Below are 121,896 nucleotides of genomic sequence, written 5' to 3'. Positions count from 1 at the left end.
CTGAAACATTCTATACTCCACCCCAACCGGAGCCAGGTGATTTCCTGGGAAAGGCAAAAACTAGATAAAAACACCAATTTTCGAGAAAAAATCCTCTCCGACCCATCCAGGCAATCGAAACTAGTCAAGGAGATCATCCTAGCCGTATTCGATTCCCTGTAGTACTTACCATTATATCTGCACCGTCCAACAAAAGGTCATCCAGTCTAATCCCAATTACCAGCTGTAGGTCCATAACCCTGCAGGTTACTGCACTTAAATGCCCATCCAATCATCTCTTAAAAGTGCATCCATCACTCTTCCAGGCAGCGAATTCCAGATCCTCACAACTCTCTGCATAAAGAAGCCCCCCCTCAAATCTCTTCTAAACCTTCCACCAACCACCTTAAAAATTATGCCCCCTCGTAATAGACCCTTCCAACAATGGAAATAGGCCCTTACTATCCACTATATCCAGGCGCCTCAATATTTTGTACACCTCAATGAGGTCTCCTCTCAACCTCCTCTGTTCCAATGAGAACAAACCCAGCCTATCCAATCTGTCCTCATAACTAAGATTCTCCATTCCAGGCAGCATCCTAGTAAATCTCCTCTGCACCCCCTCTAGTTCAATCACGTCCTTCCTATAATACGGCAACCAGAACTGCACGCAGTACTCCAGCTGTGGCCTCACCAAAGTATTATACAATATAAGCATAACCTCCTTGCTCTTATATTCTATGCCTTGGCCAATAAAGGCAAACATTCCGTATGCCTTCTTAATCACCTTATCCACCTGGCCTGCTACTTTAAGGGATCTGTGGACAAGCACTCCAAGGTCTCTTTGTTCATCTACACTATTAAGTGGCCTACCTTATTAGCTCTCCCAAAGTGCATCACCTCACACTTCTCTGAATTAAATGCCATTTGTCACTGCTCTGCCCACCTGACCAGTAGATTGATATCCTCCTGCAGCCCATGACTTTCCTCTTCATTATCAACCACACAGCCAATTTTTGTGTCATCTGCAAACTTTTTAATCATACTCCCTATATTCAAATCTAAATTGTTGATATATACCACAAAGCTGAGCCCTGAGGAACCCCACTGGAACCATCCTTCCAGTAACAAAAACATCCATCAATCATTACCCTTTGCTTCCTACCTCCAAGCCAATTTTGGACCCAACTTACCACTTTGCCCTGGATCCCATGGGCTTTAACCTTCATGACCAATCTACCATGCGAGACCTTACCAAAAGCCTTGCTAAAGTCCATATATACTAAATCGTACGCACTACCCTCATCGACCCTCTTGGTTACCTCCTCAAAAAATTCAATCAGGTTAGTCAAACATGATCTTTTAACAAATCCGTGCTGACTGTCCCTAATTAATCCTTGCCTTTCCAAATGGAGATTTATCCTGTCTTTCAGGATTTTTTTCCAATAATTTTCCCACCATTGAGGCTAGGCTGACAGGCCTGTAATTACTCGGCCTATCCCTTTCTTCCTTCTTAAACAAGGGTACTACATTAGCAGTCCTCCAATCGTCTGGCACCATGCCCAGATCCAAAGAGGACTGGAAAATGATAGTCAAGGCCTCTGCTATTTCCTCTTTTATTGCGCTTAACAGCCTGGGATGCATTTCATCCGGGCCTGGGGACTTAGCTACTTTCAAAGCTGCTAAACCCCTTAATACTTCGTCTCTCATTATATTTATTTCATCCAGAATATCACACTCCTCCTCAGTATTTGCATTGCCCCTTTCCTTTGTGAAAATAGATGCAAAGTATTCGTTAAGAATCTTACCAACATCTTCCGCCTCCACACAAAGATTACCCTCATGGTCTCTAATAGGTCCTGCCCTTTCTTTAGTTACCCTTTTACTCTTAATATATTTATAGAACATCTTAGTGTTTGAAAAAATTTTGCTTTTTAACTTTCTATAATTCTCTAAAGATTCTATTGTATTTAGCTGTTGGTATATGACGTAAGCATCCTTTTTTTTCTTAATCCTCCCCTGTAAGTCCCTAGACATCCAGGGGGCTCTAGAATTATTTTTCCCAGCCTTTTTCTTTAAGAGCACATGTTTGGCCTGAGCCTTCCGGATCTCCTCCTTAAATGCCCCCCACTGTTCCGACACTGATTTACCCACAAGTAGCTGTTTCCAGTCCACTATGGCCAAATCACTCCTTAACTTAGCAAAATTAGCTTTTCCACAATTCGGAACTTTTATGCTGAGGTCACCCAGCTCTATCTCACCACCACCTCTCTCGACCCCTCTACTGTCTGATTTATCACACTGCCTGTCTGACATCCGGTACTGGATGAGCAGAAATTTTCTCCAACTACATATTGGGAAGACCGAAGCTATTATCTTCGATTCCTGCCACAAACTCAGTTACCTAGTTACCATCGCCAACCCTCTCACTGGCCACAGTCTGAGGCTGAACTAGACTGTTTGCATGTTTGGTGTCATATTTGACCATGAGATGAGCTTCCGACACCATATCTGCTCCACCACCAAGACCGTCTACTTCCACCTCCGTATCATTGCCCGTCTCCACCCCTGCCTCAGCTCATCTGCTGAAACCCTCATTCATGCCTTAGTTAGCTCTTGACTGGACCAACCCAATATTCTCCTGGCCAGCCACTCATATTGCACTCTCCATTAACTTGAGCTCATTCAAAACTCTGCTGTCCTTATTCTAACTCGCACCAAGTCCCGTTCACCCACCACCCATGCGCCTGCTGACTTACATTAGCTCCCGGTCCGACAAACTCCCAAACCCGCGACCTCTACCAACTGGAAGGACAATGACAGCAGACGCATTGAGCACCATCATATCCAAGTTCTCCTCCAAGTCACACACCATCCTGACTTGGAAATATACCACTGTTCCTTCATCGTTGCTGGGTTAAAATCCTGGAACTCCCTCTTCAACAGCGCTATGGGAGTACCTTCACTTCACCTCATGGACTGAAGCGTTTCAAGAGGTGTTTCACTATCACCTTCTCGAGGGCAATTAGGGATGGGCAATAAATATCAGCCTTGCCAGAGATGCCCACATCCCAGGAACGGATTTTTTAAAAATACCTCGATTTAAATTCTTATCCTTGTTTTCAAAATCCCTTCATGGCCTCACCCCTCACTATCTCTCTAACCTCCTCTGGCCTTACAACCCTTCACGATTAATTCTGGCTTCTTACCTACTCCCAATTTTCTTTGCTCCACCATTGGTAGCCGTGCCTTCAACTGGCTACGCCCTAAGCTCTGGAATCCCCTTCCTAAACGTCGCCGCCTCTCCTTTAAGACGCTCGTAAAACCTATCTCGTTCTGTCCTCATTTTTTGGTAACGCTCCTGTGAAGCATCTTGTGATGTTTTACTACATTAAATGCAAGTTGTTGTTGCTATTGTAAAGGCACTGGCTACCATTTTAACTGCTCACTGCGGTTTGGTACTGGACCTTCACCGGAAGCAGACAGGAGCTCATAAATATATGCAAATCAGGGTCCTACTATGTCTCAGACGGGTAGCTGACCAGCGATATGCAGATGAAGCCTGGAGTTTTGAGCATTTGAAATTACAGGTATTTTTATAGAATGAATTAGTAGAAGTTCCCATATCTTTAGACACCCAACTCTAAAACATTGTACCCAAGTCTGGATTAAGGGACATAGTTGCTGAATTGAATCGTTTTTCCAAACACACAAAATCCTTTCTGGGAGAGGTCAGACTTGCTTCCACTGTTAGTCCAATATATAAACTAAGAATATAACTGAACTTAACTACACAACACATTCTTTGTGTTTGAAACGCCTGCAACAGTTTTTTCCATGGGTACGATATCATAATGGTTCGGTTACTGGAACCTGAGTATCAGCTTAGCTCAGTAGTAGCATTAGTGCTTCTGAGTCAGAGATTGTGGGTTCAAGGCAGGGCCTGCTGGAAGGAGCACTTCGAAGATCTCCTCAATCGAGACTCTGCCTTTGACACGAGTGTCCTTGACTCCATCCCGCAGCATGCTAGCCGCCACAATTTCAGTAAAACCCCAGCCCTGCACAAGGTAGAACAGACCATCTGTCAGCTCAAGAATAACAAGGCATCAGGAACAAATGGAATCCTCGCTGAGGCACTAAAGTATGGCAGAGAGGCACTATTGACTTGAATGCATGATCCCATCTCTCTCATCTGGAAGGAAGAGTACATGCCTGGAAATCTCAGAGATGCCGTAATTGTGACCATCTTTAAAAAAGGGGACAAGTCTGACTGCGGCAACTACAGAGGAATCTCCCTGTTATCGGCCACCGGGAAAGTCATCGCTAGAATCTTCCTCAACCGTCTTCTCCCTGTGGCTGAGGAGCTCCTCCTGGCGTCACAATGCAGATGATCTTCACGGCGTGACAACTGCAAGAGACATGCAGGGAACAGCACGAACCCTTGTACATGGCCTTCTTTGACCGCACAAAGGCCTTTGACACTGTTAACTGCAAGGGATAATGGAGCGTCCTCCTCAGATTATCTTTGCATTCCAGGATGATCCTAGAGTAGTGGGCGCGGGCTGGAGCTGGAGCGCGGGCCCGACAACATCGTGGGCCCTACAACATCATGGGCCACTCCGACCTACGAGAGGACACCACCGCAGGTCGGGAGGATAAAAGAGCTACAACTTCCAGCGCGAATCTTTCCAAGTATGCAACAACTTCGAGGTGGACGACTGTGTGACAATGTTGATTTCTGGATTCTTTTCCCTCAATCTGGTTCAGTGAAATCACTGAGTCGAATACCGATTGTGCTTTAAACAAAGCAAGCTTTTATTTAAAAAGCAAATCCCGATCGGGGACCTTATCAGACAGAAGGAATGCAACTCTGATAGATCGCACTCACTTCCTATGGACAAAGTGACGTTACATTGTAAAGGGACGATGGTTATACATTTTCGGTAAAAGATAACAAGATACAATTAGAGTGACATCCTATTTCAGCCTATCCTCTTTGATCCCTCTTTACCATTGTCCACTCATAAGCCGATCTAAGAATGGTATGATTTTACACAAAGGCCCATTATGAGTTACTAAGACCTTGAGGTTTTTCTGCAAGCTGTGGGTTTTGTTTCAATATGTGTTAGTATTGTAACATTTTGCAGTCTCGATGTCATGGCTATTCCTCCATGAATTCTTTGTTAGCTTACACTGTCCATATATAATTCCCACGTTCTCAACTTCAATGTCTCGATACATTTTCAAACATTCACATTCCCCCCTTTTATCATTCCATGATAACACTTAGGATATTTTGCTGATTAAAAGAGTTCGGTTTTCTCGTCTCTCTTCTCAGGTCACCGTCGGTGTAGCTGGTTGTCTATCACTACGGGTAGAAGTTCAAACTGGTCTCCTCGGGATCCATGTTCCAATTAGGATGCCAATGGTCTTGTTCAGCTATGAAGAAGAGGAAATCTGGAACAGAAACAGGAATTAGAATTGCATTGACAGTCATTTTCCAACATTCCATTGACTCTGGATCAGTTCCTATGGAGTGGAGGGTAGCCAATGTAACCCCACTTTTTAAAAAAGGAGGGAGAGAGAAAACAGGGAATTATAGACCGGTCAGCCTGACCTCAGTAGTGGGTAAAATGATGGAATCAATTATTAAGGATGTCATAGCAGTGCATCTGGAAAATGGTGACATGATAGGTCCAAGTCAGCATGGATTTGTGAAAGGGAAATCATGCTTGACAAATCTTCTGGAATTTTTTGAGAATGTTTCCAGTAAAGTGGACAAAGGAGAACCAGTTGATGTGGTATATTTGGACTTTCAGAAGGCTTTCGACAAGGTCCCACACAAGAGATTAATGTGCAAAGTTAAAGCACATGGGATTGGGGGTAGTGTGCTGACGTGGATTGAGAACTGGTTGTCAGACAGGAAGCAAAGAGTAGGAGTAAACGGGTACTTTTCAGAATGGCAGGCAGTGACTAGTGGGGTGCCGCAAGGTTCTGTGCTGGGGCCCCAGCTGTTTACATTGTACATTAATGATTTAGACGAGGGGATTAAATGCAGTATCTCCAAATTTGCGGATGACACTAAGTTGGGGGCAGTGTGAGCTGCGAGGAGGATGCTATGAGGCTGCAGAGTGACTTGGATAGGTTAGGTGAGTGGGCAAATGCATGGCAGATGAAGTATAATGTGGATAAATGTGAGGTTATCCACTTTGGTGGTAAAAACAGAGAGACAGACTATTATCTGAATGGTGACAGATTAGGAAAAGGGAAGGTGCAACGAGACCTAGGTGTCATGGTACATCAGTCATTGAAGGTTAGCATGCAGGTACAGCAGGCGGTTAAGAAAGCAAATGGCATGTTGGCCTTCATAGCGAGGGGATTGGAGTACAGGGGCAGGGAGGTGTTGCTACAGTTGTACAGGGCCTTGGTGAGGCCACACCTGGAGTATTGTGTACAGTTTTGATCTCCTAACTTGAGGAAGGACATTCTTGCTATTGAGGGAGTGGAGCGAAGATTCACCAGACTGATTCCCGGGATGGCGGGACTGACCTATCAAGAAAGACTGGATCAACTGGGCTTGTATTCACTGGAGTTCAGAAGAATGAGAGAGGACCTCATGGAAACGTTTAAAATTCTGATGGGTTTAGACAGGTTAGATGCAGGAAGAATGTTCCCAATGTTGGGGAAGTCCAGAACCAGGGGTCACAGTCTGAGGATAAGGGGTAAGCCATTTAGGACCGCGATGAGGAGAAACTTCTTCACCCAGAGAGTGGTGAACCTGTGGAATTCTCTACCACAGAAAGTAGTTGAGGCCAATTCACTAAATATATTCAAAAGGGAGTTAGATGAAGTCCTTACTACTCGGGGGATCAAGGGTTATGGCGAGAAAGCAGGAAGGGGGTACTGAAGTTTCATGTTCAGCCATGAACTCATTGAATGGCGGTGCAGGCTGGAAGGGCTGAATGGCCTGCTCCTGCACCTATTTTCTATGTTTCTATGTAATAACCAGTAAAATAGGTTCGTTAGAGGGTGGTGAGCTTGCAGTGGTGCGGGTGAACCCAGGCACTTTCCCCCTCAACCTTGGCTGCAGTGGGGGTAGTGAGTAACACCTGAAAAGGCCCCTCCCATCGTGGCTCTAATCCCTTCCGAATCCATTTCTTAATCAGGACATTCTTCCCTGGTACCACGAGGGACGATTCGGGTAAAACTGGGAGGTCGAGGTGAGCCTCTCGAACCTGGTTGTGAGCTAGTCGCAGAGCCTGAGTCAGAGAAAGAACATAGGTGGTCATTAGTCGAGCTGAGATACCATATCTAGGAACAATATCCCTCATTAACACCTTAACAACAGTTTGAGCCTTATTGTCCAGGGTAGGGTAGGCTTCAATCCATCTGGTAAACACATCTACTATTACTAACACATATTTGTAACACTGAACTTTTTGCAACTCAATGTAGTCCAACTGAAATGTCTCAAAGAGACCTTCAGGTAGGGGCGTTTTACCCCAATCACAGGGGACTCCCTTCCCTGGATTATGTTGCTGGCAAACCAGGCAACGACTACTGATGTTCTGGGCGAGCGCCTGGAGTCTAGGGTGCCACCAAGTAGCCAAAAGCGTGTCACTTGTTGTCCTCGCTCCACAATGAGTAGCAAAATGCATACATTCAATAACCCATAGAGCCAACTCGTCAGACATGCAAGTCTGTTCCGCGGGAGTGGTCCAGAGTTTAGAAACATTGTCATAAGTACAACCATAATTTTTCCACAACAGTTTTTCTTTTTCAGGAGCGTCCTCCTGTGCTTTAATAACATCTTGGATGGTTGGCATTGGTTTTTCCGAGGCTAACTTATCCTTTGCAGGATTTTTAGTCTGACTCATCATCAACCGGGGATTTTCCGGTGGTGTGGGCGGTACATTTAACAATGGCAATGTGCTTGGGGAGCATGAGGGCTTGCAACAAATCAGATACTAGTTGCTTATGGGATATCTCATTCCCCTGTGATGTTAGGAATCCCTTATTTTTTCATAATTGTCCAAAATCATGGGCCACCCCAAAGGCATACCTAGAGTCGGTATAGATATTGGCTTTGAGGTCTTTGCCCAAGATACAGGCTCGGGTGAGGGTGAATAGTTCAGCTTGTTGGGCAGAATAGGCGGTTTCAAAGGCGGTAGATTCCAAGACCTGATTCTCCTGGTTTACTACGACGTATCCTGAGATTCGGGTACCTTCTGGATTAATAGAAGAACTTCCGTCAACATACATAATACAGTCTGGATCTTCCATTGGTACATCAACTAAATCTTCCCTGACTGATGAGGCCTCTTGAATTAAAGATAAACAATCATGACTGGGTTCTTCCTCATCTTGGGGTGGCTCAGTAAGAAAACAGGCCAGATTAATGGCAGTACAGTGCCGAAAGGTCAGTTTAGGATTGTTTAGTAAGTAGATCTCATATCTGCTTTGCCTGGCCATGGTAAAGTGTTGAGTCTGCAGTTGGCCCAGAAGGGCAGCTATGGAGTGAGAGGTGTACACAACAATATCTTGCTGGAAGGTGATGTTGGCAGCGGATTGAAGGCTATTGTAGATGCCGGTTAATATTTGAGTAAATACAGGGTGCCCCAAGGCAACGGGGTCTATTTTGGAAGAGTAGTAGGCAACAGGCCTATGCTTATCCCCGTGTTTCTGAGTAAAGACAGCAGTAGCACAGTCTTTCAGGATTGTACAATACAGTTGAAAGGGCCGGTCGTAGAGGGGCCAGCCCAAAGCCGGAGCTTGCAGCAGGGCTGTCTTTAGTTCCTTAAAGGCTTGGACGTCTGCGGTTTCTATTTCAAAGCTGCCTTCCTTATTTGTATACGGGGTGAGGTGCTTAGTCATCAGGGCAACATTAGGGATCCAGGATCTGCAGTAATTGATCATCCCCAACCACTGTCGCATTTGTCTAGCCGTGCTAGGGACTGGAAACTGGCAAATTGGTTCGACTTGGCTAGCATCCAAAGCTCGGTGGATACTCGGTATTGCCTGTGATTTCAGCGGGTATTGTCAGATAGAGGGCCAGTCCACATTGCCCTGCACTGGGATCTCAATTGGATCAATGGGAGTATAACCCACTTGGGAGGGGTCCTCTGCCCACACATGAGGAGCCACATAGTCAGGTATGTCAGAGCCAGTATGATGCTGCAGAGTCGTTAAGACTTTCTCGGGGTCCCCGTGGAATTGGACTGTTCAGCCATGTTTTACAATTTGCACATCCCGGCTGGTAGGGTCAGCCTCGTCTATAGCCTAGCGCACCGTAACTCCCAAATCTTTAGAGTGGCGGGGAGGTAATACTTCACGAGTAATATGTGGTGCCACCGTTGGGGACTGTCCATCTGCCTTCCCTTCCGGTCCAGTCACTCTAGCCCTTAATGGAATTTCCTTCACTTCCTTCGTGATCCTGATAAAAGTTCTGCAGGTCCTGATTCTTTCCACTGGGATCGTATGCTAGGATCACGTGATAGGGTGCCTGCGGCAGGTCCAGAGACCACCACTGAGGGGTTCTAGTGGTATAATACTGCCGCTTAAGGGTTCCCTGTTTTACAATAATCCCATCATCTCCACACTCCAAATGCAACTGGAATTTGCAGAGGAGGTCTCTAGCCATCAAGTTACAGTCCAGATTGGTTGTGATAACAAATCGATGATCCACCGATTCTTTCTGGTAACCCATTTTAACCGGTTCTGACACCGGGAATGTAGAGACTTGTCCCAGGAATCCTGACAGTCCCTGTGTTTCAGTGAAGTCGGGGAGTTTAAGCTTTGATTGTACAGAAGACATGAAGGCTCCCGTATCTATCAAGAAGAGTTGCCACTCATTCCGAATTTTTAACAATATCATCGGTTCGTCATCCGGGGAGGGTCCCTGCACAATCAAGCTACGTAGTCAATACGAATAATTGGGGGACGGTTGGCCAAAGGGGTTGTTCTGGGAGAAGTTAGTGTAAGATCCCCATCCTCTCCCCCCTTGCCCCCCTCCTCTTCCTCCTTTGTGCCGACGGGAGGGACACTCTCTACTCCAATGTCTTTCTTGCCCACAATTAAAGCATCCATCTCGTCTTTCCCAGCCCCGACCTCTTCCCATACCGGGCCGGGGACAGTAGGGCGGTCCATAATTAGCAGGGCCCGGGCCGCTTGGGTGTTTGGTATAACCGTATCCCTGTTTATCCACCCAACCCTGCACGCAACACTGCGGTTCCATCTGGTATCCCCTTGGGTCGGGCTTTGCTCCTTCCACCTGAGGCGGCTCTTCCTTTCTAGTCACGTATTCAGTCTTGACCCGGGTTGGGAGCGCACCCACCCCCTCTCCTTTCTTTTCCTGCCAATAATATTTAACCACCCTTTCCATCTGGGCTTTACTGTTATCTGCCCAATTCATATTATTTGTCCGGATAGCGTGAGCAATCGAATAGGGCAGGCACTGAAGTAGGATAGCGCAGAATTGAGGAGAATCCTCTCCTGCCCTGAAGGCATTATCTCCTGATTGACTTCCGTATATTTCAATAAATCTTTCCATTAATTCATCGGCAGTTTCTTCTCGTTTGGGTTTAGTTTCTAATACTGCGGCCATACTGATGGGCTTCTGAAGGGTCGTGGTGAGAGCATTAAAGATAGCGTTTAGGCGATCCTGGACATCGTTAGGGTGAGCAACCAACAATGCATCATGAGTAGCACGTCCTAGGTGAGTTAGAAATCGGGCATGCTCAGTTGGGCTCAGGGTTTGCTTTACCAGGGCCCACAGGTCCCTTGATTCTGCATTATATCCATGCATGTCGAGGTCACTCCGTGAAATCGGAGGTCAGGGTTAAGTTGGGTTTGTGGATCTCTTTCAGCTTATTTATCTTAGCCTTTTAACTCTTCAATTTGTTTTGTTTGAGTATCTATTTCTTGTTGTATCAGGCAAGTATTATTACATAAGCTAGTTCTGTTTTTATTTTTATTCTGACTATCGCACCATTCCTCTGTTAGGTGAATCTTTTTTCTATTAAGAAATCCAAATGAATAATGTTCAGTATGAAACGGCTGTCAATGGAAAGGGTTAACTCCTTTACAGGTTTGTAAGAAGTCATTACGTGACTTCACGTAACCATCTGAAAAAAATCTTTTCATCAGGAAAGGCAGCATTTGATTAAACTCCAATATTTTAAAACTTCTTATTCAAGTACTTGCCAAAGATATTTTTTTAATTGATTTAAAACGAGACCACACATTTTTAATAGCTATTTGTTTACTGAAATTCAATTTCGTCATCAGCCTCGGTCAATGCAAAGCCAACCATTTAACTACGTAGTCTATCGATACCTTTCTCAGAGGTCCCAGTGGAACTCTTAGTACATTTCTCGTGCGCGCACTCTTTCTTTAAGATGTCTATGGTTTTTAATATGTCCTCCTTCTGTCAATGAAAGCCCTAATTTAATGGAGTTTTTCTGCCAACTCTACAGGAGTGATGCATTTTTTTTAGACTGCAATGGAACTTTTCTCATAATTTAAAATCTCAGAACATTTTTTTTCAGCACCTATTTAGTACATTACGTCTTTTTTTTCGTCTTTTCCATAACTAGAGGGAAGTCTAGCACGTAGGCTGTGGACTGCTTTTCGTTATCTCAATTGTTCCAGCCTCAAGGTCATGTTATACTGTCTCTTCTAAACTGAAGATTTAATATAATATATTTTTTTGAATCCTTTTGAATCCATCTCAGTTGTTTTGCTGTGCCTTCTCTGAATATCTCAAAATCCCGATTCAAACTTTGTAATTCAATAAGGTTCACACTCTTAAACTTCCCACATACAGGACAACACTACGAAGGGTTAAAAAAACTTTCATTCTGTTTGAAAAAGTGGGTGGAGCTAAAACAAACCACAACTCCCCGGCTTTTTTTTCCACAGTAAAAATCACACAAGCATTTCTCATTTAAAACAGACGTTCACAAGAGCCTCTCTTCTTGTTTTGGCCGGCTCTATTTTTGGATCCATGACCTTTCAGGGAATTCGTAGTTTTACCTAAATTACCCATCCTGTGTCGCCGCACGTTGGATCAGGGTCCTAATTAGTCCTGATTGTCCCCACGTCGCCCCATGGTGGCTTCAGTTATCTTACCCAGAGCCTAGGCAGACCAAGTGATATACAAGATCGATGCCGTACCTGGCGTAAGTACAATTTAAAATTTACACAGTCCCGCGTAGTCCCACGGCTTAATTTTACGTAATTCCCTAACCTCCACGTTTCCCTACGCGGTTCGCACGATTCTCTATCCCTCCATGTCGCCGCACAGTTTTCCTGTTTGTGTCGCCGCACGAATCGCGTCCCCGCGATTTGATCTATCCCTATCTAGCTATAACTATCCCTACCTTCCGTGTCACTGCACGGATCGCGTCCCTGCGATTTCCAGCGTCGCCCCGCGGTTCGCATCGCCGCGCGATTTAAACTAACCCTATCTCCCGCATCACCCCGCGGTTCGCGTCGTCGCGCGATTTAAACTAACACTATCTCCCGCGTCGCCCCGCGGTTCGCGTCACCGCGCGATTTCACGTTGGCCTGCAGTTCACGTCACCGCGCAATTTCGCGTTGGCCCGCGGTTCACGTCACCCCGCAATTTAGCGTCGGCCCGCGGTTCACGTCACCGCGCAATCTCGCGTCGGCCCGCGGTTCATGTCACCGCGCGATCTTGCGTCACCCCGCGGTTCGCGTCGCTGTGTGATCCTGCGTTACCCCGCGGTTCGCGTCGCTGTGCGATCCTGCGTTACCCTGCGGTTCGCGTCGCTGCGCAATCTTGCGTCACCCCGCAGTTCGCATCGCTGCGCGATCTTGCGTTGCCCTATCTAGCCCTACCTTCCGCGTTGCCGTGCGATTTGAATCCAATCAGTGTCTAGACGGGCCAAGTGATATACAAGGTCAATGTCACACCTGACTTGGACACTTATCCCCTATGAGCCTTACTTAATTTGTTCTAGTCTCCAGATTTCCCTATCCTTTCACGTCACCGCGCAGTTTAAATCCAATCAGTGCCTAGACGGGCCAAGTGATATACAAGGTCGACGTCACACCTGACTTGGACACTTATTTCCTAAGTTTAGAAGGTATTCGCCAGATTGACCTGGATCTCATTCAGACACTACCTGAGAACCAGCGAGTGGCCAAACTTTCCTCAGACTTTTGAAACCGGGGGAAACTGGAGCAGTATTGAAATTATACTTACTCCAGTGGCCATTTTCCCCTCGTCTCATCCAAGGCTAGTCTGGCTCTTAATTCGCAAGTTTTTGGCAGTCGTCCGTTGAGATTCCACTTCTGACACCAAATGTTGATTTCTGGATTCTTTTCCCTCAATCTGGTTCAGTGAAATCACTGAGTTGAATACCGATTGTGCTTTAAACAAAGCAAGCTTTTATTTAAAAAGCAAATCCCGATCGGGGACCTTATCAGACAGAAGGAATGCAACTCTGATAGATCGCACTTACTTCCTATGGACGAAGTGACGTTACATTGTAAAGGGACGATGGTTATACATTTTCGGTAAAAGATAACAAGATACAATTAGAGTGACATCCTATTTCAGCCTATCCTCTTTGATCCCTCCTTACCATTGTCCACTCATAAGCCGATCTAAGAATGGTATGATTTTACAAAAGGCCCATTATGAGTTACTAAGACCTTGAGGTTTTTCTGCAAGCTGTGGGTTTTGTTTCAATATGTGTTAGTATTGTAACATTTTGCAGTCTCGAGTCTGAGATGTCATGGCTATTCCTCCATGAATTCTTTGTTAGCTTACACTGTCCATATATAATTCTCACGTTCTCAACTTCAATGTCTCTCTACATTTTCAAACATTTACATTATCATCAAGGCCCAGTTCGTCATTTGCAATGTAGGCAGGAACATCGGCGGGGCCCAGGCACAGTGGAGGAGAGAGATTGTGGCGGAGGTGTGGCGAATGATTGAGGCGGAGGAGCGGTGAGAGATTGTGGCTGAGATGTGATAAGAGATGAGTAGTGTGAGATCATGGCGGAGGTACGGCGAATGTTTGGTGCGGAGGTTCGGTGAGAGATCGTGGCTGAAGTGTGGCGAATGTTTGTGATGGTGGAGCGGTGAGAGATCGTGACAGAGGAGCGGTGAGAGATCAGCGGAGAGAGATCGTGGCGGAGGAGCGGCGAGAGATCGTGTCGGAGGGGCGGCGAGAGATCGTGGCGGAGGAGCGGCGAGAGATCATGGCGGAGGGGCGGCGAGAGATCGTGACGGAGGAGCGGCGAGAGATTATGGTGGAGGGGCGGCGAGAGATCGTGACGGAGGAGCGGCGAGAGATCGTGGCGGAGGAGCGGCGAGAGATCGTGACGGAGGAGCGGCGAGAGATCGTGGTGGAAGGGCGGTGAGAGATCGTGACGGAGGAGCAGCGAGAGATCATGGCGGAGGAGCGGTGAGAGATCGTGGCGGAGGGGCGGCGAGAGATCGTGACGAAGAGCAGCGAGAGATCATGGTGGAGGGGCGGCGAGAGATCGTGACGGAGGAGCGGCGAGAGATCGTGGCGGAGGGTTGGCGAGAGATCATGGCGGAGGGGCAGCGCGAGATCGTGGCAGAGGGACGACGAGAAATCATGGCGGAGGTGCAGCACGTGAGGGTGCGAGGTCCAGAAGAGCCGAGGGCCCAGGGACAGCACAGGCTTGCCCACACTGCGATATGTGTGCGCACTAGGTCCGTGCAGCAGAGCAGGTCTCTAGTTGTCGAGGTTTACCCTTGCCACTCGCTAAAGGCCTAGCTTTGTGAAGCCCGTGTGGTGGCTGATGTACAACGGTAACCACACGTTAAAATAATCCACGCACAGGCATCTTCCACCCCTGGAGTTCAGGATTGGAATATCGGGTCCTCCATTGAAACATCAGTGAACTCATCCCTTTTGGTGTGGAAGCAAGTCGTCCTTGTTCGACAGACTGCCTATGATGATGATGTAAAGTCCTTACTCTACAGTATGAAACCACACGAGGCACATTCTGGGGACAAGGTCACTCTGTGACCTGCTGTTTATTTACAGGATTCCAAAAGTGATGCACCCTGCGTGGGACCTCTCTTTATATACCTGGATGAACAGGTATGGGCAGTCTCCCACAAGTTCATCCCTTGTGATCAAGGTGTGCATCTAGTTTGAGTGTGTACAATAATACAGTGGTGTTACATTGTGGTTACAGACATGACAACACCTCCCCCCCCCCAAAGTCTTATTAGGATCATAGGTTTAGTCTTTCAGGTGGTCTACGCTCCCTCGTGGAGCGCCGCAGTTGGGGCTCTGGTTGTTGGACACTGACGTGAGTGTCTATCACCTGTGGTGAGTCCGGGCTGGCCGCAGGGACTGTGCATTCTTCTGATTGCTCTTGTTGCTCGTTCACTGGTGGTGGTGTGAGCTCCATTTCATGGTTTTCTTCAGGTTCCTCTGTGTCAATGCTGAACCTCTTTTTTACTTGGTCCAGATGCTTACGGCATATCTGACCATTGTTGAGTGTTACCACGATGACCCTAATTCCCTCTTTGTCAATTACAGTACCCTCAAGCCATTTGGGCCCCATGGCGTGATTGAGGACGAATACAGGATCATTTATTTCTATACATCTCCCCCTCGAATTCCAGTCATGGTACTCGTTTTGGGATTGGCGCTTGCCCTCAACTATGTCAGTCAGGACTGGGTGAATGAGGGACAACCGAGTTTTGAGTGCCCGTTTCATTAGAAGCTCTGCGGGCGGGACCCCTGTGAGCAAGTGCAGTCGGGATCTATAGGCCAGCAGGAGGCGTGATAGGCGGCATTGTAGGGAGGGTCCTTGAATCCTGAGCGTACCTTGCTTAATGATTTGGACCGCACGTTCTGCCTGGCCATTGGAGGCCGGCTTGAACGGCGCAGTCCTGACGTGGTTGATGCCATTGCCCGACATAAACTCCCGGAATTCGTAGCTTGTGAAGCATGGGCCATTATCACTGACCAGGATGTCCGGCAAGCCATGGATTGCAAAGATCGCACATAGGCTTTCCACAGTGGTGGATGTCGTGCATGAATTCAGAATGATGCACTCGATCCATTTCGAGTACGCATCTATCACAATAAGGAACATCTTTCCCATGAACGGGCCCACGTGGTCTACATGAATGCGTGACCATGGCCTGGTGGGCCAGGGCCATGGGCTGAGCGGGGCCTCCCTGGGGGCATTACTCAGCTGAGCACACGTAGTGCACCTGCGAACACAGTGTTCCAGGTCTGAATCAATTCCAGGCAACCAAACGTGTGACCGGGCAATGGCCTTCATCAGCACAATACCTGGGTGCTCGCTGTGGAGTTCCCTGGGGCATAACCACCCAGCTACCCCATAGTAGGCAGTCGGCTTGGATGGAGAGCTTATCCATCCGTCTGTGGAACGGTCTGAACTCCTCAGGGCATGCTCCGTGTGCGGGCGCCCAATCCCCAGTCAGGACACATTTCTTAATCAGGGATAGGAGGGGATCTCTGTTCGTCCAGATTTTGATCTGGCAGGCTGTGATGGGGGAACCTGCGCTGTCAAAGGCATCGACGGCCATGACTATCTCAGTGCTTTACTCCGCTGCCCACTCAGTGGTGGCCAGTGGAAGCCTGCTGAGCGCATCTGCACAACTTTCAGTGCGGGGCCGGTGCCAGATGGAGTAGTCATAAGCAGCCAGCGTGAGAGCCCATCGCTGTATGCGAGCTGATGCAATGGCATTGACAGCCTTAATGTCTGACAACAGGGATGTTAATGGCTTCTGGTCCGTCTCTAATTCAAACTTCCTACCAAAGAGGTACTGATGCATTTTTTTTACACCGTAGACACATGCAAGGGCTTCCTTCTCGACCATCCCATATCCCCGTTCTGCTTGAGAAAGTGACCTGGAGGCATAAGCCAAGGTTGTAGTTGACCCTCAGCATTGCCCTGCTGTAAGACACATCCAACCCCATAGGACGATGCATCACATGTCAGAACCAATTTTTTACAGGGGTCGTACAGGGTTAACAACTTGTTTGAACAAAGTAGGTTTCGCGCCCGATCGAAAGCCCGTTCCTGACAGTCCCCCCAAAACCAATCGCAACCCTTATGCAGGAGCACGTGTAGCGGCTCCAACAACGTGCTCAAGTTCGACAGAAAGTTCCCGAAATAGGTCAACAGTCCCAGAAATGAATGCAACTCCGATGTGTTGCAGGGCCTGGGTACTCGTTGAATCGCCTCTGTTTTGGATTCGGTGGGCCGAATCCCATCTGCAACAACCCTCCTGCCCAAAAACTCAACCTGAGGAGCTAAGAACACACATTTAGACTTCTTGAGTCACAGGCCTACCCGGTCCAGTTGGCATAGCACCTCCTCCAGGTTGTGGAGGTGTTCCTCGGTGTCTCGACCCGTGATGAGGATGTCGTCCTGGAATACGACCGTTACAGGAATGGATTTGAGCAGGCTTTCCATGTTTCGTTGAAAAATCGCGGCCGCTGATCGAATGCCAAACGGGCACCTGTTATAAACGAACAGTCCCTTGTGCGTGGTGATGATGGTCAGTAGTTTGGATTCGTCGGCCAATTCCTGGGTCATATAGGCTGACGTGAGGTCCAACTTGGTGAACAGCTTGCCGCCTGCCAGCGTGGCGAAGATGTCCTCCGCTCTCGGGAGCGGATATTGATCTTGTAGGGACACCCGATTGAGGGTGGCCTTGTAGTCGCCACAGATCCTGACAGAGCCATCCACTTTTAGGACGGGAACGATGGGACTCGCCCAGTCGCTGAATTCAATGGGCGAGATGATGCCCTCTCTCAACAGCCGGTCCAATTCGCTCTCGATTTTTTCTCGCATCACATAAGGCACCGCTCTGGCTTTGTGGTGTACTGGCCTGGCCTGGGTGATGTGTATCCTTACTTTAGTGCCTTTGAAAGTCCCGACGCCGGGTTGGAATAGTGAATCGAATTGTTGTAGGACTTGTGAGCACGAACTTCGCTCCACAGATGACATTGCGTGAACATCCCTCCATTTCCAGTTCATCTCGGCTAACCAGCTCCTCCCCAACAGTGCGGGGCCATTGCCTGGGACAATCCAGAGCGGCAGCCGATTCATTAATCCATTGTGTGTGACAGCCAACATTGCAATGCCCAGCACCGGAATGATTTCTTTAGTGTAAGTCCGTAATTGTGTCTCAATACGTGCTAATTTGGGTCTACTGGCTTTAAGTGGCCATAGCTTCTCAAATTGCTGAACGCCCATGAGTGACTGGCTGGCCCCAGTGTCCAGCTCCATGCGTACTGGGATACCGTTCAATAAAACCCTCATCATCATTGGTGGCGTTTTCGTGTATGAACTGTGAATATTCGCCACATGGACCCGTTGAACTTCGGCGTCCATCGATTTGCCCCAAAAGTCATCCTGCCTCAAAGAACCCTCTTCTGGTCCATCCGCTGCATATATTAGTCTGGTTGCAGTCTTCCTGCACATTCGAGCGAAATGGCCACTGAGATTGCAGTTCCTGCAGACAAACTGTTGAAATCTGCAAGATCTAGCTGAGTGTTTTCCCCCACACCTCCAGCATGAATTAAAGTTTCCATTGTTTGGAGCAAAGGGACTATGGCCAGGCATTCCACACTGACTGTCCCTTTGACTGCTCTTAAGTACCCTATTAGTGGTTGTCAATGGCCCCATCCCGGGCCGCATTGTCCACTGTGATGGCCTAAATGTTCGTTCAGCCTGCCATTGTCTCTGTTGAAGTCCTACTCTGGGGTCTCTTGCTGCCTGGGGAGGGTCGGACTGCCCCTGCCTGCCTGCGGGGCTCTGACTCGCATTGATGATATTGACTCCCTGATCCATCGCAGCATTGGAGGCAGAATTGCGCGCGTATATTATTTTCGTCTCTTCCTCCCCCGCCATGAAAGTTTGAGCTAACAACGCTGCCGCTTCCAAGGTCAAATCCTTGGTCTCAATTAATTTTCGGAAAATTCCCGCATGACCGATGCCCTTGATAAAGAAGTCCCTTAGCATCTCCCCCCTGCAGGCGTCTCTGAACTTACAGAGACTGGCCAAATTCCGGAGGTCCGCTACAAAGTCCGGTATGCTCTGTCCTTCACGACGTCAGTGGGTGTAGAACCTGTGTCGGGCCATATGTATGCTACTCGCTGGTTTGAGGTGTTCCTCGATCAATTTGCTAAGTTCCTCAAAGGTTTTGTCTGCCAGCTTTTCAGGTGCTAGTAAGTCCTTCATGAGCGCGTAAGTCTTTGGCCCGCAGCTGGTCAAAAGCTGAGCCCTCCGTTGTCGGCCGCTGCATCCCCCAGCCATTCTTTCGTAACGAAGCTTTGCTGAAGCCTCTCGATGAAATCGTCCCAGTCTTCCCCAACACAGTTCCTTTCCTCTGTGCTACTGGTAGCCATTCTCGTGGGTCGTGAATTCCCGTTTCTCGACGCCAATGTAAAGTCCTTACTCTACAGTATGAAACCACACGAGGCACATTCTGGGGACAAGGTCACTTTGTGACCTGCTCTTTATTTACAGGACTCCAAAATTGATGCAACCTGCATGGGACCTCCCTTTCTATACCTGGATGAACAGGTATGGGCAATCTCCCACAAGTTCACCCCTTGTGGTCAAGGTGTGCATCTAGGTTGAGTATGTGCAATAATACAGTGGTGTTACATTGTGGTTACATACATGACAGATGAGAGTAGTGAGTAGTTTTGGTAGAGGAGAGCAGGGCCTGATACTGCTTAATGTTGCCTAGCCAGATCTGGTGATGAATGACTAAACCGGTTATGCACCATAAATGTTCAAATCTGTGTAAGGGAACAAAGATGGGGACCATACCAAGAGGAACAACCAAGGTGGGAGAGAATAAGGGTTTTTTTTGGGATTAAGGAATCAAAGGTGGTGGTGAGGATATGATTGAGCTCGGCATTTTTCCATTAATAACGGTGGTGGTGGGGACAGTTTTGTATTGTATTACCAAGTCACATTCATTACAAACCAGATTGGCATCGAGGTGCTTAAAGTCGCACTCAGCTCTGACTCCACTTGGTGTGTTGAGAAGGCTCAAGCGTACGTATCCGAGCTGACCCTATTTCAGATGGAATTTCTCATCGGCGCGAGGCCCTGAAACTTCCCTGGGGAGCCTGCGTCCCTCAACTTGAAACGTCTCTCGGAAATTCAACAATTTCAATTTATATAACGCGTTCAGGAGCATCTTAAAAGAGGATAGAGAGGCAAAGAGGTTTAAGGAGTGAATTCCAGAGTTTAAGGCTATGGCAGCTGAAATCACGGCCATCAGTGGCGAAGTGATTAAAATTGTGGATGCGCAAGAGTCCAGAATTGGAAGAGAACAGAGACCTCGAAGGCTTGTAGAGCTGGAGGAGGCTACAGAGATAGGGAAGGGTGAGGTGATGGAGCGATTTGAAAACAAGAATGAGGATTTTAAAATTGAGGCATTGTCGGAATAGGAGCCAGTGAAGGTCAGTAAGTACAGGGATGTTGGATAAACGAGATTTGGAGTGAATTAAGATATGGCAGCAGAGTTTTGGATGAGCACGAGTTTATGTAGGGTGGAAGATGGGAGGCCGGCCAGGAGAGTGTTGGAATAATCAAGTCCAGAGTTAACAAAGGCATGGATGGTTGAGGGTTTCAGCGACAGGAGAGCTGAGGCAGTTTCAGAGTCGAGCAATGTTACAATGTCATTTCACTCTACGTGGACGGATTTCCTGAGCGGTCGTCTTCTGTCCAGACACGCCATCTTGCCATCTGGTGGAGGCATGGGGCCCCAATGGAGGGTTAGCTAGGCGGGGGTCCTCTGCTGCACCAGTGGGGATGTGGGTTGGAGAGTGTTGTATAGAACCACTTCACAAAATGACAGGCCACCTGTAACTTTTGCGGCCTGGTTGAGTCTGTCATGTGTACATGGAGTCTGAGAGGTTATAGCCCCTTCAGTCCCAGTTCTTAATTTACTTCGAGTTCTTTTAGTAATACTTTGTCTAACATGTGTAGAATATTGCGTCTTTAAAATCGGAAAGTGCATCTCCAACAGAGAGAATGTCACAAACGTTAAGATTGTATGGCTGTTCCAGCTAAATACAAATGTGTCACTTAGATGATGAGCTTCCCTGAGATCAAGGGAGGTGAAATTTAAGTCAGCTTATCTAGATATAGCTACAACGGAAGATGAATTTACTCAGGCGCAGAGGATCCAGGAGAAAGAGCTACCTCTACAGATGGAGGTTCATCACTTTGATGTCTCTGAAGGCTGACACCATTTCCCAATGGGAGCCAGTGAAGGTCAGTAAGCACTGGGGTGTTGAGTGAACGAGATTTGGAGTGAGTTAAGATATGAGCAGCAGAGCTTTGGATGAGTACAGGTTTATGTAGGGTGGAAGATGGGAGGCAGGCCAGGAGAGTGTTGGAATAATCAAGTCTAGAGTTAACAAAGGCATGGATGGATGAGGGTTTCAGCGACAGGAGAGCTGAGGCAGTTTTGGAGTTGAGCGATGTTACAATGTCATTTCACTCTACGTGGACGGATTTCCTGTGCGGGCTGCTCCAGCATGCTTTGTACTTTCTCGCCCTCGTCTTCTGTCCAGACACGCCATCTCGCCATCTGGCGGAGGCATGGGGCTCCAATGGAGGGTTATCTAGGTGGTTTTGCCCTTGGTGGATTCGAATCACCCCCCCCTTACAACAGTTCTAGGCACCAGAATTATAGTGGTAAATAGAAATACACAGTTACAGCCAGATCTTTCGGTCTCAACCGTCACAATGCTTTTATTCAAGTGAAGGCACACACCTGCACCCAGTAAAAACACACTCTGGTGGTGTAAAACAAACACAGTACAACACACAACCCTGGCCCGTCTGAACAGGCCCCTAACATGAAGTACCCACGTCTTAAACACCCCTGCTCAAATTCAAAAATGCACCTTCGAAATCTGTCCAACAGAATTGTGCGTACGCTTACGATCCGTGCTAAAACCGCCCCACTAAAACTCCTAAGGCTTGGTTGGGACACATGACACCCCTTCACCTATGCGGTGGTCTTAAAGTTGTGTTGGCTGGGATAAATGCTCACCAATTACCCCTCTGGCTTACTCGTTGCTTCTCCCGATGAGGCGTATCTTCTGGTTCTGTACCAATCTGTGGTATTCAAGTCCAGTCTCAAGGTCAGCTTTCCAGTCGAAATAGCGAGGCTCTCTTTGCTCATATGGCGTCTTCTCTCCACCCCTGATGGAGTGCTCAGTCCTTGAGCGTTGAACGACGCAAGTAGAAGAGGGGAGAGAGAGAGAGAGGTGGCTGCAAACTGCCACTCTTACACCTGCAAAAATTCTTCTTCTCGCACCAAATGTTCAACTGTCCTTTTGCCTGAGGCAGTGCAACTGAAAGAGCAAAATCAATGTCCTTGGTCTGTTCCTTTGTTACTGGCTGTTTCCTCGATAAGGCTCCGACAAGTCTGCATGGTCGAATAGCTTCCCTTTGTCTCTGGAGCACCAACCAATCTTGTTGATCTCTCACTGATTGCATGACAAAGGGCCTGTTCATCAACCATTGCTGCCATTTCAGCCATTGATTCATTCATGTCCACCTGATGTGTATTCCTGTGCAACATGTTTGGACCTGTCCCAAGTCAGGCTGCTCTGCTCCTCTGCAGTAACAGAAAATGTGTCCAAGCAATGTCCAAAACTTAAGTCCAAAAGTATGTTTTCACCAAATTCTTACAGCCGCTCCGATGATTTGTCAAGAATCCTTCTGGAATATCAAACGTCCGCTGTTAACCACCCCGAAGACATCCCTTAAAATACAACACGAAAACATTCGACAACATATTTACAGAGAAAAACATTCAGGTTCAACCTTTAACCAAGGCCTCCCACTGACTTCGGAGTGCCTTGTTTCACCTTTTGCAAGACAGCTGCAACAGATACATTACAATGAGAATCTGTACAATTACAAGAGTGTGCGAGCAAATCCGGATCTGCGGAGGAACTTCTACATTCAAACCAATGTCCCACCAGGGCGGAGAATTTATTCCTTTAATTTCCTTCCCTCTGTTCCGGGTTGTCTGTTCCAATGTAAAATAATGTTTCTGCAAGAGCTCAACGGCTTTTATTAACGTTGTGAGGTGTTCGGGCAGAAAAGGAATCTGATATTCGAACTGTATGATGTACTGCTGCAGATAATGGATTGTGTCGTTCACCGTGATGTGTACCATGGATGGCTCTGGGATTGGAAGGATGTGCTCTTGGGCCACTTGAACTTCGGTGTGGGGTTTGAAGCAGAAAGTTGTGTCGGTGACCGGACACCACGGTGTCGCAGTGCACCCGGTACTGGTCCACGCTCGTCGTGACACAGTACGTTCCATTGCCCGCATATGCTACCTGAGGTGGAATGTGGCTCTGGGCCATCACCTCCATGGTGCAATTGATAAGCTCTGCACTCACTGATTCGAATCCACACTCTGGCCGATTGAACGCGTTCAAGTGCTGGGGACACAATATGATGTGTGCGGCCCTGCTCTGGCATGCCTTGACGTCAGTGGCATGCTTCCACTTTATTACAAACTGTGGGGTCCCATGGTACTGCACTTGCACCCACTCCCGTAAGACGCCAATGTTTTCCACTCTGTATACCGGCGCTGGTTGTGATGTCCCACTCAGTACCAGCATACGCAACACAATCCCCATAAACAAGTGGTTGGACCGACCGCAATCCACTGGGACTGGGTAGGCTTTGGAAACTAAACGGCGGTGACACGGACTCATCGAATTATGATACGGCTGAGCGCTGCGAGATGCCGGTTATTGACCCACGATGGGACGGAACCTTGCCGGAGGTCCTCCAAATTACTGCATCCCTTGTCTAGCAACCAGGCACCGTACAACACTCACACTTCCTTCATGGCTGCCTGTGCCGAGGCATTCCTATACTCCCATATTAATTAATTAACCGTTTTAGCATGTGTCTCCAGCTCCACGATGACCTCTTTTAAGTGAATAGTCACCGCCTGGTCCTCCTTCAGCTCCAACCCTACCACTTCGTTCCCTTCCCCCAGGATCTTCCGCAGCTGGTCCTTTAAACCGCTAACCTGCCTCTGCAGCTGCAGGTCGTCCATACTATTGACGAGAGATGTACCCACGCTAAACGCCCTAGCGACATCATTGAGCATCCCTCGCCTCTGCCTCCCCGAACTAACATTATCGTACACTCCCATGTCGTACAACTTGTCCACGACTCACATCCCCTAACTGAGTTCAAAGAACTGGCGGAACATTTCTTTAATGAGCGCCTCATACAGCCGCTCAGTTTCTTTTGGACACTGTCATGTATGTAACCACAATGTAACACCACTGTATTATTGCACACACTCAACCTAGATGCACACCTTGACCACAAGGGGTGAACTTGTGGGAGACTGCCCATACCTGTTCATCCAGGTATATAAAGGGAGGTCCCAAGCAGGGTCATCACTTTTGAAGACCTGTAAATAAAGAGCAGGTCACAGAATGACCTTGTCCCCAGAATGCGTCTCATGTGGTTTCATACTGTAGAGTAAGGACTTTACATTGGCGACGAGAAACGGGAATTCACGATCCACGAGAATGGCTACCGGTAGCACAGAGGAACGGTACTGTGTTGGGGAAGACTGGGATGATTTTGTCGAGAGGCTTCAGCAAAGCTTCGTTACGAAAGAATGGCTGGGGGATGCAGCGGCCGACAAGTGAAGGGCTCATCTTTTGACCAGCTGCGGACCAAAGACTTACGCGCTCATGAAAGATTTACCAGTATCTGAAAAGCTGGCGGACAAAACCTGTGAGGAACCTAGCAAATTGATTGGGGAACACCTCAAACCGGCGAGTAGCATACATATGGCCCGACACAGGTTCTACACCCACCGATGTCGTGAAGGACAGAGCATACCGGACTTTGTAGTGGACCTCCGGCATTTGGCCAGTCTCTGTAATTTCACAGACGCCTGCAGGCATCGGTCATGCGGGAATTTTCCGAAAATTAATTGAGACCAAGGATTTGACCTTGGAAGCGGCGGCGTTGTTAGCTCAAACTTTCATGGCGGGGGAGGAAGAGGCGAAAATAATATACGCGCGCAATTCTGCCTCCAATGCGGCGATGGATCAGGGAGTCAATATCATCAATGCGAGTCAGAGCCCCGCAGGCAGCCAGGGGCAGTCCGACCCTCCCCAGGCAGCAATAAACCCCAGAGTAGGACTTCAACAGAGTCAATGGCAGGCTGAACGGACATCACAGTGGACAATGCGGCCTGGGATGGGCATTGACACCCACTAATAGTGTACTTAAGAGCAGTCAAAGGGACAGTCAGCGCGGAATGCCTGGCCATAGTCCCTTTGTTCCAAACAATGGAAGCTTTAACTCATGCTAGAGGTGTGGGGGAAAACACTCAGCTACATCTTGCAGATTTCAACAGTTTGTCTGTAGGAACTGCAATCTCAGTAGCCAATTAGCTCGAATGTACAGGAAGAATGCAACCAGACTAATATATAAGGCGGATGAACCAGAAGAGGGTTCTTTAAAGCAGGATGACTTTTGGGGCAAATCGATGGACGCCGAGGTTCAGCGGGTCCATGTGGCGAATATTCACAGTTCATACACCAAAACGCCACCAGTGATGATGAGGGTTTTATTAAACGGTATCCCAGTACGCATGGAGCTGGATATGGAGGCCAGCCAGTCACTCATGGGCGTTCAGCAATTTGAGAAGCTATGGCCACTTAAAGCCAGTAGACCCAAATTAGCACGTATTGGGACACAATTACGGACTTACATTAAAGAAATCATTCCGGTGCTGGGCAGTGCAATGTTGGCTGTCACACACAATGGATTAATGAATCGGCTGCCATTCTGGATTGTCCCGGGCAAAGTCCCTGCACTGTTGGGGAGGAGCTGGTTAGCTGAGATGTACTGGAAATGGGGGGATGTTCACGCAATGTCATCTGTGGAGCGAAGTTTGTGCTCACAAGTCCAACAACAATTCGATTCACTATTCCAACCCGGCGTCGGGACTTTCAAAGGCACTAAAGTAAGGATACACATCACCCAGGCCAGGCCAGTACACCACAAATTCAGAGCGGTGCCTTATGTGATGCGAGAAAAAAATCGAGAGCGAATTGGACCGGCTGTTGAGAGAGGGCATCATCTCGCCCGTTGAATTCAGCGACTGGGTGAGCCCCATCGTTCCCGTCCTAAAAGCGGATGGCTCTGTCAGGATCTGTGGCAACTACAAGGCCACCCTCAATCGGGATTCCTACAAGATCAATACCCGCTCCCGAGAGCGGAGGACATCTTCGCCACGCTGGCAGGTGGCAAGCTGTTCACCAAGTTGGACCTCACATCAGCCTATATGACCCAGGAACTGACCGACGAATGCAAGCTACTGACCCCACCCAAAGGCTTTTTCAACGAAAGCGATTTTTCAACGAAACATGGAAAGCCTGCTCAAATCCATTCCTGGAACGATCGTATTCCAGGACGACATCCTCATCACGGGTCGAGACACCGAGGAACACCTCCACAACCTGGAGGAGGTGCTATGCCGACTGGACTGGGTAGGCCTGCGACTCAAGAAGTCTAAATGTGTGTTCTTAGCTCCTCAGGTTGAGTTTTTGGGCAGGAGGGTTGCTGCAGATGGGATTTGGCCCACCGAATCCAAAACAGAGGCGATTCGACGAGCACCCAGGCCCTGCAACACATCGGAGTTGCGTTCATTCCTGGGACTGTTGAACTATTTCGGGAACTTTCTGCCGAATTTGGGCATGTTGTTGGAGCCGCTACACGTGCTCCTGCGTGAGGGTTGTGATTGGTTTTGGGGGGACTGTCAGGAACGGGCTTTCGATCGGGCGTGAAACCTACTTTGTTCAAACAAGTTGTTAACCCTGTACGACCCCTGTAAAAAATTGGTTCTGACATGTGATGCATCGTCCTATGGGGTTGGGTGCATCTGACAGCAGGGCAATGCTGAGGGTCAACTACAACCTGTGGCTTATGCCTCCAGGTCACTCAAGCAGAATGGGGATATGTGATGGTCGAGAAGGAAGCCCTTGCATGTGTCTATGGTGTAAAAAAATGCATCAGTACCTCTTTGGTAGGAAGTTTGAATTAGAGACGGACCACAAGCCATTAACATCACTCTGGGGTTGTTTACGTTGTTGGTCGGTTTGGTTTTCCTCCTCGATGTTGTGTCGGTTTCTTCTCTTTGCCTTTCGGTTGGCTCCTAAGCAAAAAGCTGCTGGAGTTAAACACACCTTCCCCAGAGTGAGGGCCCTGTGAAAAGCTAACTCAACTCCCAAAAGCTGACTCCAACCTCCAACCTCTGGTCGGTTTCCTTGCTCAGCTCAGCTGTGGGAAGTCACTGCCACTGCCTGCTGGTTTTCAGTCTCGGTGGCTTCATCTGCGGAACTGCTGCTTCTTCCTCTGGTGGAGCGAGAGCGAGAGGGAGAGAGAGCCAGAGTCCCATCATCCTCCGCGGTTTACAGGCTGTTGGCTGCAGTTGGTCATTTTAAACATGGCATCTTCCCATTCTCTCTGCCACATGTCTCCGTGGTTGGTTTTGCAGAACCTTACAGTAACGATGTATAACACTGCCGACAGTTCGGCGTGCTGGGCGCTCAGGGTGCTCGGGAGATTAATGGCCCTTGCTATCACAGCCGTAGGGTCATAAATCCCACACCCGGTGAAACGCTCCCCGTTCATTACCGAACTAGACCCATCAACGTAGATCTCATGACCCCGTTGGGTGTAACCCAGCCCGGAATCCTACGTCCACATCCTATACCCCTTCCATTGTACACTTGTGGGCCGTCCCTGGGTAGATTATGTTGACGGCCAACTTGGGCTCACTAAGGCCTTGTACTCTCAGATGCATTTGTGAGAGCAATAAAGTCCAGCAGGCAATGCGAGCACTGCTCACCATGGCATCCTTTATCCTCCCATCTAATAACATCTGAGTGGGGGTATGGTGGGTTAGCAGAATGATCAGGAACGATCCCGTAAAGAGCTGTGAGTGTTTTACGGCCCAATGCGTGGCTAGGAGATGCCTCTTGCAATTGAACTATCCCCGTTTTACATCTGTGTGGACTCTTGATGAGTACAGCATGGGCCTCAGTTTGCCGTGCTGCTCCTGGAGCAGCACCATGCTCAAACTGTTCCCGTTGGCTGCCACTTCCAAAAAGAAGTCCTCCCCACCATTAATCGCCCCTAATGCGAGTGCCAGTTGCAGGTCTCCCTTGAGATGATTGAACGCGGCCGTACAGTCCTCATCCCACTCCTATCCGACTCCCTTGCAGAGGAGCCGAAGCAGAGGGGCTGCTGTGGTGGCGTAATCCTCAATAAAATCCCTGCAGTATCCCGTGAGCCCCAGGAAGGATCTCATCCCCGTCACGGTCATGGGGGCTGGTAACTCCTGTATCGCCTTCCGTTTGGCCTCGTTTATGCCCTTTTTCCCAGCCCTCACGGTCAGTCTGAGGAATTTTACTTCCCTCTGACCGATCTGAGCTTTCTTAGGATTGACCTTGAACCCTGTCTCTCTCAGCAGCTCCAGCAGCTCGGCCAGCAGTGGACCATGCTCCTCCCCCTCATCGGAGAACAAAAGCAAATCATCCATGTTATATATGTAAACCTGTAAATACCTTTTTTAATCACCAGTGGGCTGATCCCCTGGAGCCCCAAGGGATCTCGCAATCCCTTGGGAGCACCTGTACATAAGGAGGCCTCATAGGCTGGAGATGCACTCTGGAGACCTGTAATAAAGGACTACGGTCACACATTACTTTGAACTTACAGTATCTGGTCAGATTCTTTATTCAAGACAATAACTGGCATCGAGATACAGATGACAAATCCCACCGCAACAATGCAGAGAACTGTGGGCATCCTGGAGAAATTTTCGGAGGGAGATGATTGGGAAGCCTTCGTGGAACGACTCGACCAATACTTTGTGGCCAACGAGCTGGAAGGAGAAGCGAATGCTGCCAAACAAAGGGTGATCCTCCTCACCGTTTGCAGGGCACCAACGTATGGCCTCATGAAAAATCTGCTCGCTCTAGCGAAACCCACAGAGAAGTCTTACGATGATTTGTGCACACTGGTCCAGGAGCATCTAAACCTGAAGGAAAGTGTTTTGATGTCGAGGTATCGGTTCTACACATACAAGAGGTCTGAAGGCCAGGAAGTGGCGAGCTACGTTGCCGAGCTAAGGCCATTGCAAATTTGAAGGACACTTGGAGCACATGCTCAGGGACTTCTTTGTACTTGGCATTGGCTATGAAGTAATACTTCACAAACTTTTGACTGTAGAGACCCCAACCTTGAGTAAAGCCATAGCGATAGCCCAGGCGTTCATCGCTACCAGTGAAAATACCAAACAAATCTCTCACCACACGAGTGCTGCTGCAAGTAATGTGACAAAGTAATGTTCTTTTCGAATCATAACGTACAGGGCAGGACTCACATGCCTGCAGCTGGACATCTGCAGATGTCTCAGAGTTCACCATCAAGGGTGGTGAATGCAAGGCCATTAACATCTTGTTGGCGCTGCGGAGGTGATCATCGCTTCCATTCATGCCGCTTCAAAGGATACGTTTGCAAGGGCTGTGGAACAATGGGACACCTCCAACGTATGTGCAGGCGAGCTGCAAACCCTGCTAATCCTGCAAACCACCATGTTGCAGAGGAGGACAGATCCACGGTGGATCATGACGAACCAGAGCCTCAGACTGAGGAGGCAGAGGTATATGGGGTGCACACATTTACCACAAAGTGTCCCCCGATAATGCTGAAGGTTGAATTAAATGGACTCCAGGTGTCAATGGAGCTGGACATGGGCGCGAGCCAGTCCATAATGAGCAAAAAGACTTTCAATAAATTGTGGTGCAGCAAGGCTTCAAGGCCAGTCCTGACTTCCATTCGTACTAAACTGAGAACGTACACAAAGGAACTGATTCCCGTAATCGGTAGTGCTACCGTAAAGGTCTCCTACGATGGAGCGGTGCACAATTTACCACTATGGATGGTACTGGGCGATGGCCCCACGCTGTTCGGCAGGAGCTAGCTGGGAAAGATACGCTGGAACTGGGACGACGTCCGAGCACTCTCGTCCGTCGACGACACTTCATGTGCCCAGGTCCTCAACAAGATCCCCTCGCTGTTCGAACCAGGCATCCGGAAGTTCCAAGGAGCAAAAGTACAGATCGACTTGATTCCAGGGGCGCGACCTATCTATCACAAGGCAAGAGCAGTACCGTACATGATGAGAGAGAGGGTGGAGATCGAGCTGGACCGGCTGCAACGAGAGGGCATAATTTTGCCAATCGAATTCAACGAGTGGGCCAGTCCGATTGTTCCAGTCCTCAAGGAAGACGGCACCGTCAGAATCTGTGGTGATTACAAAGTAACTATCAATCATTTCTCCCTGCAGGATCAATACCCACTACCAAAGACAGATGACCTATTTGCGACGCTGGCGGGAGGAAAAACATTCACAAAGCTGGACTTGACCTCGGCCTACATGACGCAGGAGCTGGAGGAATCATTGAAGGGCCTCACATGCATCAACAACACAAAGGTCTCTTCATTTACAACAGATGCCCATTTGTGATTCGATCAGCCACAGCGATATTCCAGAGGAACATGGAAAGTTTACTGAATTCAGTCCCGCACATCGTGGTCTTCCAGGACAACTTGGTTACAGGTCGGGACACCGTCGAGCACCTGCAGAATCTGGAGGAGGCTCTTAGTCGGCTTAATCGTATGGGGCTCAGGTTAAAACGCTCGAAGTGCGTTTTCTTGGCGCCTGAAGTGGAGTTCCTGGGGAGAAGAATCGCGGCGGATGGCACCAGGCCCGCCGATTCAAGAACACGCCGAGACCACAGAATGTGACGGAACTGAGGTCGTTTCTACGACTCCTGAACTACTTTGGTAACTTCTTACTGGGTCTTAGCACACTGTTAGAACCACTGCACTCTTTACTGCGTAAAGTAGATGAATGGGTATGGGGTAAAAGCCAAGAAAATGACTTTGAGAAAGCTAGGAAACTGTTATGCTCAAACAAGTTGCTTGTGTTGTATGATCCATGCAAGCGTTTGGTACTAACATGTGATGCATCGTCATACGGTGTCGGGTGTGTATTGCAACAAGCTAATGAATCTGGGAAATTGCAAACGGTTGCTTATGCATCCAGAAATCTGTCTAAGGCTGAGAGAACCTACAGCATGATCGAAAAAGAAGCGTTAGCATGTGTTTATGGAGTAAAGAAAATGCATCAATATCTGTTTGGGCTCAAATTTGAATTGGAAACCGACCACAGGCCACTTACATCCCTCTTTTCTGAAAGTAAGGGGATAAATACGAATGTATCGGCCCATATCCAGAGATGGGAACTCACGTTTTTTTTTTTCGTAGCCAATCTTTCCAATTCTTTTTCGGATCACAAACGCCAGAGGTCACCTTGCACACATCAAGGATCACCCTGCGCTAATGCTCTTAGCCAAAAGGCCTAGAGCCCAAGCACCGTTCCTGGAAGTACTGCAATACCAGGTTCGTGCCATGGAGGTGGATGGGTCAGGCTCCCCACACACCTCCGTGGAGGCGGATGGGTCAAACCACCCCACCCACCTCCTATTTCCAAAAAGCATAGGAGAACCACCTTCCTGATCCAGGGAGAACCACGTTGGGGTCATGGTTACTCCCCTGTCAGGTCAGTTACGCATGATCTTAGCCAAAAGGCCGAGAAGCGACCTCACGTTTTTTTTTTTTGGAAATTCGTAGCCAATCGTTTCAATTCTTTGTCAAATCACAAACGCCAGAGGTCACCTTGCACACATCAAGGATCACTCTGCGCCAATGCTCTTAGCCAAAAGGCCTAGAGCCACTGCACCGTTCCTGGAAGTACTGCAATACCAGGTTCGTGCCATGGAGGTGGATGGGTCAGGCCCCCCACACACCTCCGTGGAGGTGAATGGGTCAAGCCACCCCACCCACCTCCTATTTCCAAAAAAGCAAGCATATACCTTCCTGATCCAGGGAGAACCACCTTGGGGTTATGGTGGTTACTCCCCTGTCAGGTCAGTTACGCATGATCTTAGCCAAAAAGCCGAGAAGCGACACAGATACTACACTTGATCTTAGCCAAAAGGCCGAGTACAACTATGCCATGCACCACAGGCCAGGCACAGAAAACTGTGCCGATGCACTCAGTAGGCTGCCATTGCCCACCACAAAAGTGGAGATGGCACAGCCCGCAGATTTAGTTATGGTAATGGAAGCATTCGAGAGTGAGCAATCACTTGTTACCGCCCAGTAGATTAGAACCTGGATGAGCCAGGACCCCTTACTGTCCTTAGTAAAAAACTGTGTGCTCCACCGGAGTTGGTCTAGTGTCCCGTTAGAGATGCAGGAAGAAATAAAGCCGTACCAGCGGCACAGAGATAAAATGTCTATACAGGCAGATTACCTTCTGTGGGGTAATCGGGTATTGGTACCAAAAAAGGGCAGGGACACTTTCATTAGTGATCTCCACAGTACCCACCCAGGCATTGTAATGATGAAAGCGATAGCCAGTTCCCACGTGTGGTGACCCGGTTTCAATGCAGACTTAGAGTCCTGTGTGCACAAATGTAACACATGTTCACAGTTAAGCAATGCACCCAGGGAGGCGCAACTAAGTCTATGGCCCTGGTCCTCCAAACCGTGGTCCAGGGTCCATGTCGACTATGCAGGCCCATTCTTGGGAAAAATGTTTCTTGTGGTCATAGATGCGTACTCCAAATGGATTGAACGTGAGATAATGTTGGCAAGCACTTCTGCTGCCACCATTGAAAGCCTGCGGGCCATGTTTGCCATGCACGGCCTGCCTGATGTCCTTGTGAGTGACAATGGGCCGTGCTTCACCAGTGCCGAGTTTAAAGAGTTCATGACCCGCAATGAGATCAAACATGTCACATCTGCTCCGTTTAAACCAGCATCCAATGGTCAGACAGAGCGAGCAGTGCAAATAATCAAGCAGAGCTTGAAGAGGGTAACTGAAGGCTCACTGCAGACTCACCTGTTCCAAGTCCTGCTTAGTTACCGCACAAGACCCCGCTCGCTCACTGGAGTTCCCCCCGCTGAACTGCTCAAGAAAAGAGCACCTAAGACAAGGCTTTCGTTAATCCACCCTGATCTACACGAACAGGTAGAGAGCAGGCAGCTTCAACAGAATACATATCATGATCGTGCAAATGTGTCACGCAAAATTGAGATAAATGATCCTGTATGTCCCAAGGGATCCCATAATCCCTTGGGAGCACAGGTATTTAAGGAGGTTTAACAGGTTGGAGGGGCACTCTGGAGACCTGCAATAAAAGGCTACGTTCACATTTTACTTTGAGCTCACGGTGTGTCTCTTCCTCCATATACAACAAACCCCACGAGACTGAATGGAACCTTGCTGGACCAGGCTGAATCGGTCGGGTTACTTACATGGATCACCGTGGTCGAAGTTCCGATGTCCACCAAGTACTTCCCCTCTACCTTCTCCACCCCCATCCTCACGCATGGTCTACTCCACTCATCGTGAGCGAACACAGGTACTCAGGCTGGGTGCATGCTAGTCAGGGTGGTGGGATTACTGGAGCGGTCGGGATTTCCCTGCTCACGGCAGCATCTACCCTTCCCTGCTCTGGCACAAAAACTGTCCAAAGGGTGACCACCAGAACATGTTCCGCGGTCGGATCCTTCGCTTCGACAGGTTTCGTCTTAGGCACTGGAGAATCCCCTTTGCCTTGCCCGCTCCTCGGGGCCGGGCAGTCGCTCCTCCAGTTTCCCATCTTCCCACACCCAAACATGTCCTAGCCTTCCCTGCGCTAACCCCTTCCTGACGCCACTCCTTTTTACTAGCCTCACTGGCCTTCATTTCATGTACCTTGCCCTTACTTGGTTTGACCTCCTCCTCCGAGCTGGTTTTAAAAGTCAGGCTCATGTGACGGAGCACTCCGAGGTCCTCGGAGTCAAACCAGACCTCCACTTTTACCCTTATTCATGGCAAACTGTTTGCCACAAGGTCCTGAGCCAATGGTTTCTTGCACCCCCCCACCCCCCCGCAACTGTTCTCTGTCGAGCACCCCGCCCGTGGCCAGAGCCTGTCCGCGAATGCCTGAGGTGCTTCCCCTGCCAGTTGCAGTGTCCTCTCTACCCTAGAGAACAGATTACCCTGGGTGTGACCCATGGCTCTCAGGATTTCCTCCTTTAAGCTGGTCGTGGTCCCCTGTCCCCATTTGGTCTCGGCGGACAGGGCCTGATACAGTTTCCCATCCAGGGAAAACAGCAACAGCTTGTGAACCTCGGCCTCACTACACCCGTTAATCCCCCCCAACCTGGACCACCTCGGTGAAGTGAACTGAGGGGGTCCCCTTATTTCTTTAACTTGGGCACCCTGAGATCATATTTTGCAGCTGCGGGGTGGTGAACGGAACCACAAAATCGCTTTGTAGTGCGCCCTGACCTACGCCGTATGGGCCGTATCGGTCCCTTTGGCGCTTCAAGCGATGGTTAGACGTCCCTGCCCTGCCCCCAATCCTCGCTTTCTTCTTCCTCTTCCCAGTCCAGCTGAGCTTCCCCCGGGCCATCAAGCAAACCATGCCTTTGGCCAGAGCTTGAGTCAAGCTTTGGATTTTTTCTTGGCAGGGCCCGTGTTTGCCACTCTCAGACCCCCTACTGCTAGCTGCATAAGCTGTCTTAATATCTCTCAGTTGCTCCTCCAGCCCGTCAACTTTATCCGTTAAGCAGGCGTTCTCCTCCCGTACAGCCTGCTCGTTGAGCTTGGCCTCGGTGACCTCGCATTGCAGGTACTCCCGGGTGTTATGGGAGGTTTCCTCCTGAGTACGTCTTTCCTGCCTCTCCTCACGTAACTCGTTCACTAATCTGCTCCCCACTGTGGCCCTTGCAGCTGACTGCTCCTCTGACTCTTGGAGCTCTGCTTTAAGCCTACCAACCTGCTCCCTGAGCAGCTGGACTTAACTTCTGCAAACACAGGAGCCAAATGGCCTCTTCTGTTGCCTTTTTGTGCTCCTTACTCCCCATCAGCGGCTTTGTCCTCAGGACTCTCAGCCCGCAACAGTTCTAGCACCCATTAGTTACATTAACTTTACCGAATACGTACGAAGAAATCCTATCCCCCATTGCCGATCTCTTGACCTTGAGATCCTCCATAACTGTCTGTTCATTCAAATTCTGGAGTCCTGCCTCGGTCGCGAGATTCTGTAAGTGGTTTTGTCCTTGGTGATTTCGAATTATGCCCCCCTTACAACAATTCTGGACCCTGGAATTATAGTGGTGAACAGAAATACACAGTTACAGCCGGATCTTTCAGTCACAGCCGTCACAATGCTTTCATTCAAGTTAAAGCACACACCTGCACCCAGTAAAACACGCCCTGGTAGTGTAAAACAAACACACTACAACACACAACCCTGGCCCGTCTGAACAGGCCCCTAAAGCGAAGTACCCATGTCTTAAACACCCCTGCTCAGATTCAAAAATGCACCTTCGAAATCTGTCCAACAGAATTGTGCGTACGCTTACGATCCGTGCTAAAACCTCCCCACTAAAACCCGCTAAGGCTTGGTTGGGACACACAACACCCTTTCACACTATGCGATAGTCTTAAAGATGCGTGGGCTGGGATAAATGCTCACCAATTACCCCTTTGGCTGACTCGCTGCTTCTCCCGATGAGGCGTATCTTCTGGTTCTGTACTAATCTGTGGTATTCAAGTCCGGTCTCAAGGTCAGCTTCCCAGTCGAAATAGCGAGGCTCTCTTTGCTCATAGATGTTGTTTCTTCTCTCCATCCTAGATGGAGTGCTCAGTCCTTGTGCGTTGAACAACGCAAGCACGCATTGAAGAGGGGGGAGAGAGAGAGAGAGGGCTGCAAACTGCCACTTTTATACCTGCAAAAATGCTTCTTCTCACTCCAAAAGTTCAACTGTCCTTTCGCCTGAGGCAGTGCAACTGAAAGAGCAAAATCAGTGTCCTCGGCCTGTTCCTTTGTTACTGGCTGTTTCCTCGATAAGGTTCCGACAGGTCTGTATGGTCAAATAGCTTCCCTTTGTCTCTGGGGTACCGACCAATCTTGTTGATCTCTCATTGATTGCATGACAAAGGGCCTGTCCATCAACCATTGCTGCCATTTCAGCCATTGATTCATTCATGTCCACCTGATGTCCAAACTGTGCAACATGTTTGGATCTGTCCCAAGTCAGGCTGTTCTGCTCCTCTGCAGTAACAGGAAATGTGTCCAAGCAATGTCCAAAACTTAAGTCCAAAAGAATTTTCGCCAAATTCTTACAACGGGAATCCTCCTCTGCACCAGTGGGGATATGGGTTGGAGAGTGTTGCATAGAACCACTTCACAAAATGACAGGCCACCTGTAACTTTTGCGGCCTGGTTGAGTCTGTGTATCATGTGTACATGGAGTCTGAGAGTTTGTAGCCCCTTCAGTCCCAGTTCTTAGTTTACTTCTAGTTCTTTTAGTAATACTTTGTCTAACATATGTAGAAGATTGTGTCTTTAAAATCAGAACGTGCATCTCCAACAGAGCGAATGTCACAAAAGTTAAGATTGTATGGCTATTCCAGCTAAATACAAATGTGTTACTTCGATGTATGAGCTTCCCTGAGATCAAGGGAGGTGAGATTTAAGTCAGCTTATCTAGATATAGCTACAACTGCGGAAGATAACTTTACTCAGGCTCAAAGGATCCAGGAGAAAGAGCTACCTCTACAGATGGAGGTTCATCACTTTGATGTCTCTGAAGGCTAACACCATTTCCCAGAGAAAGGAAGAGGTTAAATAAATTTCAGAAGCATTGCTAACTACAAGCACAAAGGGGGTGAAATTAAATAAAGCTTAAAAACGGGCACGGGAAGCGCGATCAGTCCATGCCCGTTTAAAGTAGTGCAGTCAGCACGCAAAATTCGTGCCACCTTCTCATTATAATGATTGGAGCACTGATCTCAGTATTAAACGTGCTGTTGGTTGACTTCGTGCTCAACAGGGGGAATAATGTCAGGTGCAGTCTACTGGCTAATAAAATTTGGCCTAGGCTCTCTGCACTAGTTAAAGAGCACCTCATTGTAAGTCTGAATCCATGGCCCAACAGGGAAGAGGGAGGGCAAGGAGGTTCTCAGATGTGGCACTGGAGGCTTTGGTCCTGGGGTGCACAAAAGACATCAGGTCCTCTGCCCACAGAGGGGCAGGAAGCCTTTCAGGCAGCACGCCAGAAGGCAGTGGGAGGAAATAGCATAAGCCGTCAGTACCATGTGTGTTGTCCCCAGGACCCAGATCCAGTGCCACTAGATATTTAATGATCTCATACGAGTGGTTAAAGTGAGTGAATGATCTTCAAATGTCATATTCCACCATCTGTACTATTGGACCCCCACACTGTCCAATGGACTATACTCGCATCACTCATCTATCAACAATCTCTAGCAATCACGACTCATACCTCAAAATAATAGCTTCACCTAGCGTTTGCCCATTTTTGAGCTTGACAATAAATACTCTGTTGCCCTCCTTGGCCATGACAGTACCAGCGATCCACTTGGGACCCTGACCATAATTCAGAACATATACAGGATCATTAACAGAAATATCACGTGACACAGCACACTGAGCACTGCTGCAAGACTCATGCCCATATCTCATAACCCAAATACATTGCACCACACTGACTGACACACTTCCCTTTCTCTTGCAGGCAAAGGTGGCACACAACCATCATGAGCAGCAGCAGCTGGGTGGACGGGAAGCCCGACTTCAGAACCTGACTCAGCGGGAGGAGACAGTGTTGGAGATCATTGAGGGGCCATCACTGAGGCTGTGACGAGCGACGAGGTTGAAAGCATTGCTGATGATGGTATGCTCATATGTAATGCTGCTTCTCACATTCCACTTCACCCTCATCCCACAATCTCTTCTCAATTACAAGCTGCTGATGGTGTAAGCATGCACATATTGCCTTGCCCCCTCCTCTCATCACAACCCGGCCCTTGTGCCTTTCTCTTTTTAGATATCTGTTGTGTATGGAATAACTGTTAGACTGAGTACTGTTTAACTCTAAGAGGTATGACCTTGCCTCTGCTTTATTAAGGCTCAAAGTGACTAATATACAAAATGGCTGGCCTTTTATACTTCGGCTGCACACACGTGCGTGCAACCTAATGGCCTCCAACAGTGATGCTTTCTAGTGGCTAGTGATCCCAAAAGTACATACATGACAATACACCCCTCTGAGATATTAACACAGTCTTTCACAAATTGAGACGGTCCGGTGTTTACGCTCCCGGGTTGACCATCTTAGTTCAACTCCAGCCTTGGGTGAGTGTTCAGAGTTTATTGTGACTGGTGGCTGGGTGGCTGACCTGGTGGGAGTGGCAATGCTCATTTCAGGGATTGAAAGTCCATTTTCATTGAACATGTCAGTAATTGAAAGTCCTGATTCACTGACGATCACTGAGTCCTCTGATGACTGGGGGTGGGTTGGTTGGTCGTCGATTGTCTCTTCCTCCGACTGTTCCGGTTCGTCTGTGCACCACAGCTTTGTCTGATCCATATGTTTCCTGCATATTTGCCCATTTTTGAGCTTGACAATAAATACTCTGTTGCCGTCCTTGGCCATGACAGTACCAGCGATCTACTTGGGACCCTGACCATACTTCAGAACATATATAGGATGATTTACAGAAATATCGCGTGACACAGCTGCGTGATTGTGATACCCTTGCTGACTTTGTCTTCTATATTCAACATGGTTATTCAAGTCAGGGTGTACAAGAATAGCTTGGTCTTAAGAGCTCTCTTCATCATTAGTTCAGCAGGTGAGACCCCGGTAAGCGTGTATGATCTTGTCCTGTAACTAAGCATTCTGCATGACAGTCGGGTCTGCAGTGACCCTTGGGTTACTCACTTCATACTTTGCTTTATGATTTGGACAGCATGTTCTGCTGCCCATTGGATGCAGGTTTGAATGGTGCTGACCTTACATGTTTGATACCATTGAGTTTCATGAACTCTTGAAACTCCTGACTGGTGAAGCACGATCCGTTGTCGCTAACAACGATATCAGGCAGAACATGTATCGTGAACATGACACTGAGATTCTCAATGGTAGCTGTGAATGTGCTGGATGACATGATTATACACTCTATCCACTTCGAATATGCATCCACCACAACTAAAAGCATCTTCCCCAGGAAGGGACCTGCAAAGTCTATGTGGATCCTGGACCATGGTTTGGACGGCCACGACCACAGACTCAGCGGCGATTCTGCTGGTGCATTGCTGAGCTGCATGCAAGTGTTGCACTGATGCACACATGATTCCAGCTCAGAGTCAATTCCCGGCCACCATACATGGGACCTGGTGATGGCTTTCATCATTACAATGCCAGGATGTGTGCTATGTAGCTCACGTACAAATTTCTCACTTCCTTTCTTGGGCATAACAACATGATTGCCCCACAGTATACAATCCGACTGAATAGACAGTTCGTCTTTGTTATGAATGTAAGGTTTGGCCTCCTCGCACATTTGCTTGGGTAAGGCAGACCAATCACCTTTGAGGATGCAACTCTTCACCACCGATAAAATCGGGTCCTGGCTTGTCCAAGTCTTAACTTGTTGAGCTGTGACAGGGCTTCCTTCACTCTCAAAAGCATCCATAACTAACAATAGGTCCGCCGGTTGTGGCGTTTCCACCTCCGGTGTGGGCAACGGCAGACGGCTCAAAGCATCAGCACAATTCTCGGTGCCAGATCTATGGTGAATGGTATAATCATAAGCAGATAATGTCAGCGCCCACCTCTGGGTGCGGGATGAAGCATTGGTATTGCTACCTTTGTTTTCAGAGAACATGAAATGAACGGCTTGTGATCTGTCTCCAGTTCAAACCGAAGACTAAACATGTACTGATGCATCTTTTTAACCCCATACATACAGGCTAGTGCTTCTTTCTTTACCATGCTGTAGGCTCTTTCCGCTTTAGACAAACTTTTTGAAGCATACGCGACTGGTTGAAGTTTACCCGACTCATTAGCTTGTTGGAGTACACAACCAATTCCATATGACGAAGCATCACAGGCCAATACTAAACGTTTACATGGGTCATAATGTACCAGCAGCATGTTAGAGCAAAGCAGATTAGTGGCTTTCTCAAAAGCTCTGTCTTGAGACGCACCCCACATCTAGTTGTCGCCTTTTCTTAGCAGCATGTGCAGTGGTTCTAATAAGGTGCTCAATTTAGGTAGGAAGTTACTGAAGTAGTTGAGTAGACCCAGGAACGAACGCAGCTCCGTCACATTCTGCGGCTTGGGTGCATTTTTGATGGCCTTGGTTTTCGCGTTCGTGGGTCTGATGCCGTCAGCAGCAATTTTTATTCCCAGGAATTCGACCTTTGGTGCCATGAGGACGCACTTCGAGCGTTTCAGTCTGAGTCCCACTTTGTTCAGATGATGTGGAACCTCTTCCAGGTTGTTTAGATGTTCCTCGGATTCATGACCTGTGATCTTGGAACATGATGGTTTTGGGAACAGACTTCAGTAGACTCTCCATGTTCTTCTGAAATATTGCTGCAGCTGAGCGAATTCCAAAAGGACACCTGTGATAAATAAACAGTCCTTTATGCGTGTTAATGCACATAAGTCTCTTCGACGTCTCGACCAGCCTCTGTGTCATGTAGGCCGACATCAAGTCCCCCGGCTAGCATTGCAAACAAGTCATCAGCCTTCGGTAATGGGTACTGATCCTGTTTCGAAACCCTGTTGATCGTAGCTTTGTAGTCTCCACAGATTCTGACAGTGCCATCACTTTTCAGCACAGGAACAATGGGGCTGGCCCATTCATTAAATTCAACCAGTGATATGATCCCTTCACGCTGGAGTCTGCACAGTTCGATTTCAACCTTCTCCCTCATCATATACAGAACTGCCTGAGCTTTCTGATGGACGGGTCTTGCATCCGAGTCCACGTGGATCTGCACCTTGGCTCCCGTGAAGTTGCCGATCCCTGGTTCGAACAGCGAGGGGAACTTACTCAGTACTTGGGCACATGTATCTTCCTCCTATGACAACGCCTTGATGTCATTCCAATCGCACCTGATTTTTTTCAAGCCAGTTTCTGCTGAACAGCTTTGGCCCATTGCCTGGGACAATCCATAGTGGTATCTCATGAACCGCAACCTCATATGACATTTTAATTGTGGCACTACCAATCACCGCTATGAGTTGTTTGGTGTAAGTGCGCAACTTGGCATTGACTGGACTCAGCCTGGTCCTCACAGCCTTAGAATCCCACAGCTTGTCGCATGTCCTCTGGCTCATTATCGATTAACTCGCCCCCGTTTCCAGTTCCATCGATACCGGCACCCCATTAAATTTCACGTTGATCATTATCGGTTTGCTCTTAGTTAGGAACGAGTACAGTCCATACACATCCTCCCCTGGTATCTCAGATTACGTATCCGGATCCGTGCTAGTCTAACCATCATCCTCCACGTGGTATGTCGCAGCACACTTGCTCATCTGCAGACACTTGCGCTGGAGGTGCCCCGCTCTCAGACTGTCTTTGCAACTATATTGCTTAAATCGGCACTGCTGGTGCTGCTGATTTCCCCCACAAAGCCACCAGGGAGAAATCAGATGCATTCCCGCTGGCGGACTTTGGGTAGGCACAGGTTTTGCGTACGCAGTCAGGTAGGCCCTGCCATGTGCCGCTCTGACAAACGCCGAATCAATCATATTTACAGTACTTGCCGAGTTTCGATTTTTCACTGATATCTGCTTTAGACTTCTATCTGTCGTCGTGCATGACTGAGCGATCGTGATGGCCCTGTTCAAGTCAAGCATCGCCACCGCCAGTAGTTTACGCAGGATCACCTCGTGGTTGATGCCGATTGCAAAGAAGTCCCGCAGCATGTCTGCCAACACAGCCCCGAACTTACACGGTCCCGCTAGATGTCTCAGGTCAGCAACGAATTCTGCCACATTCTCGCCCTCTGAGCGAACGTGCGTGTAAAATCTGTATCTCAAGATGATATGCTTTCATCTGGCTTAAGGTGGTCCTGTACCAGTGTACACAATTCTTCATACGTCTTCTCTGTTGGACTCACAGGCAGGAGTAGATTCTTTATCAGACCATAAATTTTTGGACCGCAAACAGTGAGGAACACCTCCGGCGCCGATCTGCGTCACCGACCTCCTCCTTTTTGTTGGCCATGTAGAACTGGCTCAAACGGCTCACAAAGTCTGCCCAATGTTCTTCTTCCAGAAATCGCTCCAACAATCCAATTGTGCTCATTTTTGCATGCAAAGGTTCCTGTTGCCTCATTGCCAAATGTTGTGTATGCAATAACTGTTAGACCGAGTTCTGTTAACTCCAAGAGATATGACCGTGGCTCTGCTTTATTAAGGCCCAAAGTGACTAATATACAAAATGGCTGGCCTTTTATACGTGGGCTGCACACACCTGCATTTAGCCCAATGGCCTCCAACAGTGACGCCATCTAGTGGCTTGTGATCCCAAAAGTACATACATGACAATATCCAAGCACCGTCACCAGCACAACCTGTCTCCGATATTGTGACGGAGAGTGAAGAAGAGGAGTCACATCACTAGATCTGACACTCAGAGACACCAGCTCAGAAAATGGTACTGCATGCACTTTAGAGGGTAGTATAGAGGCTGGATCTACATGCTGTGTCACCGGGCACACATGGGCTGCAGCCAGGCCAGGGGGAAAGGGTAGCTCGGGTGCCACCTACCCGGAGGGCGAGTTCACACACAAGTTCTGCTGCACAGGACTCAGATGATTACTTTGATGGGACAGCCTTCAGATGAAGGGTGATGGGCATACAAACAGAAATGCTTGGTGCAATGGCAAGTCTGCCAGAGATCCTCTTGTCAGTGTCAAGGAGAACGGAGGAGTCCAGCTCCAACGTTGCACAGGGCTTTACGCGGAGCTTGGAGCCCATGCTGTCCAGGATGGAAATGGTGGGCAACTCCAGTAGGATACTTGCTGACCCAACCATGATGCTGGGTGTGATGTCGCAGCTTCCATTGCAGCACAAGCGGAAGCGACCCAAACTCTCAGTGCTGCAGTGGAAACTCAGACTGCTCTCATGCAGTCTCAGCTTGCTGCCACAGCCTGTCCCCGATGTTGTGAAGGATGAGAGTGAAGGAGATGCAAACTCATACTGCTCAGTAGTCTCAGCCTGCTGCCACGCGAGCTCAGACTGATGCCATCGTGGCTGGGTTTACGAGTGTGGAAAGGGGTTTGCAGGGTTTTACAGCAGTCCAGCAATCTCTAGGAATGGTAAGGCACCGCACTGGGAGAGTGGCAGTAGCTCCATTCAGCAAGAACTTGCTGTTCTCTCTCAGGATTCCTACTCCCACCCTTACCACTCTGCCAGTGCCCTGTTTAAGGATGTCAATTTTCTGCTCTATCAGATTCCATGGGTTTCCTTGTACGCATGCATCCCACGTGTGCATTGGATGTGCAGCAGAGTCATGAGCCAGGTGGTCAATGGATATCCCTTGTCGCTTAGTAGCCTCCCTCTCACTTGTTTGGTGGCTAAAAGACTGAGGAAACAGCAGACTGGCGCAGAATAAAAGCATCATGACTGCTGCCAGGATACCGGGCATTCACCATCACAATGTGCTTAGCATGGTCGCACACCATTTGTATATTCAACGACTGGTAACCTTTGTGGTTGCGGTACATCTCAGCATTTAGATGCGGCACCCTCAAAGCTACCTGGGTACAGTCGATGGCGCCCTGCATCATGGGAAAGCCCATTCTGACCAGACCTTTGACGTCATAACCAAAGGCTTCTTCACTTGCAGCACCATTCCCTGTCACCTCACCAACTTTTTAAAAATTCTAGAAAGCTGCAAACACTTCCACAAAACTTACATATAGCCAGTGGAAATTAATAGGCAACTAACCTTAGAGCGGTTGCTGATCCCTTTAAATATCACTGATGGAGGTCCTTGCTACTGCTGAATGCATGTTCAGCTGTGCAAGGTTAAGACAGGGCATTAGCTCCAGCATTGAAGATGAAAATTGCAGTGCTGGTGTCAAATCAGCATTTTACGCTGATTAACATCACGATCTGGCTACTCTATATATTTCTGGCACTGCTTCTAACGCCCTCCCTACCACCCTCACCAAGATAGCGTACAGCGCGGCATGCGTGCGCAATGTGGACGCCATTTTTATCACAAAACAGTGTCGGTGCTACTAAGCCGAATCTCTCACCCTATGGGCCCAAGTTTCCACATGATTTGCGTCTGATTTTTAGGAGCAACTGGTGGAGAACGGACTACCTTAGAAATCGCAATTCTCCACATTTTTTTTTCTGCAGTTCTAGTCAGGTAGAACAGTTCTACTTTGGAATAGAATTTTTTCTTCAAAAGGGGGCGTGTCCGGCCACTGACGCCTGATTTCAAAGTTTCCACAGTGAAAACGTACTCCAAACTAACTTAGAATGGAGCAAGTGAAGATTTTTGTAGAACTGAAAAACCTGTTCTACACATTAAAAAAATCAGGCGCAGGTTACAAATTAGGCGTCCAGAACGAGGTGGAGGGGGAGGGGGGGGGGGGGAAGGGAAGTCATTAAATTCTACAATAAATCCTTATTTATACTTATACAAATATTATACAAATAAATCCAACCTGAATAAACATTTATAAGCAAAGATTAAATAAACCATCTTCCTACCTGTGTGAAAGTGCTTTAGGCACGGAGAATGCTGCAGTCAGCCTGAGGCGCCCGTTCTTCCCCCGGGGTGGGGGGGGGGGGGAGGAGGCGCCCGTTCTTCCTGTGGGGCGGGGGAAGGAGACAGTGAGAAGGCTGCAAGTGCTAATGTGCTGATGGCAATGTGCTTTTATTAAAAAAATGTTCAAAAATTAAACAGCTACAAAGAACTACAAAAATGGCCGAGTGCCAATGTTTTTTTCACACTGAGCATGCGCGAACGCTCCAACGCGCACGTGCAGCGTTGCTGGCAGGAAAAAAACTAATTTAAATAGTACCCGCTCCCTCCCACTTACAAAATCGGCGCGAGTGTAGGCTCCGCCCCCCTGGGCGCCGCGTCAGGCAGACAAGGAGCTGCAGGGCGCTCCAGAATCGCGAGTTTTTTTTTAGCTCGGAGGGGCGTCCATTTTTTATCGTGTGGAAACTTGGGCCCTATATGTTTAAAAAAGGGCAAAAGGACTTTCCTGGAATTTACAGGCATTGTTGAAACTAATAATTAAAAGATGTAATCTTCTGACAGAACTTGGCATTGAAAGCATTAACGAAACTGAAACTGAGCACACGTATAGGGCTGCATATAGTGATAACATGTGCCCCGCCTCCAACTCTTTGACTGACTGAAACGGTAGTCAAGGGGAACGTCCTCCGGCAGGAGCTGCACAGTGAGTGCTACGAGTAAAACTTTGTGAAACTTGATTTTATTTAGTTAAGTAAAGAAGTTGTAGAAGATTTTTCCCCATTGCTGCAAGTGAGTACCTGTACTGTGTTAGTTGGAAGCTTATCTCTGCTACAATCAATTGGTTAGTACACTGATGTTAAAGGTAATCTCTGGATTAAAAAGGCGCCAAGTAGCAAATGCCTTTTTCGTGCCAAAACCAACAGGAAATGAAAGTAAAAATGACCAAAAAAATTGCACAGTAACTTATTAAATATTATTTATAATTTTATGAAAGTATATAAGTGAAATAACAGTTAAATTGTCTGCTTTGTAGCATGTTTTATATTGTATTCTGAAAGTAGTGCATTGTGTTTCAGAATGAGTAAAATTGGATCAAAAATGTTAGCCACACTTGAAGAATTGACACCCAAGCAATATGAAAAACTTCTATTTCATCTGGAAAAAAAATATAATGACATCAAAATTCCCAGAGGAGAGCTACAAGACAAGACAAAAGTGGAGCTTGTAAACACATTAATTAATTATACTTCCAGTTGGGCAATCAAGGTTCTGGAAAAGGCTTTGTCAAAAGTACCTCGTAATGATCTTGTTCCAATCAAGATTGGTAAGTACTGCTATTCGTTGGCTCTCGAGGTATCTACATGAGGTCGTGGAAAGGTTCTCCCTTCTTAACTCACTAGAAAAACGGCAGAGGGTCCATAAGTAGCTCTTGGGGCTTCTGGCTGATGACGGAACCCTGGTCTTGGATCTGGAGGCCATCAGTGCCGAGGCCGTGTCTATTAAGGAGCTCTGTTCTCTCCGGATCCATCCAGTGAGGAAGCTCGCCGAGCTTTGTGGGAGGGTGCCGAGCTGCTCGATGCTCCGGTAAGCTGATGGAGCTGACTGGTGCCCTCTGCCAACTCTTGAGGGGCATGTCGCTGGGGCTGGAATAGCTGACCTTGGAATTCCAAGGGCATTCTGGGACATCCTGGGAGGCAACTATGGTCCTAGGGGAGACTCTGGCATCCGAAGAGATGCCCATTCGTGCAGGGCAGACATCATCCTGCTGTCTAAGAAGGGCGATCTCCATCTCCTTAAGAACATAAGAAGTAGGAGCAGGAGTAGGCCATACACCCTCGAGCCTGCTCACCATTCAATAAGATTATGGCTGATCATCGACCTCAACTCCACTTTCCCACCCGATTTCCATATCCCTTGATTCACCTAGACTCCAAAATACTATCTATCTCAGCCTTCAATGTATTCAGAGACTCAGCATCCAAAGATTCACAACCCTCTGAGTGAAGAAATTCCTCTTCATCTCTGTCTTAAATGGCCTACCCAGTATCCTGAGACACTGCCCTCTAGTTCTAGACACTCCAGGTAGGAGAAGTAACCTCTCAGCATCTACCCTGTCAATCTCCTTCAGAATCTTACGTGTTTCAATGAGATCACCATTCATTCTTCTAAACTCCAGAGTGTATAAGCCCATTCTACACAATCTCTCATCATTAAGACAGTCCTCTCATCCCAGGAACCAAGCTAGGAACCCAAAACTGTGCACAGTACTCCAGGTGTGGTCTCACCAAGGCCCTGTACAATTGTAGCAAGATTTCTTTACTCTTATACTCCAAACTCCTTGAAATAAAGGACAACATGCCATTTGCCTTCCCTATTGCCTACTGTACCTGCATGCTAGCTTTCTGTGTTTCTTGCACAAGGATACCCAAATCTCTCTGAACACCAACATTTAAAAGTTTCTCAGCATTTAAAAAATATTCAGTTTTTCTATTCTTCCTACCAAAATGAATAACCTCACATTTCCCCACATTATACTCCATCTGCCACCTTACTGCCCATTCACTTAGTCTATCTATATCCCTTTGCAGAATCTTTGTGTTCTCACAGTTATTGACCCACCTAGCTTTGTATCATCAGTAAACATGGATACATTACACTCGGTCCCTTCATCTAGGTCATTAATATAGATTGCTAGTAGCTGAGGCCCCAGCACTGATCCTTGCGGCACCCCGCTAGTTACAGCCTGCCAACCTGAAAAAGACCTGTTTATTCCTACTCTCTGTTTTCTGTCCGTTAACCAACCCTCTATCCAAGCCAAAGCATTAACTCCAATCTCATGAGCACTTAACTTGTATAATAACCTTTTATGTGGCATCTTATCGAATACTTTTGGAAATTCAAATATACGACATCTACTGGTTCCCCTTTATCTACCCTGTTAGTTACATGCTCAATAAACTCTAATACATTTGTCAACCATGATTTCCTTTTCATAAAACCATGTTGACTCTGCCGAATCATATGATTTTCTAAGTGCCCTGATACCATTTCCTTAACAATGTATTCCAGCATTTTGACCTATGACTGATGTCAGGCTAACTGGCCTGTAGTTCCCTGTTTTCTCTCTCCCTCCTTTCTTGAATAGCGATGTTACATTTGCTACCTTCCAAACCGTTGGGACCATTCTAGAATCTAGAGAGTTTTGATAGATCAAAACCAATGCATCCACTATCTCTGCAGCCCCCTATTTTAGAATCCTAGCATGTAAGCCATCAGGTCCAGGGGATTTGTCAGCTTTTAGTCCTATTAGTTTCTCTCATACTTTTTCTCTACTTATATTAATTACATTAAGTTCCTTACATTCATTAGTCCCTTGGCTCCCCACCATTTTAGGTATACTTTTGGCATCTTCTGCTGTGAAAACAGATACAAAATATTTGTTTAACGTTTCTGCCATTTACTTATTCCCCAAAATAATTTCTCCTGCCTCAGTCTCCAAGGGACCAATGTTTACTTTTGCTATTCTTTTCCTTTTTACATACTTGTAGAAGCTCTTACAATCTGTTTTTTATATTTCTTGCTAGTTTTCTCTCATAATAGTCTATTTTTTTCCTTTTTATCAATTATTTGGTCATCCTTTGCTGGTTTCTGAAAATCTCCCAATCCTCAGGCTTACTTTTATTCTTTGCAACATTAGAAGCTTCTTCTTGCGCTCTAATGCTATCCTGAACTTTTTTAGTTAGCCACGGATTTAACTCTCTGATCTGCTTGACCCTATATCAGTTTGGGCACGGCTCAGATAGTAATCTAGAGATAGAAACATAGAAACATAGAAAATAGGTGCAGGAGTAGGCCATTTGGCCCTTCGAGCCTGCACCGCCATTCAATGAGTTCATGGCTGAACATGCAACTTCAGTACCCCATTCCTGCTTTCTCACCCTACCCCTTGATCTCCCTAGTAGTAAGGACTACATCTAACTCATTTTTGAATATATTTAGTGAATTGGCCTCAACAACTTTCTGTAGTAGAGAATTCCACAGGTTCACCACTCTCTGGGTGAAGAAGTTTCTCCTCATCTCGGTCCTAAATGGCTTACCCCTTATCCTTAGACTGTGACCCTTGGTTCTGGACTTCCCCAACATTGGGAACATTCTTTCTGCATCTAACCTGTCTAAACCCGTCAGAATTTTAAACGTTTCTATGAGATCCCCTCTCATTCTTCTGAACTCCAGTGAATACAAGCCCAGTTGATCCAGTCTTTCTTGATATGTCAGTCCCGCCATCCCGGATCACTTTTCCTATGGAGTTTTTGTTTCTCAATGGAATGTATTTTTTTTGTGAATTATGAAATATTTCTTTAAATATTAGCCACTGCTCATCTACTGCCATACCTTTTAATCTATTTTTCCAATCTACCTTAGCCAACTCGCCCTTCATACCTATGTAATTGGCTTTAGTTACGTTTAAGACTCTAGTTTTGGACGTAATGTGAAATTCTATCTTATCATGATCACTCTGTCCCAGAGAATCTTTTACTATGAGCTTGCTAATTAACCCTGTCTCATTACACAATGCAAGATCTAAAATAGCCTGTTGCTTGGTTGGTTCCATGATGTATTGTGCTAGGAAACTGTCCCGAATGCATTCCATGAACTCGTCCTCCAGACTACCTTTACCAATTTGATTTGTCCAGTCTAGATGAAGATTAAAGTCCCCCACGATTATTGCAATATCTTTGTTACAAGCTCCTACTATTTCTTGATTAATATTCTGTCCAACGGTTTGGCTACTGTTAGGGAGCCTATATACTAATCGTACCAGTGTTTTCTGCCCCTTGTTATTCCTTATCGCCAATCATACTGATTCTATCTCCTGATCTCCCGAGACAAGATCCTTTCTCGACTGTCTTTATGTCATCCTTTATTATCAGGGCTCTCCGCTCCTTTACCATTCTGCCTGTCTTTTCGAAACGTCAAGTACCCTGGAACATTTAGTTCCCAACCTTGGTCACCTTGCAACCACATCTCTGTAATGGCTATTGGATCAAACCTATTTATCTCTATTTGTGCCACTAGTTCATCTATCTTATTACGAATGCTCCGTGCATTCAGGTAAAGAAACTTTAATTTTTTTTTTACTATTATTCCCTGCTTTGACCTTATTCTCTGCTGCATTGCTACCATTAAACTCTCTGTCCCTTCCTGTCACACTCTGCTTATTTTTACCCAAATTGCTACATTGCTCTATTGCATTGACCTTTCTCTTTAGATATCTAAACTTCCCCTCACCTGACTCCTCCCCCACATTTTTTAGTTTAAAGCCCTATCTACAGCCCTAGTTATTCGATTCACCAGGACGCTGGTCCCAGTCCAGTTTAAGTGGAGCCAGTCCCAGTGGAACAACTCCCTCTTTCCCCAGTACTGGTGCCAGTGCCCCATGAATTTAAACCCCTTCCTCCTACTCCATTCTTTAAGCCACGCATTTAACTCTCTGATCTGCTTGACTCTATGCCAATTTGCGTGTGGCTCAGGTAATAATTCAGAAATGATTACCCTTGAGGTTCTGCTTATTCATTTAGACCCTAGCTTCTTAAACACCCTCAGCAGAACCTCATTTTTAGTTCTACCTATATCATTGTTTCCTACATGGACCATGACAACTGGATCCTCCCCCTCCCACTCTAAGTTCTTCTCCAGCTGCGAGGAGGCAACACAATTGTCGGATCTCCCTGTCGCAGCTGTAGAGAACAGTATCAATCCCCCTGACTATACTGTCCCCTACCACTACCACATTCCTTCCTTCTCCCCCTGCTTGGCTGGGCCCCTGTACCACGGTGTCGTGGTTAGTTTGCCCATCCTCCCTAAAGTCCTTTTCCTCATCCATACAGGGAGCAAGTGCCTCGTACCTGTTGGACAGGGTCAAGCGCTTAGGCTCCTCCATCACTATATCTGGGTCCCCATACATTCCTGACTCCCAGTCACACCTTCCTGTCCCTGCCCATGATTAACTCTAAAGTACTATTGAATCTTAAGGATGTGACTGGCTCCAAGAGCAAAGAGTCCAGGTAACTCTCTCCCACCCTGATGCATCACAATGTCTGCAGCTCGTACTCCAGCTTAACCTGAGCCGAAGTTCCTTGAACTGCAGACACTTACTACAGATGTGGTTGCTCGGGATCGCGATGCTCCCCGCCAACTCCCACATGCTGCAGTTACGACACAACACCTGCCCTGCCATCTCTCACCTGTTTGATTTATTAATTAATTAGTTAAATCTTTGATTCAATCGATATTTTAGTTTTGTTTAATTATTTTATGTTTTAAGTTATTAATTTAATAAGTACAGGTTGGACCTCCTTTACCCAGGACTCTCTTATCTGGCACCACCCCTCGTCCGGCATCATCCCCGGCTGGGGGCGGGGGGGGGGGGGGGGGGTGGCGTTGCCGGAGTGGTGCATGCGCAGAATGCGTCGTGTTTTTCACAAAAAATACTGAAAGTGTACAGGGACTAAACCATTTAATTTTACGGGGTAGACACGCCCTCATTATAATTAGCTTCCCTTTTCTGAAACCCAGAATGAACTAAATTGTAAGACGAGCAAGATCTCAAATTAAATTTACAGTTGAACGACCGATTTCCCTTTCCATCCTTCACTGCACATCTTGATTTTGATATTCAGAACAGATAAACACCTATATACAAAGACACCCCACACAATATTAATCACTACTTTGAAATCACGTCCCTGACTCTCATGTCTTAAACACCAACACGCAGTTAAACACGAAGAGGATACTACACCAAGTTCCCAAGAGTGCCAAATGACTCACTCGGTTTCACAAAAGCTTTTAAATGCACGAACGATATTTTAAAAAGGAACCTTCCAGAATATACATTAAAAAAAATGTTGTACAGTGTAGTCACCAAAATAATCTTTCTTCTCGATGCCGGGGTTATCGGCTGCCTCCTCGTCGTCGCCCTGCTAGAACTCTGGCAGTCAAAGTCCTCAAGCTCCTCCCAACAGAGCTCCCTCCGGGGGTCAGGCTGCCGAGTCGCGTCCTAGGGCCTGCTGGGTCTGCGCCGACTCTTCAGGCTGCGCTAACCGCCTGCTGGTGCTGCTGTTACTTCGGGACCCACCAGCCTACCGACACTTTGGGCCTGCTGGGCCCAGTTGGCCGCCCACCCCCCCCACCCGACCTCAGGTGACTTCCTTCCCCCACTCTGACCGCGGGCCACCTCCCACCTCCCCCCCGCCGACCTTGGGTCACCTCCTCCCCCCACCCTGACCTCGGGCCGCTGACCTCCCCTCATCCGGCAAAATCCCTTATTCGGCACAGGCCAGGTTCCGAGGGTACAGGATAGGGAGGTTCAACATGTACTAGTAAATTACAGTTTCTCAGCTCTTAATTTAACTCCCTTCCCTAACTTGGAAAGCAAGAAAAGCTGTAATACTCACCAACCAGTCACCCACCTGCTCTCCTGTGATGTCACTCTTTGATTTTTTTTTGTCGTTGTTTGTTTGTTAAGAATTAGCGCCTAGTCTCCCTCCTCAGCATGGATTACACGATCTTTGGCAGGGCCATGTCTGCTCACTTTAGCACCGTGCTGGCCCACATGATCCACCCTGACCAGTCCTACACGGTCCCAGGCCGGATCATCCACGACTACATCCATCTGGTCCAGGACCGGGTCCACTATTCCCAGAGGACTGGCCTGTCAGTCACCTTCCTTTCCCTGGATCAAGAAGAGGTGATTGACGGGGGGGAAATCACGAATAGTCATTTGGGACTCTGCAGGCATTGAGGTTCAGTATGCATTTAGTCACCCGGATCCGACTTTTGTATGCTGCCCTGAAGTGTTTGATTACATGAGTCTTTCATGGCGCCCCTTTGCATCGGGAGAGGAGTGCATCAGGGGTGCCCCATGGCTAGTTATATGCCATCTGCGTGGAGCTTTTCCTGCACCTCTTGCAGAAGAGGTTGATAGGACTGGCTCTGCACAGGCCAGGCTTGGAGGTCACCCTCTTGGCGTATGCCGCAATGTGCTCCTCGTGGTCACGGGTCCCATTTACTACGGCGGAGGCGCGAGTACTGGCAGGTCTACTTCGCCGTGTTCTCACTTACAATCATCTGAGATAAATATTCCAGACTCCTGGTGTGTCAGTGGCAGATGGACTCCCTGCCGGAGGAGCTCAGGCCTTTTGCCTGGAGCACCACTCATCTGCTCTGCCTTAGCCCTGCCGAGGAAGCCTGGCTGGCGAACTTGCAAGAGCTAGAGGCCAAAGTCACCACTCGCCGAGGGCACTGGGCAGGACTGCTCTGAGAGCTGTTCTACAGGGGTCGAGCACTGGTCGTAAATCAGCTGGTGGCTCCTGTGCTGTGGAACCGGTTGGTCACTTTGATCCCTCCCCTTGGGTTTGTCACCAAGATAGAGGAAGCTCGTCGACTTCTTCTAGGATAAAAGCAAAATTCTAAAAGGACAGAGGGTGTTAAAAAAACAAGCCTAAAGGCTTTGTGTCTTAATGCAAGGAGTATCCGCAATAAGGTGGATGAATTAACTGTGCAAATAGATGTTAACAAATATGATGTGATTGGGATTACGGAGATGTGGCTCCAGGATGATCAGGGCTGGGAACTCAACATCCAGGGGTATTCAACATTCAGGAAGGATAGAATAAAAGGAAAAGGAGGTGGGGTAGCATTGCTGGTTAAGGAGGAGATTAAGGCAATAGTTAGGAAGGACATTAGCTTGGATGATGTGGAATCTATATGGGTAGAGCTACAGAACAACAAAGGGCAAAAAACGTTAGTGGGAGTTGTGTACAGACCTCCAAACAGTAGTAGTGATGTTCGGGAGGGCATCAAACAGGAAATTAGGGGTGCATGCAATAAAGGTGCAGCAGTTATAATGGGTGACTTTAATATGCACATAGATTGGGCTAACCAAACTGGAAGCAATACGGTGGAGGAGGATTTCCTGAAGTGCATAAGGGATGGTTTTTTAGACCAATATGTCGAGGAACCAACTAGGGGGGAGGCCATCTTAGACTGGGTGTTATGTAATGAGAGAGGATTAATTAGCAATCTCGTTGTGCGAGGCTCCTTGGGGAAGAGTGACCATAATATGGTGGAATTCTGCATTAGGATGGAGAATGAAACAGTTAATTCAGAAACCATGGTCCAGAACTTAAAGAAGGCTAACTTTGAAGGTATGAGGCGTGAATTGGCTGGGATGGATTGGCGAATGATACTTAAGGGGTTGACTGTGGAGGGGCAATGGCAGACATTTAGAGACCGCATGGATGAACTACAACAATTGTACATTCCTGTCTGGCATAAAAATAAAAAAGGGAAGGTGGCTCAACCGTGGCTATCAAGGGAAATCAGGGATAGTATTAAAGCCAAGGAAGTGGCATACAAATTGGCCAGAAATAGCAGCGAACCTGGGGACTGGGAGAAATTTAGAACTCAGCAGAGGAGGACAAAGGGTTTGATTAGGGCAGGGAAAATGGAGTATGAGAAGAAGCTTGCAGGGAACATTAAGACGGATTGCAAAACTTTCTATAGATATGTAAAGAGAAAAAGGTTAGTAAAGACAAACGTAGGTCCCCTGCAGTCAGAATCAGGGGAAGTCATAACGGGGAACAAAGAAATGGCGGACCAATTGAACAAGTACTTTGGTTCGGTATTCACGAAGGAGGACACAAACAACCTTCCGGTTATAAAAGGGGTCGGGGGGTCTAGTAAGGAGGAGGAACTGAGGGAAATCCTTATTTGGCGGGAAATTGTGTTGGGGAAATTGATGGGATTGAAGGCCGATAAATCCCCAGGGCCTGATGGACTGCATCCCAGAGTACTTAAGGAGGTGGCCTTGGAAATAGTGGATGCATTGACAGTCATTTTCCAACATTCCATTGACTCTGGATCAGTTCCTATAGAGTGGAGGGTAGCCAATGTAACCCCACTTTTTAAAAAAGGAGGGAGAGAGAAAACAGGGAATTATAGACCGGTCAGCCTGACATCGGTAGTGGGTAAAATGATGGAATCAATTATTAAGGATATCATAGCAGTGCATTTGGAAAGAGGTGACATGATAGGTCCAAGTCAGCATGGATTTGTGAAAGGGAAATCATGCTTGACAAATCTTCTGGAATTTTTTGAGGATGTTTCCAGTAGAGTGGACAAGGGAGAACCAGTTGATGTGGTATATTTGGACTTTCAGAAGACGTTCGACAAAGTTAGAGCACATGGGATTGCGGGTAGTGTGCTGACATGGATTGAGAACTGGTTGTCAGACAGGAAGCAAAGAGTAGGAGTAAATGGGTACTTTTCAGAATGGCAGGCAGTGACTAGTGGGGTACCGCAAGGTTCTGTGCTGGGGCCCCAGCTGTTTACACTGTACATTAATGATTTAGATGAGGGGATTAAATGTAGTATCTCCAAATTTGCGGATGACACTAAGTTGGGTGGCAGTGTGAGCTGCGAGGAGGATGCTGTGAGGCTGCAGAGCGACTTGGATAGGTTAGGTGAGTGGGCAAATGCATGGCAGATGAAGTATAATGTGGATAAATGTGAGGTGGTAAAAACAGAGAGACAGACTATTATCTGAATGGTGACAGATTAGGAAAAGGGGAGGTGCAAAGAGACCTGGGTGTCGTGGTACATCAGTCATTGAAGGTTGGCATGCAGGTGCAGCAGGCGGTTAAGAAAGCAAATGGCATGTTGGCCTTCATAGCAAGGGGATTTGAGTACAGGGGCAGGGAGGTGTTGCTACAGTTGTACAGGGCATTGGTGAGGCCACACCTGGAGTATTGTGTACAGTTTTGGTCTCCTAACCTGAGGAAGGACATTCTTGCTATTGAGGGAGTGCAGCGAAGGTTCACCAGACTGATTCCCGGGATGGCGGGACTGACCTATCAAGAAAGACTGGATCAACTGGGCTTGTATTCACTGGAGTTCAGAAGAATGAGAGGGGACCTCATAGAAACATTTAAAATTCTGACGGGGTTAGACAGGTTAGATGCAGGAAGAATGTTCCCAATGTTGGGGAAGTCCAGAACCAGAGGTCACAGTCTAAGGATAAGGGGTAAGCCATTTAGGACCGAGATGCGGAGGAACTTCTTCACCCAGAGAGTGGTGAACCTGTGGAATTCTCTACCACAGAAAGTTGTTGAGGCCAATTCACTAAATATATTCAAAAAGGAGTTAGATGAGGTCCTTACTACTAGGGGGATCAAGGGGTATGGCGAGAAAGCAGGAATGGGGTACTGAAGTTGAATGTTCAGCCATGAACTCATTGAATGGCGGTGCAGGCTAGAAGGGCCGAATGGCCTACTCCTGCACCTATTTTCTATGTTTTCTATGTTTTATGTTTTCTATGAAACACTTAGTGCGGGCAGTCAGGAACTGGTATGTGTTCGTACCCAGGCTACGACGTTCCAATTTCAGACCCTGCAGAGATACCAGAACATCAAAGATCCTCCTAGATGGTGAGCGCTGACGATATATTTCTTCTGCCAGCTGCACGGCCTTAATTATGACATGAAGCTCCTGTTTGTAAACCTGGGGCAAACCATCCCTCATTGCAGGAGCTGTCTGTCTTTACCAGCACTTAATCAGGATCTGGAACATGGTCATCTCCTGCAGGAGTTCTCCACTGTCAGGAGTGGCAGCTATCCTCCGGGAGCCACTGCTCAGGAATCCACGCATCCACGAACACGAGTTCATGTGGATGACGGAGGAGAGGGTTCTTTCTGGCAAGGTGACCAGAGTCAGGGATTTGCTGGATGGCGAAGGGGTGGGCTGGATGTTTCTAGAGGAGCTGACACAGAATATATCCTGGGGCAATATCCAGCTCACGGCCGGCCATCAAGATGCTAAAAATGGCACTCGGCCCTGACTCCACTAAGTGTGTTGAGGAGGCTGAAGTGGTGGAGCGATCCTGTCAAACTGTCTGCAAATCAATTGAAGAGTCTTGCTCGATAAATTAGTGTACTAAGGGATAGGCGTGGTGGGAAGAGGCAATTGGGATTAAAAAATAATTACCGAAATGGAGGTTCCAATACGGCCTACTCCTGTTTCTATGTTCCAATAGTGATAAAAGCTGTTACATTACAGGCACAATAAAACGCAAAGCATCACAATCGAAATCACTGCCAAGTCAAGACGCAAAGAAACGAAAAATTGACTCAACAGCAAAGGTAGCATTAATTACAATTTTAATGTTCAAATGATCAGTATTAGTAGTATGTATTACATATTATTTACAGCATGGAAACAGGACATTTGGCCCAACAGGTCTATGCTGATGTTTATGCTCCACATGAGCATCCTCCCCACCCTTCTCTTCTAACCCCATCAACATACTCTTCTATTCCTTTCTCCTATAGCTTCCCCTTAAATATATCTTTGCCATTCGCCATAACTACACCTTGTAGTACCAAGTTGCACATTAGAACCACTCCAACTAACCAAAGTGCAAAAAGGATTTACTTGGATGATACCTCAACTGAGAGGTTCTACCTATTAGAAAAGATTGGGGCCTTTTAAGATTATAAAAGGGTTTGATAGGGTAAACGTAGAGAAGATGTTTCCACTTACACCGGAATGGGGGAACCATTAATATAAGATAGTGACTAATAAATCCAATAGGGAATTCACGAGAAACTTCTTCACGAGATTGGTTCGAATGTGGAACTCGGTACCACATGTAATAGTTGAGGCGAATAGCAAAGATGCATTTAAGGGGAAGCTCCATAAACATGAGGAAGAATGAAATGGGATGGGAGGAGGCTTGTGTGGAGAATAAACACCGGTATAGACCTGTTGGGCCGAATGGCCTGTTTCCATGCTGTAAATAATATGTAATAAAGACTTCAGAAGTTTACATGACACATTTGCAGTATATTCATTTTTCTGTTTCCTCCCCACATATACTGAAGGCACTGATGTCTTCTTTTGAAGGTTCTTTAATTGCCAGCAGCACTCTGGTAGTTTGCCCACATATCTATTTTTCATGTAGGAGCCTTCACACTGATATTCCACTGTGAGGAGCATCGCCACTGCAACCCATCACACCTCTCCACATGGCACCAGAGATGCTCCAGCAGGGGATGGGGGAGATGTTGGATAACAGGTTTATATTCAGATCGCTGGCTTGGGAAACTACCATCAAAGGTAGCTCCCACCAAAGTACTGATGAGAGCAGCAGTGGTCCAACCTGGAATCTTACTGGTTGTCTGGCTCAGTATTTCACTGCTTGTTATGTTTACCCATATTGGCCAATTGTGGGCCCTGTTGCAACCCTTTTAACTTGCTCAGGGAATTCAATCCAAATTCTGCCTCTAAAGATTTGTTGAAGAAAGTCAGTGAGTAGAACTTCATTTAAATAACATTACATTTGTGTTAAACTTGTTAGTGTCTTTTATGTTGAATCTGCAATGAAATGTGTTCACTGCAAGCAATAAGTTCAGTCATGAATAGTAATATGCTGTCAACTATTAAAGATGTTAAAGGTTCAAGACTGACAATGGTTCAAATGTCTATCTTAAAGTGCTGCAATTATTGTCAACGGATTAAAAATACCTACCAGGCATACAATTTGACATTTTATTTAATTGTTTTTTCTCCAGGGGCTGGGTGAATTTCTCAGCATTTAAATATTTTATTGTTCCTGATTTCAGATGATGTGTTGATTTTCACATTACTTTATGTTATAAATCTTGACATAGTATGGTAAAATAAGAGCTGACCAAAGTAGTAACCAACCTTGCAACTTTGACACCCTGAGTTGAACACAGGATGACAAGTTTTCAGTCTGTTGGTAAAGGACTGTCATATCACAGGCTGACAACATATATCTGTATACTGGCCAGTCTGGGTGCTGGAGCTGTTTATAAACTCACCAGTCAATGAATTGTACTTCACAGTCATCTGGACCTGTCATCACAACTTTGAGGGAATTAAAAGCAATGACAGTTCATGAAAATGTGTATCGGAAGGCTCTAACCATCAGAGGGAAGATCATTGAGAAGTTGGCCCACAACTACAAAAACAAAGATGGAAAAGATATGACGGTTTTCCATGCAATAGTAGCTGACGAAAATGACACCGTTCAAGTGAAAGTGTATAACAGAGAACAGCAGGAATTTCGCAACGGTGCCACCATTCAGATCACCAATTTTAATTTTTCAAATGGGGTGATACAGGTTACAAAAGTCTCACAAATCGACAAGATAGCAAACAATGTGATCAAAGCAATAGCAGAGGTGCCAGTCCTCAGCCTGAGAGAAATCAAGCAGAAGCCTGAAGGAACATTTGTAAATGGATGTTTCAAGATCACAAAGGTACGTTTCAGTCGGCTGTCCTTGTTCAAATTAAGATGACTTTAATTGAGGAGCATTGCTCACTGCCTGGTGTGTTATTGAGCCGCATGTTAGTAAGAATAGTCCCCGCCCTGTTTCATCATTTGTTTCCAGTTAATCGATGTCAGGTAGTGTGTCTATACATCAGAGGGGGGGAGGAGCCATACACAATCAATGAATTTACTTTGTTTTTGATTAATACATTTAGCTAAGAGAAATGGCAACTTTGAAAGCAACAAAAGAAAAATACTACGATGATGGAAGTCTGAAATAAAAACAATAACTTCAGGAAAAACTCAGCTGGTCAGGCAGCATCTCTAAAGAGAGAAACAGAGTTAGTATTTCAGGTCGATGACTTTTCTTCAGAACTGGAATAAGTTAAAGAGTTAACATAGAATGATACAGCACAAAAGGAGGCCCTTCAGGCCTGTGCCGGCTCTTTGAAAGAGCTATCCAATTAGTCCTACTCCCCCATTCTTTACCCATAACCCTGTAAATGTTTCCCCTTCAAATATTTATCCAATTCAGTTTTTGCAAGTTATTATTGAACCGGCTTCCTCCATCCTTTCAGGCAGTAACAATTGGCGACATAAATTATTTTTTCCTCATGTCGCCTCTGGATCTTTTGCCAATTACCTTAAATCTGTGTCCTCTGGTTACTGACACCCCCCACCCACTACCACTGAAACCAGTTTCTCCTTATTCACTCTATCAAAACTCTTCATGATTTTGAACACCTCGATCAAATCTCCCCTTTACCTTCTCTGCTCTAAGGATATGATCCTATAACCAAAGGTGTTAAGCAATATGGGGCAACGGTGGATATATGGAGTTAGGTTGCATATCAGCAATGATCTCATTGAATGGTGAAACAGGCTTGAGAGGCTAAATGCCCTACTCCTGTTCCTATGTCCCAAGGAAAACATCCCCAGTTTCTCTGGTTTCTCTACATAACTGGAGTCTTTCATCCCTGGTACCATTCAATAAATCTCCTCTGCACCCTCTCTGAGGCATTGACATCCTTCCTAAAGTGTGGTGCCCAGAATTGCCACAATACTCCAGCTGGGGCCTAACCAGTGTTTTATAAAAGTTTCACATAACTTTCTTGCTTTTGTACTCTATGCCTCTATTTATAAAGCCCAGGATCCTGTATGACTTTTTAACTGCCTTCCCAACTTGTCCTGCCATCTGCAAAGACATGTGTACATACACCCCCAGGTCTCTGTTCCTGCACCCTTTCAAATTGTACCATTAAGTTTATATTGCCTCTCCTGATTGTTCATACCAAAATAGATCACATTACACTTCTCTGCGTTACATTACATCAGTCATAAGAACATAAGAAATAGGAACAGGAGTATGTCATACGGCCCCTTGAGCCTGCTCCGCCATACAATAAGATCATGGCTGATCTGATCATGGACTCGGCTCCACTTCCCCGCCTGTTCCTCAAATGTGTCCGGCCATTTCACCAGTCTCTCTATGTCCTCCTGAAGTCTGTTACTATCCTCCTCACTGTTTGCTACATTTCCAAGTTTCGTGTCATGCAAACTTTGAAATGATGTCCTGTATACCTAAGTCCAGGTCATTAATATATATGAAAAAGAGCAGTGACCCTCGAGGACACCATTGTACACTTGCCTCCAGTCTGAAAAACAAGTGTTCACCACTACTCTCTGCTTTCTGTCCTTAAGCCAATTTCATATCCATGCAGCCACTGCCCCTCTAATTCCATAGGCTTCAACTTGACTAACAAGTCTATTATGTAGTATTTTATCAAACATCTTTTGACATATCCATATACACAACAGCAAAGCCAGGGAAATGGGTGGCAGGGGAGGCAGCGGAGGGGGGGGGGAGGAAAAGAACATAAAGGATGATCAGTGACAGGGTGGAAGGTAGGAATGATTAAATAATGGAAGAAATGATGGTGCAAAGCAAAAGAGGGTGGTAATAGGGCAAGAAAAGAAACGGAGAGAGACAGAGTTTCATCCTTGGGCAGCGGCTAACAAAACAGTGCCTACACTTCAAAATCAATTCATTGGCTGTGAAGCACTTTGGGAAGTCGTGAGGATGCGAAAGGCACAATATAAACACAAGTTCTTTTCTTTCTTAACATTTTATAAATGCATAAATATACAGCATTGTAAATGTTCATTAAGGTTTACTGAACAAGACAAGGTCAGGTTAAGATGATTCTTAAATAGGAGATACACAATACGCTAACTATCATACATTTGAATAGTTTATATCTGTGCATGTTTTGCTTATTACAGTTTTCACCCCCAGCCAAGAAAAAAGATACATCTCCACTTCGTATCACTGTAACCGATGGCTTCGATGAAATTGATGTTATCAGATTTAATCCACCAAAAGCACTGCCCTGCAAGATAGGAAAAAAATTGAAGATGCTGGGAGTTAAAGTGCATGAGTACAAAGATGAGAAACAGCTTCTGCTTCAGCGTGACAGTTATGTAAAGGTAGGGAGCCGAAATTTACCACCGCTGGAAACGGATCGTACCTACCATTTTTCACCGCTGCGGTGGATGTGGTGGCCTCCTGTGAGAAATTCAGCTCTGTCTTTTTTTCGACCGGTGCGGAAGTCAGTCATAATGAGGGCAGAAGTGGGGCAAGAGCAGAAGATCGGTCATAAGAGGGGTGGAAGTGGAGGCGGGCGGAGTGTCCGCCGCTGTCAGTCATTAGTGTAGCGCTGATAATGTCATCACGCTGGTGCGTCACCACACCGCTCCCCTTCACTTAAATGGGAGAGCTGCTGTGAGCTCTGCGATTATTTAAGTTAGGTCCACTGGGTCACCAGGGAGGGTGTTGGCCTGGCACCCAAGAGGGAGGATTCCAGGCTGCCTGTTAGCGGCCTGGCCGAACCCGGTGTCATAATTGTTGGTCAGACCTTGCAGTTGACTGAGAAAAAAAAATGAGATGGCGGTCGCGACAGTGCGCCCTCCCCTTTAATGGGCCGCATTTCCATTTTACACATGCTGCAAACACAGTGCACCAACAGAAAATACTGTCCGGGGCACCACGCAGCGGCTGCAAGACTGTTTTAGGTGAATTTTGCTTGTGGAGATGGGCGGTGCGCGCTTTGATGACGCACTTAGGAGGATTCGGCAGCCGCGTGGCAGGAGTGGAAACCGCTGGAAAAACCACCGAGGCAAATTTAATGAGGGGCGGCCATTCAACAAAAAATCGGCGGCCATGAGGAAGGGCTCCTGTGTTTCCTAATTCATCCATTGATGTGTTTCTAGCAGAAGTAAGGGGCATGCACTTAACACTAGAACTACCCTCCTCCGTGGCTAAAAATCTATGGTTCTATGATTTATCGAGCTTCTGTAATTGCTGAGAAGATGGTGGTGGACTGCCATCTAGGCCACTTCAGAGGGCATTAAGAGTTAACCTCGCAGCTGGCACTTGGGGTGAATTTTCTTCTGTTATCTTGCCCGAAATCAGATGTGATAGTAGTAGAAATATTGGGAAAATAGGGCTCAGAGATTCGCCGCCATCTCCCTGCCCCGAGCTCCATTTTCTTCCCCCTGCCTCTGGCAACATCTTCCCCAGCCACAGCATGTGAATGATAGCAGGAGAGTGGAGACCAGTTCCCCATCTATTTCTTTCCCACCTGCCCTGTGACTGCCACTCCCTGGAACCGCCATATGGATGGTGGCCATAGGCTCACAGTAGCTGCAGTCACACCCTCCAAGTTAAGCCATGAAGGGAGAAAGCCGAGGGACGGCTCGTCTCCCTCCAATTTGGCCCCTGCTGACTTAGCTGTGTAGCCTTGGTCTCTTCTGAGGCCTACAAGGCTGCAGTTCCTGCTGTCTTTGTGGCTCTTCCACCCCCTTAAGCTCCCTCGCTGCCTCTTGTGGTGCTGGAGTGACATCCCCACTTTAATCTATAGCACCGGCATCCTCCCACTTAGTGCCAGGAGTCATGGCCATAGGAAAATGGGATTGGGTTGTGGCAGCGTTGGAGGGACAGTTGGAGTACAAAAAGACCTCACCATGTTCATACACATGGTAACAATGATGACATTTTATACTTTTAACCTTATAATTACTGTTGACAATTTTAGCAGGCCGACACTTAGCCTACTGGTATGCCAGTGCTCTATTTGCTCTTTTAATTTAGGTGTTAATTTCATGAAATTAAGCCAGGATATCCAGGACGGAATCATTCGCCTGCAGTACCAGTGACCACAACCCCAATTTCCCTTTCAACATTAGTCTCATACTTTATCTTCCCCCTGTTACTGACCATCATGGCATCCTCTTGGCCACAATGCTGAACTAAAAGCCACTACAAACAATTTTCAAATCCAATTTTAAACATCTATCCATCCAATATGACATCAAGAAACCAACTCCTCACCCTTATGCATTCTCTTAATCACTGTCTTGTGTGTGCCTTTGCCTATCCTACTGATGTCACGCAGTGCTACCCTAAGGGCTGCAGCAGGGCTGGTGGAAGGCTTCTGACTTTCATAGCAACACAGAAAATAGGTGCAGGAGTAAGCCATTCGGCCCCTTGAGCCTGCACCACCATTCAATAAGATCATGGCTGATCATTCACCCCAGTATCCCTTTCCTGCTTTCTCTCCATACCACTTGATCCCTTTAGCCGTAAGGGCCATATCTAACCTCTTGAATATATCTAACGAACTGGCCTCAACAACTTTATGTGGTAGAGAATTCCACAGGTTAACAACTCTCTGAGTGAAGAAGTTTCTCCTCATCTCGGTCCTAAATGGCTTACCCCTTATCCTTCGTGGGAGACACTGCAAATGGCCTTGCTGGTCGACCTTGAGGAGCTGGTGGTTGGGAGTGTGAAATCGAGAGATGGTGTTTCTTTTTCCTCTCTCTCCTCTCCCTTTTCTTGGCCAACGACTGGCTGGGTAGGTGGCCTTTCTTGGGTGTGTGAAATGAGGAAGGCACAAAGGTGGAGTTGTGGTGAGAGGATGGCGGGAAAGCAAGAGGTGCATGAAAGAGGCTAATGAATAAGGATACCAGCATCTTGTATCCTTTCTGCCCCGCCGCTGGCCAAGGGTTCATCCATGCCCCTGCCAAGACTGGCCTGCATGGTGATTGGTACAGATTGTTGGTAGGTGAGTGATTGAGGGGGGGGGGGGGGTGGGTGTAGTCGTGTGAGGCTAGTAATTCAGTTGTTAGGAGACAGATTTTGAACATACATTCATTGATCTTGAGCACTGGTCTGAGGCCATGAAGCTTCTTTGGTCTCTAATAAGCCCTACTCTTTTTTTAGTTATCCTCTTAATGTATTTCTAAAATATCAAAACTGAGGTTGGTAGATTTTTGGTAGGCATATTAAGAGTTATGGAACCAAGTGGGTAGACAGAGTTAAGATTCAGATCAGCCATGATCTAATTGAGTGATGGAAAAGGCTCGAGGGACTAAATGGCCTACCCCTGTTAATATGTTCCATTTGCTGCCCTAGCATCATCTGAAGGTCAGGATACGCTGTTTCATTGATGGTGGTAAACATTTAGTTCTTGGTCCAATTCAGTTTCCCACATCCTGTACCAGTGGCAGGGCCTTCTATGCAATGAGCGGCTTATTGGAGACTTGCAGGTGCACTGCTCACTGCTGTCCCTTGACATTACCGCACAGAAAACCACAGGTAATGCAACAACCACTGTGTAGCACACAGCTTAGGAAAATTAGTTTCAGTCAGAACGGTTTACAGCCAATCTTGCCATCTATAATCTAGGACACCTGCATAACTTAATTATAACTGCATAACATTATGCTGATTGATCAATAATGAGTAACATTTATAATGAAAATATGAATTTAGCCTGCAAGATCCAACTGTCCGACCACAAATTACAATTTGTGTGGGATGTTTTAACAAAATATCTCACAGAATCACCTTCAAATGGCCAGTGTTGATGTAATTTAAACATTTAAAAAATATTCTCTAACTTTATTTATTCTTTCCTTAGGTGCTGTGATAGATGTCAGGTGGGCATCTGAGAGAGAGTGTTCCACAGTTTACAAGCCTTTGTGTGAAGAACTTTTTGCCAGATTTCATTTTAACCAGCCTAGCTCAAATTCTTTTTAAGCCTGCTTCTGTCTCCGACTGCCAGCAAAGACTATGAATCTTGATAGTCATGAGGGGGCGGTGTTTCGCAGCAGCTCAATGTAGTACATTTTGTTTTTAACTTTGCGAGTATATACAATCCAGTTTCACTTTGAATAGGTTCCGGCAGAATAATATAGTGTAGTATTAGGCCGTCCCTCGTGTCGATGATGACCCGCTTCCACACCAAAAAGGGATGAGTTCACAGATGTTTCAATGAGGGAACTGATTCCAGGCTTGACAGAATAATGGGGCGGTGTTGATTGCAAGTCTCCAAGCACTGTTTGTGAAGTTTGCAAAGGAACACTGTTATATCATTCATTAGCAAATAGAATTTGGGGTTTTGTTAATCGTCCAATTAGAGCTAGGCCATTTAGGAGGGAATTTAGTGAGATAAATGCATTTTTGTTGGGTAAGGGGACCAGGGATATGGAGCTATGGGAGGTAAATGGAGTTGAGGTACAGATCATCCATGATCCAATTGACTGGCGAGGACCATCCTGTTGGACATCTTGGCGAGGTGTATGTTTGACATCTTGGGGAGTTACGGGTTAACAATTGATCTTTGTATGTTGGAGCAAGAAGCTTTCCAATATAAGCAGGATGACTTTGAAGTATCGTGAGGGGAATGCATAGCTTGTTTTCTGATATGTAAAGTGCTTGTGTAAATGACGTCACCCACGAGTGATTAAACTGCAACTGTAGGGGCTAGGTTAATAAACGTGGGTAGGAGGAATCCATTAGCAATAGTATGGAAAGATAACCATTGATAAAGCCTATTCATCAAGATGTTAGTGACATGAACAGTCTGTTTTCAAAGGATTTGGAACTAGATACGTCATGAGGTCTTAGCTATGACATGTACCTTTGTAGTCAAAATATGGTGTATAAAAGAGCATGGTTTTCAGCATTTCTTTGGAGAGCTAGAAAACTAGAACTTGGAACCAAAAAGCAACTCTATGTGCACCTGTACTGTTTACAATAAAGTCTGTTCCATATACTACCTCGTGTTTACTCAAAACATCATGTTGTGAATTAGAGGAGAATTGTGAACATATCTGTGTTGCCGCTCCGAACCCAAGCCCATTGCTTCTATTTCCCCTTTTTCTTTCGCCTCCTTTTGTTTTTCTTTTCTTTTTGCCCCTCCTAGGCCCCTCTCTCCTGTTGTCATGCCTTCTTTCATTTCTCCCCTCTCGGGTACTCTGCACTCCCCTAACCCCAACTCTTCAGCACTCCTCAACCTTCCTACTCTCCCGCTGCTGTTTCAGGCTCGACTCCCTCTTAGATAAGCCCACAGATCTTCTCTGTGCCTCTCGGCATTCTTTGAAGAGCCCATCGAGGTACTCATCGCTACCTCATTATGAACAGCAACTCCAACTGCCCCATCCTACTGTCTCGCTGAACTTCCCACCCAGTGCACCTGCTGGGGACTAATCTTCACTGCTTTCCTCCCTCAGCCTCTGCACCGTGCGACTTCTCATCCTCAGTGATTTCAACCTCCATCTCAACTCATGATGCCCTCCCTCATCTGAGTTCACTGCCCTCTTATCCTCCCTGAATCTCTGCCTCCACATAAACTCCCCTCAACTGTGCTATCTCATGTAGCCTCTCTACTACTATCGTGTCAATCACAAATAAGGCCACCTCTGATGACTTCCTTGTATCGTTCTCCACCCATATCCCCATCCCACACCCCCACCTAACCTCAATTCCTTCTGTGTCGACCTGGTACAAACACTTCCCCCAAATCATTACAATGGCACTTTCAAATTCCCAACTGTCTAACCTGTGGCCCTCCATTCACCACGACTATTCTGCAGCTACCGATCTGTTCAAACACACCCTCACTTCCACCTTTGGTTTTAATGAAGATAAGGGCATCATTCATCTCTTTCATCCTGGTCATTCCCCCGGTATGGTCCTCATGTCCGATTCCGTAAGTCCGAGGAACCCAACTTGAACGCTTATGGTGAACAACTGTCATCCAGAAATTCATCGACAGATCTGACTGGTCCACATAAAGCACTATTGGGTCCTGCCCTCCTCTGCAAAGATAACCCCTGGCTTCTCTTCTCCACAAAGCATCTTATTAAAATCCAATCCCCGCCACCTCCACCCTCGCCACCAATAACAAGTGTGAGACACTCATGGATTTCTTTGTCACTAAGCTAGAGACCGTCTGTTCTGCTGCCTCTGCCACCTCCTCCCTTACCCTAGCCCACCGTCAAACTTTCCCTAAGGTACCCCCCCTTTTCTAGCCCTGAGCTCGCATCTTTCTGTAGTCTCTCTCCTATCTCCCCTCATGCCCTCTCTGGCCTGATCTTGTCCATGAGCTCACCTTCTGCTCCCTTTGCCACCAAACTGCTGATCTCACAACTTCCTAACATATAGTTACCCTCTCCATAGGTACTGTCCCCCTTCCCTTCAAATCTGTCTTCATCACCCGTCTTTACAAAGTACCCATCAATCACCCCTCTGACCTTGCAAACCACCGGCCCATCTCCAACCTTCCTTTCCTCTCAAGTCCTTGAAAGTGTTGTTGCCTCTCAAATTCATGCCCATCTTTCCCACAAATTCATGTTTAAGCCCCTCCAATCAGGTTTGAGCCCTGCCGCAGTACTGAAGCAATCATTATGAATCACAAGTGACATGCTATGTGACTGTTACCGATGTAAACTATCCCTCCTCATCCTTCTCGACATGCCTGCAGCCTTTGACACGGTGACCATACCATCCTCCTCCATCGCCTCTCCTCCACTGTACAGCTGGGTGGGACATCACTCGCCAGGTTCCATTCTTACCTATCCAGTCATATCCAGAGAATCGTCAGCAATGGCTTCTCATGCACCATTACCTTTAGAGTTTCAGGGATCTATCCTGGTCCCTCTTCTATTTCTCATCCACATGCTGCCCCTCGGCAACATCATCTGAAAGCACGACATTAGATTCCACATATATGCTGAGTACACCTATCTCTACCTCACCTCCACCTCTCTCGACCCCTCCACTGTCTGTTTTATCACACTGCTTGTATGACATCTGGTACTGGGTGAGCAGAAATTTTCTCCAATTACATATTGGGAAGACCGAAGCTATTATCTTCGTTCCCTGCCACAAACTCAGTTACCTAGTTACCATTGCCAACCCTCTCACTGGCCACAGTCTGAGGCTGAACCAGACCGTTCGCATGCTTGGTGTCATATTTGACCATGAGATGAGCTTCCAACACCATGGGCTCAATTTTCCCTGAGCCCATTTTCTGGCGTATATGCCCGAGTTGCGTCGCTTAATTACGTGAATAGATGCACCAGGAATAAATCTTCGTAGTTTTCCCAATGTTTGGCCTCTAATCTGCAGCCGCGCAGCGTGGCCAGTTGCCTCGGGGAGTGGAGCCTGCGGTCTGCGCTGGAAAAAGGTGCCGGGCCTTTTGTGCATGCGCAGGGGGAAAAAGTGAAGTTTTTGACGTCGCTGAAATGGCCGCTCATGCGCAATAGTGCTCTGAGTCTGGGAGACTTTCTTCAGCTTCATATAGTGAGTAACCTTTGAGGTCTGTCAACAAGTAATGGTTAGGTGACAGTGCAATATATTTCAAAAAGCTGTAGATTATAAAACACAGTCTCTCCCCTCTCCCCAAGCCTCTCCGGTCCCTTCCCGCCGCTCTATGGCCCTCGATGCCAGCCAGTTCGCTGTCTCTCCCTCCCCCCCCGAGCCCCTCTGGTGCCTTCCCGCCACTCTGTGGCCTCCGATGCCAGCCATTTGGCTCCCTCCGCCGCCCCCCCCCCCACCCCCAACCGCCTCGTAGTTTGCTCCCCCACACCGAAGAGCTTGCCGGTGCATTCTCCCACCCCTAGCCCAGGCCGAGTGGCCTCCCTGTCCGCTCCCTCGCCCCTAGCCCAGGCTGCGTGGTCTCCTCCATCCTGGTCCCCGCACCTAACTACACCCAACCCCTCTCCCTCCCCCCACCTCTCTCTTCCTCCCCCACCTCTCCCCCTCTATCTTACCTTTCCTGCTGCTGCTGTCCGGGCATCTGCTGCACTTACCTGCGCCGATTTCCTTACCTGTGCCGATTTCTTTAGCTCTCCGCAAGGGTTTTCTTGAGTGGAAATATAAGCTGGCCTAAGTAGAAATGGTGTAACTATTAGCGTAGGTGGCTGGTGACACCCCCTTTTGAGGAAAAAAAATGTACCTAAAATAAACGTAACTAAGTCAGTTACACTGGTGCAAATTGATTGGGGAAACTGTGGATTTTTAAGTTAGGCCAGATAAAGCCGCCTACTCCAAAAAAAACAGAGCAAATACTGGGGAAAATTGAGCCCCATATCCGCTCCATCACCAAGACCGTCGACTTCCACCTCCGTAACATTGCCCGTCTCCACCCCTGCCTCAGCTCGTCCGCTGAAACCTTCATCCATGCCTTTGTTAGCTCTAGACTGGACCAACCCAATATTCTCCTGGCCAGCCGCCCATATTGCACCCTCCATAAACTTGAGCTTAATCAAAACTCTGCTGTCCTTATTCTAACTCGCACCAAGTCCCGTTCACCCACCAGCCATGCGCCTGCTGACCTACATTGGCTCCCGGTCCGACAAACTCCCAAACCCACGACCTCTACCAACTGGAAAGACAAAGGCAGTAGACGCATTGGAGCACCATCATCTCCAATTTCTCCTCCAAGTCACACACCATCCTGACTTGGAAATATATCACTGTAGCTTCATCGTTGCTGGGTCAAAATCCTGGAACTCCCTTTCCATCAGCGCTATGGGAGTACTTTCACTTCACCTCACAGACTGAAGCGGTTCAGAGGTGTTTCACTATCACCTTCTCGAGGGCAATTAGGGATGGGCAATAAATGCCAGCCTTGCCAGAGATGCCCACATCCCAGGAACAAATTTTTTTTAAACACCTCAATTTAAATTCTTCTCCTTGTTTTCAAAATACCTTCATGGCCTCATCCCTCCCTAGTTCTCTAATCTCCTCCGGCCTTACAACCCTTCAAGATTAATTCTGGCTTCTTACGCACACCCAATTTTCTTCGCTCCACCATTGGTAGCCGTGCCTTCAACTGCCTACGCCCTAAGCTCTGGAATTCCCTCCCTAAACATCTCCGTCTCTCTCTTCTTTAAGACGCTCGTAAAACCTACCTCTTTCTGACCTCATTTTTTGGTAACGCTCCTGTGAAGCATCTTGTGATGTTTTACTACATTAAATGCAAGTTGTTGTTGCTATTGTAATGGCACTGGCTACCATTTTAACTGCTCACTGCGGTTTGGTACTGGACCTTCACCGGAAGCAGACAGGAGCCTCATAAATATATGCAAATCAGGGTCCTACTATGTCTCAGACGGGTAGCTGACCAGCGATATGCAGATGAAGCCCGGGCTTCAAACGTAGGGCAGTGAGTGAGTTTTGTATTCACTCACTCACCTCTTCCCACCCCGCCCCCCCGCTCTCCCTCACCACTGCCCGAAACCTACTAGGGGTTAAAATCAAGCCTGATTTTTGATCATTTGAAATTACAGGTATTTTTATAGAATGGATTAGTAGAAGTTCCCATATCTTTAGACACCCAACTTTAAAACATTGCACCCAAGTCTGCGTTGAGAGACATATTTGCTGAATTGAATTGTTTTTCCAAACACACAAAATCCTTTCTGGGAGACCTCGGACTTGCTTCCACTGTTAGTCCAATATATAAACTAAGAATATGACCGAACTTAACTACACAACACATTCTTTGTGTTTGAAATGCCTGCAACAGTTTTTTCCAAGGGTACAATGGCATAATGATTTGGTTGCTGGAGCCTGAGTATCAGCTTGGCTCAGTCTTAGCATTAGTACTTCTGAGTCAGAGGTTGTGGGTTCAAGTCTCGTTCTTGGACTTGAGCAAATAATCTAGGCTGTCACTCCAATGCAGTACTGAATACAGCATTGTTGAAAGGGCCATCTTTGAGACATTAAACCAAAGCTCTGCCTCTCCTCTGAAGTGGATGTACAAGATCACATGGCTGTTAGGAAAAGAGCAGCGGAGTTCTCCCAGGTGACCTGGGCAATATTTATCCTGCAACCAACATCACTAAAACCATATTGGGCTAGAACCTCCACTTTTTTTGCATGCTGAACGCCAACTTAACGTCCATTTTACCGCTGAAATGACGTATAACCCCATATATCACCCGTTTTGGCACAAAATGGAAACTGCCGAGCATTTTTTGGAAACTTATTGCCGAGCGTTATTTTCCCCATGTGCTTAACGCCGAGAAAAAATATTACCGCCAGCCCACTGTTTTTGGGCGGAAACAGCAGGATGGGCGAATTCAACGCCCATAATATCAGCTAGCGTTACTTTCCGCACGGAGTTAATGCCGAGATTCAATATTAACTCCCGGCGACTGTTTTTTGTTGTAAAGAGCATATTTACCCAAAGTAATGGCCATGGAAATTGTCCATCATCAATTTCACCACCTCACACATATCTCGCCCACAATATCGCTTGCTCAAAAAACCGTCCACAAAACGTGGAACTAACGGAACAAATCACAGCGTTATGGACGCTATGTTGTAGATCACCTGTCGCGTCCTTTAAAAGGCTGCTGTGCTTCAACCTTGGCGGAGTTCGGATGTACTCTGCAGGTCGTTGAAGTTGATGTAAACATCTCTAAAAACATCTTGACCACACTGTGACCGATTGAAATTGAAAAAGTGTGCTCATTGGGACATTCCTTGTTTGTGTGCAATCGGTGGCAAACAGAGAGCTACTGCAATGGGGCCTGTCCTTTCTCACCCTCACTTGGTGACCAAATACATGTAGCAAACTCGACATCACCGAAGGAACGCTGCACTGCATTATGTGCTCAATGTAAGAAGTGACAGACAGATGAGGAGGACCAGATGTTACACCCCCCGCAAGTACAAGGAGAAGCATTCTCAACTCTAGAACATATTCACACAAGGCATATACTGCAGACAAGGTCACTCATGACCTGCACCTTTATTCCCTGGACCAAGGAGTGCTGAGCCTGCGTGGAACCTCCCTTTAAGTAACTGGCTGACCAGGTGAGGAGTGTCTCCCACAAGTTCACCCCCTGTGGTCAAGGTGTGTATTTCACAGGTGTATACAGTGTACAGTGTTGTTACATATTGGTTGCAGTTATGTGAAGGTTACAAACATGACATCACCTCCCCCCTCATGTCTTTGGGTCAAAGATTGAGTCTTTCAGGCGCTCGACGCTCTCTCGTGGAGCGCCGCAGTTGTGGCTCTGGTGGTTGAGCCGTGGCACGTGTCTCTGTCGCCTGAGTTGGTTCCGGCCTGTCCGGGCTGGCCGCAGGGACTGTGCATGCTGTTGACTGTCCTTGTTGCTCGTTTACTGGCAGTGGTGTGGTTGACATCCCATGGTCTATTTCAGGTTCCTCAGTGTCCATACTGAACCTTTTCTTTACCTGGTCCAGATGTTTACGGCATATCTGCCCATTGTTTAGTCTGACCACTATGACTCTATTCCCCTCTTTACCAATTACGGTGCACTCAGGCCACTTGGGTCCTAATGGATGGTTAAGCACAAATACCGGGTCATCCATTTCTATACACCTCCTCCTTGAGTTTCGATCATGGCACTCGGCTTGGGACTGCCGCTTGCCCTCAACAATGTCTGCCAGGCTTAGGTGAATGCCCGTCTGCAGCAACCCTCCTGCCCAAAAACGCGACCGCTGGGGCCAAAAACACACACTTGGCCTTTTTCAGCCGCAGGCCTACCCGGTCCAGTCGGCGTAGCACCTCCTCCAGGTTGTGGAGGTGTTCCTCGGTGTCTCGACCTGTTATTAGGATGTTGTCTTGGAATACGATTGTGTCGGAAATGGATTTGAGCAAGCTTTCTATGTTCCTCTGGAAGCTTGCGGCTGCTGAACGAATGCCAAACGGACACCTGTTGTAGATGAATAATCCCTTGTGCGTCGTGATGGTGGTCAGAAGCTTGGATTCTTCAGCCAGTTCCTGAGTCATGTAGGTCAAGGTGAGGTCCAATTTAGTGAACAGCTTGCCACCTGCCAACGTGGCAAAAAGGTCCTCCGCTCTCGGGAGCGGGTATTGGTCCTGCAGCGACACTCGGTTGATGGTGGCTTTGTAGTCGCCGCAGATCCTGACCGAGCCATCTGCTTTAAGGACAGGAATGATGGGACTTGCCCAGTCACTGAATTCAATGGCCGAAATTATGCCCTCTCTGAGCAGCCTCTCCAATTCACTCTCAATTTTCTCACGCATCACATACGGCACCGCTCTGGCTTTGTGGTGCACTGGTCTGGCATCCGGGGTGATGTGTATCACTACTTTGGTGCCCTTGAACGTTCCGACACCGGGTTGAAACAGTGACCCGAATTTTTGTAGGACCTGTGAGCATGAACTTCGCTCCACAGACGAAAAAGCGTGCACATCTCCCCATTTCCAGTTCATCTCGGCTAGCCAGCTCCATCCCAAAAGCGCGGGGCCATTTCCCGGAACAATCCAGAGTGGCAGGCGGTTCTGTGATCCATTCTGTGTTACCACCAGGTTTGCACTGCCTAGCACTGGGATGATTTATTTGGTATACGTGCGTAGCTGCGTGTCAATGCGTTCCAGTTTGGGCCTGCTAGCTCTGTGTGGCCATAGTCTCTCAAATTGTTGGACTCTCATGCGGGACTGGCTGGCTCCCGTATCCAGCTCCATGTGCATCGGGATGCCATTCAATAAAACTTTCATCATCATGGGTGGCGTTTTGGTGTATGAGCTGTGGATGTCAGCCACATGAACTCTCTGAACCTCAGCATCCATGGCTTTGCCCCAGGCATCATCCTGCATTGCAGACCCCTCGTCTGATTCCTCTGTTTCATAGATTAGCCTCGCTGCAGCCTTTCGGCACATTCTAGCCAAATGTCCTCTGGCATTACAATTCCTGCAGGTGAACTGCTAGAACTTACAGCTTTTAGCAGTATGTCTACCCCCGCATCTCCAGCATTGGCTGAGATTGTTGTTCACAAAGGGGCTGTTACCAGGCATTCCTCTCTGATTGTCCCCTTAGTTGTTTCTAAGCACTCTGTTGGTGAGTGTCAATGGTCCCATCACGGGACGCATTGTTGCTCTTGATAGCGTGAACTGCCGATCCTCCTGCCATTATCTCTGTTGCTGTCCCACCCTAGAGCCTGTTACTGCCTGGGTGGTGTCGAATTGCCCTTGCCTGCCTGTGGGGTTCTGTATCACTTTTACAACATGAACTCCCTGGTTCATCGCAACGTTAAAACCAGGGCTGCTTGCATAAAGTATCTTGGTCTCCTCTTTCCCCGCCAAGAAGTTCTGAGCTATCAAAGCTGCCCTTTCCAAAGTCAAGTCCTTGTCCTCAATAAGCTTCCTGAAAATACCGGCATGACTAATGCCCTCAATGAAAAAATCCCTTAACATCTCCCCCCTGCATGCGTCTGTGAACTTACAGAAGATGGTCAAGAGCCTCAGGTCTGCAACGAAGTCCGAGATGTTTTGCCCTACCTGACGCCGGTGTGTGTAGAACCGGTGCTGGGTCATGTGTACGCTGCTCGCCGGTTTAAGATGTTTGCTGATCAGCTGGCTGAGCTCTTCGAAGGACTTGTCGGCCGGCTTGAGAGGTGCAAGCAGGTCTTTCAGCAGCGCGTAGGTTTTTGTCCCGCAGCTTGTCAGTAGATGCGCCCTCCGCTTGTCAGCCACTTCCACTCCCAGCCAGTCCTTTGTGACAAAGGTCTGCTGGAGTCGCTCCACAAAATCGTCCCAGTCCTCACCCACACAGTAACGTTCCTCTGTGCTACCGGTTGCCATCCTTGTGGTTCAGTGATTCCCGTTTCTCGTTGCCAGATGTAGAGTTCTCAACTCGAGAACATATTCACACGAGGCATATACTACAGACAAGGTCACTTATGACCTGCACTTTTATTCTCCGGATCAAGGAGTGCTGAGCCTGCGTGGAACCTCCCTTTAAGTACCTGGCTGACAAGGTGAGGAGTGTCTCCCACAAGTTCACCCCCTGTGGTCAAGGTGTGTATTTCACAGTTGTACACAGTGTACAGTGTTGTTACATACTGGTTACAGTTATTTGAAGGTTACAAACATGACACTTGCCTCGACTTGCCCGACACCAACTGCCTTCAGAAAGTGGTTATCACTGAGGTATGCCAGCTGATAAGGGCAGACCTGAGCCTGCCAGCACCATCAGAACTGCACTGTCCGTCGAGGTCAAAGTCACCGAGGCACTGTCGTTCTATGCTTCGGGTTCTTTTCAGGCCACAGCTGGCGACATTTGTCGACTTTCTCAGCATGCCACACATTGCTGCATTAGACAGGTCACTGAAGCCCTGTACGCATGCAGGAGGGACTTGATCAGCTTCTTTATGACCAGAAAGGCACAAAGTGAGAGGGCTCTAGGTTTCTCCAGAATTGCAAACTTCCCCAAGGTGCAGGGAGCAATAGACTGTACACACATTGCGCTGCGGGCACCTTTTCAGGATGCTGAGGTTTTCAGGAACCGCAAGGGATTCCACTCCCTGAATGTCCAACTGATTGTTGACCACCAGCAAATTATACTGGCAGTGAATGCTCAATTTCCGGGCAGCATTCATGATGTGCACATCCTGCGTGAGAGCATTGTATCTGACTTGTTTAACAATGAGCCTCAAGGTCAATACTGGATGCTTGGGGACAAAGGATATGGCCTCGCCACCTGGCTGATGACCCCACTGTGTGACACCCACACTGAGGCCGAGACACGATACAACGAGAGCCACAGAGCAACTCGCAATATCGTGAAGAAAACCATTGGAGTGCTGAAGCAGCGCTTTAGATGCCTGGACCACTCAGAAGGCGAGCTCCAATACCACCCTAAGCAGGTAGCTCAATTCGTGGTGGTATGCTCCATGCTACACAACTTGGCTATCAGGAGGGGACAAGAATTGTCTGATGAGCCTGACAGTCCACCTCACCAGAGAGAGGAAGAGGAGGATGAGGAGGCGGACGCTGACATCATGCCAGACAATCAGGCTGATGTTGAAGCCATGCCCTCTCCCCGCTGTAGACCTCATGAAAGTACCCATTGTGGCATGATAGCTGCAAGAGCCTTACGTCAGGAGCTCATCAATAATTGCTTTGCCTGAAAGAACGTTGGTGTTATTTCCAAGGCTGACACACTGCTGGGTGTGCAGGTCATACGTCAATGGTGGGCATCACCTTGGTGACAGTTAAAGTTTATGTTGATTGAGGTTAAGTGTGATTATACCCTTTGATGTTAAGGAATCACCAGCGTGTAATGGTGCAGCTATCTGAGCCAGTGTGCTGCAAGGTTTTGTTTAAATAAAAAACATTTAAACCGAACATTTGTCTGAAATCATCAGTATTTCTGTACAAACCAACCTTTCCCCTCCCCCCCCCCCTTCACACCGCCCCCCGCCCCCCCGCTTCTCCTCCCCACCTCTACCACTTACCCTTACCCTCCTGACTCCAAGCTGCCTGGCCGAGGAGGTCCTCAGGCGATGCTTCATTGGGGGTGGGGGGAGGGGGGGTGACAGCCGAAGCACTGCTTGGACAGATATGGGAGAGGACGATCCTGAGGTGGGAACATGCTCCAAGCCATAAGCAAGATGTTGCTACTGGTTCTCATGTGTGGTTGGCAATGGGGGTGCGTTACCTTGGGGTGCACTGCAGCGCTCCGGGACCACTGGGAGCCCTCTGCCACCAGTGTTCCTAGCTACCAGCTCCAGGGCCTCCTCCATCCCTTCCATTTTATATGTTGTTTGTTGGACAAAAACACAGTGCCAACTATGTTCTTGGTGCTTAGTGGGCTTTTTGCTGCTGGTGAATCTCCGTCGTTCTTCCCACAACAACCAAACAAACGCTTTCAGTGCCTCTGAGCTCCCTCTCTCTCTGTCTCCTCTTCTGCGCATGTCATGATGACCCTTGACCTCCTGAATCACGGGAATCGAGCATTGCCATGCTGTTGCTAAGGACGGCCACACTTTACGGCAGAAGGTCAGAAAAATTTAACGCTACCGCCCATTTGATATCGCTCGTGGTAACGCCCATTTTCAATAATGTAAACTATGTGTTTTGAGAATGGGCGAGAAGCCGTCGATCTGAAAATCCTTTTTTAATGTCCAATTTTTGGGCGATAAGCTCAAAAGTGGAGGTTCTAGCCCATAGTCCGGTCGTTATCACATTGCTTTCTGTGGGACCTTGCTGTGTGTAAATTGGTGTGTTTATTATATTACAACAGCGACTGCAAGGATGGTACCATATCATAGGGTTATTTTACCTGGACTAGTAACTAAGAGTTCAAATCCCACCATGGCAGGTAAGAGGATTTGAATTCAGTTTTATTTTAAAATCTGGAATAAAATCAGTAAAAGTGACCATGAAGCTGTTGGATTGTCGTAAAAACCCATCTGATTCACTAATGTCCTTTAGGGAAGGAAACCTGCCCCCCTTACCTGGTCTGGCCTATAATGGACTCCAGCCTCACATCAATATGGTTGACTCTTGGCCGCCCTCTCAAGCAAACCACTCGGTTATACCAGGGCAGCAAGGGATGAGCCCTCGGGGTACAACAAGAATAACATGGGCTGCTACTGCTGCCCAGGACTCCCCACTACTGGGAACAGCCCCAACACCGACCTATCTTTCCGCCAGCCTTGTTGGCTCAGGCTCGGAGCTGGCGAGTTGCTGTGCACTAATGGTGCATTAATGAGGCCTCGCCCTCAAAATGGACTGACCTTCGAGTTGCAGGGTTCGGGTAGCAGGCCTGCGCACTCCCTGTGCCAACCGGCCATCTAGCGATTGGCCTTGCCAGTGATGCCCGCATCCTCAGAATTCATTTAAAAAATAGTCAAACCCTCGATTCGTTTACAATAAAAAAACACACGTCTGTTTCTGCTACTTTTCAAAATCCATCAGTCAGTGATTTTGATGGACAAAAATGAAGTAAAGTAGTACAAAGGTGTTACTGTGAATTGCTACACTACATACAATTTAGATCAGTCTGACTCCCGAGCAGTCATAATCAGGGAGTATTGGGGGGTCCTCTTAGTAGGGCGTCCACCTGTCCAGGCTACTGAGCAGGCTACCAGCCAATAGGAGTGGACATCAGCAGAGCTTGAGATGGGGCTGCCAATCGTGTCAGAAAAGAATGGGGCTGGCGGCAAACCGGGAGCACAGAGGCTGACCCAGGTGGCGGGAGCCTCGGCAATCCAATGGGAATACACGGGAGAGATAAAGTATGGAACTTCGACTGGAAGCTGCGTGACTCATAGAAGAGTCAACAACCAGAGCGCATCGATTTAAAGTAATTGGGGGAAGGTATAGAGGAGATATGAGGGGAAATTTCTTTACCCAGAGGGTGGTGGGGGTCTGGAACTCACTGGCTGATAGGGTGATCGAGGCAGAAACCCTCACCACATTTAAAAAGTACTTGGATGTGCACTTGAAGTGCTGTAACCCACAGGGCTACGGACCCAGAGCTGGAAAGTGGAATTAGGCTGGGTGGCTCTTTGTCGGCTGGCATGGACATGACGGGCCGATGTGGTCTCCTTCCGTGCTGTAAATTTCTATGATTCGAAGAGAGAATGAGGGGGTGAAAGAAGAAATGCTGGAAGAAGGCCATTAAACAACAAATATAAAATGAAAAGCACTAAATTTCAAAGTTTAGTGTACTTTATTGATATGAAAGTTAAAATATTTAATTGTCATTTAATATGTAATGCAAGCTGGCAGAGCCTGAAAGCAGCGGCCACGGGACGGTGCGGAATGGCTGCCGACCTTCGACGGGCTGGCTGACGTTTGCGGCATTATCCTCAGGGGTTTTGCTGCAGTCTGAAGATCCGCCCCTCTCCCCTCACTTCCGCCCCGCTCCTGCAAATACATGCTTAATGACGTCATCAGAGTGCGCACTGCAGCGGATCCACTCCGGAAGATAAATTCAGTTCAAAAAGTCTTTCGGCTACCTGTCGGTGCCCCTGACAGTTTTTTGGGTCAGTACACGGTGCCGGCTCAAGACCGTCAGCGGCTTTTAAAGGCATGTTGAGTGTAGCACCATTCTTTTTCCTGAGAGTTTTCAGACTTTCCACAAGTTTGCCAATTGCCTTATTCAGAGCGGGATTGAGTGCTCGTGGGCTAGGGTTTTCAATCCCAACAACACAGAGCCCTCATTGTGGAGGTTCTGCTTGCAGAGGCAATGGGCTCAGTGCTGGCAGCAGAACGCCTCCTGCACATTGTGCGCGGCAGGGAGGCACACAGGAGAAGGCGGCGCCGTATCCAACGGCTCCAGAAGCAGTGGGCAAGGGATGCAGCAGACATGGTTGCTGAACATGCAGAAGGCCAAGGAAATGGCGATAGAACTCAACGCAAGAGGTGGTCCAGGAAGGACCTGCTGTAAGGAAGAGGGTCAGGTATGCTGACCCCAAGCACCAGATAGTGGGTGAAATTGAGAGAAGGCAGGATGTACAGGAGGCAGGTGCTTTCCAGCAGCAGGCTGCAGAGGGTGAGGAGCAGCAAGAGCATGAGGGAGAAGGCAAAGAGGCAGCTGCCATAGGAAGACACGAGCATAGACATGGGGGGAGAAGGCCCTATCGTGCAAGGGTCTACAGCCAGCAGTTTTCGTTCATGGATCTGACGGATGACCAATGTCTCCGTAGACCTCGATTCCGGAAGGACATTGTGTGGGAGCTGTGCAATCTCCTGCAGCCAGACCTCCAGCCTCAAACAAGGCTGAGAACAGCACTGACTGTCATGTATCTTATATTATTATATATAACTGTATCCCAACATGTTATACATGACTGTAATAAGATATGACCTGTAACCACCAGCATACCTTACCACCGGGGGTGCATTTGCAAGAGACAGGTATATAAGGACAGGTCTCAGGCAAGTGCAGCATTCCAGAGCTGTGAAATAAAAGGTGCAGGTCCAGAGTGACCTTGACTTCACTATATGCCTCGTGTGAATCTGTACTGAGGGGACAGGACTTTACAGTGGCGACGGGTTACGGGATTACAGAATCCACAGAATGGCGAACAACGGATCAGATGAAAAGTACAATGCGGGAGACAATTGGGAGGACTTTATAGAAAGGCTCCAGCAAAGCTTCGTAACCAAAGGCTGGTTAGGCGACGATAAGGCAGACAAGAGAAGAGCTCATCTCTTGACCAGCTGTGGCTCGAAAACATACGCTTTAATGAAGGATCTGTTGGCACCTGAGAAACCAGCAAGCAAGTCGTTTGAAGAATTGAGCACACTGGTAAGAGACCACTTGAAGCCAGCGAGCAGCCTACACATGGCCAGACACAGGTTCTACAACTACAGACGCTGTGTGGGCCAGAGCATACCCGACTTTGTGGCGGAACTTCGGAGGTTGGCTAGTTTATGTGAGTTCTCCGATGAACTGAGGAGAGAAATGCTGAGAGACTTTTTCATTGAAGGAATAGGCCATGCAGGCATATTCTGAAAGCTCATAGAGACCAAGAACCTGACAGAGGCAGCAGCACTTGTTGCACAGACATTCTTGGCAGGAAAAGAAGAAACGAGGTTGATTTACAATGTAGGTACGACAACTAACGAAATAATGGAACAAGGAGTTCACAGCATTAGAAAAGCTGCTACCCCCACACACAGACAAAACCAGCAGAACAGGTTTTCGACAGCAAGCAGTGGCAACAGAAGCCATCAACCCACAATGAGAGCAATCAACTACAAACTGAGAGAAGCTCAAGAAAGATCAGCCAGACGCAGCTCATTCTTTGCCAGCAGTCTGTGCTGGAAGTGTGGGGGTGGGCATTCGTCAAGGGAATGTTGATTTCAGCAGGCTGTTTGCAGGAACTGTAAATATACAGGGCATTTGGGCCGCATGTGCAAAAAAACAGCAGCTCGGCTGGTATACGAATCCGATGGGTCGGAAAGCGGACCAGAAGACGGTGGGGACAGTACCCGGGACACCGATGTACAGCGGGTCAACACGATCAATGGCCACTGCTCCTACGACAGGACGCCTCCTATAATAATGAGGGTCCTACTCAACGGGATATCTGTCAACATGGAGCTGGATACAGGAGCGAGTCAATCTCTCATGGGCGCTCAATAATTTGAACAACTGTGGCCGCATAAAAGAGACAGACCAAAACTCACAAGGGTCGACACTAAACTAAGGACCTATACCAAGGAAATCATACCAGTCCTCGGCAGCGCCATGCTCTCTGTTACACACAAAGGGACAGTGAACCGACTTCCCCTGTGGATTGTCCCCGGAGACTCCCCCAGCACTGCTGGGGAGAAGCTGGCTGGCAAAACTCAACTGGAAATGGGATGGTGTCCATGCCATGTCATTAGAGGAATGGACCTCCTGCTCAACAGTTATAAAGCGATTTGAACATCTCTTTCAGCCAGGTGTGGGCACTTTCAAAGGGGCCAAAGTCAAAATCTACATCACACAGGATGCTAGACCGGTCCTTCACAAGGCCAGAGCTGTACCCTATGTGATGAGGGAAAAGATTGAACACGAACTAGACAGGCTTCTGCGGGAAGGCATTATATCACCTGTGGAATTTAGTGACTGGGCAAGTCCCATCGTCCCAGTCATGAAACCTGATGGATCTGTACGAATCTGTGGGGACTACAAATCTACCATAAACAGAGTCTCCCTACAGGACCAGTACCCGCTGCCCAGAACGGAGGACTTATTTGCCACATTGGCTGGAGGTAAACTTTTCTCAAAATTAGACCTCACATCTGCTTATATGATGCAAGAATTGACCGAGGAATCCAAGCTACTCACTACCATCAACACACATCGAGGCCTTTTCATGTACAATCAATGCCCATTCGGCATCAGGTCGGCAGCTGCCATATTCCAGCGCAAAATGGAGAGTCTGCTCAAGTCCATCCCGGGGAAGGTTGTATTTCAAGACGACATACTTATCACGGGCAGGGACACTGACTCCCATCTCCGTAATTTGGAGGAAGTACTAAAGCGGTTGGATCGGGTAGGCCTACGAGTCAAGAAATCCAAGTGCCTGTTTCTCACACCTGAGGTTGAATTCTTGGGCAGAAGGATTGCCGCTGTTGGAATCCGCTCAACAGAGTCCAAAACAGAAGCAATTCGCTTGGCATCCAGGCCCCGGAATGTCTCAGAACTGTGCGCCTTTCTCGGGCTGCTCAATTACTTTGGGAACTTGATGCAGAACTTAAGCACGCTGCTGGAGCCTCTCCACGTGCTACTCAGGAAGGGGTACGATTGGTTTTGGGGGATGCCCAGGAACGCGCCTTCAATAAGGCACGCAACCTTCTGTGTTCCAACAGTGTTTTGACTTTCTTTGACCCAGGTAAAAAGCTAGTTCTCACATGCGATGCGTCAGCGTATGGGGTCGGGTGCGTTTTGCAACATGTCAATAGTGCGGGCAAATTACAACCCATAGCTATGCCTCCAGGTCACTTTCGCGGGCGGAGCGCGGGTACGGGATGGTAGAGAAGGAGGCGCTTGCATGCGTATACAGTGTCAAAAAGATGAACCAATTCCTTTTCGGGGCCAAGTTCACGTTAGAAACCGACCACAAGCCCCTCACGTCCCTCCTATCCGAGAGCAAGGCAATAAACGCCAACGCCTTGGCGCGAATTCAACGGTGGGCACTCATGCTGGCGTCCTACGACTATGCATAAGGCACAGACCAGGCACAGACAACTGTGCCGACGCGCTCAGCAGGCTACCCCTGGCGACCACGGAAGGGTCTGACAAACAGGACTGTGAGACAGTTCGCCCATGACGGCTCGCTAAATCAGAGCCTGGATGGCCAGCGACCCCACGTTATCTTTAGTAAAAAGATGTGTCTTAACCGATGACTGGGCAGAGGTTCGCGATGCCTGCCCCAAGGAAATAAAACCCTTTCACAGGCGCATGCATGAGCTATCACTACAAGCAGACTGCCTGATGTGGGGCAGCCGAGTAGTCATGCCTCTGCGAGGCAGAGAGGCATTTTTCCGGGAGCTCCACCGCGAGCACCCGGGGATTGTTCTCATGAAGGCCATAGCCAGATCCCACGTCTGGTGGCCTGGTATTGACGCGGACTTGGAGCTCTGCATCCGAAGGTGCACCATTTGTGCCCAACTCAGCAATGCCCCCAGGGAGGCTCCACTGAGCCCCTGGCCCTGGCCTACCAAACCGTGGTCACGGGTGCACGTAGACTATGTGGGCCCATTCATGGGCAAAATGTTCCTCGTAGTTGTAGATGCATTTTCAAAGTGGATCGAATGCACCATTTTAAACTCGAGCACAACCTCCACCACTGTGGAGAGCCTCGCAACCATCTTTGCAACGCACGGAATCCCTGACATATTAGTCAGTGACAATGGTCCGTGCTTCACAAGCGCAGAATTCCAAGACTTTATAATTGACCACGGCATAAATCACGTCAAGACGGCACCGTTCAAGCCGGCCTCCAACGGCCAGGCGGAGAGAGCAGTGCAAATCATTAAACAAGGCATGCTTAAAATCCAAGGTCCCACGCTGTAGGGTCGCCTGTCGCGACTGCTGTTGGCGTACAGATCTCGTCCGCACTCACTGACTGGGATCCCCCCCGTGCAAGTGTTGATGAAAAGGACTTTAAAAACAAGGCTCTCATTAATCCTCCCAGACATGCACGAAATTGTTGAGGCAAATCGCCGTAAGCTGACTGAGTACCATGACAGAAATTCGAGGGGGAGATGGAATGAGATAGGGGACAAAGTGTTTGTTCTAAACTATGGCAGTGGTCCCAAATGGCTTGCAGGGACAGTAATGGGCAACAGGCTACTGGTAGTACAAATGGACAATGGCAAAACCTGCCAGAGGCATGTAGACCAAGTTAAAAGCAGATTTACCAACAGCACTGCGGAACCAGAGGCAGACTACAATGTGGAACTCGCACCACACCTGGTGGACAGACAGAGGGAACAACCTGAGGAAAGGGCAATCCCAACAGACAGCCCAGGAGAGTCAACAACAATCACACCAATCGAAACAGACAGCCCAGGCAAGATACCAGCAACCAAACCCAAAGAAAAACAGACACCAAGGCCATCAACTGAACCACAACTCAGACGCTCCACGCGAGAGCGTAGACCACCTGAGAGACTGAACTTATAAAGACAATAAGACCTTGGGGGAGGGTGATGTCATGTATCTTACATTATTATATATAACTGTATCCCAACATGCTATACATGACTGTAATAAGATATGACCTGTAACCACCAGCATACCTTACCACCGGGAGTGCATTTGCAAGAGACAGGTATATAAGGACAGGTCTCAGGCAAGTGCAGCATTTCAGAGCTGTGAAATAAAAGGTGCAGGTCCAGAGTGACCTTGACTTTACTACATGCCTCATGTGAATCTGTACTGAGGGGACAGGACTTAACACTGACCGTCGCAACCAAAGTGACCCAAGCACTCAATTTCTGTGCCACTAGATCCTTGCAAGCTGCTACATATGCTACATAGCAGACATATTGAACATTTTGCAGGTCACTGCGCATAGCTCCATCCGTCAAGTAACAGATGCTCTCTGTGAGAGAAGGAGGAATGACATTTCCTTCTCGATGAGCAGGGAGAAGCAGTTGGAGTACCAGGCCTCATTTGTGCGAATTGCGGGCTTCCCCAGGGTTCAGGGCGCCATAGACTGCACCTACGTCGCATTGAGGGCGCCACAGAACAATCCTGAGATGTTCAGAAACCGCAAGGGATTCCATTCCCTCAACGTTCAGCTGGTGTGCGACCACCACCGCAAAATCATGGCAGTTGATGCCCGGTATCCTGGCAGCAGCCACGATGCTTTCATCCTGCGGCAGACCCGTGTGCCCGGCATGTTTGCTGGCCCAACCCACTGTGCACTTGGCTGCTGACTCCCTTCTGCAACCCCAGGACTGCTGCGCAGCTAGCCTATAACGACTCTCATTCAGTCACTAGGTGCTTAATTGAGTCGTGCATCGGGATCCTTAAGCAGGGGTTCCGTTGCCTGGATCGCTCAGGAGGAGTGTTGCAGTACTCGCCTGAGCGGGTCTCCCTATTCGTGGTTATCTGCTGCATGCTTCACAACCTGGCAATCATGAGGGCACAACCGTTGGAGGATGAGCCAGCAGTAGCACCTGGGGAGGAGGACCAGGAGGAGGAGGTGCAGGAGCACGACATGCAGAAGGAGGAGGCGCCGGAGGAGGACCAGGAGGCGGCGTCAGCATCCAAACCCTGCAAGTGAACTGTCTCATTGCTGCTCATTTCTGATGAGTTCATGCCCACTTCACCCTTTATCTTTGCATCTCCATGGCCAACCCAATGAACCCTTTCACACATCATTGGCCATGGTGAAATGAGACACCTGCACAGATACTGAAACACAAAATAAAGATTTATTACACAAGAAAGAAAGGTGCAAAAAACATACACATAATCATTTATCATCCTTGTACATCTCCTTATAACCCCTCTTACACAAGCCTATTCTCGAACTATGCCGCAGTGTCTCCCCTGTGGCTGCACCATGGGTCTGGGAAAGCTGCTGTGTTTCAGGTGTCGAAACTACACGTGTCCTTTCAGGAGACCCTCAACCAGCTCTGACCCGGGAAGGGCCAGCTGCACACTGGGCAGCACCCTCCTCGGTGCGTTCAGTCAGCCTTGGCTGGGGCGATTCCATGCTTGTAGGCGATGGCGGAGTGACAGGTCTGGGCTCAGGACTGCTGTGATCCTGAGAGAACACATCATCATCTTGGTCAGAGGAGCCTGTGCCACTTCCCTGGGGCAGCATATCACCATCACTACCAATCTGCTCGAGCACAGGTCGGTGGTTTGGCGCGACACTGGAAGGCCCCCCAAGGATCGTGGTGGACCCAGCCGCGATGGCAACAGTCAGATCTTGCGTGGCATCCATCTGCAACTGCATGAGAGCAGACACGGTCTCGATGGCACCAGAGACGACAGCAGTAAGGCGCTCCGTGACCTGTTGCCCAGAGTGCATAAGAGCATTCTGGGCTTCCAGGGCAGTGGCCATCCTCTCCAAAGCAGCACAGCTGGATCCGCACGGTCTCTCTAGGAGTCCACCATCATCTGCACACTGGCAATGTTAGGCTCCATGGTGTGTGCAGAGCTGTCCACAATGCGGGAGGTGGACATCTCCACGCTCCTGACCACTTGCGACAGCCTGTCCGGCACCCTTGCCATTGCCCCCAACATCTGGGAATGCATGGCCTCCACCCTTCTTTCATAAGCCCTAACATCGATGGGCTCGTCTGAGTCCTCTTCAGCAGAACTCACGTGCGAACTCGCCATACCCCCACCCCCTCACCCTCCCCCCCCCCGGAGAGATGGCACCCGAGGTTCCCTTTACCCCTCATCAGGCTACAGCCCGCTAGGACCCAGTGCATCACCCAATGCAGACCCCTCTGCTAAATGTAACGTTCCCGACTGCATTCTCCCAGTATCTGAGCTGGAGCTTGCAAGTGTAGGAAGCAGTGTTCCCCCTTTTCCTCATCCTCATCGGACAGGACTGGACAGGTTAGATGCAGGAAGAATGTTCCAGATGTTGGGGAAGTCCAGAACCAGGGGACACAGTCTAAGGATAAGGGGTAAGCAATTTAGGACTGAGATGAGGAGAAACTTGTTCACTCAGAGAGTTGTTAACCTGTGGAATTCCCTACCGCAGAGAGTTGTTGATGCCAGTTCATTGGATATATTCAAGGGGGGGTTAGATATGGCCCTTACGGCTAAAGAGATCAAGGGGTATGGAGAGAAAGCAGGAAAGGGATACTGAGGTGAATGATCAGCCATGATCTCATTGAATGATGGTGCAGGCTCGAAGAGCCGAATGGCCTACTCCTGCACCTATTTTCTATGTTTCTATGTTTCTATGACATGGCGCCAATCGATGGAATGGTGCCTAGGGTGTTGACGTGGCTTTGGCTCCCAATAGCCTCTAGGGTGTCGTCCTGGCTATTGCTCCCAGTGCCCTCAATGCTGACGTCTTGGCTTTGGCTCACACTCAGGGTCTCATCTGCAAGCATAAATGGCTCCCATGAGGGTGAGGTAGGGCATTGCACCACGCAACCTGCAACTTGCACACATAAGCAAACGTGCGGTAGGCGCTGGCACTTTCAGGGAGAGATGGCATTAAAGGAATGCCTTCACTTACCGATGCTACCCCCAGCAGGATCCACACGACCAGTGGCCACAGGGAAGGCAACTAGCCTCTGAACCCTTTCTTCCAGATGAGTGACCTGCTGTATCTCTGGCTCACCACCACCAGTCCTCTGTTGCTCTATACGGTTGTGAGAAATCTTCGCCTGCAAAGAATGTAAGGTTTGCTGAGTAGCAGTGTCATGAGGCCTTGGCAATGAGTGCAAGTGTGGGCAGCTGTAACTCTGACATGAAAGGGAGCCTCTATTGCGAGAATGCACACATAGATATACATGCCTCAACAAGCAAATGTTGCTTCAGTCATTATATAGTGAAGGTTGGAAATAAGAGAAGGTGAAGGAGAGGCTCGCAGATGGAAGGTGAGGAGTTGAGGGAACATGTACTCACTTTCATCAGTCGAATTACGTCATTGAGCCTTTTGTGGAATTGGGTGGCGGTGCGGTCATGAATGAAGGTCCCCGAGACCTCCACAGCAATTAAGGAACACAGCGCGAGTCGGTCTGTCTGTGTTGGGGTAGAGAACCCGCCTCCTTCCCTCCACACCTTCAATCAGGGTCTCAAGTTCCGCATCAAAAAATCTGGTGGCTCTCCTTGCTCCTCTGGATTCGCCATGCCTTTGCATTAAACTAATTCCCTGCTCAGGGCCTAGCTGCAAACCCTGCTCTTTAAGAAGGCCAGGGAGCAGTTGGCTCGCTAGCAGAATTTCGCGGCCCAATCGGCCACTCTGTACCCACACCGCTGCAAACAGCCCATTCCCGCCACCAATACCGCGCCGCTCCTTTTTTTCAACAAAAATACTGAATTTCGCTCTAACGTCCGCCGCATCCATTGTGGCGGTAATGAACGGCAAAAAGCGGTAGGTGCACCCCGTTTTGGGCGGAGGTGAATTTCTACCCCCATGTATGTAAATGCACGTAGCGTGGTAAGTAACATTGGTGAGCTGCGGCACAAGTTGCCACATGGGACGATGGTACAATGGCAAAAACAGAGACCTGGCTCCAAGAAAAGGAAGATTGGAAATATAATATTCCTGGCTACAAGTTATTCAAGAAAGAGAGGGAAGGGGAAAAAAAGGAAGGGGGTGGCAGCATTGCTCAAAGAAACTATTATAGCACTAGAGAGAGGATTGAGGGGTCAAAGACACATCTATTTGGTTAAAATTAAGGAACAATAGAGGAGGTATTACATTACTGGGTGTATCTATAGGACACCAACTAGTGGGAAAGAGATAGAGGAGCAACTTTGCAGGTAAATTACAGAAAGGTGCAAGAACTATAGAATAGTGATAATGGGAGACTTCAATTATCTTAATATAGACGTGGAAAATAACAATGTAACGGAGGGGGGGAGCAGCGGGGGAAATTCCTGAAATGTGTATTAGACAACTTTCTTGATCAGTGTGTTTGCAGCCCGACAAGGAAGGAAGCAGTGCTGGATCTAGTTCTGGGGAATGAAGTGGGGCAAGTGGAGCATGTTCCAGTGGGAGGGCATTTGGGGAACAGTGATCATAATATCATCAGGTTTAGAAAGGTTATGGATTATGGAAAAGAAAAAGGAACAATCACGTATAAAAGTACTCAACTGGCGGAGGTGAGGTAACTTCGGTGAGTTGAAAAGGGATCTGGCCCAAGTGGATAGGAATCAAATATTGGCAGGTAAAACAGTAATTGAACAATGGCAGGCCTTCAAAGAGGAGATGGTTCGGCTACAGAGGGGGAAAGGAAGGGCATTAAAGCTAGAGTTCCCTGGATGACTAAAGATATAGGCGTAGAAATTGTCCTCCACCCGAAACGGGGCACTCCCACCCCGTTTCTATGGTTTTTACCACAGATCAGTCTTGAGCGACATTCGGCTCTTTGTTGTTTTTTTCCCCTTGGTTCTGGAAGTCGCTCTTAATGGGGGCGGTGACAACAATTGAGGGAAAGAAACGGGGCGGTGGCAACACCTGAGGGGCGGAAGTTGGGGGTGATGCGGAGTGAACGCACGATGACATCATCACGGCGCTGCGTCACCACAGCTCTCCCCTTCACTTAAAGGGGAGAGCCTTCGCAATTTTAAAACTTGGGTCCACTGGGCCACCAGGGAGGGTTTCGGCCGGGCCAGCGGCCTGGCACCTAAGAGGGCCGACATGGCAGTCGGCTGACCAAAAAAAAAATGGCGGCAGCGGCAGTACATCCTCCACTTTAAGGGAACCCACACCACCATTGCAGAAGGCCACAGCCTCACTGGAACACCGGGATAAACAGGTTTTGGCACTGCCTGGTGGGCCGAAGATTTTTGGAATGGAATTCGCTCTCTGGGCTAGATCGGCAATGAGCACGGTGATGTCGCGCTTACCACGGATTGGCATCAGTGGGTGTGGGGGGGGGGGTGGGGGCGGATCGGGGCACCGCCAGGAAAACTCGGGAGGGCAATTGGGCTAGCAGAGGCCATTCCACGAAAAGTCACGGCCACTCCATTCCGCCGCTTGGACGCCGATTTGTGGTGGTAACAGACCTTAAGGAGAGGGGCAATTTCGGCCCCATAGAGATTAAAATAAAACAGGAAATGGAAGTTTGTGACAAATGTAAGGTTCATAATGCAGTAGAACAGGGGTTCACAACCTATTTGTTTCTGAGGCCCTCCTTCCATGTTATAAAAATTCTGCGGGCCCCAGTAACATAATATAAATATTTTTTTTCTGTATAAATATTAGTTATTAACAGCTCTATTACACCTTACATAAAAAAGAATTTATGAGGTCCTAAATTTACGTACGCAAAACACTTCAAATGCTGGAAATCTGAAATAAAAACAGAAAAAGCTGGAAATACTCAGCAGCGCAGCAGGTCGATGACCTTTCGTCAGACCTGGAACGTTAACTCTGTTTCTCTCATCCCAGATGCTGCCTGACCCGCTGAGTGTTTCCAGCATTTTCTGGTTTTATTCTAAATTTACATGTTGCAACCATTTGCTGCCCAGGGTCAACTCCACCCCAGTGACCAATTGCTGCCCAGGATCGGCTCCACCCCAGCGCCCAATTGTTGCCCAGGATCGGCTCCACCCCAGTGACCAATTGCTGCCCAGGATCGGCTCCACCCCAGTGACCAATTGCTGCCCAGGATCGGCTCCACCCCAGCGCCCAATTGTTGCCCAGGATCGGCTCCACCCCAGTGACCAATTGCTGCCCAGGATCGGCTCCACCCCAGTGACCAATTGCTGCCCAGGATCGGCTCCACCCCAGTGACCAATTGCTGCCCAGGATCGGCTCCACCCCAGTGACCAATTGCTGCCCAGGATCGGCTCCACCCCAGTGACCAATTGCTGCCCAGGATCGGCTCCACCCCAGTGACCAATTGCTGCCCAGGATCGGCTCCACCCCAGTGACCAATTGTTGCCCAGGATCGGCTCCACCCCAGTGACCAATTGTTGCCCAGGATCGGCTCCACCCCAGTGACCAATTGCTGCCCAGGATCGGCTCCACCCCAGTGACCAATTGCTGCCCAGGATCGGCTCCACCCCAGTGACCAATTGTTGCCCAGGATCGGCTCCACCCCAGCGCCCAATTGTTGCCCAGGATCGGCTCCACCCCAGTGACCAATTGCTGCCCAGGATCGGCTCCACCCCAGCGCCCAATTGTTGCCCAGGATCGGCTCCACCCCAGTGACCAATTGCTGCCCAGGATCGGCTCCACCCCAGCGACCAATTGTTGCCCAGGATCGGCTCCACCCCAGTGACCAATTGCTGCCCAGGATCGGCTCCACCCCAGCGACCAATTGTTGTCCAGGATCGGCTCCACCCCAGCGACCAATTGTTGCCCAGGATCGGCTCCACCCCAGTGACCAATTGCTGCCCAGGATCGGCTCCACCCCAGCGACCAATTGTTGCCCAGGATCGGCTCCACCCCAGCGACCAATTGTTGTCCAGGATCGGCTCCACCCCAGTGACCAATTGCTGCCCAGGATCGGCTCCACCCCAGCGACCAATTGCTGCCCAGGATCAACTCCACCCCAGTGACCAATTGTTGCCCAGGATCGGCTCTACCCCAACCTTGAGTAAGGCCATAGTGATAGCCCAGGCATTCATTGCCATCAGTGACAATACGAAGCAAATTCTCAGCACACAAGTGCTGCTACAAGTACTGTGAACAAAGTGATGTTGTTTTCAAATCGCAACATACAGGGCAGGCCCCACATACCTGCAGCTGCACGTCCGCAGATGTCTCAGAGTCCATCAACAAGGGTGATGAATGCAAGGCCATTAACACCTTGTTGGTGCTGCGGGGGTGATCATCATTTCCATTCATGCCGCTTCAAAGGATACGTTTGCAAGGGCTGTGGAACAATGGGACACCTCCAACCTATGTGCAGGCGAGCTGCAAATCCTGTTAATCCTGCAAACCACCATGTTGCAAAGGAGGACAGGTTCCTGGAAGATCACGACGAACCAGAGCCTCAGACCAAGGAGGCAGAGTTATATGGGGTGCACACATTCACCACCAAGTGTCCCCCGATAATGCTGCATGTTGAACTAAATGGACTCCCTTTGTCAATGGAGCTGGACACGGGCACGAGCCAGTCCATCATGGGCAAAAAGACTTTCGAAAGATTATGGTGCGGCAAGGCCTCAAGGCCAGTCCTAACTCCAGTTCGCACAAAACTAAGAACTTATTCCCGTAATCGTCAGTGCTACCGTAAATATCTCCTACGATATAGCGGTGCACAAGCTACCACTCTGGGTGGTACCGGGCGATTGTCCCACACTGCTTGGCAGGACTGGCTGGGAAAGAAACGCTGGAACTGGGACGACATCCGAGCATTATTGCCCGCTGACGACAGAGAGAGCAGTGCAAATCATCAAGCAGGGCTTGAAGAGGGTAACGGAAGGCTCACTGCAGACTCGCCTATCCCGGGTCCTGCTTAGCTACCGCAGGAGACTCCATTTGCTAACTGGGATCCCACCTGCTGAACTGCTCATGAAAAGAGCACTTAAGACAAGGCTCTCGTTAGTTTACCCTGATCTACATGAACAGGTAGAGAGCAGGCGGCTTCAACAAAATACATACCATGATAACGCAAATGTGTCATGCGAGATCGAAATCAATGATCCTGTATTTGTATTGAATTATGGACAAGGTCCAAAGTGGCTTCCCGGCACTGTCGTGGCCAAAGAGGGGAATAGAGTGTTTCGGGTCAAACTTTCAAATGAACTCATTCACCGGAAACACTTGGACCAAATCAAACTCAGATTCACGGACTATCCTGAGCAACCCACTTTGGACCCTACCTTCTTTGATCCCCCCAACACACACACCAGTGGCAACCGGCAGCATGGTTGGCCACGAAGCAGAACCCATCATCCGCCGCAGCCCAGCAGGGCTCACCACACCAGGTAGCCCAGCAAGGCCAGCTGCACAGCCCAGCAAGGGCCCAACAATTGATTCACCAATACCAGCTTTCACACCGAGATGATCAACCAGGGCAAGAAGGGCCCCAAATCGACTCACATTGTAAATAGTCACACTATTGACTTTGGGGCGGGTGGGGGGGGGGGGGGCGGGGGCGGGAGTGTTGTTATATATGTAAACTTGTACATACTCTGTACAGCCTCCAGAGGATTCATCCCCTGGAGTCCCAAGGGATCCCATAATCCCTTGGGAGCACAGGTATTTAAGGAGGCCTCACAGTTTGAAGAGGCACTCTGGAGACTTGCAATAAAAGACTAAGGTCACACTTTACTTTGAGCTCACAGTGTTCAGTCTGACTCTTTCTCCATACATAACAGGCTCCACCCCAGCGACCAATTGTTGAACAGGAAATGAAGCAGGAGCAACAAGCACAGTGCTCACTATAGGCTCGTTCTATGCACACTCGGTCGGACTGGGCTAAAATTCCAGGTCCACTTTCTCCCTTGCGGAAACAGAACTTCCCTCTTATTTCGGTACCAAACAATGTCAGCTGTGGCTCAGTGGGTAGCACTCTTGCTTATGAGTCAGATGGATGTGGGTTCAAGTCCCACTCCAGGGACTTGAGTACAAAAATCTAGGCTGACATTCCAGTGCAATGCTGCACTGTTGGAGGTGCCGTCTTTTAAATGAGACGTTAAACAGCTCTCTCAGGTGGATGTAAAAGATCCTATGGCACTATTTCGAAGAAGGGCAGGAGAGTAATCCCAGGGGTCCTGGCCAATATTTATCCCTCAATCAACATAACAAAAAATAGATTATCTGGTCATTATCACATTGCTGTGTGTGGGAGCTGTGTTGTGCACAAATTGGTTGCCACGTTTCCCACATTACAACAGTGACTATACTCCAAAAGTACTACTTAATTGGCTACAACGTGCCTTGAGATGTCTGGTGGTCGTGAAAGGCGTTATATAAATCCAAGTCTTTCTTTCAAACCCCAACACAGCGGTGAAAGCCAGCGACTTTAATTAACAGCGCCAGTAATGACGGAGGCGGACGGCACAGGAGGCCCTGAGCAACTTTACCCACCCGATCTCAGGCCATAAATCCTTAAGTGACAAAGGCAGCCGCCTTCTTTTCTCCTTCCCAACCCTTTTACAAATGGCTGCTGGTCTCTCAAAGGGGCATGAGCACCTAGACTTGGCCTATCTGTCCGCCAGAGAAACACATGGCCATGAACATAAAGTTCCGAGTCTGAGATGTTAGGAAAATCATTAAGATGCCTTCAGCTATTTTATCAACTCCGCTTGAAGACGCTGAAGGAGAGAGTCAGAGATCCCAATTGTTATGGCCTTGCCGCAGGCCCAGATACTGCAAAGCCTCTTTCTTTCTTTTCCCTCCCCATTCCCCGCCCCAAGGCCACGCGGTGCGCGTACTCTCTCCATTGACGGCACTCTTTTCAAACGCATGAGTGTCTTCCAACCGACACGGTTGCGAGGGAGAAGAAAAGGGTTGAAAGGAAGGCTCACACTTCTTGGCCCATGCAACGGCTGGATAATAAGGGAATCAAGGGATAGGGGTGTCATGTATGTAACCTTTATGTAACTGTAACCTTCATAACAACACTGCATACTGTATACACATAAGAAATGCAACCTTGACCACAGGGGGTGAACTTGTGGGAGACACTCCTCACCTGGTCATCCAGGTATATAAAGGGAGGTCCCACGCAGGGTCATCACTTCTTGGTCCTGTGAATAAAGGTTCCTTGTTCAGAGTGACCTTGTCTGCAGAATGTGCCTCGTGTGAATTTATAGTAGTGTGTAAGGACATTACATTTGGCGACGAGAAACGGGAATCAACGACTCACGAGAATGGCCACCGGTAGCGCAGAGAAACGGTACTGTGTTGGTGAGGACTGGGATGATTTCGTTGAGAGGCTCCAGCAGAGCTTTGTCACGAAGGTCTGGCTGGGAGATGCAGCGGCTGACAAGCGAAGGGCGCATCTACTAACCAGCTGTGGACCTGCAGCAGTTTTAGATTATTGCGGGTTTTTTCCACTGATGTTAACCTGCTCAAGGTTTGAGTGGGTGTTGATTGCGTTGGCCTCCTGTAGCCATTGTATAGGCCCTTGGGTTGTTTTGGGTTCCCTGGTTTCTAAGGTCTGCATAATTTTCCTCCAATTCAGTTTTTCTAACCTACTCAAGGTTTGAGTAGGTGTTAGTTGGGTTGGCCTCCTGTAGCCATTGTGTAGGTCCTTGGTTTGTTTTGGGTTCCCTAGTTTTCTGAAGATCTGCATAATTTCCTTCCATAGTGTAAACATGGGGAAGACAATAGTCCGATAATGGCTATGAGTCAGTCCCAGTTTTCGAGCAAGTGCTCTCCCATTGACTTGAAAGCCCCATGCTTCGGGCTGACTCTGTCTCACCATTGGCCCTCCGGTGTCCACCCCCGTCCAATCACTGCTCTGCCAAGATCAAACTGTTATCGGTTTCAATTCACAGCACAGACTGATCCCACAGCCCTTTTCCTTCTGGGTAAAATGAGGGGGTTTTCGTCCTCCCCTACATAATCCCCCATCTGACACAGTCAGACACCACTCGAGTGTGTCAAAGTTCAGGGTGGTGAGAAAACCCTAGGTCGCCCAAATTGCCCAACTTTCCCCAGTTTAACTCTAAACTGATCCCGTCGCTATATATCGTAATTCCTTTTAACGCGGTACAAAACACAGAAACCAACAGGTTACAATATACGACAGCAATATACATATATGTACTTAAGGTTACAGCAGCAATTGCACATTGAGTCTCATTTCAGTCTTAACCATAAAACAAAGAAACCTACCCTGAAAACTTCCCAGGGACCATGTATGAAAACGCAGTTATCCCTGGGAATAACAAAACCACCTAAGTGTCGCGGTCAAGCTTTGTTTACACGCCTTGAGTGTTTAGCAACGGCTCTCCTGTCTATGTAGTAGCCTGAGGAACTGTTTTCTTTTTCTTTTTCTCCTGAGCTTACAGCTTGTAACTAGCAGATATGCTACAATCAGGAGTTGGCCGATTACCAAGGCATGCGATCCCACCCGGATCCACGCAGGTATGTCTGCCCGTATTCCCAAATCCCACCATGCTGGGGGTTTAATCTGGGCAATCTCCCCTGCTAGAATTTCAGTTTTCTGCTCCATGGTGTAAAAATGTTTTTGAGACAAATCCACTGCCTGGAGGAGGGCTGTAAGTTTCTCAGGTAGTGGGGCAATGGGATAGCCAAACTGGGCGACATATTGTTGTAGATGGCTGAGGTTGTTTTGTCCCGTGAGGTGAATCGTGGAAGGTTCAGGGATGGGTGTGATCCTGGTGTGTGCCAGGTGAACCTCTGCCCTGGGTTTAAAGCAAAAGCTGCTGTACGGTATTGGACACCATCTTCCCGGTCCGTGTTCATACACAATATGTCCCACCGCCTACATATGCTACCTGTGGAGGCATGTGATTAGGGGCCATTACCTCCATTGTGCAATTGATAGGCTCTGCCCCAGCAGTGCTGAACCCGCATTGTGGCCTTGCAAAAGCGTTCAAGTGCTGGGGGAACAGGATTACCTGTGCTCCCCTGCTCTGACAACCCGAGAGGTCTGTACCTGTCACAGTGTGCTCCCACATTGTGACAAAAGGTGGGACCTCTTGGAATCGAACATGCACCCCTCCACGAATGACTCCCACATTCTCCACTCAGTACAGGGGTGCTGGTCGTGGGGACGCCCCCATCACAGGCATCCTGACCACCACCTATAGAAAGCAATGGAGACCCCCTCTGAACACTCGCGAGTGGATCCCCACATACACAAATAAATTCCTTGGTCGTACGCCCACCATTTCTCCCAGCACATTGTTACCCCGCCAGATGACCCCATGATGGTTCGGTAGGTATCATTATCCAGACGTTCCCAGTCCAAGTATCGGTCTCCCACGTCCCTCTTGAGCTTTCTGAGCCACCACCACCGTCCCAGAGGTATGTCCCCTTGGCAAGTTAGGCATATCTTCCTGCCTTCTGTCACTCTCACTCTGGAAGTGGCCACAGTGATCTCCGGGCAGGGGATGGAGGCCTCTCCGTAGGTAAAGTCCTTATGGTTGGAGTACTTGGTGGAGTTCGATCCCAACCACCCAGGCCATCTCCCCTCGTGAGAGTAGGTGACCCGGCCATCCGCCGCCGGAGTCCCTTCTCCTGTGGTCACTGTCGGCGCTCTGCCCCGGAGCATCCGAAAACCAGGGAGTCCTCAGTGTCCCCTCGGTGCCCGGTGCAGATCCTTAGCGATACCAGCATCACTAACGTCCAGTAGGGAGGTGTTGACATCTGAAAGGCAAGAAGAACATGGCCTTGCCTTGAGAGACCTCTCCAGGCTCGGCCCACTTAACATGTTCCGAACATAAAATGCTGTACCCAACCGTCACTGCCTTACCTAAACACATATACTCACAACACAAAGTAACAAAACAGGAAGGGAAAATATATACACCGCCACCCGTCCCCGGGTGGCCAGGCTATATCCTGTCACTGTACAGGCGTCGTCGACCACTCGGCTGACCGTACCCTGGGGACCAGGATGTCCTCCGCTGAGGGGCTCGTATAGTCCCCCTTAATGAGTCTTGTACTGCCCTCCAAGGCCATCCCGAGCCCCGGATAATCGGTGGGAGACCCTTGCTGGCACAACAGAGCACCCTTCCTGTTGTCTTTCGCCTTCTCGGTCTGGGACGGGGAGCTAAGTAAACAGGGGACCACGGAGCCCTGGGCTGTGGCACTCTGTTACTCCTCCTTACTGTTGGTGCAGAGTCCCACATTATGGGCTGCAATGCTATCTCCTCCACCTCTTGGGCTAGCCCCAGCTGATCCACCATGGGAAGACCCTGCTCCCTTGCTAATGGTAGAGCCTTTCTCCCTACTTGTGTTAGTGGGCTGGGAACCTCTACCCAGTGGTGGGATAGCCTTACAGGAGCAGTGAACCAGCCCTGGCTGTAGAGCTTCAGGGCCCGCTGCCTCCTCCGGAGCCTCCAAATCCACCGGGGCCTGTTCTTCCCCCAGTGCCTGATTCCCTTCCCTTGCTCGTCCCCTCTGTTTTTTTACCTCTTTTGGGGTCAAACAATTTACACTGATTAATGTGATACCACTTCACCCGGCGAGGCAATCGAACCGTAGGCCTAGCCTTGTTGACTATGCTGTCTGGTCCCATATACAGTGGTTCAAATACCCCGACCCGAGCGAAGCTTCTCACCATCACCTGGTCGCCCACCTCCCAATCATGGTGACTGCAGGGTTCCAGCAGCAGCCGATTGGCACGGTGCTGTTTACCCATGTTGTTGGCCGCCTGCCAGTGAATCTGTTGAAGCTGTTCAAACAGATTCCTGACGAAGCAGTCCCGGTTCACCTCTCGAAGCTGCCCTTCGGTGAGAACCGTTGCCAACACATGCACTGGGGTTCTCATGATCCGGCCCATCATCAGCTCATGGGGTGAGTACTCTGTGCTCTTTGACTGACTGGCCCGGATTCCCATGAGGACCAAGGGTAAGACCTCCACCCACTTGTTCGGTGAGTGTCCCGTCTCCTTGCGTAGCCTTTCCTTTAGGGTCCGGTTCAGGCGTTCTACGGGGCCTGAGGACTGAGGGTTGCAGGCAACATGCCATTTGGCTCTTATCCCCAGCACCTTTAGGGTGGCCTGCATCACCTGGCCGGTGAAGTGGCTTCCTCGATCGGACTCCACGATTTGAGGTAGACCCCACCGAGAGAACACCTCCCTCACCAGGATTTTTGCAGTCCCCACCGCGGTAGCTGTTCGGCAAGGGAAGGCTTCCTCCCACTTGGAAAACACATCCACCAGGACGAGGCAGTATTTATAACCTCCCTGGGCAGCCGGTAGGGGTCCGATGTAGTCGATCTGGATCGACTGCCATGGTCCCTCTACCCGCCTGACGTGTCCCATAGACGCCTTCCTTTTCTGAGGGTCTGGGTTGTTTGCAGCGCAAACCAGACAGCACGCACAGAAGTCGCGGACGTCTTCCCGGAGGCCTGGCCACCACCCTGCCTTTTTTACCCGTTGCCAGGCAGATTCCGGCCCAGGGTGTCCCGTACCTGGACCCTCATGGGCCAGCTGAAGGAATTCCCTCCGGTGTTGTGGCGGCACTACACATTTGTCCCCTTTAAACAACATGCCTTCCCGCACAGCAATATCTGCAGCACTGTATGGGCCCTCCGCCTTTTCCCCCTTTTTGATAGCAGCCAAGGCAGCCTTCAGGATCGGATCCTGCCTCTGGACTACTTTAAGGTCCAGGGACGCAGCCGCCCCTATGCTCCCTTGTGTCCCTGGCTTGCTTCTTGCTGCTGTTATCCTGCCTGCCTCGTATGGGTCCCATGGGCGACCTGTACGAGCACCTTCCCTTGCCAGCAGGTCTGCCTGCTGGTTACCTTCCCCCCATGGCTCAGTTTTGGAGTGGGCCTTTACCTTATGGATATATACATCCCCGGTTTCTCCCACTGCAGCCACGATCTTTTCTAGCAGGGGTTTGGCCACAAGGGGCTTCCCATCCACAGAGGTGTACCCCCGGCGTGACCAAATCGGCAGATACTCTGTACATGAATTGCAAGTGAACATGTTATCCGAGCAAATCGTGTATGGGGTAGGGAATTCCTCGGGGTGTGTGACCACATACATCACTGCCGAGAGTTCCGCCTGCTGGGCGCTCAGGGTGCATGGGAGTTTAAGAGCCAAGGCAATTCCTGCCTTGGGATCCCAAACTCCGCAGCCCGTGAGTCTTGTACCCGCGGACACTGAACTGGAGCCATCAACGTAGATCTCGCGGTCTGTGGGGTGTATCCCTGCCCGAAATCCAAAGTTAATGTCCCATACTCCCTCCACAGAGCATCGATGCGGCTGCCCTGGATAGATTAAATTTGCAGCGAGCCTGGGCTCGCAGAGGCCCTTGACCTTTAAAGTCATTTGGGAGAGGAGGAGAGTCCAGCGAGTGATTCTAGCACTGCTCACTGTCCCGTCCTTAATCCTCCCGTCCAACAGCATCTGCGTCGGGGTATGATGGGTGAGGAGTGTAATGGGGGATATTCCGGTAAAGATCTGAGCTCTCTTTACTGCCCAGTGGGTGGCAAGCAAGTGCCTCTCACAATTGGAGTATCCCTTTTCTACCTCCGTGAGGACCCTGGAGGAGTACACCACTGGTCTCAGCTGACCGTTTCGCTCCTGGAGCAACACTGCACTTAAGCTGTCGCCACTGGCTGCCACCTCCAGGAAGAATTCCTCCCCCCCATCAATTGCCCCTAGGGCTGGTGCTACCTGCAGGTCTCTCTTAAGACGGACAAATGCTGCCTCACAGCCCTCGTCCCATTCCCACTCGACCCCCTTGTGTAGGAGTCTGAGCAGAGGGGCGGCAGTGGCTGCATAGTCCTCGATGAAGTCCCTACAGTAGCCAGTGATTCCCAGGAAAGACCTTACCTCCGACACATCCCTAGGGACAGGGAGTTCCTGCACTGCCTTTCTTCTAGCCTCATCAATGGCCCTTTCTCCTGCCCTTATCGTCAGGCCCAGGAATTTTACCTCTCCTAGACCTATCTGGGCTTTCTTGGGGTTAACTTTAAAACCCCCTTCCTTCAGTAAGACCAGCAGTTCGGCCAGCAGTGGACCGTGTTCCTCACTGCTGTCTGTGAACAACAACAGGTCGTCCACATACTGGACCAGCTGGTGTGGCTGGCTGAAGCCTTTTAAGCTGAATTGGTGAAAGATGCTGGGACTATTATGAAAGCCCTGTGGGAGGCAGCTCCATGTATACTGCTGTTCCCGGAAGGTGAAGGCAAACTTGTACTGGTCTTCCCTCCGTACAGGGATAGACCAGAACCCGTTGGATATGTCCAACACTGTGAACGTGGTTGCGGATGCAGGGATTTCCCCTATCAGATCCGCAACCGCCGCTACTTTGGGAGCACAAGCTGGGATATTTTTATTGAGCACCCTATAATCCACCGTAGCCCTCTAAGAATTGTCCAGTTTTCTAACCGGCCAAAGCGGGCAGTTGACATGGGTGGCTATGGGTCTCAAAACACCCTGCTCGACAAGCGAGCTTAAAGCTGTCTCCAAGTCTGCTTCTGCCTCTTGGGGAAAGCCATACTGCTTTTGTGGGCGGGACATGGGATCCCCATCTATTCTAACCTCCACTCCTGTGACTCTCCCACAATCGTGTTTATGGGTGGCAAATGCTGCAAGATTTGCTTGCACATAGGTCCGGTACTCGACCAGAACCTCCAGGTCGTAACCCACTTTTGGCTTCATTGTACACAGAGTCCCTTTTCCCTGTTTCTTATCAACAACCATGACTTCTCCCTCTGCTCCCGTGCCCACTGTGTCCCATAGACAGTGATTCCTCAAGTCTACTAGGATCTGGCGAGCGATGATAATATCAGCCCCCAAGATCCCTTTTCCCACCTGCTCCCAGTTCATCAGGAAGCACTTCCATTGTGTTTTGAGTGCTCCTAAACGAACTGCGAGCGGGACTGAGAAAAATCCAGCCTTCTCATTACCTGTGACCCCGTTTGATAGAGGTGAGGTTGCGGGGTCCTCCGAATGGACTATCGTGCTGGAAGCACCAGTGTCCAAAAGGAAGGTACCCAATACACCCTCAACCTCCATCTTGACCCAGGGTCATCCCCAGGGGTCGTATTCTAGTGGGCACAGGTATGCAGGCTGGATCTGGGCTAGTCACGGCCTCTGTACTGGCAGGGTTGCTGGTGCTTCCCTGCCTGTTGCCGTGGCTACCTTCCCAGTCCCCTCCAGCGCTGTCCTCACTGCAGCTACTATCTCGTCAAGGGATGGTGAGGAGCTCCCTCCACTTCCCCCACTCTGGGCGGCTCCGAAAGAACTTCTCCCCCCATATCTCTTTACTGGGCTCCTGCAATCCCTTTTAAAATGCCCAGCTTTCCCGCACCTGTAGCACACTCCCTCCTTATCAATCGAGCGGCCACCCTCCTGGTGCCATTCCCTTTTGGGAATCGAGTTGGGTTTTACTACATTTACCCGACCTTTGGAGGTTTTCTCCTCCTCCCCTCCTCCATTCCGTTGGACCAGTGCCAGTTGCCTGACCACTGCTTCCTTGGTGAGGTTGGGGTCCCGGGAATCGAACCACAGTTTTGCCCTGGCCTTGAGCCGGGGCAAGCAGTTTGCCAGCAGCATCCTCAGCCAGTGGCCAGTCTGTACCGCGGAAAGATTTGCCCGGTCGAGGAGCTCCCCACAGGCTGCGTGGTATACCACCCACAGCCTGTCCGCAAACGCCTGCGGGGTTCCCCCTGCGAGCTGCCTTGCCCTTTCGACCCGTTCGAAAGGACTGCCATCATCGAAGCCCATAGCCTCAAGGACGGCCCTCTGGACCTCAGTAAATGTGCGCTGTCCCCTCCGGCATTCTGCCGGTAGGGCCTGGTACAATTTGCTGTCCAGAGAGAAGAGCAGCAGCTTGGCTGTCTCTTCCTCGTCGCACCCATTAATTTCCCCTGCCTGCATCACCTTCATGAAGTGGATAGACGGGTCCCTGCTGCGAGTGAGTTTGGCCAAATGGGCCACCATGGCCCTGAGTGATTGAACTCCATGGGGAATAATAAAGTCGTTCTCCAGCGCTCCCCGACCTTGGCCACCTCCCTGTGGAGGACCGTACTTGCGCTGCCTGACCGGGCACATCCACCCTGGTTCAGGATCTTTCTGCGCTGGTCCCTCTATCTCCGGCTGTCCCACCATACCCGGTGCAGCAGACAGTGCCTGGTCGCCTGATACAGCCCTTAACTGACCCTCGGCTGGAGCCTCACATCACTGCTGCCGAGCGGGACACATTGGTCCTGCCCCCAGTCCTGGGTATGCTACTACCTGTGTGCCCCGCTCCTCCTGGTACCCCACCGGACAAACCACCGGTGCCTCAGGAGGTAGTTGGGCGTCTCTTGCCTTTGGATTCTCCTCTACCCCCCAATACTCTCCTTTGTCCCCTGTGGACCCTCCGGGTCCTATCAGGGCGACCATCCCCTTTGCCTGGGATAGAGCGTGGGTGAGAGTTTTAATCCTCTCCTGGCAGGGACCGTGATCTGCAAACTCACTGCTACTGGCCACTTTATAGGCTGCCTGTACATCTTTTAATTTATTCTCTAGTTCCCAAATTTTCTGGGTGTACCGAGAGTTTTGTTCCCGGAGGGACCCTTCACTACCCTTGGCCTCAGTGACCTGACACTGAAGATAGTCCCGGCTATTTCGGAAGGTCTCCTCCAACTGTCTCTTCCCTTGCTGCTCCTCAGCTAATTCGGCCAGCAGGTTGTCCCCAACCACAGCCCGGATAGCAGAGAGCTCCTCTGATTTCTGAAGACTCTGTTCCAAGTCCTTCACCCGCTGGTCGAGCTTTCGGACTTGGCGGGTGAAGCAGATAAGCCAGATGGCCTTTTCCACCCTGCGGTTGTGGTCCTTCCCTGCTGTCCACTGAGCAGCAGCATCCACTGGGCGCTCTGCCCGAGTGAGGGCTTGCACCCAAGGTTTGGTGAGGTTCACCTTGCCAAAAATGTATGAGGAAATTCTCTCCTCCATTTTAGTTTCCTCTCTTATCACCTCATCTGTTATATTAACATCTCCTGTTTGCTTATGTCCTGCCACGGTCACCATGTTCTGTAAGAGGTTTTTACAGGGTTGTTGTTGTGCCTTGGGTGTCTCTCTCTGGGCTTCTGCCCTCACAGCTTATGCCTGGCCTGTGAGGTACCCTGAGTGCTGCAAGAGCACCCCTGGAGAGACTGTGTCCACAGCTTATGAAGGGGGTTTTGAGACTCCTACGTCCCCACAGCTTATGCCTAGCCTGTGAGGCACCTGTGAGTGTCAAACACTCCTAACCCCTTCTTCCCTAGCCTGTGACACACAGTTGAGCATTTTCGAGGCGCTCCTAGCTTCCCTTACACGGTTCTGACATAAGACTCACGATCAGGAGATGTAATACAATAAAACTGAGACAAGGTGATTCCAAGAGGAACTTAGGCTTCCAATTTATTTGACAAGGTGTATCTCAACAAACAGCAATACACCAACAAAACAATCCCCCTAAATCCCACTAAACGGACACAACGAAAATCTTTACACAAGTTTAGCAGCATAATGCCCAACCTCCCACCTTTCCTGGTCTAACTGAGTTGGGAGTTCTGGGGACCAGAGGTTATACTCACTACTGTGCCTTCTGCAGTCTAGTGGTTTGTTTCTTCTATCTTCGGTGTCTTCGGACACTGGTTTTCCTTCAGTGTCGAGAGCCTTGCTGGTTGTGGTTGTTGGATGACGAGGGCAGGGAAAACCACCCACACTACATCAGAAACCCCTTTTTTATAGCCAGATTATCCAGTCCGCCTCTCCTGCTGAAATCAATTCTTCCCATTGGTGGGCTTTGTGATTTTGAAAAATGCAGCAGTTTTAGATTATTGCGGGTTTTTTTCCACTGATGTTAACCTACTCAAGGTTTGAGTGGGTGTTGATTGTGTTGGCCTCCTGTAGCCATTGTGTAGGCCCTTGGGTTGTTTTGGGTTCCCTGGTTTCTAAGGTCTGCATAATTTTCCTTCAATTCAGTTTTTCTAACCTACTCAAGGTTTGAGTAGGTGTTAGTTGGGTTGGCCTCCTGTAGCCATTGTGTAGGTCCTTGGTTTGTTTTGGGTTCCCTAGTTTTCTGAAGATCTGCATAATTTCCTTCTATAGTGTAAACATGGGGAAGACAATAGTCCGATAATGGCTGTGAGTCAGTCCCAGTTTTCGAGCAAGTGCTCTCCCATTGGCTTGAAAGCCCCATGCTTCGGGCTGACTCTGTCTCACCATTGGCCCTCCAGTGTCCTCCCCCGTCCAATCACTGCTCTGCCAAGGTCAAACTGTTATCGGTTTCAATTCACAGCACAGACTGATCCCACAGCCCTTTTCCTTCTGGGTAAAATGAGGGGGTTTTCGTCCTCCCCTATACTACTCATGAAACGTACACTTAAAACTCGGCTGTCCCTTATTCTTCCTGTCCTGTCAGACATTGTTGAGGGCAAGCGCCAGTCCCAAAATGAGTGCCATGACCGTAACCCAAAGGGGAGATGTATAGAAATCGATGACCCTGTATTTGTTCTTAATCACACTTTGGGGCCCAAGTGGCTTGAGGGTATTGTAATTGGCAAAGAGGGGAATAGGGTCATCGTGGTCAGATTTAACAATGGACAGATATACCGCAAGCACCTGGACCAAGTAAAAAAAAGGTTCAGCATGGACACTGAGGAACCTGAGGAAGATCATGAGATGCTGCCCACACCACTGCCAGTGAACGAGCAACAAGAACCGTCAGCAGCATGCACAGTCCCTGCGGTCAGCCCAGACAAGCTGGAATCACCAAAGGTGACGCATGCCAAGGCTCAACAACCAGAGCCCCAACTGCGGCGCTCCACGAGAAAGCGTCGACCGCCTGAAAGACTTAATCTTTGACCCCATAAGACGTTGGGGGGGGGGGGGGGGATGTGATGTCATGTATGTAACCTTCATGTAACTGTAACCTTCATAACAACACTGCATACTGTATACACCTAAGACTTGCACACCTTGACCACAGGGGGTGAACTTGTGGGAGACACTCCTCACCTGATCATCCAGGTATATAAAGGGAGGTCCCACGCAGGGTCATCACTTCTTGGTCCTGTGAATAAAGGTTCAGGTCACAGAGTGACCTTGTCTGCAGAATGTACCTCGTGTGAATTTATAGTAGTGTGTAAGGTTATTGCAAGGGGGGTGGAGGCAGGTGGAGTTGAGATAGAAGATCAGCCATGATCTTATTGAATGGCGGAGCTGGCTTGCGGGCCAAATCGCCTACTCCTGCTCTTCTTATGTCAAGTCACGGATTTTCCCACCCCCAACTCAGGTTTTAATACCCCGGAAGAGAAGTTTTAAATTGCACTATTTAATAGTTAAAAGCGACGAGAGCTGTATGGAAGCGATGAGGGATGGGCCCTAAATAAAACTTATTGAGATAAATACTGCTGTAAGAGTCAGTGACACGCAAAGGGACTTGTGTTCAAATGGTGTCCGACAGCATGAACCTGAACTGACTGCGCATGCACAGTCTTTGCATCGCTGAGACTATTCCACTCGTCTCAATATACCAGGGAGACTACTGATGTTTATGCTATCATATTGATGGGACAAATCAACTGGCGGGCCCCCTGAAATCTTCAGGGGGACCCTTAGGGGGCCATGGAACCCCCGTTGAGAATCCGTGCAGTAGAGAACCAAGCTGAATACAGAAAATGCAGAGAACTAAGAAGTGAATAAGAAGGACAAAGACAGAATATGAGAATAGATTAGCAGCCAACATAAAGGGAACTTTTTCTAAATGTATAAATAGTAAAAAGGTTAGTCGTAGGGAGGGTGAGGCTGATTAGAGACCAAAACGGTGATCTTCTTGTGGAAGCAGAGGGCATGACTCAGTACTAAATGAGTACTTTGCATCTATCTTCACTAAATAAGAGGATGTTGCCAATGTAGCAGTAAAAGAGGAGGTAGAAGCAATTTTGGATAGGATAAAAATGGATAAAGAGAAGGTTTTTAAAAGGTTAGCAGTACCCAAATTAGAAAATTTGCCCAGTCCGGATGGGATGCATCCTAGATTGCTGAGGGAAGCAAGGGTGGAAATTGCAGAGGCTCTGGATGAATGCAAAAGTTACACCCCTGTTCCAAAAGAGGAGTGATAAACCCAGCAATTACAGGGCAGTCAGCCTAACATCAGTGGTGGATAACTTTTAGAGACAATGGGGGCGAAATTGACTTGCATGCCGATTTGGGCGGTAACCTGTTGGGTCCTGCCCCTGTCACAGAATTGCCCTTGCCAGCCCTGAAAGGAACCAGAGCGCAAATCTCTCGTGCTCCACTTCCTTTGGGAGCGGTAACCAGGGCACTACTGGGGTGGGGAGTCAAGTGATACATGAATGCTCCTCGTAACGCTGATGTGCTTCAATGCCCCTGCCCTTCGCTTAAAGAGGAGGGGCGTTAAAGGGAAATATGTCCTTCTATCCACTCTATATAGGCCCCTCATAATTTTATACAGCTCAATAAGGTCTCCCTTCATCCTCCTCTGTTCCAAAGAAAACAAACCCAGCCTATCCAATCTTTCCTCATAGCTAAGATTCTCCGATCCAGGCAGCATCCTCGTAAATTTCTTATGTACCCGCTCTAGTGCAATCACATCTTTCCTGTAATGTGGTGACTGGAACTGCATGCAGTCCTTGAGCTGTGGCCTAATTAGTGTTTTATACAGTTCAAGCATAATCTCCCTGCTCTTGTATTCTATGCCTCGGCTATTAAAGGCAAGCATTCCATATGCCATTTTAACCACCTTATCTTTGATGAAGTAACGGAGAGGCTTGATGAGGGCAGTTGATGTTGTGTATAGGACTTTCAAAAGACATTTGATAAAGTACCACATAATAGACGTTAGAAAATTAAAGCTCATGAGATTAAAGGAACAGTGGCATTGAATATGAAATTGGCTAAGGGATAGAAAGTAGAGAGTAGTGAACGGTTGCTTTTCAGACTGGAGAGAAGTATACACTAGAAGCTAGAAACAACGGAGGTTCAAAGAGACACAGGGGTCCATGTACATAGATCATTAAAATGTCATGGACAGGTACAGAAAATAATCAAAAAGGATAATGGTATGCTGACCTTTATATCTAGAGGACTAGAATACAGAAGGTAGAAGCTATGCTACAGCTATGCAAAACCCTGGTTAGACCACACCTGGAGTACTGTGAGCAGTTCTGAGCATCACACCTTCGGAAGGATATATTAGCCTTTGAGGGAGTGCAGTATAGGTTTACCAGAATGATACCCGGACTTCAAGGGTTAAATTACAAGTTGAGATTACACAAACTAGAGCTGTATTTCCTGAAATTTAGACAGTCAAGGGGTGATTTGATCAAAGTTTTCAAGATATTGGGCTGGATTTTCAGGTTTTAGGATTTCCGGGCGCAATTCGCAGCGGAACGCAAAAGTTTGCACCGAGAACAGGTTAGCGACCCAGTAAGGAACTTTCACAAAAAAATAGCTCCAGAGGAGCATTAGCATTAAGTCCGGCATTGCATGACAGAGTCTGTGCGCCAGAGCTGAAACTTCTGGCGTTGAAGGAGATGGCCATTTTGCGCATGCGTTTTCTTTTTTTCTAGTCGCAGATGCTAATGCAGGGTGTAGCAACTTCCTGCCCACTTCAGCTACTTCTGCTGAGCTGGAGGAGGAGGAGTGAAGGCAGCATGCCAGGCGCTTCACCCATGAGGCCAATGAAGCGCTGGTGGGCGCAATGGAGAGGAGGTGGGCCATACTCCATCTTCGAGGGGGATCTAGATCTCTGCCTGCTGTCCTCAAGCAGATCTGAAAGGAGATAGCTCAAGAGGTCTCTGCTACAGACACTGTGCCCAGGACAGGCACACAGTGCCGAAAAAAGTTTAATGACCTCACGAGGGTCGTTAGGGTGAGTAACATTTTCATCTATGCAATCCTCCATGACTTCAAGGATAAATCTGAGACACTATTTGATTGTTCTCAGGCTTTTTGTGCCTCTCAACACTGTGTGGGTTACCTCCCACAATGCATAACAGAAAGGAAAGCTTACTTCGGCACTCAATTTGTGTTGAATGATCTATACACATAATTAAAATAATTCAACGCAATGCACTGCAACTGCTCCTATCGCTTTCTGAAAGATCTCTTACATACCTCATGTTAGATGCCTGTTGACTTCGATAACCTCCTGTCGAAGCACAAGCAAGATCCAAGGCCCCGAGAACATTCTCACAGTATGGCCTAAACTACTTTGGTGGCCATCTGTGCCACAACAGCAGATGGACCTTTTTTTAACCATTCTCATTTTTATCTTTTCTGCTCCAGTGCATCCTCAGATGCCATCTCCATTGCCTCAGCCCCCAAGGCAGCAGCCCTCTAGTAGCCTTGCTGCTCACCCTGACACCACATTGAGGAGGAGCAGCAGGCATGGAAGGGGCATGAAGGGAAAGGGGGGGTGGTAAAAATATTAGCCATAAGCAGTAGGGCATCCCAAGATTGTAGAGCACTGTAGTATGCCTTGTTAATCAATGCTGCATATTGTCCATTGCAGGATGCAGTTGTTATTTTTCTATTCATGTTGTTGACTGCACGATGCAGATCTGTGTTTTTATATGTGTGCATCCATTAAATTATTGTGGTCTTTGTTGGGGTGTGGGTTGATACTGTTACATTTTTGATAAACTATTTCCTTGACCTTAACCACTGCTGTCATGTGTCTCATTTGTAGGGTACGTGGAGGAATAGCCAGCATGGTGACACTGAGTCGCGAGGCTTTGCTCAAACCTCTCCTTCCCCATTCAAACAAAGCGCTCAGAGCCTATAGCTTTCTCAGTCTGGCAGTCCCTGCTCATTGGGAACTCTAAATTCCAGTCGCCGTGCGTACTCTGCCCTTGCGACCTGGCTGTCAAGGAGTTAACTCACGTGAGAGGCTACTGTAGATTCACGCAGCCTTCAGCGCTAAACTGTAGGAGTGTATGACAACTCCGATATGAGATGGCCCAACTTCATTTCAAAGATGCCGCTATAGCGCCTGCTGCACCATGGGAACGCCAGCTTTTTCCTGTCGGTTTTTCGGCCGGACGTTAAATCAGGCGTTAAGCCCTGAAAGTTCCAGCCGGGGCACTAGCGCAGTGTTGCACGATGATTTAATCATCATGACAGTCCAAATGGAGGTCAGGGCAGTAACTTTTAATGCCGCCGCAAAACCTATGCTGAAAGTTCCGCCCGGACGCAAAATCCTGGATGCCCTGAAACACCATTTGCCGCCCTGCCGCGTTGCTAAATGAGGCGCAAACTAGGCGATAGTCCGGCCCATTAAGGGGAACAGATAGGGTAGATAGAGAGAAACTATTTCCGCCGGTTGGTGAGTTGAGAACAAAGGACATAGCCTAAAAATTAGAGCCAGATCTTTCAGGAGTGCAGTTAGGAAACATTTCTACACACAAAGGGTGGTAGATGTTTGAAAGACTCTTCCGCTAACGGCAGTTGATGCTAGATCAATTGTTAATTTTAAATGTGAGATTGATAGCTTTTTGTTAACCAAAGGTATTAAGGGATAAGGGCAAGGACGGGTATATGGGGCTCAATTTTCCCCGGTCATTTGCGCCGTTTTTTTGGCACGCGCCGCTTTTTCTGACATATTTATTTTTTCCAAGTTTCCCCCTGTGATCTGCGCCGATGTAACTGACTTAGTTGTGATTTTTCTAGGCCAGTTTTTTTTTTAACCTCATGTCTGCGCCGGTTTTTTCAATTGTTCACAGTTTGGCCAAATTTTTTTCTCTTAGGTTGGCGTATCTGGCCACTCCCAAAAAACCTTCTGGTGAGTTAAGAAAACCAGCGCACATTCACAAATCTGTGCTGAATGATGTCATTATTTTTAAACCAAAGATTTTGGAGGGAGTCAAGAACACTATCAAAATCAATAATAAAGTTCAACCTTTTTTTACCTGTTAACGTAGAAGTGTAAATTTGTTGGATTTCAGAAGTTTTCTCATTTTTTTACTCACTCACACGCCATCAGCGAACATCTTGAAGCAGGGTTGGAGGGTCGTAGGTTTGGCAGACAGAATTGGCCTCACGCCCAGACACAGCGGATCGGGGTTTGGCTACAAAACAAGCTGTGGGGGAAGGGGGAGGAGAGAGAGAGAATGAGCTGCCGATCGGAAGGCTTGGAGCCGGGGAGGGGGAGAGAGAGAGAGAAGTCACACGACTCAAGGGGGGGGCGGGGGGAGAGAGAGAGGACAAGTCATAAGATCTTTGGGTGTGGTCCATCCATACTGGAGAGGTACTGCGAACCTTTGATGCCTGCGTTTCTGCCGTTTTGAGCTTCTTTCAAAGGTTAAATTTAAGTATGGGGATAATACTGACCTTGTGCGAGCCTTCTGCATCATGGTGCTATGTAGGAGACAATTGATTCGACTTCATCGCATCAGGAATATCAGAGCCCTTAGGATGCTGGGTAGGAGGCCTTACCCACTTCGGGTATATCGAGACTGGCGTTCGTACCATTCCGGAGGCTACTTTCTGTACTCTCCTGAGATTGTCGGTCAGTTATCTGTTGTGTGCTGCATGCTGCATAACTTAGCCATCATGAGGCAGCAGCACCTGGTAGTGGAAGACCCACCTGTGGTGAGAGTGGCTGATGATAATGATGTGGAAGATCCAGGTGACGAGTAGGAGGAGGAGGAGGAGGACGACGAGAATGAGGAAGCCATGCAAGTGCCTGAGGCCGGAGCACGACGGCGGAGGAGGGCGGTTACAACAGTTACAATAATAATAACAACAAGGGCGGCAAAGAGCTGCACCCATCTCTCATCCCCCTTACTCTAAGACCACCTGCTGCGCTTGGTCTTGAACGCTCCAGTACCCCTGCTTGCAGGCGGTGGTGCAGTGTTTCTGGGCTTGATACCAAGCTTATTCTTTCTAACATCTCGGGTACTGTGCACCTCTTGAGGGTGGGGGTGGGGGGGAGCGGGTCGGGTCAGCATCAGGCGGCAAGTTGGAGGGCTTGGCTTTGGGCTCTTCAGAGACTGGTGTGGGGATTGGAGTGGGAGTGACAGTCGATTCTGTCAATGGACGTGTGGTCTGGGCGTGTCCCCTTATTGCAGCAGCTAACTCCAACATGCCGTCCCTCATGCACCCCAACAGTGTCTCAACGACCTGCAACATTCCCTCCCTCGTGGTCAGTGACGTGGTTTGCACTACCCCTGACATTCCCTCCCTCAAGGCCACTATTCCCTCACTGATGGTCCCGGATATTGTTCCCATTTCTCGTGTCATTGCTGTTACTTCTCCCGACAATCCCGCTACCTCATCACTCACCCCACTGATGGTGTCTAGGAGTGATCAGGTAAGGTCAATGCTATCCGCACTCAATGACATCATCTGAACCACATCTGTTAGATCCTGCACCTCAGGAGAACGCGGTCGAACTCTTCTTCCCCTCCTCCCCCTGGGTGTGGCTCGCACCCCAAAACTGGGACCCGCAGCCTCGGATGGTGGGGCCCTGGGTGCACCTCGCTGCACCATACCACTGGGACCCGCAACCTCAGAAGGTGGGCCCTGGGTGTGCCTCGCTGCACCATACCACTGCGACCCGCAACCTCGGAAGGTGGGCCTTGAGTGTGCCTCGCTGCACCATACCACTGGGACCCGCAACCTCGGAAGGTGGGCCCTGGGTGTGCCTCGCTGCACTACACCACTGGGACCCGCAACCTCAGAAGGTGGGCCCTGGGTGTGCCTCGCTGCACCATACCACTGCGACCCGCAACCTCGGAAGGTGGGCCTTGAGTGTGCCTCGCTGCACCATACCACTGCGACCCGCAACCTCGGAAGGTGGGCCCTGGGTGTGCCTCGCTGCACCATATCACTGGGACCCGCAACCTCAGAAGGTGGGCCCTGGGTGTGCCTCGCTGCACTACACCACTGGGACCCGCAACCTCGGAAGGTGGGCCCTGGGTGTGCCTCGCTGCACTACACCACTGGGACCCGCAACCTCGGATGGTGGGGCCCTGGGTGTACCTCGCTGCACTACACCACTGGGACCCGCAACCTCGGAAGGTGAGAAACCATGGAATGTCCCACCAACACTCAAAGCACTAGTCACAGAAGGGGCTGTCACCTCCATGAGCGGCACCTCCTCCAAAATCAGTACAACAGTGGGAGCTTCATGCAGCTCTATTCCCTCCCCCTCACCCCCATCGATGGATTGGAAGATGTTCTCCTCTTCAGGCTCGTCCGCATCTGAATCTTCTTCTGCATCATCAGAGTTGGCCTCAAGTTCTGCTAAATATAACAGAACAGTCAAATGGTTAGCAGCAGAGAAGGGGGCAGGATGTATGGTATGAGTAGGCTCACACATCGCAGGCTAGGCAGCAGGTTGATTTGAAGTGCCACAATGAATTTGCAGGACTTACCCTCTCCTTCGAGTGTGGGACTAGTTTGTGCAGTACTGATTGCTTTTTTCCAGGCAGGACCCATCAAAGCAGTGACCCTCTCTTCCAAGGGTGTCAATGGGTGCAGATTTGCCGGGCCTCCTCCTATTCTAGTTCTTTCCCTTTTATTATGTGCCACCTTCCTCTTCAAAGATGAAAATGCAATATTTTAGAGAAGGTGTCTTTTTGCTGGGTGGGTCATATACAACTGGTCACACTTACAATTGCATTGAATAAATGAAAATATTACTTACACTAACTACTTGACCAAGATCCTGCCATTTATTTTTACACTGGCTTCCAGATCTCGTGGTGGTCACCATTGCAGTTATCGTCTGCAACTTGGTTCCAGCGTTTCTTCATTTCTTTGGGTGTAACTTTTATGTGACCTCTGCTGGTTTCCAGCTCCTGCCATCTGTTCTCACTCACAGTAACTAGTGTCTCCACTTCTTCCTGTAAGAAATTCTTGGTCCTTGCACTGCGTTGCATCTTGTGCTGCTGCAGCTGCGATTTTTCCAATGCTATCATGCAGCACGTGTAAAAATGGCCGATTGCCAAATCCGAGCTGTACTGAGCATGCGCGTCCATTGGAACGACGTCAAAAATATAACTTCTTTCCCACGCATGTGCAGAAGGTGCGGCATCGTTTTTTGGAGCAGACAGCAGGCTCCACCCCCCTGAGGTGACTGAACATGCTGCGTGGCGCCAAATTCAAATTATATATCGGGGAAACTTTGTCAAAATATTTCGAGTGCATTTCTGACCTAGAGAAACGGGCATAACTCTGGCAATGTGCCAGAAAACGGGCTTGGGGCAAATTTAGCCCATGGAGTCAGGTCGCAGATCAACCACGATCTCATTGAATGGCAGAACAGGTTCGAGGGGCTAAATTGCCTACTCCTGTTCCCATGTACACTGGAGATCCCCAGGGTTCGGTACTGTTCTTTTTGATATATGTAATAATGACCTGGACTTGAATGTACAGGGCATAATTTCAACATTTGCAGATGACACGGAACTCGGAAATGTAGCAAACAGTGAGGAGGATAGTAACAGACTTCAGGAGGACATAGAGAGACTGGTGAAATGGGCAGACACATGGAACATTACATTTAATGCAGGAATCTGTGAAATGATGCATTTCAGTAGGAAGGATGAGGAGAGGCAATATAAACTAAATGATACAATTTTAAATAGGGTGCAGGACAGACAGACCTGGGATGTATCTTCACAAATCTTTGAAGCTGCAGGACAAGTTGAGAAAGCTGTTAAAGAGACGCACGGGGTGCTAGGCTTTATTAATAGAGGAATAGAGTACAAAGGCAAGGAGGTTGTGATGAACCTTTATAAAACACTGGTTCGGCCCCAGCTGGAGTATTGTGTCCAATTCTGAGCATCGCACGTCATGAAGAATGTTAAGGCCTTAGAGAGGATGCAGATGGTACCAGGGATGAGGAACTTCAGTTATGTGGATAGACTGGAGGAGCTGGGGTTGTTCTCCTTAAAGCAGAGAAGGTTAAGGGGAGATTTGATAGAGGTGTTCAAAATCATGAAGAGTTTTGGGGAGAAACTGTTTCCAGTGGCAGAAGGATCGATAACCAGAGGAGAGAGATTTAAGGTGATTGGCAAAAGAACCAGAGGTGACATGAAGATGTTTTCAGGCAGCGAGTTGTTGTGATCTGGAATGCACTGCCTGAAAGGGTGGTGGAAGCTGATTCAATAATAATTTTCAAAAAGAAATTGAATAAATAGTTGAAGGGAAAAAAATACAGGGCTATGGGGAAAGAGCAGGGAAGAGGGACTAATTGGATCGCTCTACCAGCACAGGCACGATGGGGCGAATGGCCTCCTTCTGTGTTGTATAATTCTATGATTCTATGATAAGCATTTAACAGCTTGTGGAAGGACTGTACCATTATTCAAGTTTTGAGGGAACGTCTGAAAAAGTCCTAAATTTGAAATGTTTTTACTGTAGGTTCTGCTTAACAATAAGGAAATATTCAAATAATAAAAGATTAAACAAACGTTTTACATATATGTTGACCTTCGCTATAAAAAAACTCACTCTAAACAGATGGATAGTAAAAAGCTACTCCCTCTTATTACATGCAGAGATTTATTTATGTGACTACTTATCTCTCTATTTGCCTTCAGTGATTAAAGAAGACATTTTATATCAAGGATCCAATCAATAAGCACTTGGGTGACTGTAACTATCGGCCAGCCAGCCAGCAAAGCATGTGTGCCAGCTGTCCGAACCCTCCATCCTGAAAGCTTGGCCCATTTTGAGGGCCAGGCCGCATTACCATGGCATTGGCAAGCTGCACACCCCAAACGAGCTCCGAGCCAGCCCCAACAAGGCTGGCATCAAAGTAAGTCGGGTGGAGAGGGAAGGCCAGGTTGGCAGCAGTCCGTATTATTCTTGTGGAACCACGAGAAAGTTCCTTTTGGGGGCCTCTTTTTCTTAACCAAACGTTCTACTCAGATTGTCCTTTAGGTTATGTCAGGGTCTCTCTCTCTCTCTTTCCTACTCTCTCTCTCCCCTACACCCTTTCCCTCGATGTGACAGGGACTGTGGTTCTCGTATTGGACTGTTCAGCCACCTAAGGACTCATTTTAAGAGTGGAAGCAAGTCTTCCTCGATTCCGAGGAACTGCCTATGATGATGATGGGATGAACTCATGTGTAGTGTGATTGTTAAACCTTTGCTCATAAACCAGCAAGTTCTTGATAGCAATGTGTTGCTATGAATTCTTAAGCAAAGAACCCGTGAAGCAAAGACAGTCCTTTGTATGTCATAGGATCCCAATTTTCACAGGCTATTGAGCCTCCTGCCCGATTCAGGCAGGTGCCCATGTCCTCCAGCGGAATGGCCACGGGCGTACCGGTGGACACCGCGTGCTCCATCTCTAGGAACACCCTGGCGCGAATGTAACCGCGGAAGAGAGGCAGGCAGTCGGGCTGAACGACGGAGTGGCACCAGTCTGGTACGTCAATCACCTCAATTTTAACTCTCAGCAGAGGGAATTAAAATCACCCCTACTGTCTGTTGGGAAATCTTTTTACAAATCTCTTTCCAAATTCCTTCACGAGCAATGTGCACCCCTTCTCTCCCAACTCCCTTCTCTCCCGATTCCACATGCCATCAGCCACACCTCCCTGACTCACCATGACCAGTGCCACCGGAAATCTGCCAGCTGCAATGTATAATGTCTCCCGGGCCCCGATCTTCTACCCTTACCCTCCAACCCCACCACCATCCCACACCCTTTCCCCCAGCTTCACTTACAGAGTGGCGGCGGCTTGATCTCGACTTACTCTTCATCATGCCGGCTTCGTTGAAATGAAATGAAAGGGAGGTTATGCTTGAACTTATAAAACACTAGTTCGGCCACAGCTAGAGTACTGCGTGCAGTTCTGGTCACCGCATTACAGGAAAGATGTGATTGCACGAGAGAGGGTGGAGGAGATTTACGAGGATGTTGCCCGGACTGGAGAATTTTAGCTATGAAGAAAGCTTGGATAGGCTGTGTTTATTTTCTTTGGAACAGAGGAGGCTGAGGGGAGACCTTATTGAGGTGTATAAAATTATGAGGGGCCGAGATAGAGTGGATAGGAAGGAACTCTTTCCCTTACCAGGGGCATAGATTTAAAGTATTTGGGGGGAGGTTTAGAGGGGATTTGAGGGGAAATTTATTCACTCAGAGGGTGGTGGGAGTCTGGAACTCACTGCCTGAAAGGGTGGTAAATAGAAAATAGAAAATAGGTGCAGGAGTAGGCCATTCGGCCCTTCGAGCCTGCACCAATATTCAATAAGATCATGGCTGATCATTCCTTCAGTACCCCTTTCCTGCTTTCTCTCCATACCCCTTGATTCTCTTAGCCGTAAGGGCCATATCTAACTCCCTCTTGAATACATCCAATGAACTGGCATCAACAACTCTCTGAGTGAAGAAGTTTCTCCTCATCTCAGTCCAAAATAGCCTACCTCTTATCCTAAGACTGTGTCCCCTGGTTCTGGACTTCCTCAACATCGGGAACATTCTTCCCACATCTAACCTGTCCAGTCCCATCAGAATCTTATACGTTTCTATGAGATCCCCTCTCATCCTTCTAAACTCCAGTGTATAAAGGCCCAGTTGATCCAGTCTCTCCTCATATTGTCAGTCCAGCCATCCCTGGAATCAGTCTGGTGAACTTTCGCTGTACTTCCTCAATAGCAAGAACGTCCTTCCTCAGATTAGGAGACCAAAATTGAACACAATATTCCAGGTGAGGCCTCACCAAGGCCCTATACAACTGCAGTAAGACCTCCCTGCTCCTATACTCAAATCCCCTAGTTATGAAGGCCAAAATACCATTTGCCTTCTTCAACGCCTGCTGTACTTGTATGCCAACTTTCAATGACTGATGAACCATTGCACCTCCCCTTTTCCTAATCTGTCACCATTCAGATAATAGTATGTCTTCGCGTTTTTGCCCACAAAGTGGATAACCTCACATTTATCCACATTATACTGCATCTGCCATGCATTTTCCCACTCACCTAATCTGTCCAAGTCACCCTACAGCCTCCTAGCATCCCCCTCACAGCTCACATCGCCACCCAGTTTAGTGTCATCTGGAGATTTACACTCAATTCCTTCATCTAAATCATTGATGTATATTGTAAAGAGCTGGGGTCCCAGCACTGAGCCCTGCGGCACCCCACTAGTCACTGGATGCCATTCTGAAAAGGACCCGTTTATCCCGACTCTCTGCTTCCTGTCTGCCAACCCGTTCTCTATCCATGTCAGTACATTACCTCCAATACCATGTGCTTTAATTTTGCACACCAATCTCTTGTGTGGGACCTTGTCAAAAGCCTTTTGAAAGTACAAATACACCACATCCACTGGTTCTTCCTTGTCCACTCTACCAGTTACATCCTCAAAAAATTCTAAAGATTTGTCAAGCATTATTTCCCTTTCATAAATCCATGCTGACTTGGACCGATCCTGTCACTGCTTTCCAAATGCGCTGTTATTTCATCTTTAATAATTAATTCCAACATTTTCCCCACTACTGATGTCAGGCTAACCTGTCTATAATTACCCGTTTTCTCTCTGCCTCCTTTTTTTAAATGTGGTGTTACATTAGCTACCCTCCAGTCTATAGGAACTGATCCAGAGTCAATAGACTGTTGGAAAATGATCACCAATGCATCCACTATTTCTAGGGCCACTTCCTTAAGTACTCTGGGATACAGACTATCAGGCCCCGGGGATTTATTGGCCTTCAATCCCATCAATTTCCCGCCTAATAAGGATATCCTTCAGTTCCTCCTTCTCACTAGACCCTTGGTCCCCTAGTACTTCCGGAAGGTTATTTGTGTCTTCCTTCGTGAAGACAGAACCAAAGTATTTGTTCAATTGTTCTGCCATTTCTTTGTTCCCCATTATAAATTCATCTGAATCCAACTGCAAGGGACCTACGTTTATCTTCACTAATCTTTTTCTCTTCACATATCTATAGAAGCTTTTGCAGTCAGTTTTTATGTTCCCAGCAAGTTTCTTCTCATACTCTATTTTCCCTCCTCTGCTGAATTCTAAATTTCTCCCAGTCCTCAGGTTTAGAAGCAGGAACTCTCATCACATTTAATCTACAGGGCTACGGACCCAGAGCTGGAAAGTGGGATTAGGCTGGATAGCTCTTTGTCGGCCGGCACGGACACGATTGGCCAAAATGGCCTCCTTCCTTGCTGCAAATTTCTATGATTCTATGAGGCCCAATATCAGGGGCACCTCATGCCTCAGCTTTCAGGGAATGAACTGTGTGGCCACCGTGCCTCCCCCACCCACACCCCCACCAGAAATGGGCACAACCGAATTTGTACCCCAGGATATTTCACCAAATCTCTCAAAACACATCTTCACACCTTTCTTTGCTGCACTCTGATCCACTAGACAATGGTGCAGCTCCAGTTCTGTGATTTATTTAGCCCAGTGAGAGAAAACCTTCATTTAACCACTAATTTCTGCAATTTTTCTGTTAACTGCTTTGAGGCCCCAAATAATCAGTAATATAAACAGTGTGCTTATTTTCAAATGTTTGGATCACAGATCCTCTCTGCGTTGTTAGATCTAAAACCCCAGAGGGTTAATAATTAAAAACATGCTGTGAGTCACTCTTCTTTTAGACCTCAGGCTCTGGCTCGGCACCGGCCTTTGTCTCAGCCTCGATCATTCGCAGGGTGCGAGTTAGGCTCTCCGATGGGTTGCGTCACACAAGAATGCTCCAAGCACTTTGGGTGCAAGTCCAAGAGAAAGGAGAATATAAAATGATCCCAGTTCAGGGACTTGAGCACAAAAATCTAGGCTGACACTCCACTGCAGTGCTGAGGGAGTGCTGCACTGTCAGCGGTGCTGACTGGTGCCACATTAAAGGGCCCCAGGCTTGATTCCTGCTCTGTGCTGGGTTCGTGTCACACAATTTGGGGGTGGTAGTTACATTAAATTTACATTACAATTGGTGTCAGCCATGACTCGGGAGCACTCTCGTCATTGAGTCAGGAGGTTATGTGTTCAAGTCCCACATTCAAATATTAGAGCACGAAATCCAGGTTGACATTTCAGTGCGGTACTGAGAGAGAGCTGCACTGTCGGAGCTGCCGTCTTTCAAATGAGGCATTAAACTGAGGTCCCGTCTGCCCTCTCAGATGGATGTAAAAGAAGAGCATGGGAGTTATCCCCGGTGTCCAGGACAATATTTATCCCTCAACCAACGTCACCAAAACAGATTATCTGGTCGTTGTTGTTATATATGTAAACTTGTATTTACCCTGTACAGCCACCAGAGGGCTCAGCCCCTGGAGTCCCAAGGGATCCCATAACCCTTTGGGAGCACAGGTATTTAAGGAGGCTTCACAGGTTGCAGAGGCACTCTGGAGACCTGTAATAAAAGACTAAGGTCACACTTTACTTTGAGCTCACATGTTCAGTCTGACTCTTTCTCCATACACTACAACTGGCGATGAGATACAGATAGCGAACCCAAAAATGCAGAGAACAGTGGGCATCCTGGAGGGAGATGATTGGGAAACTTTTGAGGAGTGACTCGACCAATACCTTCGTGGCCGAGCTAGATGGGGAAGAGAGCGCTGCCAAATGAAGGGCGATCCTCCTCACTGTCTGTGGGGCACCAACGTATGGCCTCATGAAGAATCTGCTCACTCCAGCGAAACCCACGGAGAAATAGTACGATGATTTGTGCACACTGGTCCGAGAGCATTTGAACCCGAAGGAAAGCATTCTGATGGTGAGGTACCTGTCCTACATCTAAAGGTCTGAAGGCCAGGAAATGGCGAGTTATGTCGCCGAGCTAAGACCCCTTGCGGGATTTTGCGAATTTGAAGGACATTTGGAGCACATCCTCAGAGATTTTTTCGTACTTGACATTGGCCACGAAATCATACTTCGCAAACTTTTGACTGTAGAGACCCCAACCTTGAGTAAGGCCACAGCGATAGGTGTTCATTGCCACCAGTGACAGTACTAAGCAAATCTCTCAGCACACAAGTGCTGCTACAAGTACTGTGAACAGAGTGATGTTGTTTTTGAATCGCAACGTACAGGGCAGGTCACACATGTCTGTAGCTGCACGTCAGCAGATGTCTCAGAGTTCACCATCAAGCATGATGAATGCAAGGCCATTAACACCTTGTTGGTGCTGCGGGGGTGATCATCATTTCCATTCATGCCGATTCAAAGGGTATTTTTGCAAGGGCTGTGGAACAATGGGACATCTCCAACTATGTGCAGGCGAGCTGCTAATCCTGTTAAACCTGCAAACCACCATGTTGCAGAGGAGGACAGATCTACGGAGGATCACGACGAACCAGAGCCTCAGACTAAAGAGGCAGAGGTACATGGGGTGCACACATTCACCACGAATTATCCCCCGATAATGCTGAATGTTGAACTAAATGGACTCCCGATGTCAATGGAACTGGACACGGGCACGAGCCAGTCCATCATGGCAAAAAGACTTTCGAAAGACTGGTGCAACAAGGCCTTAAGGCCAGCCTTAACTCAAATTCGTACGAAACTAAGAACTTACACGAAAGAACTGATTCCCGTAATTAGCAGTGATACCATAAAGGTCCTTTAGGATGCAGCGGTGCACAAGCTACCACTCTGGGTGGTACCAGGCGATGGTCCCACACTGCTCGGTAGGAGCTGGCTGGGAAAGATACGCTGGAACTGGGATGACATCCGAGTGCTATCGCCCGCTGATGACACTTCGTGTGCCCAGGTCTTAAACTGTTCAAACTAGGCATTGTGAAATTCCAAGGAGCAAAAGTGAAGATCCACCTAATTCCGGGGGCGCGATCCATCCATCACAAGGCGAGAGCAGTACCGTACATGATGAGAGAAAGGATAGAGATCGAGCTAGACTGGCTGCAACGAGAGGGCATCATTTCACCGATCGAGTTCAACAAATGAACCAGCCCAATCGTTCCTGTCCTCAAGGGAGACGGCACAGTCAAAATTTGTGGCGATTACAAAGTAACTATCAATCGTTTCTCCCTGCAGGACCAATCCCACTATCAAAGGCCGACAACCTCTTTGCAATGCTGGTGGGAGGAAAGACATTCTCGAAGCTGGATCTGACTTCAGCCTACATGACGCAGGAACTGGAGGAATCATCGAAGGCCCTCACCTGCATCAACACGCACAAAGGTCTTTTTATTTATAACAGATGCCCGTTTGGAATTCAATCAGCGGCAGCGATATTCCAGAGAAACATGGAAAGTTTACTGAAGTCGGTCCCGCACACCGCGGTCTTCCAGGACGACATCTTGGTTACAGGTTGGAACACAGCCGAGCATCTGCAGAACCTGGAGGAGGTTCTTTGTCGACTCAACCGTGTGGGGCTCAGGTTAAAACACTCGAAGTGTGTTTTCCTGGCGTCTAAAGTGCAGCTCTTGGGAAAGAGGATCGCGGCGGACAGCATCAGGCCCACCAACGCGAAGACAGAGGCAATCGAGAACGCA

The 121,896-nt window shown here is 48.4% G+C and overlaps 1 protein-coding gene, 1 long non-coding RNA gene and 2 pseudogenes across 3 annotated transcripts; 1 reads left to right on the top strand and 3 right to left on the bottom strand.

Annotated features, from left to right (window-relative positions):
* Positions 1-4,770: 4,770 nt before the first annotated feature.
* Positions 4,771-44,866, bottom strand: LOC139268190 (uncharacterized). Its single transcript, XR_011593983.1, has 2 exons — positions 44,772-44,866; positions 4,771-5,436 (listed from the first exon to the last, which is right to left on the bottom strand). It is a non-coding gene; the product is annotated as an uncharacterized lncRNA (long non-coding RNA).
* LOC139269992 (U2 spliceosomal RNA) lies at positions 31,517-31,754 on the bottom strand (annotated as a pseudogene).
* LOC139269924 (U2 spliceosomal RNA) lies at positions 31,883-32,166 on the bottom strand (annotated as a pseudogene).
* LOC139268189 (interferon-inducible protein AIM2-like) lies at positions 37,839-66,228 on the top strand. 2 transcript variants are annotated; one of them, XM_070886242.1, is made up of 6 exons: positions 37,839-37,913; positions 45,843-46,090; positions 56,884-56,966; positions 58,695-59,111; positions 61,406-61,609; positions 65,104-66,228. In XM_070886242.1, exons 2-6 carry the CDS (start codon positions 45,844-45,846, stop codon positions 65,110-65,112), a joined length of 960 nt encoding a protein of 319 aa, XP_070742343.1. In that variant the 5' UTR covers positions 37,839-37,913; position 45,843; the 3' UTR covers positions 65,113-66,228. The 2 variants fall into 2 exon arrangements, with proteins under 2 accessions (XP_070742343.1, XP_070742342.1); XM_070886241.1 differs by lacking the exon at positions 37,839-37,913 and adding an exon at positions 45,447-45,555.
* The last annotated feature ends 55,668 nt before the right edge of the window (positions 66,229-121,896 follow it).

This window comes from Pristiophorus japonicus, chromosome 8 (genome assembly GCF_044704955.1).
Source record: "Pristiophorus japonicus isolate sPriJap1 chromosome 8, sPriJap1.hap1, whole genome shotgun sequence".
Classification (NCBI taxonomy): Eukaryota; Metazoa; Chordata; class Chondrichthyes; family Pristiophoridae; genus Pristiophorus; species Pristiophorus japonicus.
This window is presented reverse-complemented; position numbering and strand designations above follow the sequence as displayed.

What these genes read in the sequence shown, in the direction of transcription:
- LOC139268189 (XM_070886242.1), top strand. Translation starts at nt 45,844, where the DNA reads ATGAGTAAAATTGGATCAAAAATGTTAGCCACACTTGAAGAATTGACA. An exon ending in AAATTGACTCAACAGCAAAG is followed by an intron (nt 56,967 to 58,694) that starts GTAGCATTAATT and finishes TGTACTTCACAG; the next exon opens with TCATCTGGACCTGTCATCAC. An exon ending in GATGTTTCAAGATCACAAAG is followed by an intron (nt 59,112 to 61,405) that starts GTACGTTTCAGT and finishes TGCTTATTACAG; the next exon opens with TTTTCACCCCCAGCCAAGAA.